Consider the following 144,179-nt stretch of genomic DNA (forward strand, 5'->3'; position numbering starts at 1 on the left):
GTAAACTGAGTCAGAGAGACTCATTTTTCTTGAAACTAAAAAAGCAAAATTTCTGGAAAGTTGAAGTTTAAGCCTAAACTGTGTGGCTTCCAAGCTCACTCCTTAGGGCTGGCTTTGTTAGCTAGAAGGCTCAACTTGCTGGTAGTTACCCAAGAGAATGTACATGGCTAATCAAAGGCAGAGTTGTTTTTAACTGTTCATTTTGTCTTTCTTTTACAGACCTTTTAGAACAATCAGAATGTATTGTATTTGTGTATTTGTCTTGAGAGCAGTTCTAAAATGGAATCAATTATAACACTTCACTTTTTATACATGCAAAACAACAAAGAATTGAGTATTTGCATAAAATCAGTTTTCTACTCCATAATAGGAAATCAAATTCTTTGATGCCATAGATCAGGTTTCAAATTTCAGGATTACACTGCCACCTAGTGCAGAGAGAACATCTTCCCACAAAGCAGGAAGCAGTGAATGGGCAGATGCCATGGGATGAAACCTAAGGAAATGTGTGTTTAAGCTTTCTCCTAAAAGAGAAAGAAATTTCAGGATCTTTCTATGTTTTATTAATGAATGTTAGCAAGTAATCCAGGAGCTCAATTTTTATTATTAATATTATTGAGTTAATGAATGATGATAGTGCAAAAGAGGAGACATAGGCGTCTATACTTATCCTGCCAGGCATATTTTAAAATAGACATCTAGTAAGAAATGTATTGCATGTGTTCTTTTCATGTGCTCTAGCGGTCTCATGAAGTCTTATGAGTTAAATGGATAATTATTCAAAATCTTATTCTGCAAATAATGATCCTACATTTACAGCCTACAAGTCAATACCTGTGACAGCAAGGGGGAGAGGCTTAAAGGAGTTGAAAACATGGCTTGAATAGGCAGTTCTCAGTGTAACACCATCACCACCACCACCATTACCACTACACCACTACACCACTGTCGTCGTCGTCACCATCATCATCATCATCACCATCACCATCATCACCATCATCATCACCACCACCATTATCACTACATCACTACCATCATCATCATCATCATCATCATCATCATCATCATCATCAGCAGCAGCAGCAGCAGCAGCAGCAGCAGCAGCATTTTGGGGCCTGTTAGAATGTAAATTCTTGGACCTGCCTTAACTCTTGTGAATCAGAAGCTCTGGGACTGGGGCTCAGTAATCTGCTTTAAGCACCCCAGTGGTTGGTTGATTCTAATGTAGCTTTTGGCTTCACTGTTAGAAAAGAAGGCTTTCCAGTACATAGAGAAACATGCTGATGAGCCAGCACGCATGATTTGGAGGAAGAAAACAAGGCTTAGGACACGAACCAGCTGCTGAAAACTTGGAGACCCACAGGCAGCAAATACAGCAACAGCTCCCTGAAGCACGTGTGCTATAGAGGTGGAAGGCTGGGGGATTGATTTTTCTCTTCTTTGGGGAATTGGAAATGATCATATTTTAAAGGAAGCAAAAGTAATACCCTGAAAAGCTCTGGGGTAGGAAAAGGTTAATGCTGCTGTTTTTTTTTTGTTTGTTTTTTTGTTTTTTGTTTTTTTTTGTATTATCATTCCACAGTGTGAGCACATTTATTTGTGAGTGATTGCACAGAGAAATGACTGTACCACGGGGCCCTGTTTGCTTGCTATGGGCCTCGATGATTAGGCTACAATTACAGGCATAGAAGCAAAATAAACAGATTTAAAATAGAGCTCTGATCATGGTGGAATTTCTTTTCAGTAAAACTGAACCCAGTGTAGGACAGTGGGAGTCTTAGTTTTAGCAACTCTCTGATTGTTAATCAGGCTCCCAGCCAGAGATTTCTATGATAAATTTCAGGCTCTAGCTGTGGGTAATTTGCAGCACCCTGACACAGGTGCCATGTGCTCCTGGGCACTGTGTATCCTTTACTCTTAAAACAAAGACAGATTAATAAAGCTTAAAACTAGATTCCATTAAGAAGCTAGTTAAAACACTCCTCTTCATTTGAACCTATAAAGTAATTAAATATGACAATCACAACATTTTTAATTATTGTCATCAGCTCATTATTACTTCATGCAAAACCACCTTTCAAAGAAAAATCAGATAATCATGTAGAAACCAAGGAATTTGCCCTACTAGTCTGTGAGTTTTGTGTGATGCCCCAAGTTCTGTATCAGGAAGTAAGGGGCATTTTCAGGGGCCACTGTGCTCCAATCCAGTGTAAACATGAGTTGCAACTCATTACTGGTTCTGAGATCAATAAATTGACTTGATCATCTTTGCTAAAAAAGGGGGGGGGGAGGTAGAAAATAAATCAGAAACTAGAGTATAGTATATTTACATACATAGGTGTCACTTTCTGAAACTTTAGTTTTGTGTATGAGTTGTGCAAATTGGTTTAAGCCATTCTTCAAGCAACATCAGAATCCCTTTCAAAGACACACCTAAAAGTCTCATTGGGTTCTCAAAGACTTATTGTAGTTTCCATAGCAACCAGAACAAAGTCTCAACCCTTCAATGCCATTCAAGATCCCCCACCCAGTTCCCCCTATTCATTATTTCACAAAATTTCCTGTCTATTTAGTCTTAAGCTCAAAACCAGAAATATAATTTTTATGTCCCTAATCCTTCCCTTTCCAGTCTGCTTCATGAATCTTATCTCTTCATCCTCATTCAGTCTTCCTTAATATTGATAACCCTAGAGCAGCCTTCCTTTGTAAACAGAGCCCTCTTGTTCATTTCCTGGCTGCCAGACCTGAATAATCACACAAAACTATATTAATTACAACACTGTTTGGTTTATTAGCTCAGGCTTCTTATTAAGTAACACTTACATATTAAATTAACCCATTTCCGTTAATCTGTGTATTGCCACAAGGCTGTGGCCTAGCGGTAAAGTTCTGGTGTGTCCTTCTCCTTTGGCAACTATATGACATCTTCTTGTCTCTGTCTACTTTCTATATCTCTGGATTTCCTGCCTGGCCTTACTCTGCTAAGGCATTGGCCAAAATAGCTTTATTCATCAACCAATAAAGCAACAAACATACAGAAGGACATTCCCACATCATTGCTGGCCCTTCCGTCTCTACTCCTCTCTCTAGCACACACTTTCCTCATAGTTTTCATTTAAATTCCAACTGAAATTGTTTTATAATGTCTCTCTCCCCAACCACATCTAAGCTGCATGGGACAGAGACCTGGTCATTGTATGCTAGAACTCTAGGGCTGAGTTCAAGGTATGATGGAGGAGGGGCATGGCTGACTAATTATGAAAATATCTCTGAGCTCAGCTTGTTATTCCCCCTGTGTTTCCTCCCTGCTTTTTTTCTATGATATTCTGTTTTTCTGCCTAAGATGTATTGATATTCCTTAGTCTCTTGGTAGGCTTCTCTTCATCCTTTCAGATTTCAGCTCCTGGATGAAAGATTTCCCCATGCCCTTGGACTGAGTTCATACTTGGCAGTCATTTTTATTGTCAGTAGTGCAGTCATTTTTCATTCCCTGCTATGTTGTGAGCTTCCTCGAGGCAAGCATGTGCTTATTCATGCATTTTCATCTCCTAAACTCCTAGTATGCTATGCATTGCAATACAGTTATTGAATAAATATTTATTGAATGGTTGAACAAACAAATGAAAGACAATAGATGATCAAGAAAGATGATTGCCCGTGACAGAGCCCCCTAATTTAAGTTATAAGTAATGAGTCATTTTGATTTATAGAAAAGGAAAGAGAGTGTGTAATATATACAGTATAGGATATTTGCATATAAGGTGGAAAGTTAAAGAAGGTACAAAATTATTTATTCTATATGAAACTGATTACTTAAAATGTCGTGTTTTCTTACTGAATTTACAATCTGTTGTAAATGACCAACTTTCCTTGCCATGTGACTTTTCAGGGAAGAATCTTTAGGTAGGGGGAACAGTGGTTAAAAACTGGGCCTGGAGAGATGGTTAAGAGTGTTTACCACTCTTGTAGAGGACCCGAGTTCAGTTCCTAACACCTGTGTTTGTTGGATCACAGCTGCCTGAAACGCCAGCTCCAGGGGATCCGATGCCTTCTTCTGGGCTCCACAGGCATCTTCAGTCATGTGCAAAATCCAACACAATACACATAATTTTAAAAAAGAAAAATATGGAAAAGCTTAAGGGTTTTCAACTTCAGGTTACAGTTTGATCCAGACCAGATAGTGGAATTCCATTCTGATTTCTGTGAGACCTTAATGCCACATTAGGAAATATAATTAATGACAGATAAGATGGATGGAAGAGACAAATGTATCTTTAAAAGTTGTGTGTAGCTTTTTCCCCCTCGGGTTTACTTTTTTTGCCTTAATAAAGCTGTTACCTTGTTCTTCACTACATTTAAAATAAACAGCCAGCCTGGAAAGAAGTCTTGTCACTCATGAGCAAGCTTAGTTCCCCTCGATTCTTTTATCTTTTATTTACAGGCCCATTCACCTGTTTTCTTATTTTAGTTGTAGAGATTCCTTCAAAGTGCTCTGGGGAGAGGCAAACACAAAGGTGAGTTCTCTAAAACCCTTTGAAGGATTTCTGAAACACTTACAGGGATAGGAAAATCTGTCCCCTCCCTCCCCACCTTTTTTCTTACAGATCACAAATACAGAGCTTGAATAGAAATTCCTTTTGGGAAATGCCTTTCTCTCTGCAGATCTAAGGGTGGCTTGTTTCCCATAATTTCAGACCATTAGGATGATCCCCAGAGGCACAATCCTCTTTTTACATAAACTTCAACTAGCTTAAAGAAATAAGCAGGGCTCAGGCCATTCATGGCTCTATTCTGAGCCAGGACAGGTGCCTTAGGGATTGGGGATTCGGATGGAGAGTAAGCCTGTGGATAGCAAGAAACAGATGTCCCTCTCTGGGAGAGAGAGGAACCCCTGATGAGTGGGCCAGAGAAGAACACTATAAAAAGAGAGTATTTGCTTAATCAAAGTCCAACCAGAGGCTCTCCAGTGAGCTGGGAGAGGCTGAAACAGAAGAGACCTTATTGAAACCAGAAACAAGTAAGGGCTGGGGAGATGGGTTGGTGGGTAATGGTCTGCGGGCAGAGGTTGGATCCTGGAACTCACGTAACAGGGAGGCAGATCTGGCAGTTACCTATAATTTCAGCCTTAGGGGAAGATCCCCCACCACAAGCTGGCTAGCTACATGAGCTGGAATTGGCGAGCTCCGGGTTCACTGAGAGACCATGTCTCCTTAAATGAAGTATGGAAGAAGACACTCACTGTCAATTTCCAGCCTCTGCAGGGTCACCGCGCGCGCGCGCACACACACACACACACACGCACACACACACACACACACACTAAAATAAAATAAAAACAGCAATACTACTCGTTCTATAACTAAATAAAAATTTAGCGAGGTAAAAACATTGTCCTCCAAGATGGAGCCGGAAGTAGGTCATCCTATGCTTGGGGGGACAGGCCACGGGACCTGCTGTTTCTCTCCAGAGGTGCTCAGGTTCACGAGGAGGCCTGTGCGGTTGTGACAGTGGTGTGCGTACACCATCTCTCTAGGTCTGTGATCCCAGTAATTCTCTTGCTTTGTTGTTCATCACAAATAATGTGTTGTGTGCCCCCGTGTATGTGTGTGTTCAGTTCGACACTATTAACGTCAGAGACTGAGAGCAAACAAGTGAAAGTCTTAAGGTTACTGCTTAGCAAAATGCCCAGCAGCAATGATGCTTGGGACAGGCACCCCGGTCTGTATCTTCGTTCTCTCATCTAGTGAATAATGTTGGGTTTAGTCTGTTGCAGACGGGAATCGAACTCGGGACCTCTGGTTAGTCTAACTTCGTGCATGGCTGTGAGAACTGTAGGCTGCTAGGCTGTAGGCACGGACAAGAGGAGGAAACAGACGAAGAAGTGTTACCAGGAGAATCAGGGTGCGGAGGAAGGAGTTTTGGGTCAGATCTGTTATCTTTGCCTGTCTCACCCGATTCCCCCAGTAAGGGAACTGTTTTCATCCTGTTTTATACATAAGGCAGTCAAACAAAGGGAGGCTAATTACCCTGCTCAAGTTCATACAACTGATAAGCCAGGAGAAGCGGGTCTAAATCCAGGTTGTCTAGGCAGCAAGGCTCCAGTGAGTTCTCGCATCTCTGCCTCCTGATAGGCAGCTCTTTGCTGGGCCCAGGGGCCACTAAAAGCCTCCTCTGTGCCCTGGTAACAGTTCTAAAAGCCTCTACTGTGCCCTATAGCTGCTCTAAAAGCTCCCACTGTATTCCTATAGCAGCGGGCTGCGTTTTTCTGGTGAAACTCCCCACATCCTGATTTTTTTTTTTCTTGCAGCAAGGCTTTCCCCCATTCAATCCCTCCTTCAGTGTAACCTTGTTAGCTTGTGAGGGCACACCCCTGGCTGGGCCCCGGCTTACAGGCTGCCTCTCCCCACCCCTTTCCTTTGCTTCAGTTTAAAGAGTTGTTAGACATTGTCCCTGACTCACTCCTTGCTTTTAGCCCTGCGAGGGGCAAGAAGGACCAAGATTGGGGCCCAAACTCAAGAGCCTTAGAAAGAAGGAGAAGGGGCCTTAGGGGGGTAGTGACTGCCCAGCAACCCCTTCTTCTTAGTGACTATTATAAACCAAAGAGAACCTATTGGAAAAATGAAGACCCGCTGGTAAGTCCAGGACTCTGGAGGGAGGTGGGTGAGGCTCTTTGCAGTAGTGATAACATGAGGGGAGGTGAGAGACAGCGAGAACCAAGGGGCCATCAGAGGTAAAGACGGATGAGAAAATATAGCAAGTGAGTAAGCATTTGAGATAGGAAAAGAGGAGGCAGCTATGGGAAGAGAGAGGCAGGAAGCAGAGATAAAAGAAAGCAGAGGCAACAGTAGAGTAGAAAGTGAGGTAGGGAGACATTGAGAATGTGTGACTGGGACGGCAGGAGTCAGAAATGTCTTTATCCGCACAATTTCTTAGTGAGATTTCAAAATGGAAATGAAGGCAGTGGTATTGGGATTTGGTTGCTGCCATCAGTCAGATTTTTGGGATTTGGTTACCACCATTAGTCAGGTTTTGCAAGTTTAAAACATGAAAATAGTTCCCACCGGAAGGAATTCCTGTTTGGGTCATTTCTTGTTTTCTCCTCTTCAGGAAGATTCCAGTTTTCTTCTTTGCATGCAGTTTTCTGGGACCCTGGGTATCTGCAACTCCTAAGCGTCGTCCAAGTAAGAGCCATGGTTTATGGAGTTTGAAGTAGCTCTTGCTACTGGAGGCAGGCAGGGCTGTGATGGCGCTGGGCTGTGGTTGGGTAAAGACTGGTTTTGCCTCCTGCAGTCCTTCACACCTTCCGTCCTTGTCCTGCACTGAGGAGTTGTCCTGTACAATATTGAGCCTGGAAAAGGAGTCCACACAGAGCTCAGTAGGCAGGAAGAACAGCTCTATGCCTTTTCTTGAGCCTAGCATGGTCCCTCTTCAGACAGTGAGTGGTACATGTTGAGTGAATGCTGGGGTGGATGGATGGGTAGGTGGATGGATTTCCTCAAAACACTGGGGTCAGGGGGGAGAAGAAAAAATATTTGATGTACTTTGCTGGGTAGGCCAAAGCTTAGGTTTGTATTGAAACATTTTGTTGCTTCTGCCTTTTTGGGGGGGTTGTTATTGTTGGTGGTGGTGGTAGGGTGTGTGTGTGTGTGTGTGTGTGTGTGTGTGTGTGTTTGTGTGTGTGTGAAGTCTAAGACATCTTTTACCAGATAAGTCTTATCAATGCAGAAGGGGGCACTGCAGTTATTAAAAACTCATCTTTGATGGTGATGATTCCCCAAGAACTTCACTTGTCTGGGAGTCCCGTTGAGGTGTCTCAAGGCTGACTCTGTCATGTCATTGTATATTTAGAATGGGTGGTATTTAAGGAATATTTTGAGGCTAAACCACCAGAAATTTTCCAGACAGGCTTCTGACCCATGCCATCCAGGGCACTGTGCAGCTCTGGTTCTACACAGAACAAATCCCCAAGTTTTCCAGGCAGGAACATTTTTCCATCATAAATTATTATCCCTTCAGGAGAAGCTGAAGATGAATGAATTCTAATCACTGAGTTCAAGCTAAATACATGGCTTATAAGCAAAGCTGTATAACATTGTATTTTAAGCAGTTGCTTGGTTTTAAGATTATTAAATATTAAATTAATTAATTAACATCTTGTAGTGGATGGATTTGATGACATGGCACTACTTTTGCAGGGTTTCCTGCCAGTCCCAATGGTGGAAGTGAACTGTGTCCCAAGATCAGGATTGGCCAAGATGACTTGCCAGGCAAGTAGCCCTGCTATCATACTGGAGATTCAAGCTTTCCAAATAAAGTTTATTTGTGGAGGGGACAGAACCAGTCTCATTTCCAACTTTTTTCCTTATCTCTTTCTGTAGGGTTTGACCTGATTTCTCAGTTCCAAGTCGAGAGAGCTGCATCCCGAAGAACGGTCCAGAGGGTGGTGGGGTCCACGGCACTACAAGTGGCTTACAAGTTTGGGAGTGATGTAGACTTCAGGATCCCAACAAGGTAACCCATCAGAAAGGATTCTAATGATCCTCCTTAAAGGCATTTGGAAATCTTTACAGCCATTCAATGTTAGAGGGTTGGAGTGTGGCTCAGTGGTAGAACACTTACCCAGCATTCATTAGCCAGTGGGTTAAATCACCAGAAACTTTCTACAAAAGAAAGAAAGCCAAAGGAATGTGTTCCCCTATCAATCATCAGCACCTGAATGCTGCTCTTCATGTTAGGTTTGTAATTTACTTTCCATTCCAGGAATGAAAACATCGCTGAGACCATTAGACATCAATTTGGGACATGTTCTTAGTATTTTGCTTTCTGTTTTTCTGTAATTTGTCTGGTTCTGACTGAAAGGACCCTCTGTGAAAAACACCAGAAGTGAGGCATAAATTTAACCAGGAGCCGCAGTGTGGTTTGAAGGCTCACAGTGGAGCTGTTCAAGAGTCCCAGTGCTGAAACAGAACCACACACACACACACACACACACACACACACACACACACACACACAGCCGTAGGTCCTAGATGACACAAAACAGAAACAAAAGGGAAATAATTATATCAGAAAAACTGATGGGGATATACATACAACTTTTATTTTACTGCTATCCTTTCTTGGAATTAATCTGTAAATTCTTTATTGCTGAGGTTCTTTGGTATATGTGAATTGAATGAGTTGTGTCATTGTAATGAATGCCCTACTCTGATCTATATTTTACACCATTAGCATATCTTATGATCAATAAGTTTACTATATGGTTTGGGAGTCATTATTATTTACATAATGGTGGTTAATGGTTTGACCACAAAACTTTCATACATGTGAATCGTGTACTCCGCTGGTGTCCCGCTCCCAGATCCCTCTCATTTCTCCTCCTGAAATAGTCTTCATATGCTTTCATAGTATAGATGTATATTTATTAGTATAGCATATAGTGTTTGAATGCATTGCAAAAATAGAACTAAGGTTCCTTTGGTAGATAAAAAATATTTTAATAGACACTAAGTTGTATAGGAAAATAGTAATTAACTACAATAATGAAAGGATATCCTAGAAAATTTTTGTATAAAGTTTAAATATTTTTCATGTTAGAAGAATCTGACGTAAGAGGAAAGAAGGTAGAAATTAACATTTTAAGTAATATGTGTAATACAAGAATGGTCCATGTATTTACTAATATTACTCTCAACTACTTTATGGCATTGTGGCAAAAGGACATTATCCCTGTTGTTTAATGTAGGAGGAAACTGAATCCTCAAAGTTTAGTTAAAATGAGTTAAAGGCTTGGTGCCGGCTGGGGGAGCTGAGATCCAGGCAGCATAGCTTCAGAGGCGGTCCTTCTAACGACTGCTTCATGCTGAGCCTGGGCATGCGTGAAGATTAAAGGTATCACTCTAGTTTTGTTTCTGTTGCTGCAATAAAGCACTATGATCAAAAGCAACTTATGGGAGGAAAGCATTTATTTGTAGCAGTCCATCATTGAGGAAAATTAGGACAGGAACTCAAGCAAGAACGCCAAGCAGAAACCATGGAGGAATGCTGCTTCCTGCCACATGGGCTCATGTGCAGTGTGCTTACATAGCTTAGGGCCACCTGCCCAAGGAATGGTGGCACCTGAGGTGGGCAGTCTCTCCCGCATCAGTCAACAAGATGATTCCCCACAGTCATTGCCCAGGGACTAATCTGAGCTGGGCAATCCCTCAGTTGAGACTCCCTTCTCAGGAGACTCTAAGCTTTATCAAGTTGGCACTTAAAGCTAACTAGAGAGTGGCAATTCTGGCTTTATTTATTTGTTTATTTATTTTATTGCCTAGATACTATTTTCACCTAATGAAATACTAGCTGGGTCCCAAAATAAACTTCAAAATCGTTGTTTCTCTTATAATAAAATAATGACATGACACAGAACCCTGATCTAATTTCCCCTTCCATGACTTGAAGCACAATCTGGGCTGCCATTAAGCTCACTTCAGATACTGGACTACTTGGGGTGACACAGTTCTCTTCATCCCGCTCATGTTTTTCTCTATTGTTTTTTTCTCTGAGCGCTGAGAGCCTTCAATAAGTAATGCACACAGGTGACGATCATGACTAAAGGCTCACAATCACTATACTTACTTAGAAATGATGAAAGAAAGAAAGAAAGAAAGGAAGGAAGAAAGGAAGGAAGGGAGAAGGAAGGAAGGAAGGAAGGAAGGAAGGAAGGAAGGAAGGAAAGAAAGAAAGAAAGAAAGAAAGAAAGAAAGAAAGAAAGAATCAGGAAGGATGACCTAAAAAGGGAGGTGAGTCAGAGAGCCAGGTTGCTGTGCAGTTCTAGGGGTATAATAAAGTTTGTTCTCTATTTTCTTGGAGGAAGATTTATTTCTATCTAGTAGCTCACATTTTATTATGAGATTCCATACATATTTTACACACTATTCCTAATTATTCCCCTCTTCCACTGCCATCCCATGCTTCTTGTCCCCAAGCCTAGTTGGTTTGGAGTAAACTAAGTCTCAGTTTTATCAGTTAAAAACTAGAGCTAGAGCCGGGCGGTGGTGGCGCACGCCTTTAATCCCAGCACTCGGGAGGCAGAGGCAGGCAGATCTCTGTGAGTTCGAGGCCAGCCTGGTCTACAAGAGCTAGTTCCAGGACAGGCTCTAAAAAAGCTGCAGAGAAACCCTGTCTCGAAAAACCAAAAAAAAAAAAAAAAAGGAAAAAAAAAACTAGAGCTAGAAGGGATGACTATGTCATAAGGTTACGATAGAAAGCAAATTTTAAATACTGTAGAGTGCTTGGACACTCTTACCAGAGAGCCGGAGAGGACCAGCAGAGAAATTGCATGCAGGGTAAACCTTCTTCTCAATGGATTTTTTTCCTTTTTACTCATTTTAAATTTTTTAGTTTTGAAGAGGACTTTATATGAATATTGAATTTATATCATTTTCCTCTTTTCCCACCCATTCATCCTGTATCTTCTCTGCCCCCGCTCAAATTTCTGACCTCTTATTCTTTGTTATGTACACACATACACACACACACACACACACACACACACACACACACACACACACATCCCCTAGATGTATAAATACACCCAGCTCAGCCCATTTAATGTTATTTGCATATATGTTTTCAAGGCTTGCCAATTGGTATTAGATAGTTAGAGGACTCACCCTTGGAGAAGATTGGTTCTCCACTCTCTTAGTCATTAACTGTCTGTAGCTCGTCATCCGTGCATGAGACCTAGTGAAATTTCCCCAATTTATGTTGTCATGTCAACTGGTGCTGTCACTATTCTGGTCTTGTTTAGGCAATTAGATGACAACTGGTTGTTCCCAAGATACGGTGTCACTATTGCGCTTTTGAAATTTTTTTTGCCATGCTGGTCACTGTTGTGGTCGGTAGGATTCACAGCTATGAGGGACTGCTGACTGCTTTTCTCCCTAGGCACCTTGCATAGGGCTTTTCCTCAGGGAGAAAGTTATCAGGTCAGACCCATTTCAAGTCCTCCAGGTTCTGTATCTAAAGTGTGTGGTATCTTCAGCAATAAAGTCTTGCCTTCAAATTCTTGGAAGAAACCAAGAGCAGTGGCAATAACTACATTGTTTGAAGAGTTTCTTGATTCCCTGGGTCAATGACTTAAAAGGAGGTTTCTCATGCCTAGTACTAGGCTTTTTGTTAAATAGTCTGTGATCAGTATCACCAACATGGCATAACTTTATTTAGACCCTTCTTTCTTCCTGCTGATATCTAAGGCTATATACATACATCTAGAGATTCAGAGCCAGGAATGGCAAATAAGAGAACATGAGGCACTAGATTTTCTGGGTCTGGGTCACCCCACTCATACATAATATTTTCTAGTTTCATAATTTACCTTAAAACTTCATTTTTTTCTCAAGCAATTGAAAACCGATCTATCACCTGACCCAGATGTACCACATCTCAGTGTCTTTCTTGGGGACAGGCACTTGCTCAGCTGTGCTCATTGCCACCCTATTCACAGTAGCCAGGAAATGGAAACTGCCATTGGTTTGGAAATGTCCTCCAACTGATGAATGGATAATGAAAACAGGGTCTATATCCATTATGGAATCTCATTCCTTCTTTTTAAATTACTCATGCAAAGCTAGATGACAGAAGGAGGAGATTGGAATCATTCTCAGGGAGCAGAGATGCTTTTTTTTTCTTTTCTAGAGAATATTCTGAGACAGTGAAAAAACATTCATAGGATGTTTCTTTTTCTTTTTCTTTTTTTTGGGTTTTTCGAGACAGGGTTTCTCTGCAGCTTTAGAGCCTGTCCTGGATCTAGCTCTTGTAGACCAGGCTGGTCTCGAACTCACAGAGATCCGACTGCCTCTGTCTCCCGAGTGCTGGGATTAAAGGCGTGTGCCACCACCGCCCGGCAGGATGTTTCTTCATGGGAGAGAAATATATTTTACTTATTTGTCTTTATAATTACTGAAGAATCAAGAGACATGATTCTGCTTCCTTTTATTCATTATTTTAGGCACAATAGCTTTCCATTCTTAACTGCTATTTACAACCTAGTGTGTTTTTTTTTTTTTTTGCAGCACAGACTTTAGCCATCTTCGTATTAAGGTCATAAACAAATATTTCAAGGTTCAAACACTTTTGAATCTTTTATTTGAACCCATATGGTTCTCCATTTAAGGAACTTCGTGAAGATTGGAATACAATAAATCATTTATAGATGTAACTTCTTTTAAATTATGTATGCTGTTGGGTTTACTTATTGATAGGCATAGCATATTTTCAAGAACAGAATCTCAGGTGTTTAAAAATACATTAGGCATCCTGTTCTTTATATTAGGTTTCAGAGACATTTAACAGTCTTTGGTACACACAAATATGTATATATGTATATTTTATTCATATGAATAAATGAGGCAAATTTTCCTTATTACTTCTTAACATACTAGTATATGCTAAAGGATTATTAACATGTTAGTCATAGTTACATTTGTGTACATAACCATTTGCTCTTCATATGTGTGGAGGGAGGTGACACACACATATGAACACACTTGGTATGCCTGTGCATCTAAGAATGAAGCATTCTGTGAGTGTTCCAAATGAGGATATCTATGAATGAAGAACTTTGGGGTTTTTCTTAGAGATTATTTTGGAATATGTATAGTTCCAAAAAATATGGAATCAAAGGAAGTGTGACAAACCAATTGAGAAAAATTATATTTGAAACAAGTATCTGACCTTGGCCATCCTGTTTGTAGTGGATTGGGGTGGGGTGGGGTGGGTGGAAGGTGGGGGGAGTGGGAGCGGGAACTGGCGTTGGTATGTAAAAGTAGAAAAGATTGTTTTAAAAATTAAAAAATTGAAAAAACCAAAACAAAAGGAAAAGAAGAAGAAAGTATTTGGAGTGATGTGGTAGTTATTCTATTCTGGAAAAACTAGGACTTTAGATAGTTCTTTTGTCTTTTTCATCTGTATTCTAAAGTGTTTTTTTAAGCACATGCTAAAACCTTATGTTTACTTTTACAAAAGTGTGCGTGTGCACATGTGTGCTCATGTGTGCTTGCATGTACACATGCACATGCACACACACACTATGCTTCAATTCAACAAATGTCATATACATGAAATCAATACCCGTTGTGATATTTCTTCTTGCCTTTCTTCCCTTGATTCTTTGTAAGAAGGAGTTAAGCACATAAGTTTGACCTTCAGGAAGGTTGTTTGGAACTCTCTGTCTTAGTGAGTAATTGTTTTCAATTTTCCTATTAGTAAACAAATTTCACATTTAGTTTTCTTAGTGTTTCTTTCTTGTTGAAGAATTTCTTATACAGAGAAGAAGATGCAATGAAATAACTTTGAAGACTGTGAAAGCTGACATTAGTATTTAAAACCCCGCAGAACTTGCTTCAACAGAAGATCTGTAGATAAGGGTAGATAGATAAGTGGCAGATAAGGATGGTCTTAGGGATGCTATTGGCTTTATCTTCCATTTAAAGCAGTGAGGAAAATAGCTGTGGTGTAACCTTAGTTGATTGACTGGGGAAGGATGGAGCTGGAGGGGAGGAGGAAGTGCCAGTCATCCATTGCCCATTACTCCTCCAGTCACCAACAACGAGCTACCACTTCACTACCATCCTTGAAATCCCTGGAAACGCCATCCTTAGGGTGAAGAAGTCTTTAAAGAGATGCTGGGTAGTTGGTTACTAATTCTCAAAATGTGGGTCTAGAAGGCAAATTTTGAGAATAGCCTGGCAATTATAAAGATACCAAATAATTTTAATGTGCGTAAAAAATTAAAACCAGTTGAATTAAATGGTTTTTATAAGCTGGTAGATTCAATGACTTTAAATGATCCCCTCCCTCACTTTTGAAGGAAATGTTGCCCCGAACATTGCAAAAAATGTGGTTTTGGGTGGGATGGCATTGCTAAATAGTGGCTCTTTGGGTAGAATAAAGAATAGTATCATTGAGAGCCTTTATTAGCTGTGAGGGAGGGAGTTTTTAAACCTGTGTATTTTAAGGTGGAGCACTGATGTGCATGGATAATTGAACTGTGAGGGTCTGTATAACATGATGTCATCAGAGAACAAAGGCTGCATAGTTTTCCACACTGTGACCCTACTGCAGAGCTAGAGTCTAAAATAACACAAACACCAGAAATGGTAAATATGTATAAGCACAGAAAACAAGGCTTATATTTATTATTTTCAAATTTTGCTCAGGCATTTGTATCCCAGTGGACTGCCTGAAGAATATTCCTTCTTAACCACTTTCCGGATGACTGGAAGCACACTTGAAAAGAACTGGAACATTTGGCAGATCCAGGACTCCTCAGGGAAGGAGCAAGTTGGCGTGAAGATAAACGGCCAAACAAAGTCTGTCTCGTTTTCCTATAAAGGACTGGATGGAAGTCTCCAGTCGGCAGACTTTTCACGTTTGCCGTCCTTGTTCGACTCCCAGTGGCATAAGATCATGATTGGCGTGGAGAGGACCAGTGCCACTCTTTTTCTTGACTGCGTCAGGATTGAGTCCTTACCTATAAAGCCAAGAGGCCAGATTGAGACGGATGGCTTCGCTGTGCTGGGGAAGCTTGCGGACAATCCTCGGGTTTCTGTTCCTGTGAGTATAAAATCACCAAGTTCCACCACTAATTCTAGCTGAAGACAAACCCAGGTGGTTAAGCTCAGCACCCAAACATCTTGGATCATTAGCTACAGGGCATACAGTGAACAGTTATTCACTTTGTAAGGTTTATTAAATATATCCCACCACTCATTCAGAAAGCAGTCACCGCCAGCTTTGAGTGCCATGTGGAGTACTGACTTTTAGTTAAGCAGATAATCTTCAAGGAGGTTAAGGTTTACTTGGAGTTAAGGTGTTAGACACTCACTTGGAGCATCCATAAGCTTTTGAGATCACTTACAAGGAGACCCACACTAGGGCAGAGCATACCATGTATGTATAATGAATTAGAATTTTTCACGTAAAATTAGAGATAAATCGTGAATTCAGTTAGTCAGGGAGTCCATTATTTTTGAAAGCAATAAATTTTGAAAGGGAAGGATTTGGATCGGCAAAAGAAGGGAAGATAGCATTAAAGACAACTGAGCAAAAATAATTCAAGAATAACTAGGATTCATTCAAAAGTCTACAGAGTAGTTGATTTGAGTAACACGTGTGTATGTGAAGGGAGTGTTTGGGACTAGTGAAGGCTAGTGAATGCGGATGGTAAGATGTAATGTAAAGAAGTCATACGGCATTTGATAAGCCATATTATATAGATGGCGTGAAATGTATTTACTTAGAACTAGGCTTTGTGTAATAGACATCGAGGGCACTGAATTCCCTGGTACTAGAGTTACAGACGTTGTGAATAACCAGCGTGGGTGCTGGGAGACGCATTCTGGTCCTTGGCAAAAGCAGTGCAGGTTTTTAACTATGGAACCATCGCTCTTCCCTGAAGTAGAGAATTTCAAACTCTGTTCATCTTGCTGTAGAAATCCATTGTGATGGAAGTAAGAAAGTGACATCACAATTGTATCAGCTAGTACCTTCTAGATCTATCATTTTGAACACCGAGTAGCAATTCTTTCATAGCATTTTGACAGTAATTTAAAAATACAATCTTAGAGGGCAAGGATTCTTTTGGGGAAACAGAAGAGGATAATATTCGATATAAATAAACTGTTGATGCTAAGACAGCTTTCCTACTGTATGGAGCTGTTATATTCTAGTCACAAAGTCTATGTCACAGAGAGAGCAAGGGTGACACAGTAGTTTTGAATTGTTTCTGCGCACTTCTCTGGGAAAAAGAGGCTTTGGGGGAATCTCAGTAATGGAATTGTTCAAATGACTTGTTTTTACAGGAAGAGCAGTGGTGAGTGTGAAGGCTGGTGTGAAATTTCTATATTCTGTGATAGACAGGGAGCAATTTGGAGCTGCCACATTGCTGCTCTGGCTGTAGACTCTTGAGGAAGTATTTCTTCATCTCATGAGTCATCACCCTACAAGCGGCTGGGTTCAAAAGATGATGCAGCCACTGTTGTGATATGCTCAAATTCTGTGTAGCAGGAACTCTGAAATGACCCTGGAGTGTTTTACAGACAACACAGCCTCTGCGATGTCAGTGCCATTTCTGGACCCGGGCTAGGGAGTGAAGGTCTAAACACCTTCTCAAGGCGCTGAGTATCAGTTGCTTAAAAAATGGATTTGTTGACCTTAAAAACACTCCAAGGCCGGGCGGTGGTGGCGCACGCCTTTAATCCCAGCACTCGGGAGGCAGAGGCAGGCGGATCTCTGAGTTCGAGGCCAGCCTGGTCTACAAGAGCTAGCTCCAGGACAGGCTCTAGAAACTACAGGGAAACCCTGTCTCGAAAAACAAAACAAAACAAAACAAAACAAAAAAAACAAACAAAAAAACCACTCCAAGATCTTATCATTCTGGATAGCACTGGATACTATTAAAGATGCCTTTCAAAATTCTTTTATTTCCAGTGTGGCAAAGTCTCAGTATTACTTTGCTATGCTATATATCCCCTAGCTAGTTGGAGATTTTTCTGAAAAACCTAGTCTCACACCACAATGAGTAGACGTTTATGTTGCCATCTTCCGTTTTCTTCCTCACATGTAGGAATGCAGCCAATACTATAGTATCTGAGTGTTATACGGTGCTTCTGGGATAGTAAGGAACTTTTCTAAGTCATCATGCTGACACATGTGTTAAAATTTTTTGGTATAGGCACATGCAGTCTTTCCTTTTCAGAATGAATTCTGGATCCTTGACCCCTTCCTGGAAACAAAAAAGATCTGAGCCCAAATCCCCACTTAAAGTTCAGTATTAAGTGGTGTGGTAGTATTGATAATTAGACAGAAACTATAGGCCAAGAAACAAACAAACACATTCTGCTTACATTAGAGACATCAACATGACATTATCAAACTCAAACTTTCCCCTAATGTAGCCTTCTGCTCTTTCCTCCAGCTCCTTATCTGCTTTCTTCTTACCTGACACTTCTTCCTCTTTTTTCTCCTCCTCCTCCTTCTTAGGAAAAAAGTATAAGAGAGAAGTCCATTTTCCTTGAAGAAATTATCTTAGTGTCTTGAATATAACAATTAGATGTTTTCAAAATTCTTTTATTCTAACTTTCTGATCTTTAGAATAATTTTATAAGATAACCCAAGGTCTCCTTATTAAAGGAGATGGTGTCCGAGAGAATCCTGGAGAGGAGAAAAACGGTATTTGACATGGATGGATTTTCACTTGGAAACTCATATATACCAATTCATTCCTCTTGAAACGTCTAAAGAGTTCTTATACTACCCCTCATGGTTTAGAACTAAAGCAGTTGAGCTTAAGTCTTCAAAATCCAAGTGCCCATGAGTTGGTCTAGACCCTGTTTTTACCTTATAGCCTGTCATCTTGGGCTTTTCATCAATTTGCCCAAAGGCTGAAGTCCTTGGGAATTATTGAAGACCACTGCCAACAAGCTACTTTCTTTAAGGTCTTAAAGGACGATGGTTGGTGATATGCATATATCTCGAGAAGCAGAAAACTCACATTAGTGGGGCACCTATCTCTCAGTTTGGGACAGCAAGTACTCAGTGTCACTTTCTAAGGATTTTTTTCAAGTTTAAAATAACAGGAAATAGCTTGAAACCAGAAAAACATCTACATTTTTTAGTATTTTCTGAATACAATTGGATTATTTCTAATCTTCAGCATGTTCTATTGGTTGAATATTTGTTTCAGTGCCAACCCTTGTTTTTCTTTTGTAAATAAACCAAAAGCAAGATATCCTCTCCACAGGCATTATCGGCTATCAAAGGTAGGTATAAGAACTGCATAATAAAAATGGAACCTAGACGTTTGATGGATCACTAATGCTGAAAGACTTGCTTATATTGTAGCTGTTTGTGACTTCCCCCATCCATCCTATCGTCTCTTTTTCTAAGTTGGAAAAGGAAAACAATTTCAAGAAGCTTTCATGAACATTCTTGTGGGCTACAACTCAAACACATTCTCATCATTTATAGTTATTTAGTGGGCTCAGAGAATTTTGATTTTTTTCCTTTGCATATCTGTAAGTTTGTTATTTTTTATTTTAAAGCAATAAATTCCTCATTTCCTATTCTCCTCTGTGCCTGTAGTTTAGGATGGTGCCATTTATCCCGCTGTAAAGCGTGGTTCCCTGGCAGATTACCATGAAAACATGTTACTTTATGACAGGTTCTTTATTGTTTGTTGTCAACATGATTGCCTGGGAGAGTTATTTGGTACAGGTCTATTAGAAAACAAAGTTAGCCTTTCTCCTTCTCCAGGGATACAATGCATTGGGAGTTTGGTCTTGTTTGAGGGAGGATAAAAGTTTATGTGGATTTCCCCATATATAATCAAATCATTCTTCTCTTTACCTGTGCATATTCCCAATAAATCACCATAGAACATGACGGATTTGATGCTATGTGAAGTGTATCTCTGAGGCCTTGCTATAATTTTTTTTTCCTTCAGATTTAGAGAAAAATGCCTGAGTGGGAGAAACCATGGCTAGAGGAGCTCTCTGTCTTCTTTACACTGTAGCACCGGGTCATTTTACACGCAAATGTGAAAACAGTGTGAGGTTCATGAACAATAACCTGGGAAAATGATATTTGATGTTGTAATCAGCATTTCTGGCATTTGAGAAATGTAGGAAGGTTTAAGGGATGTAAGCAATGTACAATCCTTGTGTTCTGTTATTAATATTCCTTTCTAAATTGTTTTTTCGAGACAAGATTTCTTTGTTGCTTTGGTGCCTGTCCTGGAACTTACTCTGAAGACCAGGCTGGCCTTGAGCTCACAGAGATCTGCCTATCTCTATCTCCCAAGTGCTGGGATTAAAGGTGTTTGCCACCCATGCCCGGCTGTTATTAATGTTAAACAACTATTTTTTTAAAAAAATATTTACTAAGTTACAGGTATACTTTAGGTGACTAAGAAATAAAAAAGTTAACACCTAAATGGAGGTTACATTCTGGGGAGAGGCACAAGGAGGAGCTGAATAGTTAGTAGTGTACCAGGAAATCATAAAATGTTATCAAGAAAAGCGAAATGGAATGAGCTGGTACTCATTCAGGGATAAACACTTTTGAGGCAGCTTTAAGGACCTGAGGTAATGGCCTGAGGATACCTTAGAGAGAAAGGTTGCAGGAAGAGAGAACATGAGTGACAAGGGACAAGGATGGGTGTTACCTGATATTTGAGTGCTGCTTGCAAAGCAGGGAGACTAGAAGAGGAAATGAGAAACAGCCAATGAGGTTGCAGAGTCATGTCATTAAGCTTCTGAGGGAAGACAGTGAGCAGGCTGTTAGCTGTGAGCTTTTGGCATTTATGAGCCAGGATCATATGGGAACTGAACCCTGGGAGCTGTGAAAATTTATGCAGTATGAAAACCATCAAGTCAAGCCATAAGTGTAGGACTGAAGACTGACTTCTGAGGTGTCCAGGATTATTGCCACAATAAGGAAGACTTAATAAAAAAAAGGGGGGGGGGCGCTGTAATAGCAAAGTGAAGTACATCTTTGTGTCCCGAAAGTTGAGGGGAAAGACTGATTCAAAGCGAATGACACAAGAACTGTTTCAAACGCTGGATACGTCACATAAGAGGATGACTGACAGTTGCCTGTTGGTTTTAGAGACCCATGAGAGTGGTTGGATCAAAGATCCGCTGGCCTAGTGGGAGTGGAAATCAAGTTGGAAAGGATTCAAGAGCAAACGAGAGGCGTGTGAGACCGAGTGTAGATTGTTTTGAGCTCTGTGCAGATAACTGAACAGGAGCCGGACAGGTTGTGGAATTAGGAGAGGGATTTATTTCCGCTTGGCAGATACCTTCAGACGCATTGTCAATAGCGCAGTATGTAGGACTTCTTGAAGCCTACTGTAATAGCTTCCTGCCTGAAGTATCAGACATGCATGATCAACGGACTCTTCATGAAACTCCCTTCAAATTCCACCCACTTGTTACCATATTTATCCACTGAAGAAAAATCTTTGATGCTCACACTCGAGTATTGAAATTCCTCAGCTTAGAATTCATAGTGTGGAAAGCCCTGATGCGTGCTCTGCCTCAGCTAATCCGGGTTCCCCTCTGCATAGTCTTTCCTACCCATGGGCTTTGTACTAGTCCCTCTCTCCAAAACCCTGGGTTTAGTCTTTCATCGCTGCTTGGGAAAATCTCACTTGCCATTTGGAACCATTCACATATTATATTATGTGTTACATGATGGCTTTAGCCAGGAAAACATTTTACCATCTCACGCGCTTTAGCAGTATTGCTAAAAATATTTTTTCAGTACATATACATCCTTAAGTAATATTTTGTGTCTTCCATGTTGTTTATATCCAAACAGACAATTTAGTAAGTGAATATATTCCCAATGTGCTAACTCCACGTAGGACATCTTCTCCTGTCACCATTCTGCCCATATTTAATTCTATTTCCAGCACTATGTTTGAACTGCATGACTCATTTTACACAGAGTTGGGGAGACTCTTGATTCTGAGGCAGTTCAGAACTTCCTGCTCTGTGCCTAGGAAGTGTCATCTGGAGACATTTCTTGATGATAGAAGAAGGCAACATCTCAGCAAAAGTGGTACATCAGGATAAGATCTGAACCCTCAGCATTGACCGGACAGCTTGATGAAGGTTTGATCTTGTCAGCAAAAAATAGCTTAGGTGCTTAGTACCAGCAAATTGTCAAAATAATTCTGTTAACAAAAGTCACAACTTGTACCGTTCTAAGTAAGCTGGAATTGAGTTCAAATGCTTAATCTTTCTCAACAGCCTAGCAAAATAAGTAGCCATGGTTGTTACACGATTAATAAAGACTAGAGGGTTGGCATCTGGGCCCCATTGCTAATGTCATTCCATTAGCTGAGCACTACCCTCGCTTCAGAAATGTAATTCTCTCAAGGGTTTTTAGAGATGAAACATTTGGATAAGGCCAAATCTTCACAGGTGTGAGGACTTTCCACTCACATCATCCTATTCTCCCTGAGAGAAGGAGAAGAATTTCCTGTTGCAAACAACGGCCTTTCCTGAGGTGCATTATGCTTGCCTTCATAATAGAATGTTCTAGTTCTCTATTCACATTTTCCTCATCTTATAGACTGGGAACTGTTTGTGCAGCGGGTGCTATCTGGCTTCCATACCCTGTCTCCTCAGTGCTTGCTTTATCCTGGGCTTTGAAATGTTGACTGAAAGCCTACGGTAAAATGTTTGTCACGTATGTTTTGTCGGGGAATATTCAAAGAGCACAAGGATCCCAGGTATGAAAATGAGAAATCAGCATTTTGGCTGCATAATGAAAGTGACTGTTACAAAAGCGCTCTGCCAATCTTCCTTCAAAATAATTAGCATGCAAATTGGAATTCATATTGCTCGCCAAAAAAATGGTTGTTGTATAGCTGATTATTAGTGCGTAGGAGGTGTTTATGTGGATACGCAGATGCGTTCGGAAACCCTTGATCACTTTGAACAGCCCAGCTTGTATTCACAGATGAAATACATTTCATTTCTCCATTTTTTGTGCCAATCGCATTTTCTGCATATTTAAACAGGTGCAGCAATTTATCCAGAGCGTTTTACAATTTTAGGATGACAGCTTAAAGAATAACTTCAGGTCTGGAAGAGGTAACTTTGAGGAACTATCTCAGCGAAGGATCTACATTCCCCGGATAGCCATCTGATCAATGTTCCTCAGGGTGATCACTTTTCAAAACTAGTATTTCATGGACCTGTAGTGCATACCGAGTTTGCATGACCAATCCACACAGGTCTTAGTGAATAAAATTGTGTGGTGTAGTCTTCTATTTTGAAGATTGGGGATGAGGGATATATGTTTTTGTATTCTGGTTAAACGTTTATGTAGTCCGTTGGAGAAAAAGAATGATAATTCTCTTTCCCATGTGCTATTTTGCCATGCATGTGAATACGCAGTTGCATATAGGCACAGCTGTTGATCCTCAGAGGCTGTTTCTGGCTGTGTTTCTATAACGAGCACACAAAATGGGGAAAGTTTTGACTCTTTGATGAAAGGTTCTTAGCTTAGCTCTGGTGGTTCTAGAAGATGATAGAATTGAACAGGTACAGTTTTAATGTTTAGTTCTTGCTTCTATCCCTCTTTAATATAGATGATCAGTTGACAAATATATTGGTTACTTATATCAAAAATAGGACACATTATGGAGATAGTGTGCATTATTCAGAAATATTGGGAGGCCGGGCGGTGGTGGTGCACGCCTTTAATCCCAGCACTCGGGAGGCAGAGGCAGGCGGATCTCTGTGAGTTCGAGACCAGCCTGGTCTACAAAAGCTAGCTCCAGGACAGGCTCTAAAGCTGCAGAGAAACCCTGTCTCAAAAAACCAAAAAAAAAAAAAAAAAAAAAAAAAAAAAAAGAAAGAAAGAAATATTGGGAGGTGTAGAAGAAAAACTATTAATTTACTATTTGGGAAATTTAGAAACCTTCTGCCCTTTCTCAGCTATATGAGCTGCTAGAAGTGAGTTGATTTCTTTTTCACACTTTGTCTGTGCCCAACCTTAAATGACATGCATTCCGCTGTCATTAAGTCAAAATTCATTTCAATTTTTCTTCTTACCTTCCTTTTAAAGCTTCTATTGCAACTGAAAGTAAAACTCAAATAATTTTTTTCCCAGTATACAAGACTAGTCTGATAAAGGTAGTGTTTGGCTGAAGTGGTTTCTTTAACTCTAAGAGGCTGTGTAGCTTGGTAAATTTTTTGAGGAATGTCTTCATTCTATTGGTAAGTCAGCACAGCACGGTGCTCATGCAACCTGTAGATAATGTTCCATTTTAACGTCTGTCCTGATGACTGCTCAGGGTTTTTATTTCATTTGACTCCTGTGTTTTTCACCTCCTTATAAGAGGGGAGCTTACCCTCAGCTTGTCTCTCCTTACATTTTTTGGAAGTGGGCTACTTCTCTTTGCTTTGTCTCAGGTTTCATTTTCCACCCATTGTCTACATCCAAATCTCAACTATGGATGTGTGCGCGTGCAGCAGTGGGGAAACGGGTATCTCATACCTTTCTAGAGCTGGGAGTTCTAGAATCCATTCGGCAGGTGGGAAAGAAAGGGAATCATGATAGGCTGAAAAGAAGGCCATGGTGTTTAGATCTGAGACCTGGCCACCTAACCAGCTGCCTAGGGTCAATAGAACTTACTGACCAAGAAAGAAGGAGCTGATTTCGATTGCACAGTGAGGAACCTGCTTCCCCAGAAGATGGGGCAGCACGTCTTTCGGCTTCTGGTGGGGTTTGCAGGTTTTCTTGTCTTTTCATTTAAGACTGTCTTCAGATTTAGACCTGGCAACCCTTGGCTTCCTTTGTTTCTTCCTTGTTTTAATCTTCTTCCCTTAACAGTCTACTGAGAGCATTAGAAGTCGTCAGGACTAGATTTCAAGTCTTTAAAAGTCTGTCTCTCTTCAAACATGAGTACTCATATACAGAATTGAAATAGTTTGAACTCTCCTCCACCACATATTTCTCCACTACTTTGTGGAGGATGTTTTCTTCAAGAATAAATTTTCTGGGCCGGGCGGTGGTGGCACACGCCTTTAATCCCAGCACTCGGGAGGCAGAGGCAGGTGGATCTCTGTGAGTTCGAGACCAGCCTGGTCTACAAGAGCTAACTCCAGGACAGGCTCTAAAAAAGCTGCAGAGAAACCCTGTCTCGAAAAAACCAAAAAAAAAAAAAAAAAAAAAGAATAAATTTTCTTTCTTCTATTTGTTCTCTTTGTAGTAACCTTTTGCTATCTCTGTCTTTAATCTCCCAGGTGAAGTTTTCGAGTGTGTTTCCTGTGGAGATGGCAATCCTGGTTTCCAGGGTTTGCTTTGGGCATCCCTGAACCATGTTTTAATAGCATTGACTTCTGGAGGGTGTGGTGAGGACAGAAATTGTTGATTGAGGTTTTCTGTCCTGCCCAGTTCTGCAGCCGTTAAGACTTAAAGAAACACACAGAGGTCTATATTAATTATAAAACTGATTGGCCCATTAGCTCAGGTTTCTTATTAACTATTATAACTTATATTAGCCCATTATTCTTATGTATGTTAGCTACGTGGCTCAGTACCTTATTCAGCGAGGCTGTCACATCTTGCTTACTCTGCATCTGGGTCACAACTCCAGACTGAGCTTTCCTTTCCCAGAATTCTCCTGTTCTCATCGCCCTGCCTCTATTTCCTGCCTGGTCGCCATGCCTATATTTCCTGGCGAATCAGCATTTTATCAAAAATAATACAAGTGACAGGATAAAAGACCATTGTCCCACAGCACTCAAGAATAATAGGCTAATATTAAGTTATGAGTTAATAAGAAGCCTGAGCTAATGGGCCAATCAGTTTTATAATTAATGTAGACCTCTGTGTGTTTCTTTGGGACTTAACGGCTGCAGGACCGGGTGGGACAGAAAACCTCAGTCAACAAGAAATGAGAAGCCAATGCCAATGGTCTGTTTCCAGGCTAGGGCTACACTGGAGCGAATCAAAGCTAAGGACATCTCCTGCCAATGAGCAGGGAATTTGGAAAGGCTTCCAGACATCTCCACTAGAAACTCTACTCAGGAAAAATCAAGAGCTGTGCTTGCTGTTCTGCTAAGGATTATAGACCATATTAAAAAAAACAACCACGAAAAACTCCTCTTTGACCTCATCTTTCCCATCTCTCGCCAGTTTGAACTCCAGTGGATGCTGATCCATTGCGACCCACTGAGACCCAGGAGAGAAACGTGTCATGAGCTGCCAGTCAGAAGCACGGTGAGTCCTTGAACCACCTGCAAAAGCCACTTCTTCCCACCTCACCTTCTCCTCAGCACCAATCTCTCTAGGTCTCTCCTCCCACTTTCTCTTTCCCTAGAGTCTGCCTTGCTATACTGACTAGTTTGGAATTAAAGAAACACAGGTCCTTCTTGCAACGCGGGGAGGGGGTGGGGGGTGAGAGAAGCGATCCCTGAACAGGTCAGTGACACACTCCGCAGCTCAGCATCTCCAGAAGTACTGGAGGTCCGCTCCTCTGTAAGGCACAGACCCTTGGCAGGCTCCTGGCACAGTTAGCAATCACACTTGAGGAGGGGTGTGCGTTCAGGTCTGGGTGCAGCTGCTAACCAGGAAACGGTTAAAGGGGACCGTTGTCATTCTATCCCTCCTCCCAGACCTGTTAGCTCTCCTCCAATCCCCAGGACCCTCTCCAGGCCATTCATAAACAGGAGGAACAGGGGCACCTTTGCAACCTCTACTCCGGGTGCATTTGAATGCCCAAGTGCCACTCAGCTGGGTCTAGGAGTCTTGGAAGGCATCAGGTTGCAGAGTCCCGCCAGAGGATTAGCAGAGAGCAACCAGGATGGCCTGGACTGCCTGGGGCCCTGGAGTACTTGGGTTGCCACTGCTGCTGTCGGGGCTCTGCTTCTGTGCTGCTCAAGTAAGTTGTGTGTGGGTTTGCCGGGTGCTTGCTCACTTTCTCTCCATCTTTTTGTCTACAGCCCAGCCAGACCACTGATGACGAGGTAAGCTGGGAACGGAAAAAAAAAAAAAAAAAAGAAAAATGCTGCATTTTCCAACTGTATGGTGAGAAGGTGCAGAGCACTCTTAGGGCTCTCTGGCCAGCTGCCCTGCAGCCTGGAGTCTCTCCAGCAAGTAGGGTCTGAGTTGGAATCTCCGGTGACCCACTAATGTGGGAAAGGGGGGCATTTCTCCCACTCGAACACTGGCACTAAAGGCACAGTACTGGAGGGCTTAAATCTGCCCGTTTGTTTGTTTGTTTGTTGTTACTGGTGCTTACTTATCCTTCCCCTCAACCCCGGTCCTATTCAAGGGCAGGTTGATGGGCAAGGCAGAAATTCGGGCAAGCTTTCTCCTGCCACAGTAGGGAAACCACTAAACCTCAAGATCTTGCTAGCAGTTCAGAAATGAAGCCTGGCAGTCCTGGATCCCATTAGAACTCTAGTAATGTCTCCCTAGTCTTTCCCCACCCCACCCCTGGCAAGGGAGAGTGCAGCAGCCAGGCAGGGAGGCCAGGGTAGGTATGAGGTTTCACTTACAGAGACCCCATTGTAACCTGTCTGGTTCAGGAAAACAAAGTCTTCCTTGATGAAAGCAGCCTTCTTGTTCTCTCTCTCTTTTCTCACCATTCCCTCTCCCCCTAGAAGCAGAGGGGGGAAAACATTCCCTAAAGCAACAAATTAATACCGTTTGAGGCGCCATTATTCCCTGCAGACCCTTTGAAACAGTAGCCTGCTTGTGACAAGGGACACACAGGGCTCGCAAAGCGAAGGGTCCTTCTGAAATTTGTGTAACTTTGGAAGCAAGGCGCAAACACCTATTGTCAGGGAGTGTCATGTGAAACGAAGTCAGGCTCCTGAATTCAGGGCTCTACCATGCCATACCTCCCAAACCTAAATCCCCCCCCCCCCCCCACTTTCCCACTCCCACGCATGCAGCGAGCTCCCAATCTACTGGACAAAGAAAGGCTTGCAGCTGTAAAGAAACTGTTTGTCCCGGGACTGCTCCAGTCTGACCTGCTCCATTCGAGACAAAACTGACCTGCAGTGATGCTATCAATGACCCGCATAGTCATTTCTTAGTTTCTGTTGGGGGATGGAGGATGCTAGATACCCGCTTCTTCGCAATTCCCGTCGTGCCGAAGCCTTCTGAGAAGGTGGGGCCAAGTGAACTTCTATTCGTAGGCATCAATTCTACTCCACTCTGGACAGTGCATCTCATAGGAGGTGGAAATACACTATATTTTGGTTAAAAAACTTATCCCATTAGAGAGGCAGTCTTGGCGGGGTGTGTGGGGGTGGAGGGCTGGGGAGGTCTTTCTCAGTTGCTCTCGATGGTGCCCATTGTTCTTCATTAATCCCTGTGCGTTGTTTTTGGCAGAGAGGTCCTCCTGGTGAGCAGGGGCCTCCAGGGCCTCCTGGACCTCCTGGAGTTCCGGGCATAGATGGCATTGATGTAAGTTTGTATCTCCTTTGTTCTACAAGACAGACCTTTTCCATACTTCTTTGGCTTTGAATGAATTTTTAGAAAGCACCTTGTGACCCCTTCCTGTCACTCCCAAGAAGAGACGCCAGTGAAAGTTCTGGGTTGGATACTGTAACCGGGGGTTGTTAGAGAGGAGACCTGGACCTGTTGCCCCATGGGGCATGAACTTCCATCTTTAGGCCCTCACCCTGGCTTCGGTCCATAATTTTGGGGTGTGCATGCCCAAGACTGTCCTGAGGGTCCCCAGCTACTTACTCTTGCTTACCTATTGCTTTTACCCTTTTCTCTGTCTCCAGGGTGACCGAGGTCCAAAGGGTCCCGTGGGCCCTCCGGTAAGTTGATTGGCGTCATGGCACCTCACTTCCTTCCTTAAGATATGTGTGTAGCTGTGTGTGTTTGAAGAATCTTACATTTGCTTTATTTTCTTTTCCTGCCTCCCCTTCTTAGGGTCCTCCTGGAGACCCGGGCAAGCCAGGAGCGCCAGGCAAGCCAGGCACACCAGGCGCTGATGTGAGTAGAGTGTCTGTGTGTGTGTGTGTGTGTGTGTAAGAGAGAGAGAGAGAGAGAGAGAGAGGAGGAGAGAGAGAGAGAGAGAGAGAGAGAGAGAGAGAGAGAGAGGGAGGGAGGGAGAGAGAGAGAAACATGCTGCTGTGGCACCCTGCAAAATGTCACGGGAGGGTTCCACAGCACAGAGCTTTGGCATCTCAGAAAAGTGGTGAGTTTATGGGTTCCCGTCTCTAACAGTCTCTCTCTATTCACCATACGAACGCGCACCTCCACTGCCTGCATAGGGAGGAAGGTGGCGGCGTGTAGGTGCTGGTGGTTGGAGGGCTAGGTCTCACAGTAGATGAGCTCTGCTTTCCTCTGACACTCCCTGGATTAATTAGAAAGATGGAGTTGGATGATGGCTCAGTGGTTAAGAGCGTCAGGGGTTCTAGTCCCAGCATCCACATGGCAACTCACAACTATCCCAAGGGTTCTCTTCTGGTCTCTGGGAACACAGCATGAATGTGGTACAGGGGTACATGCAGGCAAAACACACGGAATAATAAAACAAAAATTAGAAAAAAATCTGGCTGAAATCAAGGTGGAAGTAGGAAAGAACAGGAAGTATTTCAGTTCCCAGTAATATAAAAAAATGAAAATTTGTTCAGAGTGAGTGGAGGAGTGTGCACGGATATAGTAGGGGCAGGGAATGGTCAACACAGAGACCCAAAAACTTGAAAATCAGCTTGGGAAACAGGTAGCTAAGGATTGGTTTGAGAAGATGTTCAGATGCTCAGTTATATGGTAAATAATACCTCTCCATAGTGAAGCAGCTCCCAGTTCTCAGCATCCTCTCTCCATGCCCACTACTCATAGCTGATTTGGTCCTTTATCAGGACTTGACATTTGTCTGTCTCTGGGTTGCAAAGAGATGACATTTACTTTCTAGGATTCCTCAAGTCTCTCTCCAATCAACTATCCCTTACTTGTTTTTACAAAACCCAAAGGCTTTTCTGAAGAAAGTCAGCACCTCAAAACCTATACTTGTTATTTCCAAGAAGTTTTGCTAGTGCCGAACAAAGCTTCATTGTTCTGAGAGAAGCAACTGGCTGGCTGGATTTTAGTTGTTACTCAGACATGTGTATTTTGTTGTGATTAACTTGGTACAGATGTCTATTTGTGTATTATTTAGTGTGTCAGGAGACACCCTTTGTTTTACAGTTCAAAGCTGCTAGTCTGATTTTTCTTTTTCTTGTGTGCATTTCAAATATGGCAACACATGAGCTAGCTCCTGTGGATTAATGTATGGATAATATCAATTCATGTTCAGATACTACAAATGAGATTATCTAACTTGTTGGCTATCAAGATTTTTGAAATTGAATTACTTGAAATTGTCAGATCCTAGTAAGAATGTTTCTTAAATGCCAGGCCACTAGTTCAACTACTAGTATAGTATCAGTTGATTTCTTCTCTACAATTTTTTTTTACAATTTTTACAATTGATTTTTATTGACCTCTACATTTTTCTCTGCTCCCCTCCTTGCCTATCCCCTCCCCTTCAAACCTCCCCCAAAGTTCCCATGCTCCCAATTTACTCAGGAGATCCTGTCTACATTTTTTTTTTTTGAAATTTCAACCAGCCTTTCCTTTTGGAGGAAGAGAAAATTTCAGATTAAATTTTAAAAATTGTGCTAGAAACATAAACAGTTATCTAAAATCATGTCTTCCTGTTGAAGTTTAATTTAAATTCAGGCAGCATGCTGTAATTCAGTGTCCCTCAGTCTGTCTGTTTGTTTATGTGTCTAAGGTCTTACAGTGTAGCTCAGCCTGGCCTGGAATTCACAATACTTCCTCAAAGTGCTAGAATTACAGGTTTGCACCATGGTACCTATAATGAATGACCCAGGCAGTTCCTCATGTCAGTGGTGCTTTTGAAACTTGCTTAATAGTTTTTTTTATTTTATTTTTTTCTTAATCTCAAATTGTAAGTAATTATTTTTTTCTTTTTAAAAGTTATGCTTCCATTTGGACAAACAAACAAAAGTGTTCTGAATTTTGTAGTAGTAGACTAGGAAAACAGTTATAGGTTGGTTTGTTCTGTCTATATTTATAGACAAGAGTGTGGGAAAAACACCCAGGATGTGAAAAAGACACCATTTTTCAATACTGGAAGCTGTATGAGCTTGTTAGATGATTACTTCTGTTCCTAAAGATGTCCATAAGAAGAAACTCAGGACAGAAGAAGAAAGCAAAAGAGAAAAAAAGAGAGGCGGGAAAAGGGAGAAAATCCACACATGTGCCAGTGTTTTAGGCATCCTTATACATGAAAGAAATTAGCTGTGGCATTTTCATATACTTGGGTCATTTTTCTCAAGCTTTGTCACAAATATACTCCCTTCAGCTTTACTATAGCCTAGGAAAAAGGTTGTTCTAATGCTATTTTTCCAATAAAGAGGAAAATGAAAAAAATTATAGGGTTAAATAACTTCCTCAGAGACCCAGAGTTACATAGCTGCTAAGACAACAAAGACTTTTGTATTTATTGAATTCATTTAGACAACTCAGTTCTACCTCAAGCAAATGAGGTTCTTAATACATTGGCAGTCATACCACCCTGAATGTGCTGGATAGCATCTTCTTAATAGATGGGTGGATGGAAAGAATAGAGGAAAAGAGTAGCAGTGGAATTACCAGCTAAGAAGAATGATATGTAATATAGTAAGTGTTGAAAATTGTTGACGATTGGCACCCGGTGATTGCTCCTAAGTATTTTAATGTTTCATATTCTTCAGTCTTTGAATTAGAGTCATTCAGGACTTCTTTTTTTAAAATATTTATTGAGCTCTACATTTCTCTCTGCTCCACTCCCTGCCTCTCCCTTCTCCTCCAACCCTCTCCCAAGGTCCCCATGCTCCCAATTTACTCAGGAGATCTTGTCTTTTTCTACTTCCCATGTAGATTAGATCCATGTGTTTCTCTCTTTTTTCTTTTTCTTTTTTTGTTTATTTTTTTATATTTAAAAATTTCCATCTCCTCCCCTCTTCCTCCCCCTTCCCTCCCCTCCCCTCCACCCATACTCCCCCTCCCTCCCTCTTCAGGCCAAGGAGCCATTGGGGTTCCCTACTCTATGTTAAGACCAAGGTCCTCCCAACTCCCCCCAGGTCCAGGAAGGTGATCAACCAAGCTGAGAAGGCTCCCACAGAGCCTGTCCATGCAGAAGAGTCAAAGCTCAGCACCTTTGTCCTTGGCTTCTCAGTCAGCCTCCACCGTCGGCCACATTCAGAGAGTCTGGTTTGGTCTCATGTTCCATCAGTCCCAATCCAACTGGAGTTGGTGATCTCCCGTTAGTTCTGAGAGAGAACATGAGAAAGAAAGTCAGGACCGTGAGCGGTGCGTTCACCCATGGAGACAGTGGGACAGAACTAACAGGAGATGTGTTTCTCTCTTAAGGTCCTCTTCGTTGTCTAGGTTCTCTGGGATTGTGATTTGTAAGCTGGTTTTCTTTGCTTTATGTTTAAAAACCACTTATGAGTGATACAAATGATAATTGTCTTTCTGGGTCTGGGTTACCTCACTCAAAATGATATTTTCTAGTTCCATTCATTAGCCTGCAAAATTCAAGATGTCGTTATTTTTTTCTGCTGTGTAGTACTCCATTGTGTAAATGTACCACATTTTCCTTATCCATTCTTCAGTTGAGGGGCATTTAGGTTGTTTCCAAGTTCTGGCTATGACAAACAATGCTGCTATGAACATAATTGAGCACATGTCCTTGTGGCATGGTTGAGCATCCTTTGGATATATACCAAAAAGTGGTATTGCTGGAACTTGAGGAAGGTTGTTTCCTAATTTTCTGAGAAATCACCAAACTGATATCCAAAGGGACTGTACTGGCTTGTATTCTCACCAGCAATAGAGGAATGTTCCCTTTACTCCACACCCTCTCCAGCATAAGTTGTCATCAGTGTTTTGATCTTGGCTATTCTTACAGGTGTAAGATGAAATCTCAGTGTTGTTTAAATTTGCATTTCTCTGAAGATGTTGAGCATTTCCTTAAGTGTCTTTCAGCCATTTTAGATTCCTCTGTTGTGGGTTCTCTAAGTCTGTATTCCATTTTTTATTGGATTTTTTTTTGATGAGCAATTTCTTGAGTTCTTTGTACATTTTGGAGATCAGACCTCTGTCTGATATGGGGTTGGTGAAGATCTTTTCCCATTCTGCAGGCTGTTGTTTTGTCTTGTTGACTGTGTCCTTTGCTTTACAGAAAGCTTTCAGTTTCAGGAGGTCCCATTTATTAATTGTTTCTCTCACTGTCTGTGCTACTGGGGTTATATTTAGGAAGTGGTCTCCTGTGCCAAAACGTTCAAGTGTACTTCCCACTTCCTCTTCTATGAGATTCAGTGTGGCTGGCTTTATGTTGAGGTCTTTGATCCATTTGGACTTGAGTTTTATGCATGGTGATAGATATGGATTTATGTCCATTCTTCTACGTGATATCCAGTTATGCCAGCACCTTTTGTTAAATATGCTTTCTTTTTTCCATTTGATATTTTTTGCTTCTTTGTCAAAATTAGGTGGTCATAGGTGTGTGGATTAATATCTGGGTCTTTGATTCGGTTCCATTGGTCCTTTTGTCTGTTTTTATGCCAATACCAGGCTCTTTTGAGCACTGTAGCTCTATAGTAGAGTTTGAAGTCAGGGACTGTGATGCCTCCAGAAATTCTTTCATTGTACAGGATTGTTATGGCTATCCTGGATCTTTTGCTTTTCCATATGAAGTTGAGTACTGTTCTTTTGGTCACTCAGGACTAGGAAGTTTTCTTACTGCTCTCTCACTGAGTTGACATTAAAGCTTTTCACAGTCATTGAGGAAAGACATTTTTGAGAACAATGAGTAACAGGTCCCTCAGAGGGCACGGGCACCTCTGCCTAGCTTCTGGAGAATACACCTAGTAAGAAATCTTTGGACGAACTGTTTTGACAGTGATCTCGGGGATCTTGATGTCCAATCTATTTGTCTTCTACTCTTTATTTCATAGTGAAAGTTACACATATTTTTGGTGATGATTCCGAAATGATTATTGGATGATGTTTGTTCAAATCTGAGAAAGGGACTTCATTTCCCATGGGCAATGGATTTTGATAGGTTTGTCATTACAGCTGTGCTTTTAGTAGTACACTTTGTTGTCAGTAGCTGAGCTGCTGGCGCGCTGGAAGGATGCAAGAGGCAGGATGCTGGGGACAGGAATTCCCTGACTAATGGTGATGGGAAGGCTCAGAGCACAACTCCAATCTTGTTCTATATGGAGCTCGGTCTGCGTAAACACCCATATAAAGGCAGTTTGCTCTGCCATTGGAGAGATTTTTCTCTGTAATTTCTTTGAAATTAGATTTAGAGGGTTTTTTATTGCAAATTGGATTTTGAAAATTGTGCATGTTGTGTGTGTTCATGTATTCCCAGTCTCTCTCCCCACCTATTGAAGTTGGGTCTTCTTTTCTTTTGTGTTTATATAGAATAGAGATGCCAAAGCCTTACACCCAAAGGACAGCTGTGGTACTCTTATGGATAATACTCAGTAGAGAGGTTATGGCAAGTGCTGTTTGTTGCAGAGTGCTCAGAAATCTCTGTTAACTGTATTTAATTCTTACAGGAACCACACGAGACAGGTGTGCATAGTGATTGTGGTTCAGTTATGTGATACCAGACAGGCATGACATTAAATGCTTTCTTCCCTTTGAATGGGCATAGCCTACATCCCTGAGAGATGTGTCCCAGCAGGAGTAGTCGGTTAAGACATTATTCTGAAAGGTCAGTGTTCATTGAAGAAATCTGAAGGGGCAAAGAAGTGTCATGCTGTGGTTAATGCCCAGATGTTTGGTTGCTGGGACCTGTCTGAATGAGGAATAGCATTAGAGCACTGTATAGCTAAGCAACGTGCATAAACCTACAGCAGTAGGTAGGGTAGGGTCAGAGCTGGGCCAAATAATCAAAGAGGACATAAAAGGGACCCTTCTACCCAAAAGGTGAACCTAAATTTAACGTGTTCATTCATTATGCATTGACTGTGTTAGATGCCACAGGGCAATGTGCTAGGACTCTATTGAGTATGAGTCCTTTCCCCTCTTCTTCCTTTTGTCTCCTTTCCTCTCTTTTCTCTTTTCCTCTCTCTCTTTCCCCTTCCTGCTTCTCATCTTCTCTCCACTCTTTCCTTTTTTTGCTGAGACATGGTCTTGCTTTATAGCAGCCAAACAACTTGAATGTAGCCCAAACTGGCTTTGAACTAGTAGCTTTCTCTCCTCAGACTCCTGACTGCTGACATTACAGTCATGAACCAGCGCACTTGGCAGGCTCAGTCTTTTCTAGTTATTTCATAACAGACTTTACTGCAACACCCAACACCAAATCTGCTTTCAGCTTAGTTCAAAGAACTTTAGACATAATTGTGAAGATCCTATGGAAGGTATTATGAATATGAGTAACCTGGAACAGCCCTCAGGGTATCTAACACTCCCTTGATTATGTTTCAATATATTACATACATAGTAGTTCTGATCCTCTGCTGTTCCAATTATTCCAGTTACAAAATGAAGAAGTTGACTTTGTGTAGGAAAACTGACCAGGAGTTGTCTTTGAAGTTGATACAGGAAGTGGGACTTAGAGCATCCACTAAATATGCCCCAAGGTTTTTAAAATGTGTGTGCAAAATACACTGAGAGAGCCCCCCCTGGACGTGCGGTGCCTTTGCTAAGTCTGGGAAGGCAAACGTTTCATTCATTTTAGCGTTCAGCAATTAATGCTATCATAGCTCTTGCTCATACCTTATACATAGTCTTAGAATTTGGCTAGGGAAAATGAAAACAGACATCCTAAAAATTATATATGTTTAATAATTTTTGTTGTTAATAAATTTCCAGTAACTAACATTTTCTATTTTTTCCTCTCTAATTTCTTTGGTTCACTTTATGGAATTGCTAGAGGACTTGATAAGAAAAAAAAGTGTGAAAATGTTAGTAGATGGTAGACTCAGAAGCTAAAACTCCCTGATTCTGCAGAGGATCAGAGTTTGCTTCACAGGGTTTATTTTGGATAGCTCACAATCACTGGCCCCTCTCGCTCTGGAAAATCTGTTGTTCTCCTTTGGCTTCTTTGGGGACACATGCATTCATATATCAACACACAGACACACACATGCACATAATTAAAAATAAAAAATAAAAAGTACAGACCGCAAGCTTTTTATAAATTGCCTAAAAGCATTATTTGATATTTGACATGAATTTTGGCAATCCAGTATAGACAGGGTTTCTGTAGTTTTAGGAGACCTCAATGAATATTTTTCAAATATTGATGATATAGACTTTGTGAGATATTTATATGCATGTATACATAAATACACATACACATATATGCACACATATTTTTATCTCTGGGAACGTAGAATTTCATGATAACATTATAAAGACAGCATCTGAAAATGTCTGGATTAAACAGAAAAATAGTAAAAACTGAAATTTATCTGTCAAATGTGGAAAATGTGGACTGCATGCAGTATTACCATGGTTTTATCTCTACTTTTATATTGAATAAGATGGTTAAATAATTATTAATAGAAAATAATAGATAGAATATACATTTATTACATCTTAGAATGGAATATGATTGCTAGGCATATATACTAGGCTTAAGCTATACCTAGCAGATAACACACATTGTCATATGTTTTTACTAAGGAAAATGCATGCTTTCAAGTTTTTTTTAAATTAAAAGTTAATATTCTTCACTAAGTTGTTGCTAGAAGATGGCTGAAGGGTTTAAGGTGGCTCTAAGTGATAATAAAATTATTTGTATTTAATTTATATTAAGAAAACATTGCATTAGCTTTCAAAACATTATTGACCCACATCTAGGAAAACATACAATATTTTGTAGGTGAAGTAAAGTAGATACATAAACATAGCAAAGGGGCGGAGTCGAAGCCCATCAGACTCAACCGGAGAAAACTGAAAACATTGCATTTTCTCAAAGCAGAGATTTAAAAATTTCACTAAATTATTGAACTTGTGGGCACTGCAGTTACTAAATCATAAAATTTTCAAAAAATGAGAAGTCAAAAGAAGATCCCATGTTAAACATTTTAAATAAGGATATGTTAGAAAGTGTTACTTGATAAATACTTGTGTTATCCGTGTGCTAACCAACCTACAGTTAATTAGTAAAATATAAACTTTCTGCCCTGTGGTTTTTCTAGGGCTATTATGATAGTGCTGACATCATTTTCTTGCTTCATTAGGGATTAACAGGACCTGATGGATCCCCTGGCTCTGTTGGACCAAGGGGACAAAAAGTAAGTCAGCCTCTTGCTGTTAATTATGTAATGTCCTCAAATGCCAACGAAAACACCTCAAGAGAAAGTTTGCCAATCAACTGAAACGCTGAACATCTGGTAGACTGGATTAAAGATTTCGGCATCTATTCAGTTTTCTTATATTCATATTCATGCTTCAAAGAGAGAAGAACAGTGAAACTGTTTTTATTATTTTAGGGAGAACCTGGCGTGCCTGGATCTCGTGGTTTTCCGGTAAGTATTAGTAGCGATAAAACAACAGAACTGAAAACCTATGTTTAGGTAAAATTCCCCCGGTGTGAAGAAAGTTGTGATGCAGTTTCCTACATAATACACACGACAAAGGGCCTATGAGCCATCAGGTACAGTAAGTCCACGATTGTGGCCAAATACCGTCAAAGGTATGGGATAAAGTGACGTCCATATCAGGTGAGGTTTCTCAATGTGATTTTCTTTGGAGACAGAAGCGATGGAGGAGGGTCTTCTCAGACCCTCCTCCATCACAGAAGGAGTCTTACTCTGGAGCCCAGGCTGGAGCTTACATAGCCCAGGCTGGATTTAGTCTCACAGTGATCCTCCTGAGGTGTGAACCACAATGCCTAGCTGCATCTGGCGCTTCTGCCTCAGTGCTAGGAACCATTGAGCGAAGGTCCAAGTGTGGTCTGATTGAAGTCTCACGATGCGTCACGCCCCTCACAGCTGCATGTCTGATGAGCGCGCAGCAGATGAGCTGCTGCTCAACAGATGTGCTCTTCACCAGAGAAGCGCAGTGTTATCTTCGTGTGCAGCAGGATTCGGCTCTGTTTTCGGTTCTTGCTGTTCCCATCAGTCTGTGCCCTCTCCCCATTTGCTCTCCTTTCTTTGCTTCCTTTTTTTTTTTTTAATCAACCTTTCTCTTTTTATTGGTCGCCTTGGTCCCCTGTGACAGTTTTACTTTTGCATCATGTATACAAACATTATTCCATATAATTATTATAGAATCATATATTATTATATTATAAATTATTACAATATAAATATCATTTGTATAATTCTATATAGAAATCTAGAATACACAACTTTAAAAGAAAGTGATATTTGCTTTTCCGAGACTGATTTGGTTTGCTCTCCATGCCCACCTCCAGTAGCACCCATTTTCTGCCTTGCTGGAGTTTGTTGTATACCAGACTCTGCACTGGGAATTGCGAGGGGAGGATAAGTAAGATGTGGCTTCAGCCTGGAATAGTCTGGCGTGAGTAAAGGGATAGGAAAAATATAGGAAAGGGAGAGTCAAGTCATGATCTTTAAAACTAAATAGTATATTCCATAAAGATCCCATTATGAGGAGTGTAATCAATTTAATTTAAATATCTATTAAAGTTAGTGTGCAGAAATATAGTCATCCTTGTTAAAAGGGGGTACATCTGTTTTCAAAATATTTTTATTTGTGCATGAGTTTATGTGTACTCTGCTCATGCAAGTCTCTTCAAAGACAGAAGGCACTTGATTCCCTGGAGCTGGAATTGAAGGGGTGTGAGCTGCCTACTGTTGGGCAGGGTCAGGATGTCCATAAGATCAATAGCTCCCTTCCCCATAGAACCAGTCCACACTGCTGATAAAGTGCTACTCCTTTGCCTCTGTGCCGACAGCTTGTTTGTGGGAATGTGTAAATATCCCAACCTATAAAGCTGTGTTGTCTTTAATAGAGGTTTCTTATACAAATGAAGAAAATCTTTAGACTATCTGGTTGTGATGTGCCTCTCTGTGAGTGAGGGCGAGCATACATAGCTTCTTCTGTCAGTGAGGGCGAGCATAGATGGCTTCTTCTGTCAGTGAGGGCAAGCATACATAGCTTCTTCTGTCAGTGAGGGCAAGCATAGAAGGCTTCTTTTGTTAGTGAGGGCGAGCATAGAAGGCTTCTTCTGTCAGTGAGGGTGAGCATAGATGGCTTCTTCTGTCAGTGAGGGCAAGCATACATAGCTTCTTCTATGAGTGAGGGCAAGCATACATAACTTCTTCTGTGAGTGAGGGCAAGCATAGAAGTCTTCTTTATTGATTTTCTTTTAAAAATCCTTAGCAAAACAGTACTGGTAAGCATAGAATCAAAGCAAGGCTTCCGGGACAGAAACAAACTCCTGGCTTTGTCTGAGGTAGAGTGATATTGCTTCCGCCGTCCAGCGCTTTTCAGTGAGCACTGCTTGTCTGTTTACACAGTGTAAGAGTTTCAGCTTCTTGTGAACTGAGCCATGTCTATACCTATGTTTATACGATGTTCAAACCTCAAGCCATAAATATTTTTATTTTGATCTTTTAGGGCCGTGGCATTCCAGGACCCCCTGTACGTATCATTTCATTGTTTATAGTTTCACACATTCTAGAAAATACTCTATTTCTAAAAGCCTGACCTAACCCTATACCTACTACTCTAACCAGGGGGGTTTAAAGACTTTTCTCTATGGTGTTATATAGCTCCTATTGACAGCGTCACTATTTTGCCAAACAAAAACACCAATTAAAAAATGATCACTTTAGGAAATTTCTGTTTCCTGATAAATAATTAAAGTTTTGTTAAATGAATTATTGTCTCACTGCAAGCCAACATGAGAAAAGATAGGTGATTCTAAGTCGGTTCTTTATCAGTTTTCATAACATTTACGATAGACTGTAAACACTATTACAAATCAGATTGTCCCTTTGATTTGTTGACTTCAGGGTCCTCCTGGGACCACAGGACTTCCTGGAGAACTTGGCCGTGTAGGACCTAGTGTAAGTACCATGGTGCCTTTTGCTTAATCTTTGATCCCTTGAAAGATGGTGCTACTGTTGCAGGCAGTGGGGTCACTGTGCATCTCCCCCTGAAATTCCCAACACTGTAGGTGAATTTTATTCCAGTTAAGCATTTCTTCCTAACTTGCAGCAGATTGAGTTTCAAATTAAAGATATTATCCCATTATTACACTTTCATCTAGGATTGGGCTCCAGTGTCTTTTCTGTTAAATTATCTATATGAAATTAAACAATAGCACTCAGTTATCACCACAAATACCACACTAGAAGCATTAAATTATAGCCAGGATTTAATTCTAATTGAACAGAAAGAAACTGAAATTGACTGAGAAAATTGTTGATAAAAAGTGTTTCATGTGATATTCTATAAACACTTAAAAATGTTGAAGTATTGATATGAGAAGCGGAGAAATTATGACCTCATTGAGGGGAGGAGTCAAACGCGATGTATCTTTCTTGTTCTATACGTGTGTTTCCTGTATACAAAGTTACTTACATATATGTTACAAATGAATGAATAATAACAAATGATTGTGTATTTAAAATAATTATGTTGTTTCTAACTTTTTATGTAAAATATTAAGAAAGAAAATGTACCAATAGTAAAAGTAGGGCATTCAGAGTAATTTGAATCCACTTTCATCTGAATGGATTGTTTTAATTTAGCTACCTTTGGTTCAGTGTCCATTGCAAGAGTTCAGTGACAGCCCAGACCAGGGGACGGCAGAACTAAGACATGGCTTTGCAGACATGGGCCCTCCACTCTCAGTTTTGGGCTGGGTCCATGCTTTCTTTCCCTTTAATTATCTGAAAGACACTAGCAATACTGGCTACTCTGTTCTGTAAACCAACTGGATGAGTCCATGGGATTTCTGATTCGTGTTTAAAGTAGGTAGAGGGATCATCCTATAGATAGCTGCTTTGATATCTGCACCCCTTTTCTGTGTCTTCTTTGTTTTCTTTTCTACCTTGGTAAGACCAGAATTTCGTTTGCCTGGTGTTGGACAACTGATTGGGTTTTGGTGGTAGGTTCACGCCTGCCTGAGTTCTGCTTGACTTTTCTAGCAGTGCCTTTCTCTCATGGCTCTTTGGTTTTATGAACTGTATTCTGAATCTTGTGCAACTACTGTGTCTCTATTTTGAAATGACTTAGGGTGACCCTGGGAAAAGAGGACCACCAGGCCCCCCTGGCCCCCCAGGACCCAGTGTAAGTAATTTCCAGCTTAAATTTCTTTTGTATCTGAGCAGGAACTGAAGAAATCTTAGAAACAAATGTGGAAATATTTATTAAGTCATTGTTCTGCATTTCCCAAATGGCTACTGTTTTCATCTATTTTCTTTTTCTTTTTAATCTACTCAGTCTGGTTCATTTTACAGCCAGAAAAGTAGAGGAACCACAATAATCTAAACAATGCTTTCCCAGAGAGGTCTTATTTGTCTGCAGCCTTTGATAGTTGTGATTTCTTAAGAGCTTAAAACGTTGACACAAGAAGAAGCATTTCATGCGAATTAGTTCTTTCTAAGTTTTTTTTATAGTAGAAATAAAAGCAATAGTTTAAGTATGTGATACTCTATGTTTTCATTGATGTGCCAGAGTTCCCTACTTTCTATATTGTCAGTTATTTATTCTCCCCAAAGAGTTAACCAACTATAGTTTAGGGATCGCTGAAGGAATCTCCCATCAGTAAATCTTCAAATAGTAACATACATCCTTCTATTTTTATTTGCATTTTATAAAATCAATACTCTTATTATATTTTTGCACGCTTGTTATATATTACAAAATATATTTTGAAATTTCTATTATTCATGAATTAGAGTAAATCATCTAGTTTTATTCTCATTTTTTTGTATTTTACTTACTTTAGGGAACAATTGGATTTCATGATGGAGACCCATTGGTAAGATTTTTCCTCTGATTACAATATGGTTTGTAACTCTTTCTTATTAGTATCTATTAATATGAAACAATGAGTTTAATCGTGGTGTCTTATACATATGTACAACATAATAGTTTTAAAGACCATGCAGTCTTCAGATGAGCTGTCTTTAAAATGATCTGACTGGAATTTGCTTGGCCTCCATGTTCTCCTTTAACTTAGATGGCAGAGCTGTATAGACTGGCTGCTCATGTGTTCTCAGGCTATACAAGGGTTTTCACTGGAGAAGGGTCGCTGTTTTTGTTCAGGACTTCGGCTCTATGCTCGAGGTGTGATTTCCCATGGGAGTACTCCAGTTTTGGAAGATGCTTTATGTATAGATGAGTAGTCAACAATGGCAAACTGCACTGATGGGGTTTTGGTCTACGGTGAAAGGCTATGACCTCAGGATGGCGCTGTTTCAGAGGAGAAGGAAGAGGCCAGATTAGGTCCTGCTATAATCTACTGTCTAAAGAATTTCACTTCTTTTATTAGATCTGAAATAAATATGATGTAGCATGTGGAAGATGAGCACGTGGCAGCATGACTGTTGAATTCTTCATGCTTTTCTATATTTAAAAGAAAAACAGAGGAAGGGGATATTCAGAGTTGTTTAATGATTATGATTGCCTTGGGGGCTCTGTTGCTGGACTCCTTGGAAAAATATTTCTCATTTTCACAAAGTGAGTGCTCTAGTTAACCTCTCCCCTTCTCTTTGTCAGTGCCCCAATTCCTGCCCACCAGGTCGCTCTGGATACCCAGGCCTCCCAGGCATGCGGGTAAGAATAATTCCATTACTTTATCTTCAGTAGTGTGATACGTGGAGAAAGAGGGGCAACATTTAACCACTGGTCTCGGTTAGATTAGTAAAGTCTGCTGTTGCTCTTTCTGTCTGTGGCACAAATTCAGCCTGGAAAATCTAACTAGTGCCCCTACCGAGGTACATGTGTTCAGTTACAGAATGTCTGTAGTTAGGGAGGAAATGCTCCCAGCATGCACTGGGCCAGGAAACTTGAACATAAAATGCAAGACTGGATGTTTGTCTCCTATAGGGGAAGATGGAGGTAGGGATGTGGAGGGATGTAGAAGGAGCTGTGGGCCGCTTCCTGCTGCCAGGCTCCCGGCCGCCTGGCTAGCTTATGCCCTGAAATAACAACACACAAATTGCATTCTTTTAAATACTGCTTGGCCCGTTAACTCTAGCCTCTTACTGGCTAACTCTCACATCTTGATTAACCCATTTCTATTAATCTGTGAAGCACCACGAGGTGGTGGCTTACTGGGAAGATTCTAACTTGCTTCCATCTCGGAGAGAGAGAGAGCTATGGCGTCTGCCTCATTGCCTTCTTTCCAGCATTCTGTTCTGTCTACTCTGCCCACTTAATTTTCTGCCCTATTAAAAGGCCAAGATAGTCTCTTTATTAAGCAATGAAAGTAACACATAGATGACCCACCTACATCAGAGGGAGACTGTGTATATACACTGTGTAGATGAGAATTTGAGAATGTCATGGTAAAAAAAATAATTGGGGGAACCTGTGCAGAATAGATTTTCCTGAAGGTTCTCTCTCTTACTTTGCCATCATGATACTTAAAAATGTCTCTTTTGAAAGAAAAAACAATTGCTTTCCCCTCCATTCTCTGAATCTGAAGTGATTTTGAGAAATTCCAGACCCTTCCTGCTTGGAAGATGCTGGGCTGAGAGGCACAGGTTTCGAAAGCATTTTCTCTAATTGCAATTTGGCGAATTCTCTCAATTGCAATGCTGTGGAAGGGTTAGACTTATATGGGAGGTGACTTATTTTTCCAAAACACCTGAGAGAGGCTGCAGAATGAATTTTAATTGGTTTTAATAATAAAATCTCAAGAGTCAGATGTTAGGGGGTGAAAGCTGAGAGATCAGAGGAACAGAGCAGCCAGCCACTAGAGAGTTCTCACCTCTACCATTGCTCATACCTAAAGGGCAATCCTGTCCAATGACTGTCTCCTCAGACTGTCTAGACTGCACCTCTGACTGCAATGAGTTCCCGTCTCCTCCTGCCTTGTATTCCTCTCTCCACCCAGCCATATTACTCCTGTCTCCACCTCCCTAGTGCTGGGATTAAAAGCCTGTGATCCCAAGGGCTGAGATCACCTTTGCGTGAACTCTGTTTCTTTTAGACTGATTCAATCTCGTGTAGCCCAGGGTGGTCTTGAACTCACAAAGATTCGTCTGCTTCTGTCTCATGAGTCCTGGGAGTAAAGGTGTGTGCTACCACTCCCTGGCCTCTAGTGGCTTAGCTCTGCACTCTGATCTTCAGACAAGCTTGATTTGTAAAAACACAAACACAATATCACTACAAGAGGTGGAAGTTCCAGCAGAGCTAATCTGAGAACTCGTCTCACAGTTTGCTGGGTGTTACCGTTCCCAGCCCACATGAGATTGGCACAGCTGGGACCCCCACTCCCCTGCTGGGGTTCAGCGTTTGTTTTCACTCTTTGCCCCTTCTCTTTCACACTTCCCACCAAGGAAGGAAGCAACCCTGCCTCTGAGACACTTACTCTCACGCCAGCCCTTCCTCTACCTCACGGAAGGAGCTGGCCATAGAGCAGGCAAACGAGATTTCAACGTGGTTGTCAGGGAGCAAGGCTGGGCAGCTTCTGAAAGGGTTAAGTTTCTTGTGCTGGAGACTTTCTTTTTTTTTTTTTTTTTTTTTTTTTTTGGTTTTTCGAGACAGGGTTTCTCTGCAGCTTTTTTTTTTTTTTTTTTTTTTTTTTTTTTAGAGCCTGTCCTGGAACTAGCTCTTGTAGACCAGGCTGGTCTCGAACTCACAGAGATCCGCCTGCCTCTGCCTCCCGAGTGCTGGGATTAAAGGCGTGCGCCACCACCGCCCGGCTCTGCTGGAGACTTTCAAAGCTAAACTTGGTGGGGAAGGCAGGGAAACTGGAAGCCAAAATGGGTATCACCTTGCTGCTGAACTGAGTGGCAGAGCAGTTGTTAGTCTAGAGGAGTGTTATCCTCCTGATAAATGAATAAATAAAGCTGATACCTATTGTATACATGAGTCACATGATGTACATGGTGCTAGTAAAGCTTCCAAGGCAGTGTTGTGCTTTGTGATGTAATCTTTTTTCATAGTATTTTAACACAGATTTAGAGAGGCAGAACAATTTTAGGAGCCTTCTGGCCACTTTTGACATCAAACCCAATGCAGCTTCATTTACTTTTGTTTTTATTATTTTTTATTTTTTATATTTGTTAGGGTCATAAAGGGGCAAAAGGAGAAATTGGTGAACCGGGACGACAAGGACACAAGGTAAGGGAAATGAGCGTTTAGAGGGCCAATGTGATTAAGAGACAGTGTGACTGTCCACCACAAGGAATTCTAAGGAGTAGTAAAGTGTGATGTGTTATTTCTTTGGAAAGTAAATGCTTGTGTATTCTAAGTACAGTATTCTAAGCTGTTCAGTTATTGAAATGATAAAGAAAATGCCGTTTTTTTGCCTATTTGCCCCATATTGACTGCATTTTCTTTGTTTCAAATAGGCCATATTTGATTTTTTAATCAAAGCTGATGACAGCCAGACACTATGTCACTAGTTCTTTTACTTCCCCAGAGTTTATGATAGCTGTAAAGATGTACAAGTGTTTTGAAAGTCAGAAACGTGGGATTTAATAGATAATTGGCTTTGAAGTCCACTTCTCTAGACCTGAACTAATTTGTCTGTTTATTTCTCATCTCTTTTCACCATAGCTTTGACTTGAAGTAGCTGGAAGTTAGCAATATTATCCGGTTAGAAATGTGGAATCTAGGCTGGGCAGTGGTGGTGAATGCCTTTAATCCCAGCATTCGGATTAGGGGATGGTGCAGAGGCAGAGGTAGAGGCAGGCAGATCTCTGTGACTTGGAGGACAGCCTAGTCAACAAGAGCTAGTTCCAGGACAGGCTCCAAAGCTACAGAGAATCCTGGTTTCGAAAAACCAAAAGACAAACAAACAAAGAAATGTGGAATTTATATTGCACTGAGGTTGATATACCCTTCCAAAAAAAGTTGAAAAGTACTTGAAGCAAGGCAACTTGATTGCCATTTCTTCATCTTATAATTTTACTTCCTGCATAGTGTAGGTTCTTTCTCTTATTAAATTTTATAACATTTTACAAACCCATACCACTATTATTAGTGCAGGATTGCTAGACTTAGTTGATTGTGTCTGTCCATATAATTACTAGGTTATGGTAAAATATTCGCCTTTTTATTCAGTAGTAATGAGCAGGAGAGGCAATTTATTTTTTGAGTAAAATATCTTTGAGTATTAACATCCTTGAACTCTTCAGCCCAAATCAGTCTGTTAAATAACCTCACTTGTATAATCAGGATAAATAGGCCAATTTTCTGTGCCCTATTACAGTTTGCACATTATTTTCAGTCATTTATTATGAAGGCTGTAAATTGCTAAGGTATTTTTATTGATCTGGAATGAAACTGCTGGGTTTCCGGTATCAAACTTGAATAAAATAGAAAAGGTGAATGTCCTGTTTCTCTGCATGTCCATTCCTCCCCAGAATTTTAGATTTCCCCATTTTGAAAATTCAACCAATATTTATCAGCTACTTGCTATGTGCCATTGTTTGTTCAAAGTTCTGAGAGTTCAAGAGAACAAAAACAATACTCAGTTACAGGGGCTTGACTAAATTGAACATGGCATACTACTCCACGAGGACACTAGCTAGTCACTAAAACCGGCAAGCAAAAAATTAAATTACACCCAGGGCTTTTTTCTCTTCTTGTGAGGCGTGTGTAACGCAGACAGTAGGCTTCCGTTCATGCCAATGCTTTTATCCCCTTCTCCTGTGCTGTGGGCCCCTTTCCTTTGGAGAACCATCTCTCCCTTGTCCCACAGGATTTAGAACTGTTAATCAGGGCATTTCTCCCTAATGCCCATCAAAGTTCTATTTTTGGTGCCTACAAATCAGCTATACAGAAACTTTTTTTTTTGCATGTTAGGCAATTGGATAAACGTCCACTTTGATGTTGAAGATTCCTGTAGCTCCTTTGATATTTTTGTGCAAACCTAAACTTTAAGTAGTGACTTTCAAAACTGGCCTAGGAAGGTGGGGTGGCAATAGGCTATTGGTGACTGAGCCCTGGAAGAACTGAGCCTGAACTGAGCAGAGGGGCCTGGAGGTCTGCAGCTGGCACGCAGCTCCACAGTCTGTCTGTAAATGTATCCTGCACATTAACTAACGAAGATTAAACAGCTTTGTGAATACGAGTGAAGTCCTAATAATAAAACTGTGGTCCTGGAATCATCAATCTACACTTCAATCAGCATCCATTTTAAATTCCTCCAGTGACATGATAATAAATAAGGTCTCCTAAACTTGTCATTTAGAATTTGTGATTATTGATTGGGTGAGTACATTTTATCTGCAGGAGAAATGTTTAATTCAAACATATTACTTCAAGTTTTATTGGAAATCCATGAGGAATATGCCATATGCTGATAAGAAAACTTCCAGTGGACTATCAATCATTGCTGTTTGTACAGCGATGTAATCGCTCTGGAGGAAAAGCAAGTACCATTTAATTATATTCGGGAGGTGCTGGAGAGATGGCTCAGCAGTTAAGAACATTTGTTGCTCTTGCAGAGAGGACCCTGGTTCAGTTCCCAGCATCCACATGGCAGTTCAACCCAGTTCCTGGGGATTCCGGCCTCTGCAGGCACTGCCTTCACATATATACATACATCCAGGCAAAACACATACACATAAAGTAAAAATAAGTCCTTGATAGTACTCACATAAAGATTACCCACTCCGTGAACAAGCCAATTTCAGTAGCTTTTAACTTGGGACTGCCTCTTTCCACTGTCAATCGTAAGTTCTAGTAGAATACAATCTGAATTTATTTATGGTACTAAAGCAGTAAAAATTTCACAATTTACTTGGAAATTAAGTGCCAGGACTCGTGAGATGGCTCTTGTGAATGGGTAAATGGTCTTATCACCAAGCCTACCTTAGTTTGATTTCCAGAATCATGTGTTAGTAGGAGAGAACCAATCCCATAAGCTGTTTTCTGACCTCCATAGATGCATATGGTATATGCATGACCCCTCCAAATAAATAAATGCAAAAATTAAATGTAATTCATTGAAACATAAATAATCTAATTTTTTGCACTTGATGCCTACATGTTGTATATTAATACTCTGTTAAATTTTCTAGGTGTACTTGGTTATTAGTGTGTGTTAAATATAATGTATAACCTATGAAAATTGTAATATATTACAATTATATTATATTTATATAAATATTATCTATTAATCTATTATATATAAACATGATATAAAATTATAAGTAAGAGAATGAGTTAATAAAATATGTATATTAATGATTGAACGACAGAATTGATTTTAATATGTAATATAAATAAGAAATTTTCCTCATTAATAACACCACAATTAAAGATACATATTACCACTGAAATGTAAAATGTTATATTTAGTATTTTCTCAAGCCGTAGAGTTGCATATCTGTAAGAGACAGCCGTTAGACTTTTCTCTCTCTTTCTTCTATGATGCTGGAGATTTGAACTCAGGGCTGTGGCATGCCCAACCAGTGCTCTGTCATTGGGCTATATCCACAGCCAGGGTAGCAGACTTCTTTATAGAATATTCTAACATTTTAAAGTATGACAGAGTTTAAAAAATAACAAAATGTCCAAATAACAACTAGATAATATGAGAGACATTCCCAATGACAATAAAAACCCAAATGCAGATTGCTTTGAACAAACTACAGCAGTATTCAAGTCTAATATAAAGAAAACTTTCTTCATTAAATAAATTAAAGCAGAAAAAAGATTTTACTAAGTAGAGTAAAATACACTGACTTCAAGAATAAAGCAGAGTAGTATACTTTAATACCAAACAAACGGTGTTTTTATGAAGGTACCCCAGACAATTCTGTTTTTAAAATTCATGTGCATGTGTATGTCTGTGTGCATGATGTGTGCATGTGTGTGTGCACGCTCATGTGTATATGTGTATGCATGTGTGTTGTGTGCATGTGTGTGTGCACATATGCGTGTGGTGTGTGCATGTGTGTGTGCACGTGTATGTCACATGTGTGTGTTGTGTGCATGTGCATAGGCACGCACACCTGTGTAAACACATAGAGGTCCATCAAGCACACTGGTTGTTGTTTGATCAGTCTCCGCTTATTCCCTTAAGACAAGGTCTCTCAGTGAACCTGGAGCCAAGCTAGCAGCCATAAGCATCAAAGACCCTCCTGTCCCTGCCCTGCCCCCATAGCACTTGGGTTACAGGAACATGTGCAAGCCATAAGCAGCTTTTTCATGTGGGCTCTTTGGATGCACACTCAGGTTCTCATGACAGCACAGCAAGCAATCTTACCCGCAAAACCATCTGTCCCTTTCTGATTAGCGATTCAGGTTCATCTGGAAGAATAAACATTTAGGTAAATATGAAAAACGAAGAGTATCTATAAGTAAAACATAAGAGAAAACAAAAGAGAAATTCTTTCTTTCATAGATGAAAATGTATTAAAAATTCAGTAAGTAAAAAGGTTTTGGAAACAATGACATCACATAGCAGGTCAACAGTAAAATCAGAGCTCCCCAAATCACATTTCCACACTGTATAGAAAATATTGGTTAGTCAATGCATGATACTGAAACAAGTGTCTGATCACCTCAGTAAAGAAATATTTTAAACCAAAAATTAAATTATTACTAAATATTTTGCATAAATATTGAAGTATGGAATGAATGACTCAAAGGTAATATAAATGAATACTAATATTCTTATTGGTGAAAGTGGCCTTTCTGTTATTGATACCACAGGCATAATCTATGAAAGAAATGATTGGATGCACAACATTGTTCCTGGTATAAAATTTATGATAAGAAAAGCCAAAATGGACATTACAACAAAGTATCATACAGTAAAAGATTTCGTGATGTGTTTATATTTTTATTTTTTTTTCTTTTCTTTCTTCTTCTTAGTCTTTTTTTTTTTTTTTTTTTTTTTTTGATTTTCGAGACAGGGTTTCTCTGTAGTTTTTGGTGCCTGTCCTGGAACTAGCTCTTGTAGACCAGGCTGGCCTCGAACTCAGAGATCTGCCTGCCTCTGCTTACCAACTGCTGGAATTAAAGGCATGTGCCACAACAGCCTGACTGGTTATATTTTTCTAGTAACACTTGCAACCTAAGTACCCTCTCCTCTTTCTCACCTCCTTGTCTTCCTCCCTTTCTTTAGAAAACCTTGAAAGAACAGCTTCTAAGTGGTATCTCCCTGGTTGACTCTCTGTCTGCCTATCTGTATTGCCTGAATACCATGCAATTGACACAGACTACCTATATAATTTAACAAGACACAGTAGAACCATCCAGAGGATGTCAAACACACTTCACACCCTGAGAAAGATCTGGTGTATTCATTTTATAGTTAATATTTACTGTGATTTTTCTCTGCTGCTTTTTAGGGTGAAGAAGGTGACCAGGGAGAACTGGGAGAAGTTGGAGCTCAAGGACCCCCAGTAAAGTATTTTTTTAAAAATGTTTAACTAGGATAAGCAAATCTTTTTAATGGCTCGGTATTATCTTCTCTTTAACGTGCGGATTAATGGTTTACAGCATAGGAACTTGGTATTCTCTGTTGCCAGCACCAGGCAACCACTACTTTTTCACAATAAGAAAGAATCCACATTGCCTCTTCAAGAAATTTGTTAGAAGAAAAGTTCTATGTAAAATCACATGTAACCTCCAAGACTTCATAACCTGAAAGCAAATGTTGAGTCCAACAGGATGATCTATTTTAATTTCAGCAGTGCTCTGGGGTGACAGAAGTAACGTCTCGTATGCCTTGAACACGGAGTGGGTTAAGTCCCGTGGGATTACTGCAGTTCCTTCCAGAAAGTGATCACACATTAGAATGCTCTTAGTGGCTCATGACCGCGCCTCTTACTGCAGTCCCACACCTGCTGCGGTGTAAGATGGCTGGACATAAACGTACTTCAAATTTAAGATGCCTGCTGGATGGAATTCATGTTAATTTTGTACCATGTAGAAGCACAATTGTTGGTCTTTGTCCTAGTCTAAATTACAGAGATAACGAGTGTTGAGGATTCCTTGAACATTTGAAGCTTCCTGAAGTAAAGCCGATGTAAAAGGCTACCAGTAAAGAGTCGGAGAAGACAACTCGGGGTCCCTCTCCTGCACTGATCTTCTCCTCAGGACTACTCTTTTGTAAAAAAGATTTTACTTATTTATTTTATGTGTATGAGTGTTTTGCATGTATGTATTGCACCATGTGCATACAATGCCTGCAGATGCCAGTAGATGCCCTTGAACTCGAGTTATAGACAGCTGTGAGTTGCCATGTGTCAGAGCTGAGAACTGGACATAGAACCTCTGCAAAAGAAGGAGTGCTCTTAACTCCTGAACCGTTGTGAGAGCCCCCAGAACTAGTCTTTTAAAGGGGTGATAAAGGCTGTAAAGATCCATGCTTATTTAGAGTTTAAGGCTAAAGGAAATGGTGAGGAGCATCTAAGAAGTGATTTCTTCTTCTGGGCCACATGAGATCTTTAAGAGACGTTTGTAGGAGAGCGAATGTTTCTCCAGAAATTTGCTTTTTCGGAGCCTTTCCTAGGAAGCATTAAGGAGCTGAGCTTTTACTTCCTAGGAGATAGTGCCAGATAGTGTAGTTTGTTTGCGTTTGCCTTTTGGATCTAATGAAAGTTAGGTGTGGGTTTATATTTTTTCAAAAAAAATCCATTCTCAAAGATTATGGAGTTATGTTGTGTAGCTCAGCGGATCGACTGGGAATTACTATCATCATCTGCTGACCTCCTGGTGTTTGGGAGGAGGATGTTCAAATGTTTCTGGAGAATTCACAGATTTTTACCTCTTGATATAAAAGCACACTTATAAAGCAATACATATATTTATAAAAATTTCCATAGTATATTTGTATAAGGAATAGTCATTTTAAAAGCTTATTTATGTGATTCCTGTATCACATCTACTTATTAATTTTTTTATGTACAGGAATTACCCACAGAGTCAGTAAATAAGCCACATAAGTTAGAGCGCTTAATCTGATATGGCCACATTTCATTTGAAAACCTAAGGTGTCAGTCCAGCCTGGTTCATACTGTACTCGGAAATTTTGAACACTTTCTGATTGACAGGCTGAGAATTTGTGACTGAGCTATATAAATGAAGACTGGTTCTAGAATTGTCCATCTTTTCCGAGTGTGAAGATGAAGATGATAGCCACCTAAAGCACGTTTATCTGAGGCCAATGTGAGAAGTCGGCAGATGTCAAAGTATCTAACTTCCTTCCAATGGAGCATGCACTCACAGCTCCACCCCGGGGAGCACCCAGGCTCACCCTTGAGCAAGTGACACATGGTAGAAACTTTTCAGTCCTGAAAGAGTGCTCGAAAGCCACTCTGCTTCCTTGTGTTTAGGCTTATTCACCTCTGTGTCTGTGATTTCTTACTATGTCATGCTGGAGTTCAGAACACTCCTTATCATAGAAATAGCGTGATAAATACTGGTGACAGGTGGTTGTTGGACAGTCTAGCTCTATTTCTGATAATACACTGCCTTCCTTTGCCAGCATGGGTTTGTAGGTAGCTATTATTTTAAAAGTTAAAGTAGTGCTACCCCTAATGGACCTCGGAAGAGGTGGCAATGGGAGTGTGGGCTCTACCCATAGGTTAAAAGATGTCAAAACCACTGTCACAGTTGCTTGTATTTACTTTTCTTAAGCCGTCAATTATTGTGTTCACTCAATTTGTATAGAGTTATATAAGCCTTTAGAATTTTACCAAAGGGTTTTAAGCTTTAGAATTTTACTTGGACCTTTCTTTTTAAGTTGGAAGTGTTTGCCTGTGTATACTGTTGCCATCTCTTAATGTCTTCTTTCATTATGGTAACATGCTTTTTCTGGATCAGCATCTGCAAAATGTGTGTGCTTTGACAGAAATCATTTGCCACCCCCCTCTTGCTTTTCCAGGGACCTCAAGGTCTGAGAGGCATCACTGGAACAATTGGAGACAAAGGAGAAAAAGTGAGATATTTATAATAAAGACATAATTAATATAAGAGTGATTTTGCCTCCAGTGGCATCTCTTTTTAGTTTATCTTTTACGTGTTTATATGTTTTATAATACCTAATACAATGCATATTTTGTAAATATTTACAATGAGAAGAAAACCATGTGTAATTATTAAATATAGAGGCATTTTCCACTAAATATTTTTGGTGGGATTCATAGCACAGAACCCATGGTCATAAGGCAGTACTGTCTTGGGTAAAGTGGGGATGAATTATTCCAGATTTATCATTATTTGTAGCCAGTGCTCACAGTCCTGACACAATGCTGGGAATGACTCTGGTCCAGCATGGCTAAGACAAGGGAAGATAGAGAGATAGGCTTCTGAGACCATGTTAGCTGTTCTGCCTTAAACAGGGGGCATACATTTGTAGTCATAGATACCAGCCTGTCCTTTGCCAGTCTCAGAAGTCAGGTTTTTCTGACTCTTGCCGTGCAAGGCATCTGCAAGCTTCAAGGACAGTTTGAAGATCAGGCTTACCTTAAGTGCATTACTTCTTTGGAGAGGCAGAAAAATAGATAAGCAATTACGATACAATTAGGGAAGACACAAATCTGCAGGCAGGCAGTGCAAGGAACTTGCAGCAAAGGCGTGGCTTAATCTTGATATGACATCTGGGAGGGCGGGCCCATACAAAGCCGACCTCAGAAGGTGATAGGAGGATGAGGTGCAGGTGATGGTGAAGGATGAAGATGCAGGATGCCCGGTGGAGTGGCCCTGGCTTTGCTCTCTTCAGAGCCTTTTTCTTCTAATTTGTATCAGTTCCACAGATCATGGTGGTTTTTAGTTAAGATTTTATTGTTGATATACAATGTATCAAAAGAAACCCTTTTCTGAAGAGACACACACCCTGTGGCGTTCAGGCCTTCTCAATCTCTCTTCTCACACTTGATCTTTTCTAGATATTTCTCTTCTGTTTTCTCCTTTCCATCTCCTCTAAGGTATTTTTTTTTATAAACACACAACACTGATATCCCACTTATTTTTACATCCACGCTTCTTTAAGTAACATTTGATGTGCATCTCTTGGTTATTAAGCAATAAATTCCGTCTGTTTTGATGCAGCAAACACCCAGGCTATCATTTTCCCCCCATGGATTTAACTCACCCCATAAAATAGGCGACCTCTCCTTGAAGCCAATTACTGTTCTTGATATGCTCTTTATTGAGGTATTTCTCCATTTGAGATTTTTCAAAACTTTTCATTTCTCTTTACTTCTGTTAAATTGCTTCAAAAAGACAGCTCCCCTTGTGAACACAGATGTAGAAGGGTTACTTAGTAACAGCAATTTGGGCCTGAGCTCATGCTGAACTGCAACACGGCAGAGAGCGAGTGCATCAAAGCCATTTCCGTAATGCAAAGGCTGGGGTGTGCTCTCCTAATGCAAGGTGAATGATGAATTCAAGGTCTTTTTTGGATGTTCTTATTCCTTTCTTTTCTGGTGAATGGAGAAGGGCTCTGCTCTCTTCTAGTTTTTAGTGATCAAAGAATTTCAGGGCTCTGTGCTACCTCTGCTTCCACAGTGGTTTTTTTATTCCTTTGAGTCCATGTATGTCTGAACTTTCTATCAAATGTTTTCTAGTTTTTCATTCTTCCCCGGTCCACCTGGTTGTGCCAGCCTGACATCTATCCAGTGCTCTTTGACCGCTTTCTGCTTGTTTCTATCACGTCCTCCCTTCAGCTACTTCGTTAGGAGACCATCCGTCTGTCCACTTGAGTTATCTTAGTGTTGTCTCATTTGCTTCATCGATGAGTGGAATATCTCAAGATGGGGCATGCATTTTGTCAGGGAGAATATGTAGGGAGCACAAAACCCACTGTAGTTTTGTTTTCTAAAGAAAACCACCCTTTGGTTCTAATGAAGAAAATGAAGAGATGGTATCTGTACTGTAACCTGGTCAGGGACTGTTTCCAGAGGTCTAGACTTGGACAATTTAGACAGTTTCTACGCCATTACATTATAGGATGGATTACTATATAGAAAGTAATATTAATCCAGGAGTGGGTATGTCTAGATTCCTCTAGGTGTCTAACAGTTCTCTCTTCTGAATCACAGTCATGTGATTTACTTTTATTCTCAGGGATGGGGTAGTGGTTTCTAGAGCCATAGAAGTCCTTCTCACACCCGTGGCATCGCAGAGTCCACTGTAGCTACCCCTAAATTCACACTCACCTGGTGGCTCTAGGACCCCTAGCATTAGTGAATTCCCATAGATGTCCTGAGCCTTTTGAGGCTGCCTGCTGAATCCTGTTCAGTAGATCTGCTAAGTTCTGTGAATAAGGACCAGTTTTCTGTTCATGCCAGCAGTTGAGCCATTGTTAACCTAGAACATACAGAGTGGTATCCAAGATTGTCCCAAGTGTTCTTGGCATGACGAACAATACACACTAGTGGCTTCACGTCCTAAGCATCGAATGAATTACTTCTCATTGTCCATTCGCAAGTACAGTATGCGACAAGAATGTAAAGCTTCCTTTTGTTCTGGCTGGCGCGCTTCTTTATAAAGACGATGATGCCCTTTAACATGCATGACTGGTCTGAATTTTATTTCTTTCTTTGTCTCATTTTCAGGGTGCTCGGGGATTAGATGGAGAGCCCGGGCCGCAGGGGATTCCAGGTGCAGCTGTAAGTAGCGTTTCTTTCACAAACAATCAGTAACAGATTTTTAAAAGTTACTCTCCCTCCTCTTCCCCTCTCCTACCCTTCCCTTCTTTATCATCCCTGCCCTGTCCCTCTCCTTTATTCTGATATATCATCTTGCTATGTAGCCCTGTCTGGCCTTGGACTTGCAGTGATCCTCTTGTCTCAACCTACCAAATGCTGGGATTCAGATGAACACTATCGCATTCAACTCAAACACATGTTTTGAAGGTGTTACCCCAGTTTTCTTTTCTTTTTCCTTTTTTTTTTTTTGCTGTCTATAGGGATAAACACAAGTAACTTTTACGTGTAAATTATTGAAATGGAAAATAGAAGTCAGGTCTGGTAGGCCAGGCCTGTAATTGCAGCTACTCAAGAGGCAGAGGTAGCAAAACCCCAAATTCAAGGTGTGGTTGGACTACAGAGTGAAATTCAGTCTGTTTCACATGCACATCCAGAGTGCAGAACCATCATGCATCTAGAATGGAAACACATGACACACAACCTCGGTTAACCTATGGCAATACCAGTGATCAAGTTATTTACTTTTGCGGACAAAGAGCAACATTCCTCAATAGCAGCTGGAGAGATGGCTTAGTAGTTACAACACTGGTTCAACTCCCAGCACCCACGTGACAGCTCGAAATCCATCTACAACTCCGCTTCTAGAGGACCTAACACCAAGGCAAAACATTCATATACTTTAAAAACAGTTACTCAGTAGTCTTCAATGTGGATGATGTTTTCTAGCCTTTGAGCACCCCCAAGTAAGCAGCTTCTGTTCACACTAAGAACTTTTGTGTTTCTGCAGGGTGACCAAGGACAGCGGGGCCCTCCAGGAGAAGCAGGTCCCAAGGGAGACAGGGTGAGAACAGATGAGACCTCATCACGGCAAAGCAACCCGATTTTCTGAATTATCTGTCGATTTCACGTGTTTGCATGTCCTGTCCACTGTGCTCAGTGAAGATGCCTGGTTTCCTCTTTCTCTTCTGTCCTCCAGGGTGCTCAAGGTTCCCGAGGAATTCCTGGATCCCCTGGGCCGAAAGGAGACACGGTATGTCCTGAGCTGTAGGTGTCAGATACAGTTCCCAAGATGGCTGACTAGCAGTGGGACTTCAGGAAGTAACGAAGAGAAGAGGAATGTGACTGTTTGTAAGATACAGTGTGCTCTTTGTGTGTCCTTAGGGCTTGCCAGGTGTAGATGGTCGCGACGGAATACCTGGAATGCCGGGAACAAAGGTAGCTGTGTGGCTGAGTCCTGTGTGAGTGTGGAGATCTTTGCTCTGCACAGCTAAATTCAGCATTTCCATTGTATCATTGCCAGGAAGTTTTCTTAAACAGCACTGCCATTTTTCTCCCTCTTTTTCAATTTTGAAATTGCCAACTGCAAAATTCTTATTAAGATAGCACACTTACTTGCTTGCTTTAGGAACTCAGTAAAATAGACTCATTGAGGAAAATTGCCTGAAAGAAACTCTGTTTGAACATGTGCCCCGTGTCTTACCCACCACCTAACCCGAGCTAAGTAATTTCAAAGTACACCTAAGGTATCTGCTGGAAAAATATTTTCACCTAAAATGTCTGCACTCCTCTTTCTTAGAAGAACACATCCGTTCATAATGGCACAATTGTGTGACTAAGAACTTTGCTTTCAGGGTGAAGCGGGGAAGCCTGGACCTCCGGGTGATGTGGGCTTGCAGGGGTTGCCGGTATGTGCTCATCTTTGATTGCTTACCTGTTCATGTTTTATGTATGGGATAAAAAATATGAATTCGGAGGGATGACTATGTTATGAAATTTGTTAAGTTTTGATGGAAAAAATAATGCTCTATTTTTTTGTTTTCTTATTTTAATGTTTACATTTTTTGATGTTTTTTTACCCCTTGTGATTAGCTGGTCATTTGCCCAAGAAGCATAAAGAGAGTAGTAGTTCATCATGCGTACGCACCATTTAGCTTTATGGTTGGGGTCAGCCTTCTCTATTACCTTCCTTAGATAGTCCAGGGCAGGGGGCACTGTTCTGTCTCTTGTCCTGTTTTTAGCCGGTCTTGGAGTTCTTGGTAGCAGGGCTGAGACACGAGGAGATTATAAGAATTCTCAGGGACAGTCTGAGAAAAGTTACCAGTCTTGGGTTAGGTGATATTTTGAAACACTGCAATTGGTATTTCCCTTCATTAGTATGGCTGAAAATTCATATGAAACACATTGTTTGCGTTTTTTGAGTCTCCGAAGGCAAATCTTTTGAGTTAACAAAGGATATTTGGTAGTATCAAGAACTGGCTCCCAATCTGTTATGGCATCTGGCACTCTGTAAGCTGCCAGGGGATATGAGGACTCCCAATACTGAAATGAGGGTTTTATTATTCTGTACAAGAAGTAATGTCACGTCCCTGTAGCATCTGTCCTGCCGGGAAGGTTGTCTGTTGATGTGAGGACAGGGTTGAGTTCTAGCTTGAAAGGTCATTCTAAAAAATAGCTTTAGCTTGGAGATTTTCCTTACAGTTCAGCCTTTGCAAGCCGGGGACAGCAAAGCAGAGCGCTGCACACCATACGTAGGTCCGGCACTGACCGATTTGGGAGATGGCAGCCTCTCCCACACTGCTCTAGAGGTTGCCATGATCCCTTCCACCTCTTCTCAGATGGCTTTGGTGTTTGATGGATTGTCAGAAGAGATGATTAAACCAAGAATCTGTGCGTATTCTTTTAGGGTGTACCTGGGATTCCTGGGGTGAAAGGCGTGGCCGGTGAAAAGGTAAGCAAACAACAACAAAACAAAACCCCTATCAGTTAGCATTCGCTTTATCCCTTTAGGAGTTTATTTTGTTATGATTTTAATACATCCAGCCTGGATTTGGTTTTATACTTAACTCCAGGGAGAAGTCAGAAAGCAAAAAGCTTTAATGGGTCACGTGCTCGATCTCTTTCCCAGCTGCAGAAATCTGCTGACCAGACTTCACGAGAACGTCAGCCTTTCGCTAGTATAAAAGACAGAGGCAGCTTTGTGGTTTCTGAGGTTTTTAAAATAAGGACTATATTGTTAATCTATAGAACGAATGTCAGACTATATTCTACAGAGAATTAAAGAACAAGTTATTAAAAGCAATAGGAGAAAGAGAGAAAACAAAGTGATAACATAGTTTTTCTTACATTTTTTTTTAGAGTAAAGTAGGTGAAACCTGACCTGGTAGAACTTGAGGCTGGTGAGGGGGTGCAGTTTGTGAAGAGCTTGCCTGAGTTTGTTCCCCAGAGTCCCTGTAAACGACCAGGCATGTGTCCACAGTCCTGGAAGGACGCCTTCAGCTTGGTGAACAGCCAGCTTGGCCTACATGATGTGTTCCAGGCCAATGCAAGACTGTCTCCCTAAACACAGGTGGATCAATGACACACAAAGATGTATTCTGACCTTCACATATACACAGGAGCACGCCCATCCACAAACAGACAAACACACGTGCACACGTGTGAACATGCATCCATAGGTACATGCAAACACACACCTAAGAAAGAGATTATGTATCCTCCCAGAGTCCCCGTGTGAAACCAGGAGATCAGTGCTATTGAACGCATAGTGTGGGTAAGGCAGGTTGATGGCTGCACTCGCAGTCTGAATTACTCTAAATGCTGCATTTTTTGTCCTCAGGGTAACACAGGTGCTCCCGGAAAGCCTGGCCAGTTGGGAAGTTCAGGAAAACCAGTAAGACTATATGTCAGCTTTCAGCCAATTACAATCCATCGTGGCCAGGAGGTGTTCACTAACTGTTTCTCTACCTGCTTTGCACTTCACAGGGCCAGCAAGGGCCTCCAGGAGAGGTGGGACCTCGAGGACCCAGGGGTCTCCCTGTGAGTACTCCTCTCTACTCTTCCCTCTGACAATTTCGCTGTGTGTCCCTTACTTATGACTGTATGAGTATTTGAGCACAGGCATGTCTATCTGTCCAGACAGACGACAGCATGGGACTGCTAATCTATATATACAGTGTATCTTCTTTTCAGAAAATGGTACCAAATGGTGTTTAAAAGAAGCATAAAGGCTGCCCTCCGCCCCCACCCTCCGAGACAGTGTTTCTCTGGGTTACAGCTCTGGTTGTGCTAGAACTCACTTTCTAGATCAGGCTGGCCTGGAACTTAACAGAGATCAGCCTGCCTTTGCCACCTTAGTGCTGGGATTAAAGGCATAACCTACCCCTGGCTAGGGCTTTTTGTTTTCATCTCATGTTGGGAGTATTTTGGTGTGGTTCAAAACCTTTCTAAAGATGTAATTCACATGCTATATAAATTACCCAGTAAATATACAAGACACTTATTTTTAGTATAGTCACGAAATTATGTAGCCACCATCACGATCAATTTCAGAATATTTTCATCACCCTGTTCTCACTTTCAGGTACTCAGTTCCAATTCCTTCAGCTCTGTGCATCCATCCCAGCTCCTCTTCTGTCCCTATGGCACTGCTGATTCTGAAAGTTTGTAGGAAGGGAGCCATACAATATGTCTTCTTGTCCCTTGGTATAGTGGCTCAACATTCTTGTACTCTGTAGCTTGTTCCAGCATTTCTTTCCTATTTATTGCTACATAGCAGTTAATTGCATGGATTAATCACACAGATAGATCCCATCTCTTCTACCCATTCATCGGGAGTAGATATTTGGTCCTCTACTTTTGGCCGCTCTGGGCATATGTGTTCACACTTTTCTGTTGATGCCTTTAGGTTCTCTTGAGGATATACTTATGAGTGACTCTCCATTTAAACTTTGAGAAGCTTCCCTATTTCTTAAGTGCAAATATGTGAACTTGTGTATAAGGATGAACTTAACTACTTGTTTTATAGACAACACAACGATGTGTATTTTCCTACTAGACGATACATTTTAATCCGTAGAGAGAAAATGATCAAAATTTTCATGCTGGGGCCAAAGAGGTGGCTCTTCAGTTAAGAACACTGGTTGTTCCTCTAGAGGACCTGCGTTCTATTCCCAGCAGACAGGCAAAAGCTCACAACTGTCTATAACTTCTAGCCAACGGGATCTCTCACCCTCATAGGGTCTCCTCGGGTGTTGCATAATGTGGTAAAACAGCCACATCCATAAAATAAAATAATTTTAAAAATTCACATTATGTGCTTAACTCTGACTTCATAAAACTCTCTGGCCTTCATTTTCAGTTCTTAGTTGCAGTCTTCTGGGTAATAAAAACAAGGAAGCAAGCAAACACCCCAAGAGAGAAGATATAAACAGATCTGAACATCCTTCCCTTGAAGCCTTTCTTGAGTGTGTAGAGCGAAGGTTTCCATGCTTGAGAAAGTGTACATTGCTGGCTGTCACGAAGCAGGAGAGTGGTATTCTCTGCTTCTAACACGTGTCTATAACTGACCTGTATCAGGCGTTTCTCAGCAGCCAAAGAAACCAGCGCCTGTTTCTCGCCTTGCTCTTTGCTCACTCATTATTTTCTTCCCCTGGGTTTGAAGCCTGTGAATTTCTAACTAAAATGCTTGCCCTGGATGACTTTCCAGGCCCTGAAGCCAAAGCCAGACCACATTTCTCAGGCAGTGAAAATGCTGAGTGACTGACTCGGGGAGAAGCGGAAGAGTCCGAGAATTAGTATTTTTGAGATGGTTTCCTGTTAAATCAATTTATTTTTAGCAGAAAGCTGTGCATGGGTGTATTGAACGTTGATTGTGGGTCTATTGCGTACTAGGAAAATGCACTGAGCACACACACATGCACATGCATGCACATGCATGCACGCACACACACACACCACACAGGGAATGCTTGCTGTTACCAGGTAAGTGAAAGGAACACAAGCTAATATCTCTCCAGAGGCGGAACTTGAGAAGGACATAGGATCACTCCTTCCCTTAGGTGTGGCAAGCTGGTTTAGAGAAGGTTAGCAAGTGGAAACTTTGGGATTTGAACATCAGGTTTCGTTTTTCACATTTCTGTGGGTCTGTATTCTTCCTTTTGTTCCTGTCACGGAGGCTCAAAGCATAACCCTTCTGCTGTCCTGCTTCCTGTCTCTAGCATGGCACTTCGATCTGTCTTCTTCCAGCCCCCTGTTATTGACCTTTTCGGCTTCTGTTTCCTTCATCCTGGCTGACTCAGCACCCCCTTGCGATCCTGCAGTAACTCCTGATTTGCTTCATCAACTCTAGTCTGTAGACAACCTCCACCAGTTTGTCTCGACAGGACACCACTGATATCCAGTGCTTTCTAGTCCTCTTGCCTGTTGTGTGATGCGTCATAGCGGTGCCCGCCACCCTATGATACTGGGGGAGAATCCATAATCACTGGGATGAATGAAACTGTCAAACACAATCCCAAAGGCCCCAAGAAATGGTAGTACCTCCTGCCTGCACACTCCAGAGTATTGATCTTTTTAAAGTACAGTTTTCATATTATCTTTCCCTCCCTATTTAAAAATCTTTTATGGCCGAGCATGGTGGCTTTTAATCCCAGAACTCAGGAGTCAGAGTCAAGTGACTGACTCTCTGTGAGTTCAGCCCTGTCAGCTCTACACAGCAAGTTCCAGGCTACAGAGTGAGACCTTATCTCAAACAACAGCAAAAACAAATAAGAACAAAAAATTATGGATTTTCACTGAGAAGAGACAATCTAAACTCTGAAACTATTTGATAACTTCCTAGTTATACATCTCCTCTCTCTCTCTCTCTCTCTCTCTCTCTCTCTCTCTGTCCCTCTCTCTCTGTCTCTCTCTCTCTCTCTCTCTCTCTCTCTCTCTCTCTCTCTCTCTCTCTCTCTCTCTTCCTTTCTAAAATGTGCTTACGTGTTTGGTATGTGTGTATATATGGTGTTCCCATGTGTGTAGACACATGTGGCATGTGTGTGGAAACCCAAAGTAAGTGACAGAAATCCTTCCCAGCTTTGTTTCACCTTACGCCCAGAGTTGGAGTCCCAGTCCCTCTGTTCAATCCAGAGCTCACTGATGGGCTGGGCTGGTTAGCTGGCTTGTTCCAGGGATCCTCTGTGTTCATCTTTCTTGTGCTGGAATCACAGGCTGCCATTTATATGGGTTTGGAAGATCTGAGCAAACTCTTCACACCTGTGACAAGTCCTCTAGCCACTAAGCGATCAACCCAGTCCTTTACTTCCCACTTCTGCTGACATCCGCGCTGAGGTCACACTTACTTCTGTGAAGTTCATGGTTAACTGATATGATACTTCTTAGTGCACTGTTTCCCTGTGTCAGCTTTTGCATTTATCTAGTTGGAGCTCTTCTCCACATCCAAGAGTCATCATTCCCTGCTGAGTTGTTCTAAAGTTCATAACCCTTGACCCCTCTGTGTTCCTGCTGTGACTTTCAGGGAGGCTGGAGGGTATATTTGCTCTCCCATTTATATCATTTTGTAGACAGATTCACACATTTCTATTTATGGTTGATGAATTTGATCAGATTTTCCTGTAAATCTCAAATCAAAGTGAGTAGAAGGGCTTTGAACATATGTCTAATGTAACCCCCTAAGCAATTGATTTTTGTTGATTTGATTATAAGAAGATTAGTTTTTTTTTTAAAATTTTGACCTCAACTTTGTTAATTCTGTGACCCTTTAACCATACAATTATTTTCATTGTTACCTCATAAATATAATTTGCTATTGCTATGAACATGATGTAAGTATCTGTGTTTTCTGGTGGTCTTAGGTTACCCATGGGAAAGAGTCATTCAACCCCTGGAGGGGTTGTGACCCTCAAGTTGAGAACCACTGCTTCACTAATTTCATGGGAACCACTACCACACATAGTAGGCATTCTCTGTTAAACTTTCTCTGCTTGGTTTATAATTGGTGTGAGTGGCTCTTGATTCAGAGCAGGCAAACAGACTGGCTTCAGATGTGGCACTGCATTTTAGTGGATCCTAGCCACTTTGAAGAGGCCTCTTTGTACTTGCCAGGTTTTTGGATGAGTGGATTATGTTTGCTCTGCTCTCTTGGTTCTAGTGGGGACAGCAGTCTGTTGACTTACCTCCTTCTGAACATCCTATGTTCCTGTTGTACTTTTCCTGGAGACCCCCACCCCATCCTAACACAACAGTCTCAAGCAGAGAGGTCTCCATATGAGGACCAGATGGTGTGTTGTTGAACAGTCTAAGCTGCACCCCATTCTGCCCAACCCTCGTCATGGTGTGAGAAGCTGATATGTATGATGATAAACTTTCAGACAGATTTTTCTCTGCCTATGTATCAGCGAATATTTAAACCCATGCAAGATAAATACAACCGTATCATATCGTAAAATTGAATCCTTTAGAACATCCTTGCAACAAATGGAAAGTTATTCCCTGAGGTAGAGCTTATGTGATTTTCCAATTTAATAGGAAAGCGAATTGATAAAAAGAAACAGTCTAGAGAAATCAAGATTGATCTTTTGGGTTAAATCAGCATCTTCTCTTTTTGTTGTTGCCAGAGAGAGGCACTTAGTACACAGAGCAGACTGAATATAATGATGTATAATTTCTCACTTCTAAAATTTAGTCAGAATGCACCATGCTATTTATTCTTCAGCTAGTTAGCATTTGGGGTAATTTTGGAAACATGGGGAGTATGAGATTCATGACAAACTGAAGAGACAGAAGAGTCGATCCTTTTGGGAAACAATCCTGGTAACATACTTCACACTAAATTTTCAGATTTTTTGTGATTTTTTTTTATAAATGTCTAATAGTTCCTTTATAAGGGAGGGGACATCAAATTTAAGGATTTGGTGTCTATGTCTCTCTGTAGTTGCATGCTGTCACCACCAGTGCATGACTTTCAGCTGGTACTTGTTTGCCAAAATCTGCTGGTATAAGACATTTAGCCATTTTTAAATTTAAGATTTATGAGATATTTCAGTCTAAGCTTTTATTTGAAGTTTAAGCAGCAAAGTTGGTAAAGACAAATACACAAACTTGTACTGATTCCTGGATGTGTGTTACACCAGAGGCACAGAATTAGAATCAGAAGGGAAGAGGGATGAGTAAACATAGGGACAAACTCCTGTGCAGCCCAGATCTGAAGGGTATAGAGGAGCTGTTCATAGCCACAGCAGGGGCAGAGGCTCTGCGTCTTCTCTAAAGCCTTGGTTGGCTCTTAGGGATGCTTTGGGTGCACTGGCAGGTGGCGCTGAAGTTTTTGTGAGTGGAAACACAAGACCCCGAGAGAAACAAAGAGCCCTTTAGCACAATCTCACATATTAACTAGCAAAACCGTTACTGTCAGAATCAGCTGTCTTGATTACGATTCCTTCTGATTCTATTGTTATAAATGGAGACTGTTATTGTCATGGGGTGTGTAATTATCAGTCACTGGGAGGGGCCAGCCTCCACTGCCCACACCTGAGAGTGTGGTGAGCACACACTGTTGGATCATTGTAGTGTGGAGCTGTGGGCCGGCTTCCCGCCACCCTATGCCCCAAAATAATTACACACAAACTGTATTCTTTTAAATACTGCCTGGCCCATTATTTTCAGCCTCTTACTCACATCTTGACTAACCCATATCGAATAATCTGTGTAACACCACAAAGTGGTGTCTTACCGGGAAAGATCCAGCATGTTTGACCTGGTGGCTGGCTTCATCACATCTGGCATCTCTCTGAGGAGAGGCACGGCAGTCTGTCTAACTTAGGAGAGGCGTAGCATCTGAGTAAGCCATCTACCTCACTTGCTTCTTTCTGTTCTGTCTGTCTACTCCACCCACCTAAGGGCTGGCCAAGGCAGTTTCTTTATTAAAACAGAAGACCCTCCCACATCAGATCATAAGGCTCTATCATTTATGTGCCTTGCCTAGTTACAATTCTCCATTTCCAGAGTGGCTATTTATATATCGACTTGTAACATGAGGGGGCCAGGCCTGCTTGTTTGGGTTTCTGTCCTGCCTGGTACCCTACAACTGTTTAGCCCCAAAGAAAATCACACATAGGTCTCTAAAGTTATAAAGCTGATTGGCCCATTAGCTCTAGCCTCTCACTGGTTAACTCTCACATCTTGATTAACCCATTTTTTGATCTATTTTAGCCATGTGGCTCAGTACCTTTTTCAGTGAGGCAGATCACATCCTGCTGCTTTGGTGGTGTGGGCAGGAGTGGGAGGAATCAACTTCCTTTTTTCCCAGAATTCTCCTGTTCTCATTACATCATTTCTACTTCCTGTCTGGTTTTCCTGCCTATATTTTCTGCCTGGCCACTCAGCATTTATTTAAAACATGATTGACAGTTTACAGACAATTCTCCCCCACCATTGACTACTCATCTTTTTCTTCTCACATAAAAAATCCAGAGTTTACACAAGTATATGCAGTGTGTTTGTGTGTGTGTATGTACGCGCGTGCGTGCGCACACGTGGTGTACAGAAATCACAAAATGACTATCAGAGAACTTGTCCTTAACAGTTGATTATAAGTAACTGGATACTGTCATGAAAATGACCATTTCAGACTTTCCCAGTGAGGTGATGTCTGTAGAAATAGCTACATTTAGAATAGCCTGGAGTGTGTGACAGGGGAGCGAAGAAGAACAAAGAACCTACCTGTTTGTGCAGAAGCAGAAGCAGAGGAGCACACGTTCACATCACAGGTCTTTCTCCTGGCTCTTCATGTCCAGTGAGTTCTCGGGGGTCCATCCATTGGCATTGCAGGCTGTCGATAGTGGTGCTCTGAGTCATCCATGGGTCCTTACCACGGTGGGTGAGGAGGACTTAGGAAACAAACAGAAGTCATGAAAGATGGGGGAAAATTAGATTTCAGCAGAGAGAATCCTTGTTTTTGACTCATAAGATAGTTAATCGTCCCAAGAATAAACCAAAATAAAACAAAGACCTGATGCTCGGTCTTTGGAAAAGAACTCTGCTACTCATCCTTGATTTCAATGTAGCAGGATTGACTCTTTTACTTAGAAGTGAATTAGAACTGAATACTTGAGACTTTGTTGAAGACCAAACTTTCTGCTTTCTTTGGCTATCTGCTTTTCCTCACCAGTGATTGTGCATTTTTAAAATTAATGTCATGTTAGACCAATGACTTTGGGGATCTGTATCACAATGAGGCAGAGAACAGTTTGAAAATGCCAGTGGCATATCTATGCTGAAGAGAAGCCATCTTGAATTTGGAAGGTCTAGGTCAAATTAATTGGAGCAGAAGCCAATCTTCTCTTTTGTTGCAATTTTTAAAAATTAAGCTTGTTCTTTGGTAATGCTATACATGTATTTATTGTATTATGAACTCACATACCCTACACATCCTACCCTCCTCCTCACTCCTCATACAAGCCCCCCAGTTTTATTATCTTCTTGTTTTGTCTTTATTTAGTGATTTAATGAGTTTAGCAAGGGTATCTGTGTGAGCATATGTGTAATTCAGTCCCTGGAGCATGGGGGACTCACCAGAGCCTATATTACTGAAGACAATGACTCTCCTTCAATAGTTTCCTAAGGAAGGGTAGGTCCATGAGCCTTTCTTGTGGTAGGTGTCTGGAGGGAGGACAGAAGATAATCTTTTTTAAAAAATATTTATTTATTGAGTATACAATATATGCCTGCAGGCCAGAAGAGGGCACCAGACCTCATTACAGATGGTTGTGAGCCACCATGTGGTTGCCGGGAATTGAACTCAGGATCTTTGAAAGAGCAGGCAATGCTCTTAACCACTGAGCCATCTCTCCAGTCCCCAGAAGATAATCTTTAAAGATGGATAGAAAAAAATTGTTATAGTGGCCACTTTTCATCTAGATTTACATCCTTACAGCTGCTTTTATCCTCATGGCTCTGCCTCTGGTTTCCAAGATGCTCATGGGATTAAGGACCAATGTATTATTCCAAATATTTACACCTGACAGGTTAATATAAATTTTATTGAAAAGTACTTGAGAGCATTGAGTTTCAATCACTTACAAATCATCCGAAATGACTATAATGAAATTATATTCCACAGCCAGAGGCTGCTATAAGGTGTTTAACCTTTAGGGAAATCAAAAATTCAGGAGGTTTATGGATCTTGACACCTTGTTCAACCTAAAAGATGAATGAATAACATATAGGCCAGAATAAAATAACCTTACCAGGCGCATTTAGAAGTATCAATTATTAAATGAAGCTCTTATATTGTTTTAAGGAAAAACAAACTCAAATTATTTCTCCTAGTTCTATGACAGATCTCGAAGGGAATGTGGTTGATTGCCTACTAGTGTTCCACAGTGTTCCACTCAGCTGAACACAGCATGAGGTCTACAACAGGCTTTAGTCAGTTCTCATGAAATTGTGTTGAGTTCTTAAGAAGTAAAAGACACTCATCACCTTCTCTCAAAAGTTCCTTTTCTTTAAAGGTTAGGGTTTCAAGTAGAATAGAAATTTGAAGGCTTAAATTTCAAATTAAAAAAAAAAAACTTGAAATTGGCCCAAAAAATAAAATTGGCATTGCCGTTAGCAAATCTTCATAGTGAGTCACTTTTCAAAGTCTGTAATCCTTGAAGACATATTTAGATCTAGAATGAGGGAAACAAGACATTTTATCTCAGAAAGTTTATAAATGTCTTCCATCTGTGCCTTCTTGAGGTGCAGTGATGATTCACAGACAAGCATCTCTGTCTCGTGTTTTCCTTTTCATGCCTTTCTTGAGGTAAGCAATCACTCCCAGCTGCTCCTTTCAGGTATCCGTAGACACAAGAGCTTGCTCTGTATCACAGACATGGCACCATGCCGAGTGAATAGGTATGGAATACCCCAAGAACATGTCGAAGTGCAGGCATAAAATATATATATATATATATATATATATACACATATATATATATATGAATATCCATAACGTAAAATAGAATGCGACTTACATGCTGAACCTTGCTAATTGTCATTGTACGTACATGTTGTGGATATTTCCAATGTCCTGCATCCTTGGAAGAACATGAGCAGGTTCCATGAACAGCGTGCACAGAGGATAATTAGATCTTGATAGAATGGCTTGCACCTTCAACTGCAGTAAAGGGGAAGGATTCTGGCAACTCCTATATTTTTTAACAAAAACCTATATGGAATGTTATTTCTTTTTCATATAACAATTAAGTATTTGACTCTGGCCTAAACATACAGCTGATGACAACATGTATGTTTTTGCAGGGAAGTAGAGGGGAAGTAGGACCAGAAGGGTCCCCAGGCATAACAGGCAAACTGGTAAGTGATGCTTCCAGTCTCTACATGTTTGCATTCTACAAAGCAGATATGGTTTTTGAAACAGAAAAGGGGAGAAAAAACCAATTTACAACAGGTTGTCTGATCAACTATACTTTTTTTTTGTATATGAAATGTGAAACTGGAAATATGGAATTTCAAATCATATCTATGATATCCTCCACGAGTATTTATTTTAATCAGTGTGGTTAGAATGCATTTGAAACTCTAGAGAGGCTTGGAGTGCTGCATTTGGCATCTGCCTCTTCTCGGAATGGAAGAGAACTGTGGATGAATGCTGGCTTTTGCTTCTTGTGTAGCTCCTGTTTACATAGTAGAGGCGACAGCGTCCCACGGGACCTTGACTGAAAGAGTCCACTGTTGCTGAGCTGTGCAGTGGGAACTCAGAGGTGGGGTGGAAGGTGGGAGGCTGCTGGCCCCTTTACTGGCTTACAAGAGGGAGCCAAACTGAAGGGGCAGCTCTAAACCAACCATGCATTAAATTTAGACATGTGTTGATACCCCAGCGCCCTGTCTGGCTTGTCAACATTGAGTATTGTGGGCACTGCGACGTTGGAGATTTCTCTGTTTGTTTTCCAGGGACCTCGTGGGAGCCCTGGCCTTCCTGGCTTGCCTGGGCCGCCTGGACTTCCTGGAATGAAAGGCGACAGGGTAAGAGAGCCAGTATTCTACACGCCTTTTCATCTGGAATGATGAATCCTTCTTTGTTAAGAAATCAAGCTTGCTTTGCCCAGTGATGACTGTCTCTAATGATTATCACAAAGAAACACGGGAAAGGGGAAGGAAGTTACTGAGAGATGACATTGAAAAGAAAGAATAAAACAGCAACTTCCTGGAAGAGAAATAAAGGCTGAAGTATCGGTTGTAGTTACAGTTTTTATTTAGTTCTAAGTTTATATTCCTATCAGTGAATGTTCATTAACAGGGATATAGTCAAAGACTGTTCCCCCGTTGCCAGCGATTTTAAGAACAATTATCAACAAGCACAGGTCTCGTCTGGTCCTCAATAAGCAGTGAGAAATGGGGAGCTCTCAGTCAACACACCATCCACCAACCATTTCATTCGGGGATGTTGACTCATCTGAAATTGCACACACGACTCAGAATACTGAATAAGTGTTAAATCTTATTCGTTTCAGGGTGTATTTGGCGAACCAGGTCCCAAGGGTGAGCAGGTAAGCTGTGTGTGGTGGTTGGTGGTATTGGATATATGCCGTTTCTCAAGGGCACGGCCGGCTGGTTTGCGGGCGTGGTGAATGATGGCGACTCAGAGCTTTTCTCGATGTACTGTAGAGCGAGTGAACACTATAATGTGGTTTGCTGTGCAGCCAGGCTGTGTTCATATGCTGGAGCTAGCGGCTGTACTGTGCTCTTCCTTTGAAGAGTGTGGCCCTGACTCTCTGGCTTGCAGGGTTTTATTCAGATGACACAGACTTTCAAAGCCACAAAACAGCATTTTAAGTATTGTGTGGTTAAGACCTCAGCAAATTAAATGTGTAAATAGAGTCAGCCCTGTGTCTGGATTCCTATTGCTACTGTAGGGTGCCACTTTCAAGGGTTATTAAACTTTATAGTTGCTGGAAACCATTGTTAGCTTAATGAAATAAATTAAACTCAGTCAGGAGCTGATACCAGGTCTCACCTCTGTCCTCTCTCTGTCCTGTCTCCCTGTTTTTTTGCGTTAGGGTTGTCCTGCTGGTATGGAATCGAGAGCTCCTATGTGATCCGTGGGGGCATTTGGGCACTTAGAAATGTTTATCAGTGTTGATTGGTTAATGCTGACTCATGATGAGAGGATTGAAAAACATGTGACATTTTATCTTATTTTTTTAGGGTGCCTCTGGTGAAGAAGGTGAAGCTGGAGAAAGGGGTGATCTTGTAAGATTTTTTTTTAATTGGGGATATAAGACTTCGAAAATTTTGAAAAAATATGATTTCTCTTTCTGACACTTCTCATTTTCTCAAAGGCTACGTGGGTTTTTCCTCTACCTTGATTGATGATTCCCAATCCTGAAGGAAGGAAAAGTTGTTAGTAGATGTAGTTTTAAACCTCTGCAGAATTCCTATAGAGACGGCAAACTCTTCCATGGTCTCACACAGAGACATTCAAATTGCTCATATAGTACTACAGAATGTAGTCTAGCAGAAAAACCGTGTCTCTTTATGGTCAGGGAACTGTGGCCTGCAAATATGACTGAGAGCATCCTATCTCCCCTGAGAAGCTCTGGAGGAATGACACCCATCTCCAGAGGGTGAGACCGCCGGGTCTCCAGGACAAGGTCAGGGCGCACTGTCTGTGTGCAGAGCTTCAGGCTTGCTGCCTCATTATCATGATGGTTTGGGCAGGAATGATCAGACCCCATGTGGAAATGTGTGCCTGAGTCCTTCTGCGGTCAGCAAGGTCTTTCCTGTGAAGTCACCTATAGCTCTTCAAGAGCAGAGAAACCGTCTGCTAATATTTAGTTGGACATACAGGGTCTGGAAGAAATAGAAATGAAATGTCTGAACTGGGCCAAATTTCCGGAATTTCGTTGAAAGGAAATTTCTGAGATTACTGCATTTTAGCTTCTGTAATGGCTGTTCATTTTATGTGCCTAGGGAATGTTTTTAAAATTTAAATCATTCCATCTTGTAGTGGAGATATGCTAACTCTTGAACCGAAACTCATCCAAAATTAATGATGGGAAGATCGCCTAGGTGGTTTTTTCTTAAAGCCTGAAAGCATGTATATTTTGTTTGATAGATTTGGGGGAATGAGTTAGAAAACATAGAAGTATAAAAATAAAGTGTCAGTGTATAATTTTAAATGTTCGCCGTACTTGGTAAGAAAAGCTATTTTATTTTATTGCATATAGATTTTCATTTTTGGTGCTGAGTGTGTATATCTGGGTGGACCTCCCAGAGCTCTGGTTGCAGCCTGTTAGTCAACAGCTCAATTGGCCAAGGGCTGGGAGGTTGCCTTGCTCACAGAAAAGCACAGAGTTGGGTAGCCGAGCTGGAATGGCAGCCCACATTTTGTGTGAACTGTTTTCTACAATTCTGGGCTCCATCTGCATATGGTTTTCTATATGGTAGCAGTTCAATAGCATTGGAAAAAATGGTTTAGGAAACTGTAAAGTGAATGAATTGTACTAATCTAATTTTGTTTTACTGATTTAGGGAGATATGGGATCACCTGGCCCAAAAGGATCTGTAAGTATGATGAAATTAAATGGTGCAAAATTAAAAACATAAATAAAGCTGTAGAAAATGTAATATTCCACTTCATGAAATGGTGGTATAAAATTAAATTCCACGAAGGACTAGGAGGAAATAAGTCTCTAAATTTGCTCTGTAAATAATGGATTGGACCAGTAGGAAAAAATTCTCAATTGTGTAAATGGATCTAGCTTCTGAACCAACCACTCTAAAGAAGGGCTTTGTTTTGATATTCTAAACGGCTCAGTGGATGTTACATTACAAAACTCTGACACCCTCCCCAAATGGGCCATTTCTAAAAGATGGCAGGCGCTCTGCAGTGAGGAGAAGGGCTAAATCTCAGCTGCAGTCATGCTTCTACGGAATATTTCTGTAACTGTCTTAATCTCCCACATGTTCTAGTTGAGGGAACTGAGAAAGAAGCCAAACACATAACAGAATATAACAGAATCATCAGAACCACAAAATGATCAGCTTCTTCTATTTTGCTATTTTATAGGAACTAAGCTCATGTCCTTGGAGTAGATGAATTCAAAGTTGTCAATCTAATTCATAGGAAACCTGAGGCATCTTGCTAATGTGCATATCAGCACTATCTGAAACAGAATTTAGAGAGAAAAGGGAAGCTCCGATGGTAATCTTGAAGGCCACTACTACTAGCTTCCAATGGATTCTTACATTCTCTCTGTTTCTGGAATATTCCCTATTTCTTGTCTTTATCTGACCAAATTATCTTCTCAGCAGCTCATTAAACCCTACTAAAAAAAAAGAACCCACTTCTATATCGCTCTTTCCCTCTGAATCCTAAAGAAGAACTTCAAAAGATAGCCATTGTAGAATAAAATCAGGCTCCCAGCAGTGTAGACCAGACCTGTCTGGAAGTATTCATGTTTTACCCATTTTGTCTCTTGGAGATCTAGAACTTTGTCTGTTTTCTGTGCTTTTATATACTGTGTCATATAACACTTCTTAGTGTGAACAGACTTTCTCCTTCATAAGAATTATTGCCTCCTACTTACGCATGCTGATCCCTCCTCTATTTATCTGCTCTAGGGGCGCCCACCCTAACTTGGTTTCAGGGGCTCAGATGCAGGCTTGTTTGTAGGCTGCATGCACACTAGTGTGTGGATGCAATCGTATTGGATGGACATCCCTGCCTTTAAACATCAAATTTCAAGAATGTTTGTGCTTAAGAATACTTGACCAGGTGGTAGCAGCCCGCCTTTAGTCCCATCACTCGAGAGGCAGAGGCAGGTGGATCTCTGTGAGTTTGAGGCCAGCCTGGTCTCCAGACGAGTTCTAGAACAGACATAGCTATTACACAGGGAAACTCTGTCTTGAAAAACAACAACTAAAGAATACTTGAAAGGAATGGTTTAAAATTGCACCAACTATAAAGAGTAAACCCTGATGTGTTTGGTGAGAGAAATCTTATGTCATTGTCTAAAATAATTCGGTGATGTTCAAGGGAACAGACTCAAACTATAAAAGAAAAATTGATCATAATGTAGTGATCAACACTTACTGCACTCTAATTTGGATGTATTAGGAATTAGCTCTTAATTCATCCTTTCTTTTCTACCCACTTTGTATATGACACTGCCCAAGCAATGCTGAAGAAATTGAACTGTCCCGCTCCAGAGTCAGGAAATTGATTTCTTAACATAGGAGCTTTTATCATGCACTCAAATGTGAGCTCAGATGAAAACCCAAGGTCTGCTCAGTGCACAGAGTTGAAGAACTCTTTCTGGGAGATCCAGGATCCTTACCGCATCCTGATCTTTGCATCCACGAGTTCCTGTGCTTTGTTCAGTAGTAGTCATCCATCGCCACCAAGAGAGTGTAAAGATGTGGCCGGTGCTTGAGTGCATTTTTAAAATTCATTTTGGCATCTCTTTGTTTGTTTTAAAGCTGCTGGAGTTTTTCACCTGGGGTACCTGACAGTTTTGCAGCCTTTTGCAGTTTTAGGCTCTCTTTGTTGGTGTTGCTTTCCAGCAAGTCTTTCAAGTTCTAATTCTCTTAGAGAAGGCAATCTTGTCAAGTTGACTTCGATGAATATATCTTCTTTACATCATAAGCGAAGATCGAGAAAGCTTGTGGGACCTTGGTCTGGGTGCATGTGGTGAAATCGTAGCTTTACTTCTTCCCTATGCTGCACACATTGGAATATTTGAAACAGCTCTTCACAGATAGATACTTGCACAGGAAAATGAGGCAGAGTGAAGTCACTCTATAACATCCCCAACCTGCAAGATTAGCATTCCCCCGACTTCCTCTTGTCCTGACACCCTCCACTTCCTCTTGTTCTGTAAATTTTTCATCTTTACTCAGAACAACAGTATGTTGTACTGCTTGGCTTACAAATTGCAACAAATTTTAGTCTCACAAAAGAGTGAATTAGTAAACTCTCCTTTTAAAAGTCAGTTATTATACATGAAGATTAAAAAATGATTTTTAGTGTGCTTTCAGGAAAAAAACATTGCAATTTGTGTTGTATGTATGCCTCCATGCTGAGGAGGAGAGTGGCTTGTTGGTTAGCTTCTTTAATATTTAGGCTTAATTCCCTTATTACTGAAACTGTGAAGTCACCCCCCCCCCCTTAAATGTGTCACTTTCAAGGGTATTCTGAGTGCACTGGCTTAGTTAATGTTAGCATTTTCTGATTCCTGTTATTACTAGTGTCTTCAAGTCATCAAAAACATCTTCTAAAGTTAATACCATAGATTCTGGATTGTTACATTTTTATACCTAAATAACACATATTGGAGAAAACCTTTGACTTGGAAGGAAGGTTGTCTTTTTTTTTTTTTTTTTTTTTTTTTTTTTTTTTTTTTTTTGCCAGAAAATGTACCATCGTTACTTAAAAACTAATGACAGGTTGGGGAGACGCTGGGTGGGGTAAAAGGACCTTGCCATACAACTTTTATGATCTCAGTTCAGATCCTCCAAAAGTTATTTTAAAGCTGGTGATGGTGGCGTGATTCTCTGTAACCCCAGCCATACGGGAGATGGGAGGCAAAGACTGGGGACTTCCAGAAGAAACTACAGGCCAGAAAACTTGGTTTATGACAGCAGAAAGATCCTGTCTCGAACAAGGTGAAAATGTGAGGACTAACTCTTAAAGGTTGTCCTTTGACCTCGTGCCTCCCCCCCCCCCCCACCACCACCACACTCACAACAAACAAACACTTGCTTGGACTGGGCTGTGTCTTGATGGTAGGGCATGTGTAAGAACCTGGATTCAAACCAGGAGGAAGCCTAAAACCACTGACTTGTTCTTAGGAAGCGCTTTAAGGGATGGCAAATGAAGTCCTGAATTGATCTAATCTCAGTGGAGATTTTGAAATAATAATAAAATAATTATAATTTATTTAAATTCTAAGTGGCTGTGAGTGTCTATAGTTGAGGTAACTTCTAGACAGACACCACTGAGGAACCTAATGATGAAAACCTAAAATTCAACCTAAATTTTGTATTAATTCTAAGCAGAACATTGCTTATGTCTAGCCCCAGTTTCATAGTGCAACTGTTTGTTCTAGTGGTAACCCCTGGGGAACCTGGCCTGAGGGCCCCGAAGGAGTCCAGAGGGCTTCCTGGAATGGAAGGACCAAGAGGACCACCTGGACCCCGGGGCGTGCAGGGAGAGCAAGGTGCCACTGGGCTGCCTGGTATCCAGGGCCCTCCGGTGGAGTGGTGGACACATCTCATACTTTTCCACAGGTATAGTTTCCTTTAATCTCAACCAAGTTCTTCGGCAGTAGCCCTCTCATCGATTCCGGCACCTGGTTCCTTGTGATGTCTGTCCTGACAGCTTCACAGTCTTCTCTTTACGATTGCAAAGACAACCTGTGCTTTCTTTCTCATCCAGGGCAGAGCAACAACAGATCAGCACATCAAACAGGTCTGCATGAGAGTTATTCAAGGTAAATCAATGGCAGGGGTTGAAACATCTCCACTGCCTGCTCTTGCTTCTTTAGCTTTTATTTCTGTAGGGCGTGCAAGGCTAGGTAACCAGCTTTTAAGGAGGGAGATGTTGATACCAGTTCTGTTTTTACCTAAGAGGTGAAGCTTACCACCTTAATATAAAATATTACCTTCTGTCTTAGTCTCCTCTCCCATCCAGGCTCCATCGTCTATGGGTCTCACCCCCCCCCCGCCCCTTTCCAGAAGAGAGGGTAACAGACAAATGCATACACAGGTGTCATGTTTCCCCCTCGTTTGCAACACAGATTCCTAGGCATCCCCTCTCCTGAAGATGCTACCCTTTAGTGTCTATCTGGTATGGTCTTAGGCTCTCACAGCCCAATGCCCGGAGCAGCATAAGGACACTTTGATACCCATGTCCTATAAACTATGTTTAAAAGTTACAAGTAACAGTTTTCCAAAAATGATTTGGAAAAAAAGTATTCTTGCATTCGTTAATTTTGATCTAAATTTTCTAAGGCTATGGAAAATCATTATTCATTTTAGAGTTTGCCTACTCATAAAACCACAGAGAAGAACATGATATATGTACCAAAATACCACCCCAAAATAACTGAGGAGACACCATAATTTTGGGGCACTTTCTGAAGAAAAACCCCTCTTATTATGGTAGAATTGTTGTCTCAAGGAATGCTTGCCTTTCATGTGCTAGTAGACAAATCCCACTCGGTCTAGTAGACTTGTAGAATTTCTAGAACCAAATGAGAATGGAAACGAATATTTCTGTATTCGTAAGCCACATAAGGTCTCGTCACTGCACGCCACTTTATTTTGGCTACCATTTGAGCTTTATAGCAATTACTAACATAACCCCTCTGGAAAATTATAATTTTATGTTTATAAATTAAGAAATTCAAAATAGTCTACTTAAGTAATTTTTAAATTGTTGGATGGAATGTGCTTTTAGTCCTGTTTTTTTTTTTTTTTTTTTTTTTTTTTTTTTTTTTCCCTAAAGCTTTAAAAACACTATTGCACTAGAATTCTTGCCTCAGCATTTAATGGGGTGGATTTTTTTGCCTTCCACAGTTTTAGCAGCTGATTCTGAATGTCTGTAAGAAGACCACAGAGTTATTTAATTTTTAAAACCAACTGTGACCATTTCAAGGAAGGTTATTTTTAATGATTGTTACCTACTCCAAACATGAAAACAAACTGGAGGAGAATTACTAGAAGCCATGATATTCTCATGATATTTAAGTTTATGAATTGCTTTGAACCAAAAAAGCTTTTAGTTCGATGATCGATCTCAAAGAATGTCTGAACCTTAATTTTGAGCGATGTTTCGGTTTTTTTAAAAAAAGCTCGAGAAACATTTCCACCCACGCATGTTTAAGAACCTCAATTTCTTCGCATCCTGGGGTTTCACCAAGTACAGATAGGCGATCGGAGTGGGACAATCTCAGGTTCTGGATCCACCACTCTCTCAAACCACCCCCCTCACCCCGAGTTACGTTGTCTTAATAAAACAGCTGTACCAGATAGATCCAGGGCAAGCTCAGGAAAGGTCACTGGGGATGTCGTCCTCTTCTTCCTGAGCCAACCGTTTGTGTTTGTGACCTGCTGTCTTGTTTTTATTGTCGTTCATGGACATTTTGCTGCAAATGGCTGCTAGTCCTCAAGAGACCAGATGCAGGAGCCCTCAGGCCTTTCCTGGGAGCCCTGGGTCCTCCACTGGACCTCCAGGCCCCCCCCTGGAGAGAATGGTTTCCTCCCTGGTCAGATGGGAATTGCCGTGGTCTCCCTGGCCATTAAGGGTCCCCCTGGCGCTCGTGGCTTAAAGAGGACCTAAAGGTAAAGTTTATCTTATTTTCATTAAGTGTAGTTGTCTGAATATGGGGGTTCCCATGGAGACCAGAGAGTGCATCAGATGCCCTGGAGCTGGGGTTGTAGGGATGTTTGTGAGGTGCCCAGTGAGGGTGATGGGAACTAAACTTACATTCTTTCCCAAGAGCAGTGTATTCTTTCTAACGGGGAACCCTGTCTGCAGCCCCCAAGGTAAGCTATTCTGCCCCAGGTGCAAGGTACCTTGCTGCTTATTTTCTTTAGATGTTTGATCTGCACCCCAAACTCACAGACTCAGGAAATTCTTGACTCTAAAGTCGTTGTAGGGATTTCTTATACGGCATCTAGTCTAAGGAAGTTGGGGTGTCCTGTTAACCTAACAAAGGGCAGGATATGAGACTGCTCATGGTGTTGCGGATTAGCGCTGTTCCCCTCCTCTTTGAAGAGTTAGTCTGGTACCTTCACTCTTGATGGGCTTTTATTTTCAGCCCCAGGGCGCAATCTAACTTACTTCTTTCCTTAATCTAAAAGCAAGCCAAGTGCTTGTAGGCAGGAAATGTTGCAAAAACAAAACACAGTTTTGTGAGCAGGTAAGACATTCGCAGAGCTTTCAGAAAGACAGGGCTCCTCAGACAGCCTTTGCTAGTGGAGGTAAGGGAGCCGAGGTGTTTATGGATAATTTATGGAGAATTAAGTAAAGCGAGGAATTTCTGTGTTGTGACCAGTTACTGACAGCTCTCCAGGGAACTTCAAAAGGATGTGACATAAAAAAACAAGAGTCCCCCCCCATTATTTTTAACATTGTGGTGTTCCAATTAGGGACAAATATTACGGTGTGAAAGGTCAGAGGGCAAGTCAGCTGCCTCTTCGGATCTATAAATGAGTTGCTGATGTGGTTGACTAACTACAGCCCCAGTTGGAACAATTCGTTTAATTACTTTTTCGGCATGTGCAGAGCTGTGTGTTAAAAATGGACTCTAATTGGGACTCTTGTAAGTCTGGAGAGATGAGGGAAAACACAGAGCACTCTGTTCTTCTCAGAAAGTGTCCAGTGCTTGTGCATCTTTGTCCTTTTTAGCACTAGCTCAGGACTCTGTGCCAGATGAATCTTGTGGGCAGTACCATCCACCCTGAAGATCATGGCTTGGGTGGGCAATTGAGTTGGTTGGACTGGTTGGACCACAGGCATCAATTGCAGTCTTTCCCCAACTTCCCATGAAGTCAAAGAACAGCGATGTGAAAGGCTCCTGAGACCTTATGAAGGTCTCCAGTTCTCTGCCCATCCAGACACACTGAATCAGAAACTCAGGGTGGAGCCTAGTACTTGACTCAAGAGATTCTCAGCAGATGTAGATGCGGTCAAACATCGGTGTGTGCCGTTCAAGTTCCTTAGAGGGTCTAGGGAAATTAATCACAGAAACACAAAACTCACATCCCTGTTCTCTTTAGCAAATCAGTGATTGGTTCAGATCTTGACTCTGCTCTTACCAAACTCTCCTCCAGGTGGCTTGCGGGGGCCCACCTCCCCCAGTCTTGGCTGCATGAGGAACTCCCTGGGAATTTACGAGCAGGGCAGCAGCAATTCCCCCTTCCAGACTCTCAGGCTCAGGTCTGGGCTTTGGGGGTTTATGATGCCCCTGCGGTGGTCTTAACTGTAGCCAGCATTTTTGAAGTGCTTTCTGGAGGAGTTTTTGGCTGCATGGGACAGCGGCTGTGTAGAGCAGGTTTGGCTCTAGCAGGAGAACCTCATCTGAAAGGAAGAAAAGCATATTTCCGAATTTGGACCCCAAGAGAGGGCCTCAAGCATCCCTGCTGGATGGCAGGGTTTCTTCTTCTTCCAGTGGCCACAACACTGGTCTACCATCCATCCAGCCTTCCACCCCTTTCTCATTCGATTCCTTTAAATTAGCATTTTCTAAGGTTTACTTCTGAAATCTGGGGTGGAGGCAGGCAGGGTAGGTGGATTTCATTACCAGCACTACAACTAATTAAGAAATACACAATTCCAGGTAACTGCCCTTAGCTTTACTCCACCACGTATTGGACAGTAATATTTAATGAAAAAAAATATTTTATGCTACTAGTCAGAAGTTTACAGCTTAAAATTTCCCCCAAGGAAATACATCCTACTATGTTGAAATTTGAGTTTTGAGGCATTGAAGATGCTCTTCAGTCTGGCTGTCCCCTTCCCCCACTCTCATCTAAGAAAAGGAGATAACGTGAGGCTCACTCTATCAGAGTCACTTTGCATCTTTTCTCAGAGAAATAAGAAAAGTAGAAGAGCTACACTTATTCTTAAGGCTTTTGATAGTCCAGGCTATGTGTTAGTCATTGTTTTCCTCTTGACGGTGGAACATTTGGGTAAGAGCTTGTCACCTTCCCCGAGTGTCCCTTCCCCACCAATGTAGATTGATATCTCAGTCCACAGGGGTAGTTCTCCCGGACACCATAATATGTGTAACTGCACACATGCAGGACCAGTGTCCATGTGGCACGCACCCCTGTATGCATGGCGGGGTCCAAGAGTGACAGCAGAGTGGCCTTCTGTTCAGTTTGCTTAGCGTTTTATTCGTCTTTCTGCCCATAAATCTCATTTTTAAATGTTCACGGTTAGGATTAATTTTTAAGCTCCTTTGAATAAAGGCTGTGCATTTTTAGACATTTCAGTGTGAGCCAAGCAGATGTGACAGCACGGAAGGGAAGGTGTGAGAAAATACATGTTAGAACGGTGACTCACACGTTTTCTCTATTAATCCGCTCTTTGGGGGCGGGCGGGCAGAACATCAGTTAGAGCTTGTGAGTAATGAAGGTGAAGTAAACAGCACCCGGAAAGCCCAGCATCCTGCTCTTCCTCTCAGCCTGGCTCTCACTTCATACCCCACCTAAGGCTTTCTCATGTGTATATATATTTAGCTATCTTATCTACATGTGAGAACATTTTGCAGCCTTGTTTTGCAGTTGCTGAGGCCCCAGGTTCGACTGTCTCATAAATGCCTTGTGCACATTTGGTTGCCACCCGCAGAATATTCCCAATCAACTCCAAGTTAGAAGTGAGAGACACTTGTGACAGCACACTTTAGTTTTTAAATTAAGTTTGCTTTTGATAATGTTACATTTACACCGCTCAAAAAGTTAAAAGCGAGAAAGGAGTTTAGTAAAGAATTTCTCCCCCAAGCTTCCTATCTGCTTAGTTTCCTTTGAGGGCTCCTTCTTACGATAAAGAAATCCACTGGCTTTCTGTAGAGCCCTACAAGCGATACTGTAGAAATCTGGGGATAGAGCTTTCTCTGCCCCCTTATGAACAGAGCCACATTGTCCTTCAGCAAGCAATCCAGACTTCATTTTTTTTCATTTAACAATATGTCCAGGAGACCATGCCAAAGAGCTTCCTGTGATTTCCCCAGCTGCGCAGCTGTCTCTTCTGTGGCAGTAACTCAGTGTTTACCTTTAATGATCCTTTTGACAGTTTCTAGTCTGCCGTTGCTGTAGCAAGGTGGAGCGCACAGCAGTGTACATATCTCATCTTGGTACAAAATATTAACACAGACTTCTTTCCTGCTTCTAATTCCAGCTCCATTCCAAAGCATTTTGCTGTTCTGAGCGTAAAGTTCTGGAAGTAGAATTCCTAGGCAGCAGGGAGCTCCACTTTTAATGTGATTGTTATTGTCATATCAATGAACTCATGCCAACTTGTACTTTTCTACGCAATATACAGTTCTTTGTTTCTCTATAACCTCAATATGTTTACATAACCCTGGAACTTTTGCTAATTTTATAGGATAAACATCTCTGTTCCTTTTTAATTTGTGTTTATCTGAAAGCAAACCCAGGAGCACTCTCATTATGCGACAGCCATTTCTGTTTTCTTTTCATGGCTGCCTAATCATGCAGTTCGCTCATCCTTTTAAAATTAATTTTCACTGCTTGTGTATACATGCATGCCTGTATATGTGCGTATGTGCACCATGTATGTGCAGGTGTTTGTGGGGACTACAGGGGGTGCTCGATCTCCTGGAAATGGAGGTACAGTGAGGCACCTGATGTGGTTCTAGGAACCGAGCCTGAGTCCTCTGTAAGAACACAAAGTGTTCTTAACCACTGAGCCATGTTCCCAGCCCCGTGTTTTCCCATGGTTCCTAGACATTTGATCAATTTGTGATTTAGCCTATCGTTTGATAGATGTTTAGCCATAACTTCTTTTCCTCGTGGACTACTCACTTTTTCTAAGCATTTGATAACTCGCTGATGTTTTCCACTTGAGATGCCACCTTTGTGGCTGGAGAGGTGGCTCAGAAGGTGGGAGCACTTGCTGTTCTTGCAGAGGACCCCAAACCCACGACTGTTCTAAGCACCCACATCAGAGCACTAGCACGAATCTTTATACCCAGTTTGAGGGGACTCTATGCCTTTTTCTGGTGTTTGCAAGCAACTCACACACGTGCACATGCACACACACACAAACAGACAGAAAGCACAATAAAAGGAATTTTAAAATAAAAGAGGCCATCTTTGTTATAAACCAAATTTCTCATACATACTTGTATCTATTAGGACCTCGTGCCTCATGGATGAATACTGCACCATTTAATAGGTTTAATAACTGGTAGGATTAAGTCCTTCATACTACTTTCCTTGGGTGAACTTCATGCCTATTCCAGCTTATGTGATTTTTAAAATATAAGACAGAATTATCTTCTCTGGTTTAGTGTACTTTAAAAAATGGGGCTGTAATCAGTATTCCACTTAGGGAGAAGAATGACGCTTTATTGGGCTGTCAGTCCACTCCAGGATGAGTTTCAAGCCTTTTCACATGCATTAGAAATGCTCAGTTTCTTTCACGTGTTACTTGAACATTTCCATTAAGCCCATGTCTAGTTGTTGAGTATTTAATTGCTGCTATAAATAGTCTTCTGCCATTTCTCATAACCGATGGCTCTTTGTATATGTGAAACGATTGATTTTGGGGTATTAATTTTGTATCCTGCTAGATTACTGAATTCACTTATTGTTTGCAATGGTTTTTGAGCCGATTCTCATCTTTAAAATATATGTTCCCATTATTTAAAAATAGAAATGGTTTTAATTCTTTAAGCCAAATGATGTCCAATAGCAGAGAGAGAATATTCTTGCTCTTCCTGGGCAAGGACCACTGTCAAGGGTTATGTTTACAGATTGAGACAGATTTGATCATATCAAGGAAGAATCCATTGACTCTTGCCTCATCATGTGTTTTACTGAAAATGCACATCCAGTTTTGTTGAATTGTCACTTCAGGGACTACAGATCAATCCTTTGTTTGTTTATTTGTTTTCTTCTTTGGTCTGTTGATATGTTTTTTGTCCTTGTCTCATGAGTTTGTGTTTCTTTTCAAAGTTTTAAAATACAGAAATTTATTGATATATTGAAGCATAACATTTCTTTAATGAAATGCAGGTGACTTGGGAGAGAAAGGAGAACGTGGCCCTCCAGGAAGAGGTCCGAAGGGTTTGCCTGGAGCTATAGGTCTCCCAGGTAAGTGAGTTCTGCTGTAGAAGGAGAGGAGGAAGTGGTGTAGGTGTGTATAGAACAAGAGCTGAGGAACATTTTAAGGAAGCGCTTGCTCAGTCACTAAAGCTTATCAAGTACCATGATGGTGGGCACCGAGTTTTCACCACTGGCTCTAATGAAGAATTAAGTGATTTGTAAATCAAGTCTGCATTTCTTGCCAGCAGATAGATATCAAGGCTTGAACTATTAATTTCTTAAAGGAAACTATTATTTCCTTTAAAGGAAAATAGTATCAAGGTCCATTCTTACTCCATTTGTTAAAAAATTTGCAATGAATGCAATTGTATCCATGTCTAGCTCAGGTGACCATTTCATGCTATTTTATTATAATTATTAACCATTGTTACTAGTTGGTGGTTATGGGAATCAAGCCCAGGGCCTGGCCAACACTAGGCAGGCTGTTTCTACCTTCACGCTATAACACTAACCCTGACATTTTACGAAATCCAGAAGCAGTCGTTAAGGAATCCACGTTCTCAGTTACTCATGTGGTACACAGAGTAACTGAAATGTCATTTTAAACGCTTTCCTTTCAGGTACCCAGACCCTCCACAAACCCACTCTGCCCCAAACAAACATTGAGGGAATTGCTCTCATAGCTCCACACAGGAGCAGGTCAGAGCTGTGTGGGCCAAAGTGACAGAGCAGCTTCTGTGAGGGGCAGAATCCTCTCCCTGGGCGCTCTGTGCTCTCTTTCCACACGTGGTGCTGGGGTCTGGCCTGAAATGGACTCATCTACTGGGGAGGTGCCTTGTAAACCCAACCACTGAAGGATCACTGTGGACCTGAGGCCTGGGCTCAGCTCAGCAGTGGGTAGGATGTGCAAGCTGCCCCCTCCTGACAGCTAAGGCATGGCTGGGGGAGGTTCAGAATCTAGTTGATTCTTACAGGGGGCAATTAGGGACAGAGAGGTGGGAGGAAGGAAAAAAAAGTAAGGTGTGGCTTGTTTTCAATCACGGATTGGAAAACTTGGTTTAGAGAAATTTAGGAGAAGAAATTACCATTTTATAATTCTGCCAGAGGTTACATATTTAATCATGGCTATAATTATATAATTATGACAAAAAATTAAAATAAATCCTTGCTTTCCAATTATCTATTTCATTGCTCTCGGGAATTGCTTTCTTATTAAAATTTTGGAGGGGGACTGCATTTGGACAGAGCTCAAACGCTGCCAATCTAAAACCGTGATTTATGAGCCTGTCCAGATATTTTCATAAATTAATATTTTTTTATGGTTCGGTAAAAGGAAAATCTAGCTGGACTTGGAATGATCAAGAAGCAAACTTTAGCACACACTAAAATGTGGGCTTGTTGATGGCTGAGACAGAGAGAGGAAAACAGTTCTCACTATGAGTATCCCCCTTTGACACTGGGCATCATATGGGGCTTTAAGCGATCTACTCCTTTCTTTTTTTTTTCTTCTACATGGGTCATCTCTCCCTTCCTTCCATCTTCTTCACACTGATTCTCTCCTTTCTCCATCTCCTGCATCCTCCATCTCCTTTCTCCTTATCCTCCAGGCCTACCTTCATCTCAGTTTTCTTTGGGGGGAAGGCTTTGTTACTTTGATGAGACAATGACATCATTTGGTGAATTTTGAGCTTCAGATGGATTTTCCAAAATATAGGCTAAACTTCCAAATCATGGTCACTGGAGAAGGATGTTCTGCTGCTGGTTGCTTCTCTATGGGTATCAGTAGACAGGGTCAGTATTTACCACTCCCCAGGGTGCCTGTTCAGGCCTGTGTTTTTCAGACAGGTTCACATTCTCTTCTTTGCACTGTGAATATATTTGCCTAATTGGGTCAGTCATGTCCCTGACAAGGGATTTCCTGCCTGAAAGCGTAGGCCCTACCATCCAGAAAACCCGGGTTCAAATCAGGCCACGGTCCTTTCTTCACCTTATGGCCTTGGGCCAATTAGTTTCTCTCTGTGCCTCAGCTTACTTATTTACAAAATTCCAGGGAAGTCATTCTGAGCGTGTAATCTTGAGAATTACGAACAAGCAGTCACCTAAAGTGTTTAGGACAGTTTCTGACATGACAATTGCCACGGAATGTGGCCTATTAGTTCAGTTTTGCTTTTGACATTGACGAGGGGAGCTATGGGCAAAGCTGAAACTTAATGGAGCCCTTACAGTCCAGCGTTTACCCCTGCTGCCCTTAATCAGCAGCAACAGGGAAGTTTGCTCTCCATTGGCCCTCCTCCCGAGGCGCCGGCCTTCCTTCACGACAGGGCTTCGACTCTGTGCCATGACTGTGGAGACCTGGTAGCTATGGTTGTTCCACTGGTTAATTGTCCAACAAGTGGATGAAATTTTAAAAACAAATTTCCTAATAGAACTTAGAATGTGGTTTTGTGGCACTTTCCAAATATAATGCTAGTAATAATATTCTGCGCAGGAACCTGTTGGCAATCTTCCATGTAAATACACATTTTACCTGAAAGTAATATTGCCCTCACCCTTTTAAAGTGTTACCTTTTAAAAATTTGAACACATTTTAATTAAAATCTACTTAATATCACTTTCTTAAGCTCTAATTTTTAAATTTCATTTTTAAAATATGTTTTTAATTGAATTAGAATTACCTCGTTTTCCCCCTTCCTTTTCTCCCTCCAACTTCCCCAAGTGCTCTCTGTCTAATCCCTGCATGTCCACCTTGACTACCATTGATAGCCTTTTTTCTTTATGATTGTTATACACACTCACCTATACATGTATACATATGTACATGTTAATAAATCTGCCAAGTCTGTTGGTGTTAGTATATATATTCATATATATATATATATATATATATATATATATATATATATATGTGGTTTAAGGGCTAACTAGTTTGCATTGGACAACCCATAAGGTGCTTATCAGAAGGAGAAGTTAATCCCCTCATTTGTTAATTGCCTATAGTTTTTTTTTTAATCTAGGGGTGTGAACCTGAACAATTCCCTCCTTCCACATTAATATTCCATTGACATTGCCATGGCTCCAGTCTTGTTTATGTAGCCATCTCCAGGAGACAGTTTCCCAGAAGACTTCCTGGTGCTTTGGCTCTTATGGTCTTTCCACACTTTCTTCCTCCGTGTTCCCTGAGCCGTAGATCAGGAGCTGTAATGTAGATGTGTCCCTCGGGGCTGGGATTCCCATGATCAGTTCTCTGTGCCTTGTGTCCAGTTGTGGTTTTCTGGGATGGTCTCTGGGGAAGAACCCTTCTTGGTTGTCTCTATTATTGAGTTTGGTATTTAAATCCAATGGAGTGGGAAAAGATCATTTCATCATTCTTTGTGCAAACATACCTAGCATTTAAACACTGTAATAAGTACCTTCAATAGCTATCGGTTGTTAGAATCCCTGTCTTCTTTCTGTGATGTTTCCCTCCCCAGCAGCATCTTTCTGTTCAGTGGTAAGCATTACATGTTCTGGGATTTTTGGTCTATAATAATTGCTTATTATAGACCAGATGTCATAATTGTAATGTTGATTATCATTTTGGCTATTGTACCTTGTACCTTGTTATTTAAAAACAGACATGTGCTGTATAGTTTGTTAGTTGAACTAGAAGGGACAAATATTTAAGGACTATGGTGCCAGGTGCAGGCTCCTAGGATTTGTGGACCCTTCTCTTCCTTATGTCCAGTGACCACTGCTCTCAGTTCTTTCTTATGGAGCAAGATTCAGAACCACACCCCCTATGGGTGCATCTAGGAGAATATATGCACATGCGGATACATGTGAAGCCCAAAGAGTAGGTCCTTGCTAATCCCCATGCTGAGAATTAACTGGAGTTAATCCTCTCTTTATTTTGGCCATATACAGACTGGCCCAGGTGTCACACACCCTGACAACGGTGTCTGTGGTTGTAAGTGGTAGAGGGAAATATTTGTGTTTCCTGAGTCTAGGTTCATATAAAGGACAGAAAGACAGGTTTCCCAATGCGATTAGTTTGTCTTTGTCACCATAGTTACCCGATGCAGGCATATCCCCAACCTCTTATTTTTCTGCCTCTCTCCGAGAGCTGTGCAGATCTCATAAACAACCTCGGGGTTTTTAATCCCCCCTCTTCTTCGTTCTCTCACCAGAGCTAGCTGGAGCTGTTGCTGAGTTAGGTCATCTCATTAAGGGACATCCCCGCATGCCTGCTGCCACTGAAGTGCTCATGTGTGACCAGTAACTCAGCACTCAGAGCATTCCAAGGAAAAATATTTAATAATAAATCCCGACTTCTCTGTGCATTCAAATTCACCGGGGAAAGGAATAAATTAAGTAAAGAACCTTGTGAAGTAGCACAGAAGTAAGCTCCACGTAGAAAAAAAAAATGTAACTTTGAGGCAAATCCCCAAAGATTAAGTAGCTGCTCCATTCATCATCAGATCGCCTACTTAACGCTGACAATTGTCTGCACGTCTTTTTCCTTCATTTGTGAGTATACCTTATTTCATTTTGTAAGGCATTGGGGGAAAAGGCTTGCCTCCATCAGTGTAACACGCCTGCCCTCTAGTGTCAGGAAAACTTTTGGCAGTGTGACTGTTGGTGCTTCAGAAAGCCGTGTAGCCATTAGGTAGTTGGTGTAGTTAACAGGCCCACAGGCTGGACAAGGCATTTGGGAGGGGGTGCTCTCCAGACCCTGGTCTTCTCAGCACACAGAGAGCTTCAGATGGACACTCTAATGTAGCCGCTCAAGCTAGCATTTGTGCTGCTTTATGAACAGGGGCAGTGAGTGAATCCTCTCCAACTGGAATCCAATGTCACCTCAATATGAGGCTCCCTATCCACTAGTCTAGAGCATCCTGGAGAGCAAGCTGTAGCTCTCAAGAAATTGATAAGCTGTTATGGTCAGGCCATTACCTGACCTACGGCATGAACACAGGACAAAACCTACTAAAGTAAGTTAGTTTCTTACAACAGAGACCTAAAAGACAAAACTCACTCTTAAATTTTTGTAATTGTGGCTGTTTATTTTATTTCTTAGTCAAGTTAGACTCAACAAATTCACCACCAACATCACCACCACCACACATATAATCTCAGGAGAGTTGGTCAATCATTATTTATGGAAGGTTAGTTCAGTTAGAGTAGGGTGAAGGGCCCTTATCGCTAACTATAATGTTTTCTAGATCAGCAACTTGGAGACTAGCCTTCTTAACTCTGTTTCCATATGAGGGAGATGAGGTCAGCCATGAGCACAGCATATGGTATGTGAGAGAAGGGCACTCTATGGTGATGCTGGCGATGCTGGTGGTGATGACATCATCTGTAGCTACCAGGGTGTGCATTGCTGGTGCCCTTGCTGAAGGCTGACAAGGGCTAACTGTGACTCTTCTAAGATGGACCTAGGATAGAAAGGACAGTGTCGCTGACTCTTTGTCAAACGTCAAGATGAAATTTGAATAAACTCAGCAAGTTAAAACAAAACAAAATAAAATGCCCATGTCCCTTAAAGTGTGTTGGGTCTGAGCCAGGAATGGTAGTTCCTGCCTATAATTCTAGCACTTGGGAGGCAGAGGCGGGAATTGAAGGCCAGCCTGGGCTACGCAGTGAATGATGTCAGCCTAATCTACAGAGAAAGATCCTCACACTGCTCGCAGAGTGAAACTTGTAAGAATCTTTCTGTTTTTGCTGTTGTTTTTTTGTTTGAGCAGAATCAGACTATATATTACTGATTAGCCTTGAGATCTGTATGTTGAGAATGCTGGCCTCAAACTCATAGATATCCACCTGCCTCTGCCTCTCATGTGCTTGGATTAAAGGTGTGGGCCACCACATCTGGCTGAACAAATTCCCTTTAAGTTGTGCACCACCACATCTGGATGAACAAATTCCCTTTAACTTTAGGTTTCAGGGAGGGTACTAGTTTACTCGCATAAAATAAAAGTTTGAACCAGTTGTTCCCACCAAAAATGGGAAGGTCTGATTAGAATCATGGATGTTGTTTCCCTGTGGTAGCAGCTAGCAGGAGCAGCCCTGGGGCATCCATCCTCCAGCTCCCACCCACTTAGTGCCCTCTTGTGTTTCTCCAAACGGGCACAGAACACAAGTGGTCCTTTCCATTATTATCCCATTATTTGTTTTCTTTTAGTAAAGACAGTGGGACATTTCCTAATCCAGGCCTGTTGGTGGATGACATTTGTTGCCAAGGATCCTTCTCTCTACAGGCTTATAGTTCTTGGCTTTGAGTGTGGGGGTCCTCTGTGACAATCATTCAGCCATGGCTTTGCCTTCCCAAAACAGCTACAGATAGTATGTAAACAAATGAGCATTGCTATTTCAAATACAGCCATTTTTACAAAGAAGATTTGGAATGTGAATTGAGGTAGCCTAATCTACACTGCCTGCCTAGAGATTAGCCTAATCTGTGCTGCCTGCCTAGCTTCCATAGTCTTTGGACTTGAATTCTTCTTGTGAGCATGGTCATTTTCTCCTGGTCTTGATCTGATTTCAAGATGAATTTGACATATTTCAGTGGGACATTCCTATTGCTAAAGTACATGAAAATCACCTTTTATATGTAGTTAGATGTGCCCTATTTTTTTTTAAGTTAAAAAAAAGTCAACCTGACCTTTAGTTGTCTCTAATGTCAGGGGATGGAGAGGTCTGTGCTGCAGGAGCTGTTGTGACAGTCTTTTCTATAGAGGCTGTGGATGAGGAAAAACCTTTCTCCCATTAGAGAAAATGCATAATCACCTGCTTCATCTCAATTTAGAGTTGGATAAAAGCCTACGAGATAATTTTTTGGAAATAACACATTTCTGCTTAACTGCAGCCTTAAGATGCATAATTCAAAGATAATTATTCTCCCTTAAATATTGCTAATGGTTTGCCCTCTAACACTGCTTCGTGCCGGGCTTGATGTAAAACACACAGAAGAATGAGATGTGTATAAAATAGGGTCTCCCACCCACCTTTACTTCAAAATATATGAGATCTGCAATAATAATAATACCATTTTTATGACCAGGTCATTATAGGAGGATGTATGTAATTAGACCACTAAAATAGAAAAAAAGACCAAAGACCCTGGAAAAGCAGGAGCGTACCTTTACCTACAAAAAATGTGCAATTGGACGTGAAGATTTGGCTTTCAACTTCTCCAGAGAATGCCTACGATAAAAAACTGAGACAGAATAAAAATCCCTGCAGCAAGATTGCCATAGCTAATGCAGTTGCTCTACGCTGCTTTCTTAGAATCACTTTGGGAATAATACAATGAAAGCACTGTTGCTGCAAAGAGGGACACGTTTAATAGAAAGTCCTCTTTCTTACGGGGTACTCTGTCTCGGGAGCTGCCAAAATAGAAACGGCTGCAAGAAACTCACTGTGGCGAAACTTGTGTCCGGGTAAAATTCGGGAATTTTGTAGGCAGCATGGTGTGATCTTCTAAAAGACATTAGTAAATAATATTTAATAATTGAGACAGTTCCCCAATTTAACTGATGCTGTCAATCACAGAATTTAATAACAAACACATCATCCCATTTTGCAGATGATGAAAGTTAGAGATTTTTTTTCTTTTACTGATTCTAGTTGTTCATAGAGTTACAACTTAAAGCCATTTGTCCGGAAAGTCTATGCTTATCTTTGTCTGGATATGGATCCCTATTAGAAATTAGGGAAGCTGCTACTGCTCATGAGAAAGACAGCATGAACTATAAATCAGCCCAGCACATGTGATTCTGAGTCTTCCGGTAGCCAAGATGCAAAGTCAGGTGAAACCAACTTTAATAGTGCAGCTAGTCACTGACTTAAGGTTGTTAGTCAGATTTTTCAGTGTTGTGAGGATATGAAGCGAGACAAATTTAGTAGAAACATCACTTAAAAATTCTGAATTTTGATGTTTTTTTTGTGGAGTCAGTGATATATATTATGATAGTCTCTCCTGATGCCAGACAAAGTTGGCTATGCACTCACTAATGAAAAGACCTGTACCTTGCGGTTTCTAGTCAGGATGCTTGAGAGGTTGGGTGCATTATTTACTTAGCTATGTTTTTAACATAGCCACAGTATATACAGAGGGATGCCTGTGCCATTTACTTAACCCACTCGCTTCAAAATATTATTGTGTCAGGTAATAAGTCTAAAATTTGCTATAAAATATTTTACACTTTTTCATGTTAAGCCTTCACATGTCAGCTTTATTTTATACTTACAGTTCACCTCCGTCTGCGCCAACCACATTTCAGTAATCAGTAGCCATATATGGTCATATATGGCTGCCATGGTGGAAATGTGAGAGACATACACTGAAATCATTTTCTTTTTTCTTTTCTTTTCTTTCTTTCTTTTTTTTAAACAAGATTTTCCTTTTATGTGGAATTTGTACAAGTTGCACTCACAGAAAAAGACTAGGAGGTTTTGAGGTCACGAAGTAAGAAAAAAAAGAAACTGAAATCACTTTCTGTCTTCGTTTTCCATGAAATCCACATCCACCAATGGGGTTCCCCATTTCATCCTTGTGCGTGTTCTCCAAAGGCACTGGCTCGGCATCTTGTTGCACACTGCTGGGCTGTACGGTCTAGCGTCTTCTGCTAATCAATAGTTTGTTTACACGTGTTGATTTGTGTCTGTTTCAGGTGATCCTGGCCCTGCCAGTTATGGAAAAAATGGCCGAGATGGAGAACAAGGTCCGCCAGGAGTGGCAGGAATTCCTGGTGTGCCTGGACCCCCAGGTCCCCCAGGCCCTCCTGGTTTCTGTGAGCCAGCCTCTTGCACCCTGCAGTCTGGTCAACGTGCCTTTAGCAAAGGGCCTGACAAGTGAAAGCCTTAGCGTTAGGGGTCCTCTCCACAAACCATGCCTGGGAGAGGAGCAGGGGGGAGAAAAAAACACCCAAAGCTGGGGCAATGACTAAAAGCTTCATCGTCAGCATGATTACACAAGTCCTACCTGACAATCAGATTTAGAAAAACGGTGCTATTCAGTAAGTCTTGTTCCTTGTCCATGGAAGGAAGACTGGTGCGACATCAGACAAAAATCAAAATCAAATTTCCTTTAGCCAAGTTTATAATCTTCTTCCAAGGATCTTGAACTTTAGTATGTTATGAATAAATATGTGATTTATTGTGGGCCACTGTGCCAATGAACAAAAACAACTGTCCAGTTTACCTCAGTTGCTATAGTTATCTTCATTTCAATTCAGATGCTGTGCTCAGATAATTAATTCAGTTATATTACTTCAGGTATTGCTAGGATAGTAAGGAAGAAACCCCACTACATTCAATAAAATTGGTGCTTAAATCTTTATGTGAGCTGTGTCATGGAGGTGATCTATTTACATCCTACAGTGGTTTCCATCTTTATTCTGAATTTGTGATTTGTCTGTTCTGTACCCCAAACCCATTCACATCTCCCACGTGAAAGCAAAGAAGTAATTTTAATACCCTGACATGCATACGTTTTAGTGTTGACATTATTTATTTTAAAAGTTTGAGGTAACATCTCTGGTTGTACCAAAGAACAAATAAACATGGTTTCATAATCTTTTGTATGTTTCTAAATAGTTGCGTTAAAGGCAGTTAAAGGTTAATTGAATTTGTTTATATACATTAAAATTTTTGACTTATTGCTACTTCTAAAAATGTGTTTGTTTTACTGGTTTATTCCATCAAAAGAAATCTGAAAAGTTCCTACAAGTCCATAGGGTTACCCTGTGACAGATATTGTGTGTGTGTGTGTGAATGTGTGTGTGTGTGTGTGTGTGTGTATGTGTGTGTGTGTGTGTGTGGTGTGTGCTGAGAGACTTAATAGATTTATTTGAAATTCTAATGAAAACTATGAACTCATTTCTCCTAGAAGAATGCACAGGTACATACACATGTGCGCTTTGTGTAGTATTTCAGAGAGTTCATGGAGTCCTATAAATCTAGACTTGCTTGGTCTCTGGGTTAGTACCATACCTTCATTTCAGACGTTATTAGCTCCTTTTGGAAACCTCATTGATGCAAAAATGACTTACCTTCCACCACTTTTTTTATAAGCTTTACAAAGCAACTTATCCAAAGCACCACATGTAAAAAAAATTAGATAGTTTAGGGTTACATTATGGCAATTAAATACATGTGTACAATGTATCGTAATTAAACCAGGGCAATACTCCTTTATAATTATTATTCTTCAATTATTATTTTATGTATTGGGAATTGTGTGTTTTAGTCATTTGGAAGTTCATCATAAATGATTTCAGCCCGTAGTTATGCTGAGATGTTAAAGATGAACTACAAGTATTCCTCCGGTCTGGGTTTTGGTGCCCTGTCCTAAACATCTTCCTCTTCTGTCTCTTGTGCCCCACCCCAATCTCCAGGGACCACAATTCCATTCTAGTTTCCACAGAACAGCAAGAATGTGTAGCATCTGTGTTCCCAAGCCACATGACGATCTCTACTTCCATCCATATTTCTGTCAATAAGACACCATTGTTTTCATGGCAGAACATACAAAGATACATTTCTTTGTTAATTCATCCACTGAAAAGCACATTGGTTCCATGGTTTGGTTATTGCATAGTGCTGCAACAGACAGAGTGTTTGTTACTAGTAGACAGGAGTTTGTTGTTAAAATGATTTAATCTTCTTTGAACATATACACAGACATACAGTGGTTGAATTTCATGTTATTTGTACTTATAGGTTTATATGTATTTTTGATTCCCCATACTATTTTTCATAATGACTTTATTATAATCCCACTACTAGTCTGTAGGGATTCTTTTTTCTTTACGTACTTGCTAGCATTTGTTAGTGTTGTTTTTTTTATTATTGCCATCTAAGTAAAGTTGGATTGTGGCCTGTTTCACATTCTCTAGTGATCACTGAGATCTTGTTTTATGCACTCATTGGTTATTTAAATGTCTTGAAATTTTGAGAAATATCTGTATTTTTTGGTCATTGTACAATTGTATATTTTTCTTCTTCAGTTGAGTTTACTACATATTCTGGATCTCACTCATTTACTGGAGAAACAGTTTGCTCATACAAATAGAAAAGGAAGAAATGAAATTGTTCCTATTTGCAGGCATTATAATTCTATCTGTAATAAACTCAAGAGAGTCCACCAGGAAACTTTTAGAATGAATGAACCTTTAGCAAGGCAGCAGGATACAAAGTAAGTGGCTTTCTAACCTACTGATAATGAACACATGGAGAAAACTGTCATGAAAACAGTCTTTCATTATAGTGTCAAAAATATAAAATACCCCGGAATAATCTTAACTGAGGATGTGAAAGTCCTCTACACTAAAAATAACAAGACACTAGAGAAAGAATGAAAAAACCTTCCATGTTTACAGCTGGTAAAAATGATAGAGTGAAAATGGTTGTATTACCAAAAGTGAGTTATAGATGCAGTGTGATCCTGTCGATAGAGGCTTCTTATTTGTTCCTGGTCGTCCAGACCCAAAATAACCACACAGAAACTGTACAAATTGCATTACTACTTGGCCAATGGTTCTTGCACATTTTTAGCTACCTCTTACATATTAAATTAACCCATCTCTATTAATGTGCACATCATCACGAGGTCGTGGCCTACTGGCAAGGTTCCTTCCAGCATCTGTCTTTTGCAGCAGCTACATGGTGTCTCCCTGACTCCACCTACTTTCTCCACTATCTTTGCTTGGAATTCCTGCCTTACTCTATTCTGTCCTGCTATAGGACCAAAGCAGCTTTATTCATTAACAAAACGAATTCACAGCATGCAGAGAGGAATCCCACATCACCTCTCCTTTTTTTGTCTAAATAAAAAGGAAGGTTTTAACTTTAACATAGTAAAATTACATATAATAAAACAGGTATCAAGCAAGAATTACAGTTATAATATTTATATTTCTTTTATCTTTTATCATTACTAAGGAAAACTATAATTATAACTATCTATTCTTCAACTCCATCAAAGACACCAGAAGGATATAGTATTAACTAAGTTAACAGGAAGTGCACTGTAAGCAACTTCTAAAACTCTAAAATTGACAGAGACATCTTGCTGCCTGGACTGTCACCCACAGTTCTTCTCTATCATTGGATTCCTGGGTGATCTTGGGGAAAAAGAAGAAATCACGCTGCAGGTCTAGGGACTGGGTTTTAAATACCCTGTAGGTGTGGTCTTGAGCTTTGTGGGAGGAGTTGCTGCTTAGTGGACTTTCTAAGGGATGGAGTTTGGAATGGGGAAAAGTGAGGCTGGAGCAGAGCTTCTAACTTGAACATCCCAACCTTTTTGGATATATAGGCACTGGTTCAAGACTATCTACTTCCTGTGGCATGGGACAACATGAAAGGGAAATTTAAGAGTCAGTGGGCTCATGTTTAGTGAGCCAGACACAAAAATGAGCCAGACACAAGAGCAGATACGCTGCTCACTGGGACATTTTGAAAAACCAGAGAGCTGAGGATTCTAATTGTTGGACAGACCATTCGTCCTGGATAGGTGCCCACTTAAGCCAGGAGAGGTTGTACCAACACTGATGTCCCAGGAGTTTGGGGTAACGGCACACTAAATCGGGAAATGATATATTCCAGGAGTAACTGAGCCATCACATCTGCTGTTTCCCTGGAGGTGAAGAATACCTCTACTCATCCTGTAAAGTTGTCAGTATGAGTTAAGAGATAACGGAGCTTTTTTTGAGTGAGCATGTGGATGAAGTCAACCTGCCAGGCCTCACCAGGGTGATGTCTTTGGTTGGTGTCCCTGGTACTGATGCAGGGGTTGGTGTATCAGAAGTCCCCCTGCGGGTTGGCCTTGGCACATGTCTGGCAGGAGGAGTGAACCTGTAAAATGCAGGTTCGCAGGTGGATGGGATCAAATAGGGGCTCTGGAGACTAAGGTTAGTTTCTACCAGGCCAGATTTCTTGATACAGTAGCAGAATCCTTTCCCCAAGAACACACAGGTGTCTGTAAGACAGCTGGAATAGATTTACATCTGGATGTCAAAGAAAAAGGCTATGACTTTGGGTTAAAAAGTCATGAACAGGGCTGGAGAGATGGCTCAGCCGTTAAAGGCTAGGCTCACAGCCAAAAAGTCATGAACATTTTTCCTAGAGCCTGGCTTTATCCCAATAAAACTTGCCTTTAGGTCTACACTTACAGAACAACCAGAGGAAATATACTCTATGAAAGAGGTTGAACGAGTGAAGGAGGAGGAGGTAAGGAGGGAAGGAGGCTGGGGAGCAGGGAGGAGGAGCAGAGTTGAACACACCTGCAGGCTTCCATGGCCTCTTTAAGGCTAACCTGTTTCAGAGGGGGAGGAGTGGGCATTTTAGCAGTGTTTTGCTATATGTGGCTGCAGACAGTACAGTAACGCTGAGAAGCCTCCATGCACTCCTAAGAGCTGGGACCAGTAAAATCTACAGAAATTGAAGGACTCCTGAATGCTGTCTATCAAAACTGCATTTATCAATGCTAAAACTCTGAGCCTCCAAAGAAAGTTACGTCTGAAACCTGTTTATCCTGTACTATGAAGCCAGTGAATGAGGCAAACCTGTCTATAGTTTCAACAGGAAACTTAACTTATGAACTAAGGAGCAATTGAGGTGGTTGTGGCTTTGGGGGTTGGCGGGGGGGGGGGGACTGTTAAACTGGTAAGTCTGTCGGTACCCTAGTCATCAAACGCCATCAGCTCTGAGAAGGATAAATTTCACCTGACTCATTTTCTCAAGGATCATGGGATCATGGGATCATTATCTGTTAGGTATATCTAAACTAGACAAATATTGTTTAGGCTCAACTTTGATATATATGTATCATTCATATATATATATATATATATATATGAATGATAATATCTGAACATATCAAAGAAGTTGATCCTTTATGAAGTAATTTGTGTGTCTAAGTACACCATTACAGAACATAACAGTTTTCTTTATGACTTTGTTTACCAAATTAACTACAGCTTACCAATGTTAGTAAAAACAAGAAGGTGAGATATATGCTTTGAAACTGTTTTTTGTCAGCCTGAATAGACCTTAGATAAGGAGAGACCCTTTGTCAGACAGTTTAGGTCACCACCTTGCTGCATCATAAAGCAGGAATACCTCAGTCTCTGGTGTTCAGCTGTGGTCCTAAGACATAGAACATAGTCATAAACTGTGGAAGGCAAAACCAAGTTTTAGCACTGTAAACAATCTAGTCAAGAGGACTATTCTTACGTTGCGGAATCTGGCTGCCAGCGAGATACATCCCTGTACCTGAATGCTTGGAGGTGCAGCTTTAACACCTCAGTAACCAGCATTGTTTTAAGTCCCATCTTTCATAAACCTTGTTTTTAAGGACAGGAATTGTCATACAGAAATCTATACTAATCTAAAAATATATTGGAGACCTAATGTCTCTTTGGTGGGGCCATCTCTATGTGGTCATTTTTATTTAAGATGGTCATATGTCTCAGAATGGCGTATTTAATTAAAGTGGTGGCAGACCATGTGGTGTTTTCCAGAACAGTTTCAATCTCGAGTTACCTGTTTTACATATTTTAAACCATATCCAATTTCTTAGTTGTTTTTGTTTAATAGGGTAGAACAGCATAAAATAAATTTGACTGTCATTATATCAGATTCAGGGATAGAAAAGCCCAGAGGCAAATTCTGATCCAAGGCAGTTAGCTGCAATAGTAACAGCTGACACATGGAACACACACAGTCAGGCATCCGAGACCAGTCAGAAACAAGCATGCAGTGGCCTCGCGTTTACACATCCAACTGAATCTGATCCTTACACACAGACTAGACCCGATGTTTTAACAAAAAGACAGATGAGACTTTCCTCAGGAAAAACTATGCCAGATGATCAACTTACAAATCCTGAAATAAGGGTTTACAGTATATAGCAGCACATAAGAAACCTTAGGAATAAAAGACACTTCCTGTCCCTGGTGGTAGAGGCAGTGGCATCCACCATAGCTCCTATAGTGCCAGCCCACCACCAGCAGCCAGGTCCTGCCACTCATGGTGCCCTCTTGTGGGCAACAGGGTCCAAATTGGGCAGGGAGCTGCAGGCTTGCAAACCTCAGGGTAGTGTCCCATGCACTTGAGCCTGAAGAAGGCGCTGCGGAGGAATCTGCAAAACAGAGCAGCAGCACAGCGGAAAGCTGGCAGAAGCATAGAGTGGAAGAGTTGGAAAAAGAGATGTTTAGGAGAGAGGAAGTAGAGCCCTAGAGATCCTGGAATGTGGCTCTGCAGGCTCAAAGAGCCAGAGCCATCTGTAGAAGCCGCGCCGAAGCCCAAGCTGAGCGTATCCCAGGCTGTTGGGGAAGCGGAGCAAACAGCCACGTGCTGGGCATGAAGCAGCCGCTTCTCCAGCTTTCCCTTCAGGCTGTAACAAACAAAAGGACGAGACATTTACACAGTTTAGTGTGGAAGAGCAGGCAGGAACAGAGTGTGGGGAAGGGGTAGAGATGGAGAGAACAGAACAGGACAGGAGACAGGAGACAAGAGTTCAAAGCTCCCTAACATCTGGTGTGAGATAGTCCCAGTTTGAATAAATTTTGTTGGAGACACCCCAGGGGTGTCTGGGGATCGAACTTGAACCCGCAAGTACCCATTCACAAGCCTTTTGCCTGGGACCAGAGTGTACAGAAATGCATCATGGAATTTCTTTACTTTTTTTTTTTTTTTTTGACTTTTCGAGACAGGGTTTCTCTGTAGCTTTGGAGCCTATCCTGGAGCTAGATCTTGTAGACCAGGCTGGTCTCGAACTCACAGAGATACGCCTGCCTCTACCTCCCATAGTTCAGTGCTTTTATCTTGAATTGTTCTAAAGAGAAAGGTTCCAGCTTGGCTACATGTCAGCACCATTTATCTAGACTGTCCTCTCCCTGTTTGGAAGACAGCGTCGAGAATGGGGGCATCTGTGACAGTTCTCTATGACATATTATATAAAAATGGTATATGTTTTCTATGACACAAAATAAAACATGCAAAGAAACAATTTTTCATCAAAGTGCTTTTATCTTTAATTAGAGTGACAATAACCAAATACAGGGAAAGAAAAATTAAGTAATTAAACATGTTCCTCAGTCCTATAACATCGTATTCATAAGAAATAAAAAAATAAAATTTCAAATATCAGTTCACCCAACTGTTACACAAACTTGATGCATATTGAGGCAGGACAACAAGACCCACAGATACAGTATTGTTGGGGACAGCCACTTACAGACAGCTTATGCAAAACTAGCACATCCCCAATGGCAGGAACAACCAACTCACTGTAAATTTCAGTTAAATGAAACAGTTGATGGGAAGCACTAATATTTGATGAAAAACTTGAAAAAAATGTGCGTAGTGAATGCTCTCCATGAAAGACGGCTGCTAAACCCAGGCAGGCCTACTATGCATCCCTAGCAAAATAGAGATCTCCAGATCTTCCTTGATGTGCTTTAGAGATTGGGTAGTGTCGATCAGAGAACCTGTCAAGAGGGGAATGTGTAGGCAGCTGAAGTTGCTGAGAAACTGGCATATTAGTCAAGAGCAAATGATTTCTGGTTTCCTTTTACTCATGCTTCCAAGGTGGGATGAGTTGATGCATAATCCTAATAGCCAACAGGCTGGTTAATAAGTATGAAAATAATTTTCTAGTCTGAGCACATTTTTGTATTTGTTGATGATTTTGGATAATTGTCTTCTGTTTGCCAGAAGAGTATGAATGAGTAGTCATACAGTTTGATGACCGATGTGGAATATTTTATAATTCAAGCTGATTAAACCAATATTGCTACCCTTAAACATTATCAGATCCGATCCCAAATGTGCTTAATTTAAATCCCTGCTTCAAAGATCACTTACAATTCAATTATTTAATTTTGGAGCTATATTGTTTCTGAGGTATAAAATCTCCAGGTTTGAAGTTAATCAATATTGCTTGAAAATCTCCCATAACACAAATAATCCCAAATAGCAAGAGAATTACCTTTAAGCATGCTGGTAACCCTAGGGAAGGGAGTATAAAAATGGCACTAAAAATGAGATGTTAGTGAGCTATCTCTTTTGTTACAAATGGAAAATGGCCATAAATAGTCTAAAACTCTAAGACAATATTCGTGCTTAGGCCTTATAGGTTATGATTTTGTGCAGTAAAATACTGTCCAGTTGTGTACTTAAGTTGTTTTTATGAACTTCTGATGTTGAACATTAAGTATCAATGGCTCAGTAAATATTAAATACAAGTTGACCATTTATAATATTGTATATGCAATACATGCGCTCAAATGGCATTGAGAAGGTTATCCAAAGACCTGTAGCATGCTTGATAGATCTGGTTATTGGCAAGAGGGTGCTGTTTTGTGTCTTAAAAACTGTCAATTTACACTAACTTTCTGTTTCCCATGCTTTTGTGTGCTGCCGTTCATTCTACATTTGTAACTGAAGAGAAAAAAATGGAGGAAACTGACCCCAAGAAATGTCTTGGGATTTGTGTCTTCTTTTTCAAGTTTATTTTGATGTGTTTTTATTTGGTCTCCAAGTTCACAGTTGCATGTGAGAAGACAACAATACTTTTTAGAGAGCACCCACTTAATTTATTGTAAGGGAATATGAAGGCAAGGATAGTTAAGAATTGTTTAAGTCATTAGCTAGTCCGTATAGACATATAAAGCCACTGGCCTATTTTGATTTAATTAATTTCTGTTAGAAAACATTCTATATATTTAAATATGTATTGCCATGCTAAGAAACTTATCATAGGAGGAAAGTTAATCACGACTCTTCTTAGCTTTCTAAGAGTTCTCTCTAGCAAGGAGTCTAACTTGATTTTGACTTCTGTTAGAAGAGAGCATCATTTTGGACTCACTTCCGTTTCTGTTTATAATTCTCATCTGAAATCAATATACTCGGCTTTGCATAGTCTGCCAGAAAGGAACACAAGTTCAAACTGTGAGGCCAGTGTGGTAGACACTGAGCCTCCAGTAGAGCGGTCCGGGGCTCCGGGGATTCTGTGGGGCTGCTCTTGGCGCGAGGGTGACTGTGAAGCCTCAGTGTGGCTAAGAACTAACAGAACAGAACTGCGGTGGAGCTTCAGCCATGGAGAAGGACTGAAGTGTAGACACAGTGGTAAGAATTGCACCTCAGAGGTCCCTGATTTAGAGTTTATTGCTGAGAGAGGCAAGGCGTTCCTGACGCATTAATAAAGCAAGAGGAACCAAGGCCTACTAGCGTATATTCACTGGGATTTATCAGAAAGTGAGGAGCATTCCACTTGAAGTGAGTGTAATAAAACTCAACCTTAAATAGCTGATGAGGTAAGATAGCGCACAAACAAAATGGAAAAAAAATACATCCCAAATGTTATTTAAAAAATAGTTATAAAATAGTCAACAACACAATCTGTATTCAAATTCACTACAAGTATTTATCTTCTAAATACACCATAAGAACCAAAGCAAAATAAAAAGTTATAAAATTGAATGTTGACGCCTATCAGCTTTTTATGGTCAAGCAACACCCAGACTCATGTTATACATTGAGCAGTTAGTCCGAAGTTTAGTAATGCTCTTATTACCAGCGTTCACTTTGGGCAAGTCCGTGAAGCAACCAGCTGACATCTTGAGTCAAACCATACATCACTACTGAAATCAAACTTGAAATTTTTTTCTGTGTAGCTGTTTCTTGCTAGACTAAGTTTCCTCTTGTCTTTTGAATAATTATTTTCTTGTTGGTTTGCTTGCCTGAGTCGGTGTTCTCTGGGTCTGCTTGGAGCTGCATTCAGTCAAACCAAACTGATGAAGAAAGTCATGACTTGGTTAAGTGACAAGTTACTGTGGTAGCTCCAGCTACACTAGCAAATCAAAACAGAAATAATCTCTTTTTCTGTGTCCTGGAACTCCCACTCATTGAATATATTTAATTCAAGAAACACCACTTTACACACTGATGATGAAGAAATACAAGTCAATGGGCTACAACACCACTCTGATGCATACGACTTAAAGGGTGATAATTAAACTCTCCTGGGATTCTCCTCATAGGGGCTCTTTAATCTCTGAGACGAAAGGAATACAAAGGGAGAGTATGTCCCACTCTGAAGCCAGGAGAGAAAACACCGTGTGTCTTTGCATGGTAGATACGTCTAGACAAGCGTAGAAAGTAAGTTAAGGACAAGGGCAAATGTCAAATCTGTTCAGCTTTTCCCTGGGTCATTCAAATCACCTCAACATCACTGTACCCAATTCTCAGTCTTGGGCTAGTGTTACCAACACTAGAAAAAGGATGGGATTTAAAATCAAAAGGAGGGCATTTTGAAAAGCAGTTTTCTTACTTATTTTTGTAAAGGGTGACATATTTCTAGAAAAATAGACATTGTACAAATTTAATTGCAAAATTTATCTTGAGCAATAAGGAGTTTAGACATTGTGTAATGTGTAAACAGCTCCTTCTGCTAAGCTAAATGTGTTTCATTTGTTAGGGGGACACCTGCCCTGTCTGTAAGGAAGGATGAATACTTAGTGTGTGCACATTAGTCATGAAAATGCGAAAGTGGCATAAGACAGGCTTATAGCAAATTCGCAGGTCACATATAGGTATACACATAATAAATAAATACAAATGAGACAACCAACAAACCGAAAGCTATTGTGCCTGACTCACAAAGCTACTGAAAATTCTGAAAAATGCAAATTAATCAAATGAATAACAAAGAATATTTACAAAACAAAAGTGCAAAGGCCAATGTCTGACTTAGTTGTTCACCAGACTTTTCTAGGGTTTAGACTTCTGGGAGTCTGTTCAGTTCTGAACAAACTGCCACCAACCCCATCTTGTGGACAAAGGAGGTATGTAATAAGTTTCTCAGATGCAGGAGAGCTGAACCATGTCTAGGACATAGCCATAGAAATTGCTTATAAACTCAGAATCAAATGGTAATTTGTATAGGCAGTATATTGTGGAATAATTCCTAAAACTTTGTAGTAGGCAAAATTTCAATCTTCAACTATATCGTGAAATACAGAAAAAAAGCACAAGAGGTCAAAGTCTTTATATAGCTCTGATCAAGGTAAGATGTTGAAAATCTCAAGACTGACTGCTTCTGTTGTGGTTGGAAGTCATGGTCAATGCTTTCATTTGGAAAGGTCATTCTTCTCTCTTTTCTTTTGACTCTAAAAGCCAGCAAAATGAACTGGGAATAGATCTTCTCTACATAGGAAGATCTCTAGCTAAAATTGCTACCTAAACTGGCATAAAATTTAAACAGAGTCCTAAAATCCTTGTTTATGGGAAAAAACAGTTGTAATATTGTCATCATGGCCTGTAATTATTTTGTATTTAAACATATATGTAGTACGAATGGGAGAAAACTAATAATTCTTCCTCTTGCTAAAGACAACACCTGAAGTAAACATTTTTTAAATTATTTTTTAATGAAACAAATGGTTATTTAGAGGGACATTTCCTATTCTACTTGGGGGACCTAATTATCCTGTTTATTTTTTGGAAGGGTTGAGCACCTGCCAATCTCTTTGTTCTGTTAGTTAGACTAAGTGTTCCCTGTAGCCCTTTGTTAGGAATAGAGCTGAGGCAGAAAAAGAGAAACAACTGTTCAAGATGAGTGAGGCTTTGTGCTGTGTAATCTCAGGCCCCTCTCTCTAGTTGTATCAGACTTAGTCACATGCCCCAATTTTAAAAATGAGCTTGAATCACGGTGACAGGTCACTCTCAATGTGTATCATGTACCATTTTATCCCCTCCTCAAGTCACATGAATAAATCTAAATCCTTGAAACAGAAATAAGCCAGTCACACAGTCACAGAAATTATAAAAAGGAAGAACAATAACTATACCACTTATAAGAAAGGTTTCTGGGGAGTTGGGAGGACCTTGGACTTAACATAGAGTAGGGAACCCTGATGGCACCTTGGCCTGGAGAGGGAGGGAGTGGGGGTATGGGTGGAGGGGAGGGGAGGGAATAGGAAGGAGGAGGGAAGGAGATGGAAATTTTTAATAAAAAAAATAAACTATGGGAAAAAAGGTTTCTGTTCTGTGGAACTGAAGTGAATGCAATTGAATATAATTTACAAAACAAGAGATCTTTTTCTACATATGAACTGATCAATAAAAAAAAACAAATGCATTGATCACCAGTCAAATGTTCATGAAAATATTGAAATTATGAAATAAATATTTTTGAATAAACCAAAAGGAAAAAGGATAAATAACCTGTTAATTAATATGAAAAAATAATCTTTGAAAACATATAAAAGTCTTAGCTTTACAGCAAATTCAAGTAAATTAATATGTGCCAGGTATTTTGTAAGTTTTCAGAAAATTTAACAAATTGAAAGCTCAAAATATACACATAGCACCATCTTTTCACCTTATGTACATGGGGGGTTAGACTGTCATTTGATTGTGAAGATACATATACAAATGTCTGCATCTTCCAATTGCATGAGTTTAAAACACAGCACCATTGCAGGTATTGCATAAGAAAGAAAATAAAGAATAAGCAACAAAATGTTTAAAACATTGGAAATAAATAAAGTAGACTTGGAAAATAAATAAACTTGGATGTAAATACACAGTGAAAACTCAATATTAAATACCTAAAAAGCTATATTTATGCACAATTATGTTGACAGTACCCAGCCAGCAGCTCATCTATTTGTAAGGAAAGCCAGTTCAAATCATGGGTGGGTTTGAACAAACTCTGCCTTATGTCAGGCATGCTTCCTGGAAAAACCCTTCACAGCTTTCCTCACTCCTAGGGGGTTTGCTTTCCTAAATTCATTGCCGGCTTTAATTAGTAGGTAGAAAACACTGTTCTATCCTGTGGAATATGTTCTGCTCCTTGAGGTGTGAATTAGTCTCTGTGACCGGAGGGCTCTGGTGGTGTGCGCTCAGCTTCCGGGGAAATCCAATGAATTAGATCCCAGCAACATCCATCCTTGTGCTAAATATTCCAGAAAAGCAACAAAAAGTTGCTCCAAACAATGAATGGGTAGGGAGTATAAAATAACGTTTGATAATTCAACTAACCCCACTGGAGTTTTGCTTCCTTTTAGAGTATATGTTTGTTTATTTATTTTCTCCCCCAGAGCTGAGGATGGAACCCAAGGCCTTGAGCTTACCAGGAAAGTGCTCTACAACTGAACTAAATCTCCAAACCCAGAGCACTGTAGGCATGGAGCGCCTTTCATGTAGAATCTCCATCTTTTCTTCGCAGAACTGGACTCTTTCTAAAAAAACAGCCATGATTCTCCTTAGGACGGCATGTGCTCCACCTATTCATTGGCTGGCGCTTCACCCTCACTTTGCAAGGTGAGGACTCTTCTGTTTCTGTCACTACAAGTCCCGTGCTTTGCCCTGATGGTGGGTCTGGGGATCACAAAGTCAGAAGAATAACACATGAAAGAGCACAGAAGTCTTGCCAGGCTACTAAAGTTTGTCAAAATCCAAAGACTTGGTACTTGGTACTTTGACTTCACCACACCAAACACCTCTTAGGGAAAAACCACTTTCTCCATCACTGGAGACTCACTGAAGTGAGCATAGGGTTAGTTTGGTTCCTTCTTTCTCTTGTAGCATATGTTCAATGTCATGAGGAGTACTTCAAATTGAGCTCACAGCAAGGAAGATGCAAAGTCATTGTGATGGTTGGCTATGCTGAGTTTGGGGGCTCCCTGATAAAGAGTCTCCCATAGTTTGTCCTTTGAAAAATAACTTAAAAGTGGATCTCTTATTGCCTATTTTTCTGTATAAATAGAATGAATGTAGGATGGTATAAGACTTCTCGTAAAAAATCAGTCATAGAACAATCAACAGCAGTCATATGCTGCCTCAGTCTCAAAAGAGCAGAAAGATGACTTTCAAGCAACAATAGTGAATTTAAATATGAAGAAAATATCAATATAAATTTCAAAAATTCAGGTTCAGAAATCAAAGTCTAACCATGTTGATGAGTTCACAAACTGTATGCTGTCCGTGGCCCATATCATCTCATGGGATTTCTTCTGAAGAACCCGTGACAGGCTCGCTTGCATTTTCATATGAAACTGAGTAGAACTCATGGCCACGGTAAAGCAAAACACACACAACGAAGTTGGGAAACATCTGAAAATACTCATTTCCAATTACTGTCAGGATAGGATTCAGATGGTGGCTTCAGATGTTTGGGCCACATCAGAGGAAAAAAAAAAAGCAAAGAAAAACGGTCCAGAAATCATACGCCTTGAGAGCCCGTGGCTGTAAAGCACGGATCAACAGCTCTAATGGCATGGAGATCTCACCAGGAACGACGTCTTCCTCTGTAGTGTTCATTTTCCACCTGCCTTCGGCTGGGCAGAAGCCATAGGATAGAGGCAGTCTTCTGGATTACATCTTCCACTGGGGCCTGGGGGGCCTTGTGGCCCTGGGGCCCCTGGTGAACCTGGCAAACCTGCTGCTGATGAAATAAAATACACTGTGAGAATGCAGGTTACATGCAATCCTGCCTGTCTCCCTCTCTCCCGCTGCCATGAGCCATTCAGCTGAACAGGTAAGGCCCACAGGGGGGAAGAGGCTCATCTTTTAGAGGCCTGCATGCATAAAGATAATAGGTCTATCACCTGAAGATCCAGGAAGACCCGGACTCCCTGGCAGCCCAATTCCAGGTTCTCCTCTTTCCCCCTTCTGTCCTCGGTAGCCTGCACGAGAGATAAATACGGGGAGAGAGATGAAAACATGAGTATCCAACACTGGCATGCTCATGGAAGTACTGTACTCTGAGGCATGTTGTTTCTTCACTCATTTTGCATTAATATTCATTTCACATTATCATACATGAGACACGAATGAGTACAGTAAAGCACTATGCAGCTGATATGTAAAGTTAAACCAAGCTTTTGATAGTGAGGTTTACTTTTAAAAGTAATAAAAATAGGCCCTGCAGTGGTAGGGCACGCCTTTAATTGCAGCACTTGGGAGGCAGAGGCAGGTGAATCTCTGTGAGTTCAAGGCCAGCCTAATCTTCAAAGCTAATTCCAGGACAGTCAGGGCTATTGCACAGAGAAACTCTGTCTCAAAAAACAAAAGCAAAAAACCCAAAACAAAATAATAATAATAATAATAATAATAATAATAAATCTTTAAAATGCACTGTAAGTACTTTGGGGACTTCTCAATCTTTCACATTGTGGCAGATAAAATTTATGGTCCTTTTCATTCATGAACTGTTACAGTAAAGCATTTTTGTGTTGTTATCTTAACTGATTTGACTCAAATTTCTATTTTGCCAATCTTGAAATTGTGAGTTGTTTGTTCCTTTTATTTAATTAATTGATTATTTCATTTCATAAAGTCTATATTCTTATGCTGTCTTGTTCTCATATGAAATAGAATTTATTTCTGTATATTTCTTTCCTGTTTCCTGTATGTAGACTCCATCATAATTTCTGTTGAAGAGAGCTCACACACCTATCATAAACATATAAGAGGAGATATGAACAATATATTTAAGGATTATCTATAGTGCCAAAATTTTTATTATTAAAAGCTTGGTTTGTTGGTACTTTATATATTATCTGTGTATCTATGAGACCCTCCATGTTTCATTGAACCCAACTTGGTATTTATGTTTACTATATGATAAATGTGAAATGGAAGATTAATATATGATGAGAGAAGCAGCAGTACACACAGCGTGAGCTCAGAAAATAGCATAGCTTCTGAGGGTGTTGCATTCATATGGACACACACACACACACACACACACACACACAGTGCTCAGCTTCCCTGGTTCTGGTTCACTAACCGACTGCTGAGCCCTTCAGCCATTTTGACAGTCTTGTCCTCTTGTTTCCAAAGGACAGCGTTGCTAATCATTTTGTTCAGTCAGAACTATCCTAGAAATGTCAACCATTCTATGGGCCACTGCATTAAAAGCAAGGGTTTTCCTTGACTTAGAAGTTGATGTTACCTAAACTTTAAAAGTTCAAAAAGAAGAGCAATGACAGCCAGTATTGTCCTCTTAAAATTGATGGCAGTGGATAGGTAGACTAGATCCTTGGCCTCTTCCTCTCGGGTCTTCCTCCTTGTTATCTTCTGCTAACTTTACATGCAAAGTTCTTTTAAAAGAACACCAAATCAACCCCCCCCCCTGAAAACTTTATTTTTCTGCTGTATTTCTGGCAAATTTAACATTATAAAGAGTTGAAGTGTCAATAAACAGCGATATTCACTGTCAGAAGCCCCACGGGGGAAACAAGCTGAGGCAACAACTTCTAACTGTGTTTGTTGTCGGAAACTCTGGTGGGACAGAAGTTGTGTCCATTTTAGTAGATCTTGCCTTAAAGAAAACTGGAAATCATGTGGGGAATTCCTTCAAACTCAAGAATCGTACTCAAATCTCTGTTAGAAGTCGTAGTCTGTGATGTGCACACAGCCACAGCTAAAGCCACAAAAATCTCTTGCAAAAGGGTGGCTCCTCTTCTTTTGATCAGTTGGCTGTGTAGCGAATATGAGTGTTGTTTTCACCCCCCCCCCCGACATTTTTGACATAGAGTGGCCTGTGACAGAACCTTCCAGATCACCTGGGAAGGTGCCTGGAACCATGAGCATCTGTGGGAAAGGTAACTCCAGTCGGAACTCTGTTTACCAGCTCCCTCTATTTTCCATCTTGTGTATTCTCTTGGACTAGAAAGATTTGAAGGATTCATCTGAAATTTTCTACTGGTATTAACCTGACTTCTTCGTCATGTGGTTTGAGTAGCACATGTTCAGATGGCCTTTAGAGGTCTTTCCAGTTCTCACTCATTCTGACTTCAGAAGAGAATCAATGAATGAAAGATAATAACCACCCTATAGAAGTGTAAATGGGGAGGGATTTGGTTCTGCCTCAACTTGACATGCCAGGCTTTGTTGAGTCCCCATGAGAGGCCTTAGCCTCTTTGAGGAGTGGATGGGGGTAGGGGGTTGGGGGAGATGGGAGGAGGAGAGGGAGGGCGAAGTGTGGTTGGTATGTAAAATGAGTTAACAAAAAGAAAAAAATAAAATAAAATATTAAAAAATAAGTGTATACACACAGAAGACTACCTATGAGTCGACACACTTCCCTTTTCTTCAACTCTGAGTCAAACCTCCTGACCTAAGAGAAATGGAAGGTGGATATTTGTTGAGTCAAAATTATCGCAAGGCCTGTACCTCGAGGCCTGTAGGACAGAGAAAAGCCTGGCTTGAGTTTGAGGGGTAGTATCAAAGCTACTGAGGATGAGACAGCAATATCTAGGTAGATGTCCCTCCAGCCAGGAGGAGGGCTTGGCTATCTCTGATTGGCTGGAGGTACCCCCACATCTCATGGGTCACTTAACCTATATAAGCTGACACTCACAGTAATAAACTGAAATCCTGCTTTGACTTGACTCCATATCACTTCTGATTGTCCTGTATCGTGGGGCTGCGGATCTGATTGTCCTGTGCCATGGGGCTGCAGAATGGGGAGATGCACATTCACCTACCTTTCCCTGGGGAAAGGAGGCCTGACAGATATTTAAGGAAAGAACAGTGGTTTTGAAAATGAGCATAGAGGCCAACTCTTTTTCTGACTTCCCATTTAACTTGATGTGACTCATGTCTTTTGCAGTTATCAGGTGCAGTAGATTTTCTTTTGCTGTGAGTTTGGAGTTTGGCAAGAGGGCTTTGTGGTAGCTACTTCCTCCTGGCTGTCCATTGTGGAATGGGAACTGAGCCTGGGCAGACTCATGGGTGACAAGAACAATCAGGAAATAATGATCTCTGCAGAAGATTGAAGCATCTGTAGTCCAGAGGCTAGGACTGGATATTCAACCCCCTGACCACAAGTCTGCACCTGTACAAAAGTTCCGATCAGTCTTCTATCCATGTAAGCATCCTACAGTCAGCCTCCTGACAGCATGGCCCAAATGGTTCTCATCTTCTGACTGGTTTGATGTAGGTGGATCTTCTGTCTATGTGTTACTTTCATTGGTTAAATAAAGAAACTGCCTTGGCTTTTTGATAGGGCAGGATTTAGATAGGTGGAGTAGACTGAACGGAATGCTGGGAGAAAGAAGCAGAGTCAGGCAGATGCCATGATTCCCCTTCCTGACACTGACGCTGGCTAGACTCATGCCGGTAAGCCACGACCTCATGGTGACATACAGATTATTAGAAATGGGTTGAGTCAAGATGTGAGAGTTAGCCAATAAGAGGCTAGAACTAATGGTTCAGGCAGTGTTTAAATGAATACAGTTTCCGTGTAATTATTTTGGGTAAAGCTAGCTGGGTGGCCAGGCAGGACAAAAGGCAGCCCACTCTCCTATTACAACACCGTTAGCTCATCATTCCAGGTCTTTCTCTGCTGCCCTGCCTTTAGACTAACTGGCTTTTCTTTTGGGGCTCCAACCATGGCTGGCTCACCACTCACACTAGCAACATCCTTCCTTGCTATGCCTTCAGTAGCTGACAGTGCCTCTTGTTTCTACTGCTCCCCCATCTCCACATTGACTGCCTTCAAATGCCCAGAGACAACTGCCTCTAGCAAGCTGAAGAACCCAAGCTGAAGTATCTATGGGTAAGTTACAAAGGCCTCCCATTTCCTCCACAGGCTAGCAGAGAATTGTGGCTGAGTGGGATCCATTCTAAGGTTCAGCCAGAATCTGAAAACCAGGGGTCAATCTTCTTCCTGAAGTGGGGCCCTGTGGCTAATTTTGAGAATGATTTTACTAGTGTCTGCTGTTCTGTCCCTGTTGTGTACAGAATTTGGAAAGGTGGGTAATTAAAATGGATTCCAGAGCAGAATTTATTCAACTCCAGCAAGGTAAACTTCCAAGTATGCTTAGGAATAACTTTGGTGGTAGCAGAGGTGCCTAGGGCTACAATTTCTCTAATCTTGTTTATCATGGTCCAGACATACTAAATTAGGCATTTCTCTGTCAGAATTCATGAATCGTCTGAATGCAGACCTATCTAGTCAGTTTGCAGATTGCTAACCACATTTTTACACAATAGCTGTGTCAGAATAACTGAATCAAGCAAAATTTGAGAGCATTTGTCTTTTCAAGTTGTCATCAGTGGGACACTTCCTTTTTTGCCAACTTAAGTTTGTCTTTAGAGACTTTAGAAGTCATACAAAGTATCTTTTAAGGTAGAGGATTTCAATAAACCTTTGTTGGGCGCCAGATGTAGACAATTTCAATAAAGTAGTCCCACACTAGCTCACAATGGAGTATAATAAAGGTTTTTTTTTTTTTTAATTTGGGTAGACAATCCTCTGCACGAATGGGGAACAGGAACCTAATCCAGCAGTTGAGAGAGTACACACGTTTTTACATTTGTTTTTATAGTACCCAAGACCACACCCAAAGTGGTCCAGCATCTCAAAGGTCATTGGCTGAAGGGTTCTCACAGCACTTTAAAGTTCATAAGTTATCATTTCCTGCCCAAGACATACCCAAGATTAAGCTATCTAAAAGTTCTGACATAGATGGAGTAGATGACCCCCAGGCCCTGCCTTTTACTAGGGAACTATTGACAGTGAATGGGGAAGGGGGACTTATTCTTTTTTGTTTGTTTGTTTTGTTTTGTTTTGTTTCTTGAGACAGGCTTTCTCTGTGTAGCTTTGGAACCTGTCCCAGAACTTGCTCTGTAGACCAGGCTGGCCTTAAACTCACAGAGATTTGCCTGTCTCTGCCTCCCAAGTGCTGAGAGGACTCATCCTTAATGGATGGTGTGACCACTGGTAGGTCTCCCATGTCCTAGGAGATGGCTCTACACCTGTGCACAATGGGGAGCCCTAACTGGACTTAGTGAGTCATTAAAAGACAGACAGGAACTTGGGGAGGGCTTATTGAGGGGGCATGGAAAATTTGGATGTGGATGGAGAATTTTAATCATTATATTTCCCTGAATACATTTATGAATTTCTCAGAAATGAATATAAGTTAAAAGATTATGTCTATACTTTAAAAGTTACCATCTACAAAACTCTACTACGCAATCACTCTAAATGCCCCCCCCCCATTAGGTGTTAGCCCCAAATGACTATTGAAGCAGAATCTCCTGACTCTTTCTTCAGTTTCTTTAAGACTCTCTGAAGAGAAGCCTTGCCTGGCAGTGAGACGGAGGCAGAAACAACTCTAGGATCCTATAGAACAATAGAGCAGCAGAGAGCATTGCTGTTATTGTTACACTGGATCTCGTGAAGGTGAACTTAGAGTAGCAGGCATATCAGTTTTAAATTTGCAGTAGTAACACTATTTATCACTAGAAAATAAAACATCACCAAAATAGTTCGCAACAAGTCATTACACACAAATCACGCATATGTTTTAATTGCAATTAGTATGTTTTAAGTATTGAGGATTAAAAACCTGGCAAATACAATATTATACTTGCACCTTACCTTGGGGTCCAGGGTCTCCTGGGGGTCCAGGTAACCCATCCTTCCCCGGTGGGCCAGGCCTCCCATGAGCTTGAGCGGACAGCATTGCTGCTGGCAGCTTAAGTTGGGACAGAAACACAGCCATCCTCTCTGCATTTGTGAAAGAAAAAGATACATCACAAAATGGAAGTGTTTTTATGTCAAATGATTTCCAAATACTTTTATAAGAAGTTGAAAAAAATTCAGTTACTGATTTAAGTATGTATTATATACCAATGGTCTGATGGCTGTGTTTTTATAAAACAAAGAATCAATTGCATGAAGTTGTCTTTGTTAGGCACTGAGGGATACATCTTTATGAATTAAGTCCTTCCTAACACAAGATGCTTTCCCAAAGGGCACATCAAAGGCATTGCCACTTATTCATTTAACAGACTGCCTGGAACACAACACCATGTGTACATATCCTGGAGAAAGTGTCCAGTGATGACAGAGAACATTAACCGAACACACCCTCTCAGGAACTCACCATCAGCTCACCATAGCACCTTTTAGTAGGTGCAGTGGGGTGTGACTGCTAAGTCTTAGACAGTTCTTAATGTCATGGGACTTTGAGATGAAAGTGAGTATACAAAACTGAACGTTAGCATGTTGGATGGGGTTAGGGGGATGACTTGGTGGGTAACAGTGATTGCCGCACAAGCGTGTGGACTCCAGTTTAGATCCTCGGCCCTCCTGTAAAAGCTGTGAAGGCTTGTGTGCATCTGTCACCTGAGTGCTCAGAGGTCGGAGGCAGGAGATCACCTGGATTTCTAGCAATCTGCCTAGCAGAGAAAGCATAGCCTAGATTCAGTGAAAGACCAGTTCCCCTGTGCGCAGGCACTTGGTCACATAGGACACATCCCAGTCAATCGGTTCTTGCCCTGCACACAGACATATGATACCCCCCCTTACAAGAAGAACCAAGAATACTGGTGTGCTAATGAAACTTGAAAGAACCATAAAAAAGAAGTTCAAAGACTATAAGTATGAAAATATGAATAAGAATTTTCCATTTAAAATCAGCTTCTGAACAAGGTATATTATTAACTAAGTTAATTAAGCATTCTTTATTTTATTTTTTAAAAGATTTATTTATTTATTTATTTATGTATTTATTTATTTATTATGGTCACAGTGTTCTGCCTGCATGACAGAAGAGGGCACCAGATCTCATTATAGACGGTTGTGAGCCACTATGTAGTTGCTGGGAATTGAAATCAGGACCTCTGGAAAATCAGTCAGTGCTCTTAACCTCTGAGCCATCTCTCTGGTCCCCTCTTCATTTTATTTTTTAAGTAAAAACATATATGATTAAGGGTCTCATGCAGTCCAGGATACCCTTGAACTCCTGGGGTTCCAGCTGCTACTCCAACACACCTGGCTCAACATTCTCTATAGCAGAGTTTTTCATTAGGGATTGTGGACTTTGTTCTGGAATTACGGAATTTACTCATTTAAGCAAGAACTATTACCATGTCTTTATGAAGCTCATATATTATAAAGGACATTTCTAATCTGGTGTCTCAAACTTTCCAAAACAGCTGAGCATCTTCAGCTCAGTCTGAGACAGAGGACTAGTAATCTGTCAGCTCATGCAAGACATTTCTTGTCACTATTGAATTGTTTGTTATTAATTTCAGACAAAGTGTTGCCAGTTAAATTTTATCTCAAGAGCATACTCAGTATTTTAGTCTGGAATTCATTTTGGGAAAATCATGATTTCACTTGTCTATCAAGGCTGCCATGGGGCTCCTTAAACTTGCTTTGCTTATATTTTATATATTTCCATTGGAAAACTCTAATATATGGGTGATTAATTTTTAAAATACAAAACTAGAAGAGGGTACAGTCTTGCCATAATAGGAAGAAGAAACTGGGTGGTTAATGTTTCTCCTCACCACACAATTTCTTCAAAACAAAAACAAAAAAACAAACTGTCTTAGTAATTCAAATGATTTCATTGGTAAAATTAGGTTGCAGCTGAAATAGCTCAGCTGGTAAAGATGTTTGGCACTAACCCTGATGACCTGAGCCCAATCCCTGGGATCTGGGAGGAGGAGAGCACAGACTCCTACAACTTTTCCTCTGGCCTCCACACATGTACACACGCTGTGGCACATGTACCAACACACATAGGTGTGCATGTGAACACACACACACACACCAATAAACAAATGTTATGAAACTTGTTTAGTACCTTTAATGCCTAAACAGTGATTTGCCACCCTAATTTTCTTCTCTTTAACCTAAGAGGTAAATTTATAAGTACTTTGTTTTGGGAGGATTTTTAATAACTTTAGCAAAACTCAATTATTTTAAACAACTACTTCTAGCTGTAAATGAACTGGCTTTAAGCTACACTAAGAAACAGTCATTTGGCATAAGCTAATTAGCTCTTCTGAACCCTACCCTAATGCTCTATAATTGAAACTAATAGTTTCTTAGCATCTAAATGAATTGCGGAGGCCTGTATTCTTAATTGCCTTCCCTCTGTTTTCAGGGCTCCTTAGTCATTTAAACTGTTTTTTTGATTCTGCTTTCTAATGAGGCAGAAAATTAAAGACTTTGGAAGAGGTGTATATAAACCATTCATATTCCACATGCCTGGGCAAAACAAGAGTGAGCAGTCACAAGAGAAACAGATTGAGAGGTGAGGCTGAGCGCTTGGCTTCCTTGGAGAATGAAGTTCCAGGGACAAGGCAGACATTAGCATGGATCGAAGAAGTAAGAGACACTCAGGTGTCACCCAGTCCTCATCTGCCTCTTGTTTCACAAGTAGAAATTGTAACTTATTTTATCAAAAAAAAAAAAAACAAGTGAATCTTTTCTCCTAACACTCATTCACATGTTGAATTGCCCACATTTTTAGTATAACCTCATCTTATTTTCTTTTGATGCTCCATTATGGAAGCATTAGTTACATGATAGGTCAAGGGAAGTCCTCATCACTTGATAATATTGTTATCTTTTAGCCTTAAGGATAAAGAATTGTGATTCACAGGATTACTAAATTGTTCTAGAAATCACTTTTGGGGGCATTTTCCATGGCTTTCCCTCATGTCTTATAATTTTGGAAAATAAAATTACATGTAGTTTTCAGCTATGGGGGCAATATAACAATAATTTCTTGTGATATCTAAATTATTTCCCAGTTTCATTTTAATTGCTATTGTATATTTTGGACTCATTTATTTTATAGTTCACAATGCTGTATTTGTTCAGTCTTTATAAAGTATGTTGCTTTGAAACGTTGTCATGGGTAAATATAGTGAGTTGAACACTCGTATCTGATTTAAATCTCCTGGGGATGTTTGAAAAACAACGAAGACACTTTTAAAATCATGAAGCTCAAGAATGAGGAGACTCTAAAAGTAAAAAGTAGCAACACGGTTTTGGAAGCTGAGGGTCAGATTGCCGAGGGATATTTGTCTTGGTATAAAGCAAGAAAACTGAGACTTTACACTGAGAACAGAAGCCAAATTTAAAATGCAAATTCTAGAGACTCAGAATGGGAGATATAAGTTATCTCTGGAAGTAGGAAGCAAAGGAAAGGAGTTGAAATAAAGTAAATAGATCAAAAGCTTAAGTATAAAGTGGTAGAAATGTTTCTCTAAGAATCTAAACATTCTACCCTAGCCCTAGCAACTAAAGGGTCCCTTTCTAAAAAGGGGACGGTCTAGCGGAGGAGAAGGATGGAGAAAGTGAGGTAACTGTATTTTCATTAAAATGTAAAATGAATAAATAAAGGGAGTTAGACTGTCTCTGTATTGACAGCTCCAGACTTCAGCAATACTCTGGCTTTAATACTGAAAAAAATGAATAAATGAACCCTTAAAATACTGCTGAGCTGGCAGTCAAGGTAGAAAACCACAATGCATTCATGGAGAGACTTAAAGACACTGAAATCGAAAGACTTCATTTAGAAAGCCCAGCTAGCTACCCTATGTGAAAACCATGGTGGGCAAGTTCTACATTCGCTCACAACCATCAATTATGTATTTCAGAACCCGTTTTTCTGTGTGAACAGACAACCACATCTCATTGGAGACAGAGGGAATCCTGTAAGCCGCATGACTGATTCTGGTTGAGTCCCTGGTAAACAGAAGTTGTAAATGGAATTAACAGAATATGTTGTGGAAAATACTTACTGTATCTCCCATGATGTGTATCGATTGGATGATGTGTATATTCACACACACACACACACACACACAAAACACATAACTATCCTACTTATAGATGTGTATCTATTGGATGCTGTGTCTATGCATAAATATATACACACTAAATATCTTAGTTATAGAGAGGAAAGAAATGTTACCTTGAAAAAGTAGAATGGGGTGATATGTTATACTCATTCAAATACACATGTGTGAAATATGTGTGAAAATGGAGAAAACATGGGTTTTCTGAACACTGAAAAGCAAATGCAGAGATAAATCTAACCTTCCTGTTCTTCCTCAGTTGTAGGTCGGACTTTGGGGGTTTAAAGAGTGGAAAGAGTCTGTTAGTTTGTATACATTATTTCATAATTTTCCATATAGAGGCAAATGCTCAATTATTATAGGGTAGGTCATAGCGAAATCTATGCTTCTCTGATATGTCAAGCCTCTGAGGATTTATGTAGATAGCATCGCTGGAAGCTGCTAAGTCCTCCTAAGGACAAAAGATGCAAAGCTGAATCACGTGGATGACATCTGTCTCTGCCTTGTGTGATCTGATCACCCTACCTGCAGAAATGCTTTGACCTATTGGCCAATCAAAGTGGGAATTTAGTTTAACTTTAGAATGAATGCATGCTTGTGTATTACTATCCAGCTGGAACCCAGGTTTGAGATCATGGAGAACCACCTCTCTCCATTTCTAGGGGTTGGGAATGAGCATTTAGCATGCTGAAGGAAAGGATAGTGGCCTGTAGGACAGCCCAAGGTGAGAAGCCTGTGAGGGTCACCTATGAAGTTCAAAGGAGATGATTGATAAATCCCTGGAGGAAAGCTCGAAACTTGGGTCCTGGTGTAGGGTTTTACACGAGGAGCCACCTGCACAGCAGGACAGTGAATAAAGCATACAGCAGGACCTCCCGAGGACCACCTTGGACTCCTGCTGGAGACGGGGAACCCTTCCTGAGGCTATGGTCAGGCAGGGGTGTGGAAAGACTGCAGGAGCTCCCACTGACATCTCCTCTAGTGAAAATGTTAAGAAAACAGTCTGCAGATGAGCGTGGCTGAACCCTAGCACTTACTGTACGGCGCTAGTTCACTGAAACTGTTTTAAACTGTGACAATTAATCTCTGCCTTTAGAGAAGGCTTTGTGGAAAGAGAAACTGACCTTACAGTGCTTTGATTTGTGAAAATGGAGTTTTACCTTTTTTTTTTTCTTGGAAAATGGTGTTCAGAAGCCATGGAAGAGGTGGCTTCTGAATGGAAAAAAAATCATATGGACGAATGGAAATGGTTTGAGGGCAAATGAACTTAAGTGTTAAATAACCACACTGTAGGTTCAGATGCACTTTGTGTGGGAGAAGATAGATTTGCCAGGCTGCTGTCTGGGGAGTGAGCAGGAGAGGGGATAGCACACATGGAGCTGGAGGCTAGAGATTCCAAGCAAAAAACTTCCTTTGGCTCTTTTTAATAAACCATCTTGAGGAAAAGGTTATCTGTGGCTTTGGCGGTAAACAAGCTCTCTCAAGGTTAGAGTGTCCTGCCATTCATCGGGACCCTAAGTGAAAGGCGTTGGGAGAGATGGGGGCGAAGCTAGGAGACACACGGGTGAGAGTTCTAGAGCAGATTTTAGAAAATATATAGAGTCAGACTTCAATAAACAATAGATTAATAGATAACTTATAGGTGTGCAGAAGGAATCCGATGATATTTGGATTCAACTTCAAATTTTAAACATTCACATTTTATTACTACTATGACTACTCATTTATTATTTATTGTTATTGTTATAGTGTGTGTATATGCATGGCAGGTATGCCAAGGTGTGTGCAAAGAAGTCAGAGGACAACTTGCAGGAGCCATTTCTCTCCTCCCACCATGTGGGTCCCAGAGATGGAACTCAGGTTGTCAGTCTTGCAGCAAGCACCCTTACCCACTGAGCCATCCTGTCAGCCCAGCTCTTGACTTTTCAATTCAACATTTTCATCCACAGTTAGAATGATAACACGGTTATACCTTTAGAGATGACCCAAAGCTCTGTCAAACACCTTACCTTCTACGAATATGCTAAACCACATTTTCAGGTTGGACCAATGTCAGAACATAAATCACTTGAATTTTATTTGATTTTGTTTTGTTTATTTAATTTTACTTTTTTGGTGTTGTAAGTCAAACCCAGGGCCTTAGATATGTCGAGCAAGTGTTCTGCGACTAAAGCCATTTGACATTTAATAATATCAAACATAACTTCACCTGTTTAAGGTCTTTAAAATAATACACAATTAAAAACTCTTTTAAAACATTCTCAAAAGGAAGAACCATGCTGTTAACTAATGACTCAAAATGAATGACCAGCAAGCCTTAACTGTTAGAGAAAGCATTGATGGGCTGGGAGGTGGCTCGGCTGGTAAGTGTCCCCTAGAGTACATGAAACCCTAGGTTTAAGCGCAAGAAAAGCATTAATAACCCTGGTAGGGTGGTCAAGTGCTATAATCTCAGCACTTGTAAGGTGGAGCAGGAGTATCAGGAGTTCTAGGCCATCCTCAGGCTACATAGAGAATTCAAGGCCAGCGTGGGGGTATGTGAGACACTGCTTTGTTTTGTTTTATAAACAATGCCATCTTGGGATTAAATATTTAGAGCTGGGGCAGGCAAACTTACTCTGAAAGAGCCAGAAAGTGAATATGTAATTTTTTGCTAGCTACATGAAATCCGTCACGTCTATTCAACTATTCACCTGTAGTTTGAAAACACTGGAGAAATACGAAAAGAAGTGACTGTACCCCAAACCACTTTATTAGAAGCCATATCTGAATTTAGGTCATTTTAAATGTGTCATTTTGATCTTTTTTAAAAATGATGATGGGAAATCCTGTAACAAATATATAGAACTGTTCTCAGCTGGTGGGCCATATAAAAGTACATCTGTAGCAGAAGGAAGTGGCGTGGAGTCTTTAGCTTGCTGACCATGGTATAGATCAAAGGACATTGTAACCCATCCTGGTTAAAACCTTCATAGGTAAATTAGACACCTCCCCAGGGTGGCAGGGATCGGGGAGCTGGATGTACTCCATAGAGGAGGAAAATCAAGATGGAGTGGGATGGGTGTTGAGATATTTGAAAGAGAGTTAAACCAATAGCACCAATAGAAGGTCCTTCACCCATGTGGTTTATAGACAAGTGGCAAGGAAAGGAAGCTTAAAGAGAACATTTGACAGCATAAGGCAGACATTTCTGTCCGAAGGAGCTGCCTCTCTATGAAATGGATCTGCTAAGGTTGCTGTCACGAAGACATCTTTCAGGAATGTCACTAAAGGGATTCCCCAAGAGGGAATGCGAAGTGGAGACTCATGAAACATTCGGAACTATTACAAAGCGAATCTAACCTTCAAAAATCCTTAGGACCTCTTGATTAATGTACTTTTTGATTTCTTCAAACGAAACAGCATCAGCCTAAAGGAGGAAAAAGAACGACTATTAAAAGAGAGCAGAACACAAGTGGGTAAGAAATGGAAATGTTGGGCTTGGCAGACTTTTGTCGATAAACATCCGCCTGGCAAAATCCTTCAGGCAGTGCGCTATTTTGGGCAATAAACACTGTTTGGTCAAATGCTGGGATAAACTGAAGTTCATAGTTGCTTTACAAGTAACTGGGATTATAATCAGTGACGCTAATATTTCACCTAAGAATGGAGAAATGTGCCTAGGGACAATTAGAACGTACAGTTTCTGTTGCTTCATTTCATAATCTTAAAAGGTTCAAACAATGCATGTTGTTCATAACCAATCACAATGGAATACATACCCCACTCCTGGATACTGGAAAAATCTATAACAATCACTGGCATCGTGTTGTTGCAGGATTATCCTATAAAATGTTTTTCTCATATCTTGCCTGTCTCATGCTACTATAACTTACATATTAACATAAATATATTTGCTAAATTGTAACTTTTGGTCATGAACCTAGCCTTTAATGACTGAGTCATCTCTCCTGCCCATAAGAAAATTTTAAATAGAAAATTCCTGAGATACCTAGTAGGTATCTACCAAGTAGGTGAGTGTTGTCAATGATTGCTTAGTCCTTTGACAAAAAAACCACATTTATAATAGCCATGTTTTATTGACGTACTTTGATAGTTTCAGAAGGGATCTATCACTTTGCAAGACTGCCAGTGATGTCTGAAGGTATCTCAGTGCTATTCTTTGCATGCACAGTTATTTTCTGAGGCTCCATGTATGCCAATGAAGACAACGTTGCACATGTGAGAAGCTATGATGCAGGGACTCCTTCCCATTGCCAATTACACACTTTGAGGAATGCATGACAAAGCCGAGTGGGCTGTGACCAGATGAGAGACATGAAAGATCTGTGGTGATTTTCAGACACGGCCCCGCTTATTCCCACTAATTAGGCAGCTGTCCTTAATCTGTCAAAGTTCCTGTCTTGGCGAGTTCTCCATCATTCTCCCCTGATTCCTTCACTATGTGTGCATATCGAGCCTGTATATATGATGATAAGGCTGTGAGCTTGTCTGTGTACAAAAGACAATGTGATGTCCCCATAAGGTGCTGATTTCTATTGCTCAGAACTGCTACCTTGTCTTCAATGTGCATGGGAAAATGAACTTGAATGAAAGTACTGAGAAGACAAGGTGGACACAGGTCCCACCCCTAACCAAGACGCCATCTATAGCTAGTACCTGCTGGCAAAGAGAAATATCAGCTTTCTCCAATGGAGTGTCACCGGGCAACTACACTCCAGGGTAGGTCGCATGTCCTGTTGTCCAATGCGAAACAAACTCAAAGGCATTTGTGTGGATTTCTTATTTTGTTTTGCTTTGATTGGACATTTTTTGTCTTACTGGGTTTTTGCCTATTTGTCTTGATTTTTTTTTGTGGGATTTTTTGTTTCTTGATTTTTTTTTTTTGGCTTTTGTTTCTTATTCATCTTGAGAAAGAGAGATAAGTTGGATGGGTTGGGTGGGTAGGAAGGTGGGCAGGATTAGGGAAGGGGCAAACAAGATAATATACATTGTATAAAATAGGATCAGCACATAACTTTAAATAATGGTGCAGATCAGCTTATTTCATATGTTTACAGAGGATTGGCATTTCTTTCATTATAGAAAGTCACATGGTCAACACGAGTCAGGAGCTCCACTTACCGGCATGCCGGGGATGCCTGGAGAGCCTGGAGGGCCCTGGTGGCCAGGTGATCCTATTGAGCCCTTGCTTCCTGGGGGCCCCACGGGACCTATAGCCCCTTTCATGCCCATAAGACCTGGTTTGCCACGTTCACCTTGTGGACCTCTGTCTCCTGGAATTCCCTGGTCACCCTGTTTGGGGAGAAAATAAGGGTTAACCTTTCTAGTAATGTTGTGACTAATAGCAAAGTCAAGGGAAGTGCACAAGGGAAGTGTGAGCCCACAGCAAGTGCTTCAGTTCCACGCCTTCAGTTCATGTGCACGACTCTGGGAAGTGAGTGTGAGCTGAGTGTGGCAGACAGGTGCTAGAGGCCGCCCCACACTTCCCACACTATTCCTGGGTCTGTAATGCTCTGAAAAGACTCACCTGTATTTCTCTTGATTTAAAAAAATTCATGAAAATATGTGAACAATCACAGGTGTTAATGTGATCATAAGGTACTAAAGGAGATACAGAAGCCATGTAGAAAGAAAACACATGCCTGTAATATCAATTGCATTGTCTTATAAAATGTATCAATATGTAGGCTTCTCAGCTCATGTCTGCAGAAACTTCCAAGATTAAAAAATATTAACATACTTGGATCTATGATCTATATTTTATGATCATGTGAACCTTTAATTTTTTTTCAAGACAGAATTTCTTTGTATAACAGTCCTAGCTGTCCTGGAACTAGCTCTACAGGCCAGACTGGCCTCAAACTCACAGAGATCATCCTGCCTCTGCTTTCCAAGTGCTGAGATTAAAGGTGTGCATTACCAACGCCTTGCAGAACACTTAAATTTTTATGTATGGGACCTGGTGAGATAACTGAGTTGGCACCTGTCACCCATTGTCATTTCCGGCCTCAAAAGGGCACATGGCATCCATCGCTAGACTTGATGTGTGGGTTTAATCCACATGCGCAGGCCACAGGGTGGAGGCACAGAACTCCTCTATACTTACATAATTCTTTTTATCAAATATTTTTTCTTAAAAAAGATGTTTGTAGTGTTAAATATTAAGAAAACTGGAGAGAAAATAGTTGCTTGGAAAAAGAGGACTAAGGAAGCTGTAAATTGTCATTGTGTATTGCCAGTTGAATAAATGTTTATAAAACACTCAATCTGATTTCAAAAGAAATATATACTTTATATTGATTATATGTGTACATTATACATAAGAGTGAAAAATTAAAATACATTGAAAATATCGAATGTTTATCCCTGTGTAAGGATGCCTGGAAGACTTTTTCTTCTTAAATTTATGTTATCTTGTTTTTCATGTTTCCTTCCATCATCATGAATTACTTGTGTAACATTTTAAAAAATACCAATAAATTAGACACTAGTACACAAACACATACATGGTCACAAACATAGGAGCAGCCCTAAAAAGGACTCTGCGAAGTAACAAGGCTTGTGTAACTTATACAAGTCCTACTAGGAGATTATGATACAGTACAGAAAATGCTGGTAAGTTCCAGTAACAGCACCGGCAGCCCCCAGAGTTCTAACAAAAGTACACCCCACACCTGCGTGTGGAACTTCACATTCCGTTCCCTTCCTACTCCTCTCTAGCCTCAGTTTCCCTACTCCTCTTAGCGTTCCCGTGGACCCGTGTTTCTCAGCCTGGGCGGTCTTGCTCCCTGGAAGGCATTTAGTGTTGCCTGGGGAGTGACAGCGGAGGCATGATGGTGCTGCTGCATCAGGACAGGGCCAGCAATGCCAGCAGTGTTCTGCAATATGCTAGGCGGCCAAACACCACCAAAACTTACCTGCCTCCATGTGTCAATACCACTGTGGGTGAGAAATCCCTCAACTGGCCAAAAGAATTTGGGTGGTGGTTGTAGTTGGCCTATGTGGTCTCAGACAGGAGGGTGGTAAAACCCTTTCAAACTGGAGTAGAAAGGCAGACTCGTGTGCACAAAGACCAGCTAGCAGGCACACTCTCCACATGACTTGCTTAAGTGTGGCATCCTATTCCTAGTGGATACACTGTTTCGTGTACATCCTAATCATTTCATCTCGGGAGAACCAAAGCTGTCTACAGGCTTCATTGTGTGGCTAAAGAGATGGAAGAGTTGTATCAGACAGGCGGGAGCATCAACCACAGTAGTGATATACATACGCGTTCTCCTTTGGGGCCTCTGTCTCCAGGTTTACCCATGATGCCCTGGAAAACAGATGTCAACACTAAAAATCATTGCTTACCAAGATTTTCCATCAGTCTAACTGACCCAAATGGTTCTGAGATACATACACTTAAAAAGTAGAAATTTTAAGAATTCATACCATTTTTTTCCCATACCTGAGCACCTGGTAATCCATCTTTTCCATTGATGCCCTAAAAAGATAAAAAAAAAATTGTCTATCTCATGTCTATGTACAGCCATAGTTAAACACACAAAAATATGTTACATATTACTTCATATCTTGGTGAGTCTGAATGGCAAAATTGAAAAGAGAATCAGTACAGCCTTGTGGCCCCAAGTTCAAATTCTGATTGCCATTTATTGGCTCCATTGACCAGGCTTGGGAATTTAGTCCATCTGATTAACACCAGCATCTTTACGTACACAGTGAAGAACGTAAGAATGAGTTTACAACCAAGAAGGAAGCACAGCAACATGGAATTGTGGCGTCACCCAAAATGACTTCCTCCACCTCCTATGTAGAGTGATGGGACCTCAAAGCATTGAATGGATGAACTGTGGAGATATTTTATATCTCTGTTGTGCAAGAGTTTTCTCTGGGATAAACCTTCCATCTTGGAGGGAAGACTCAGGATAGTTTAAAAGAAAATGAAACACTCCATCCTTCAGGGAAGCTACTTAAAATTCAGGATAAACAACCTGAAAGCTTTAGGAAGTTCCTGAAACTGACCATATTCCCTATGCTCGTCCTTTCCAAGGTTAGATGAGCAGTAAGGACTTCTGAGAGACGTCCTTAGATCCTCTGAACTGCCCAGAAACAGTGGAAGAATTTGGAGAACGCATTCTCCATCCTGGTGAGCTGCCTGTAGGTTGTGCACTGAGCGCCAGGGCTCCAGCTTTTGTGAGCATTACCCACGGTGATGCAGCTTTCTGAGCATCATTTGTGTGCCTGCCAGGATCTCCTCACCTACACTCCTGTAAGTCATGCCATTTAAACTCACAAGTTCACAGATGTCTTTTCTTCAGTCTGCTGTTGATTCCCTATCTGTCTGAGGAGACACTCACTGACGTCTTCCTGGGATTCGCATCTCCACCACAACCTTCTAGCAGTTTTAATCCCAGGTTCCCTCTCAGCAAACATTGTCACTTGGTTCTGAGGGAATTTCATAACATGGCCAGAATGTGTTCCTACTATAAAATAAACCATCAACTGGAGAAAAATGATTAATTTTCGGTTTGAAAGAATAGTAAATGAGAGCTGGGAATCCGTAATCATAGTTTTTGAGACTATTAGGCAGCGACATTTTTTTTTAATTAGAAAATGAGAACTTCTCAGACCTCTAAAAGGTATTCTGGAAGAGGTCATAAAGCCAGCCCTGAGTGGAGATTTGTAAAACTGACAGAATTGCCTGTCAGATACAGAGGGAGGAAAAGGGCTTGGGGTCAAATCAAATACCCAGAGCCTGACTGCAGGTGCGGCTTTGAGATGTGATTTGAAGAGAGAGAGAGGAAGGTGAGGGAGCGGCATTTCCTAGCTAGTGGGCATGGCATAGACACACCCTGGGAAAGCCTGAGAGACTTTGATTCACGGGCACAGACTCCCCAAGGACATAGCTGCAGACAGCCACCTGTTTCAGGGCTGCAAACCACGCTGGCATCTGTTGCGGTTGGTAACCCAACCATAGGCTCAGTACTTCTCTGAAGTGCCCTGGGAATTCGGAGAGCACTTTAACTAAGACTATGTTACCTGAAGTGTATAGTTCAAAGACTTTATTACCCGCCAGAGCACTAGCAACACAGGTAAAGCTGATTAAAGAGAGAATGAGAAACAGCTGCGATGCCTGAATAAAAGATAAATCAAACCGGAACTCATGCTTTGAACCTTTAAAATGTACGTAAGTTTCTCTTTTTAAAAACATTCATACACATATACAAAGAGACATGATCACATCTATCCCCCATTTTCCCACCAACTCTCCATGAGTCCCTCTCAATATGACCCCTCCCCCATATCGTCTCTTCTTTTGATAACAGACTAAATCCAAGTGGTACCACGGCTATACTCCTAGGCGTAGGGTGGCAGTACCCCGGTGGGAGCTCCCTCAGGCAGGAATGAGTGCCTCCTGCAGCGGTTTTCAGCACCAACCATTGCTAGAATAAAAAGTTGCTCAAAAATGTTCGTTCAATGAAAAACAATTGCCAATTGTATTATATATGGGGAACTCAATTGAAAGCCTTTTATGGGCTGGCTCTCAAGGGTTAGGGAGGAAAATTTGTTAAGGGGAGGTGACAGGAAGCTCAGAACATTATAGTGTTCACTGGTACTTCCTATAGCCAGCACTGCAGGTCTCTTCACACTGCATGCCACCTGATTGATTCATGGAACACGCTGGGTTATTGATCAAGCCCAGAATGCCTGACTCTGAACAGCATATGCCTTTTGTTTCCTGCATTGCCACCTCTGAGGAGAGGAAGGCCAGAGAATTCATCAACTCTGAATGTCAGAGAAATAGCAAACAAAGTTCCTAAGACTCATGGTACTGATTTTCAGTACTTCCCTTCCATACATGACAGAGCAAATGACCAAGACCTTCTGTAAAGAAACTTTGATAGGCTGGATAGATGACTCGGAGGTTAAGAGCACTTGTTGCTCTCCCAAAGGACTGGGTTTGGTTCTTAGCACCCCTCTGGTGGCTCACAATCCTCTCTAACTACAGTTCCAGGGGATCTGATGCCCTCTTCTAGCTTCCACATGCACCAGGTACCCACATGTACACATATGGTACACATATATACATGTGGTCACACATATACATAAAATAAAATACATATTAAAAGATGAAAAAAATCTTTAAAACAAAACCCAGAGCTTCACATGTCTCTCTCCAGCCTCAGGACACTCTCAGCTCGCAGTAGGGGTTAGATGTATAACCACAGCGTGGGCATGACTGTCACAATGTCATATCAATACACAAGCTTTTTTTTAGGGCACTGGGCATGACACACCTGCAGTAATGGTTATTAATGACACTGTCAGGACAAGGCCATTCGTAGGTTTTCTTCCTTAGTATATCACACAGGCGCTATGTTGGCTTCTTCCTATTTTAGAATGTGACAGGGCATTTAATTTGAACTCTACTGAAGTTACCAGATATAAGAAACCATGCGTCCACTTTAGTGGCACTTACAAAAAAATCTCACCTTTCCCCACCATTGTTTAAATGATAAAGATACCACATAGAGATCTAGGAAACTCCTGGAGGAATTCCCTGCCAGTACCCCAAGTTCAATATTTAAAACCCGTCTGCATTTCATTCTGAAGCTGCTTGCTGAGATCTCCGGTTTCTGAGGCGGAAAATGAAGAGACAATGCATAGAACATCTCTTAGAATGGCAGTGCCTGTGTCGTGAGTACTCACTGGCCTCCCCGAGGGTCCCTCTGGTCCAGGAAAACCTGTATCTCCTACAGGCCCTCTCTCACCCTAGAAGTGTGTGCCAAGAAAAAAGTTCATTGGTAAAAATTCCTTTAAAACAGCACCTAGATACTACAGCACCGAATCTGCTGCTAAATTGGTAGTAGCTCACCGGCTCCCCTGGGAATCCTGGAGGGCCTGGGGCACCGGGCTTCCCCTGTAAGAAAACCAAATAAAAATGTTAGGAGCCACGTTACTGATGGCCATGCATTTCTGCCTCCACAAGAGTTTAGGTTACTGTCTATTTGGACTAGTACATGTTCCAGGGCACAGTAGACCCCAGAGGCTGTAAGGCATACACTACAGAGTCCTGAGCAGGAGAGGGAGGATATTATTGACCATGTACCCTCGTTACTGGATTTCCTTAGGTCTTTTTTTTCCTGGCAATTCTTTCTTACTCAAGGCCAGTGGTTCTCAACATTCCTAATGCTACGCCCTTTAATACAGTTCCTCATGTAGTGGTGACCCCCAGGCACATTAATTTTTTTGCTACTTCATAACTGTAATTTTGTTACTGTTATGAATTGTAATGTAAAGATCTGATATGGAGGATGTATTTTCATTGTTACAAATTGAACTAAGGGGGTCACGACCCATAGATTGAGAACGGCTGCTTTATGGTAGGGGTTGGAGGTGGGAGTTTGGGGAGGGTGTGCTGGTTGGTTTTTGTTGCTGCTGTTTGTCAAGTTGATGCAAACTTGAGTCATTTAGGAAGAGGAAACCTTAATAGAGAAATTCCCCCATCAGACTGACCTGTGGACAAGTCTGTGGGACATTTTCTTTTCTTGATTAATGATTGATGTGGAAGGGCCAGCTCACTGTGGGCAGTGCTACAACTGGGCTGGTTGTCCAGGGTTGTACAAGAAAGCAGGTTGAGCAAGCCATAAAGTGCAAGCCAGTAAGTAGTAGCCTTACGTGGTCTCTGTTTTAGTTCCTCCCTCCAGGTTCCTGTTCCTGTTCTGGTTTCCCTGAGGGATGGGCTGTGTTCAGGACACATTAGCCAAATAAATTTCCTAAGTTGCTTTTGGTCATTTTAAAAATATCACACTGATAGAAAGCAAAGTAAGATAAAAGGCAGAGGTGAGAGGAATTTATGTCAGGTTCTGAGTTTCACAAGGGAGCTTCTATGTTGGTAGTAAAATAATATGAAAAAATTTTATTTGAAAAGCTGTATTTGGGTGAAAGGTTGAGAAAAATATTTTCCCCCTTCAATGTGCTATGGCCCAAAGAACAAGAAGCAGGAAACCATGGAGCAGACAGACCACAGGAAGAGGTAGGGACATGATGCCTCCACAGTTTGAATGTGAAATGTGCCCTACAGGCTCATGTATGTGAACACGAGGTCCTCAGCTGCTGAGGTTTGGGGAAGTTATAAACCTTTAGGACTGTGGTTTTACTAGAAGAAGTAATCTGGTTGCTCAGAGGCAGGGCTTGAGGCTCATATCCACTTCTGGTTCCTGCTGGAGCTCTCTACTATTTGGTTTACTGACACGTATAAAAAACATTTCAATTTCTTTCTGCATCTGCCCAGCCTACCCCAGCAGCCATGCCTTCCCTGCCTTGACGGGCTTTGTCTATGGACTTTGAGCCTTAAGTTGCTCCATCAAGTATTTAGTGACGGGGATGGAGAATGTTACTAACATAGGGGTCTAGCCAAGACAGGAAGTGAAGCTCAAAGCATTAAACTGGGTTTACCATGCTGCCCCTGGAAGAGGACCTCCTGCTCTCTGGGCCTATGGTTGGGAAAGATGTTGTGGGAATAGAGGGGAGCAGCTGAGACTTTAAAAGGGAAGGGTCTCATTTTCAACCTGCTTAAAATTTTGGGAGGTGAATCCCTTCAGAGAAGGGAGAAAGACAGACATTCTAGAGAAAGCCCTGGGTTACCCTGGAAACAGAGGAAAAAAGACAGACTACTGTCTTCTAGAAAGGGCAGGATTGGGTCCGGTGGGCCTCCATTGAATAGTCATGGCAGGCCCAAATGGCCTTAGCTTTGCTTCAACTGCAAGAATCACCTCAAGAATTTTAGACAGTGTGGAATACATCTCCGTCTCTGTCATCTGTTACAAAATTTGACATGTACTCACTTGAAAGTGTATGGCACAGTGGCATTGAGTGCATTTATAATGTCTTGTAGCCATTACCACTTCTTGTACACCCTCCTAACTGTTCTGTTTTCCAAGGACCAGTTAAAAAAATACTTATTTTGAATCCCACAATTGCACATGTGTAGTCATGACAATTTTTACCCTTCCCTAATTTGGAAGTTGCCAAGTGCTTCTAAGTGTTGTGAATGTTGCTTTTAAAGCAAATTTATCAGCTGTGAGGTATCCAAATATATGTCTGATATTTCAATCAAACTACAGCCTTCAAAAATATTTCTGGAATTTCTCACTTAAGCTATCTTTTGAAACTAATACACATACTTTAATTACTTTGCTGGTATCTGATATGGGAAGTCCTTTTGTATATGTGTTGCTTTTATTGGTTAATAAATAAAGAAGCTTGTTTGTCCTGTGATAGGGCAGAATAGAACTAGGTGGGAAAACTAAATTGAATGCTGGAAGAAAGAAGGCAGAGTCAGTGATATGCCGCAGGAGACAGACACACTCGAAACTTGCCAGTAAACCATGAGCCTCATGGTAAAATATAAAATAATAGAAATAGGTTAATTTAAAATTTAAGAGCTAGATAGAAATATGCTTAAGCTATTGGCCAAACAGTATTGCAATTAATATAGTTTCTGTGTGTTTATTCTGAGTCTGGGCTGCTCTTTCAGGAGGTCCAACTAAGGAGCACTTGAATGGTGTTTGTGGGCCTGGGTGCTTGTATGGCCACTCGGAGATTAGGAGGAAGGTGGTAGAGACCATGCCCATGGCTCAACACAACCCACACCGCTGCCTGGGCAGGCAGTGGGATTGGGTCTGTTATGTGTAATTTTACTATGTTAAAGTTAAAACCTTCTTTTTATTTAGAGAGAAAAGGGGAGATGATGTGGGAAGCCCTTCTTGATATGTGTTGCCTTTTTTGGTTAATGAATAAAGAAACTGCTTTGGCTTGAAATAGGGCAGAGTAAAGCTGGGCAGCAAAACCAAATTGAATGCTGGGAGAAAGAAGGCAGAGTCAGTTAGATGCCATGTAGCCACCACAGGGGACAGACATGCTGGAACCTTGCTGGTAAACCACAAGCCTCATTGTAAATATAAAATAATATAAATGGGTTAATTTAAGAAGTAAGAGCTAGCCAGAAGTATGCTTAAGCTATTGGCTAAACAGTATGGCAATTAATATAGTTTAGGTGGTCCCCCCCTCAGGTCTGGAATGCTGGGAATGGCCTCTGGCAACAGGTATCTAGGAATATTTCTTTGAACACAGACATTTATGGTAATAGTACAAAGTATTTTGAAGTCACATGTAGATAAATGTAATGGGAAAATGAGTTTCTTTGTGAATACGAGAACGTGAGTGTAAGGGAACACATTGAGATAGCATTCTGAGTATGGTTCCAGAAAGAGAGCCCCCAACGCCAACGAGGAGGGGAGTCAGATGTGTTTGGAGGGTGTAAGATTAAGTGTGAAGTCCGCTTTCATAAACAATCATTTTATATAAATTCTAGAGAAAGTATTTTTCATTTTTTGCCTTGACAATTGTATACATTTTTAGTCTTAGTATGGACAAATCTAATAAAGAATGTTGTTCTCTGTAAGGCATCTTACATGATGTGTAACATTTTGTTATTTATTTGAGCTAGTTAAATGTAATAATGAGAGGTCCATGGACCGCTTTAGGATGGCGGTAGATGGCAATGTATGGTGGTTGGGGGGGTCTTAGGTTGTATACAGTGATGCTAAGGAGTATTAGTGAAGCAGTTGTGGGGTGGGGCTGACAGTCGGGCCCCTTCTTGTCTTCACGGTGCTCCTACTAACCAAGCACATGGGTTCCATGGACTTTCTTGTAATATGATACTGGACTTCCTCTGCAGGGTCACCTGCCAAGAGGATAAATGGCCTCTTACTCATAAACCGTGACCACAAAATTTTAATGAGGGCATCACGAATGAAGATCAGAATTGTCCCAAGGGCTCGTTGAAATGATTTCAACCTTTCTGGGAGCACTTCCTATTCATTTGCAAAGACCTTGATGAGATTAAAGCATTTGACACCAGAGAGCAACAAAAAATGACTGAAAGGATTGAAGCCTGGTTTACGAGAAAACATTAGCAGCAATAAAGCTCTGCTAATAACCCTGGGTGAAGTGAGCACCCAGGCAGACTACCGTTTAATGTGGGAGCCCGAGGCACATGTCCCAAGATGAGAGCATCGCCTCAGGGAGACAGAAAACTGCTGAAATATGACAGGGACAGAGGTATAAAAAGTGAGTTTTCAAAGCTGTGCACACACACTAATGCACAGCCATGTGTAAAATGATTTCCTCTCTTTCCATGAAAGAGACTTGGGAAGGAACAAAAGGCAAAAAGGAGGGGAACGGTCAAAATGAAGAACAGACATGCTAGAATCGAGAGCGGGACAGGCTCTGGACATCAGCCACCATATACTCAAAACCCCTTGATCACCAGCTATGGACTGAGATAGAAATGCATACCTGAAAAGCTAACATGACATAACATAACATAACATAACATAACATAACATAACATAACATAACATGAGCCAAACTCACCGACATGCCAGCTATTCCTGGAGGACCTGCTGGGCCTCGATCTCCCTGTTGAGGTTAAAATAGAAATGGCTACTTATAATGATAGCTATGTACTCTTGACTTTTATAATCATTGCTCAAATAGTAATTTGACATGCTATTGGGGATGGAGAAAATCTCACAAGGTGCTACCCCTAGATGAAAAGTGCAGAGGGAAGGAGGGAGGGAGTGGGAGAGAGAGATATTTTCAGTCTTCTCCAAGGATGAACCTCCTGATAGATTATCCAACTACAAGTGGGCAGCCCTAAACACACACACACACACACACACACACACACACACACACACAAAATACAAAATGGCCTCAACAGGCTACATTTATAACAAATTGTTTATATATGTGAGTAATAATGAAGAGGAGGCCATGAATCTGGGGGGACAAAGGAGTTGGAGGTAGAGAGGAAGGGGTAGAAATGTTGTAAATACAATACTTATGTATATAATTAAAAGAAATTGAATTTGTAAAGCCTTTGTTGAATATAATAAGTACTATTGTTATTAACTTGTATGAAGAAAACTAGAAAAGCAGAAAAAATGTATACACAATTCAACCTATTATACTTTCTTCCTTTAAAGAACAAAGTAATTCATAGTTCTAGTGAAAACCATTATTCATGATATTACTTTGGCTTATTTCAAAAGGAAGCCATGCATTCTAACAGCTAAAGTTAGTCAATATTTAAAATTCTACACATAATAAAAATTACTACTATGACCTGAAATATTAATTACACTAAATATCTCCTGAGAATCTCTTCTTCACCTACTCCTGTTGGATGCAGGGTTAGAATAAGAAAGACTGAGAACTCAAGATCTGTAGTTTTCTCCAATGACCAGTCAGAAGATCCATGTAATTGCTCTGAAAACCAGAACGATTCAGCGGCCTTCAAGAGGCAGTGTGTTTCAGATGTAGTTGGCACTGCTGTCCGTGCTGGGCATGACATGTGGGAGAGTAAAATAGCAATTTTATTGAGCAGAACCCATAGTTTAAAAAAAAAAGCCTCACAATTTTGCTTAGGGCTGTAAAAGAAGACTTGATGAAATAAAGAGATAGGGAGCGTAAAACAATGCCATAATTTATAAACCTAAGGAGACTAAACGGGAATAATACACCTTGTAAGTTAATGGGAGACCCAAACAGGAAAGCTATACCTGTAGGTGAAGAGTTCTGTTTGCAGTTTTCCTCTTTGTCCTTGTAATTAAAAAGTCTCTGTCCTGTACAGGTTAAGGTTTTTGTTTGTAGTTCAAGAATAAACTCCTGTTTGTCGTGTATTAAGTTCTTGCAAGTTAAGGCTTTTATTTGTAATTAGGAACAAGTTCCTGTTTCTTAGATCTGATTTAAACTGCTTGCAACTCCACTTACATGATGTCCATCCTTATCGTTGATCCTTCCTTATCATTGTATTCTTTTAACAATGTATAACAGCCAGCTCTCTCACTTCTGGGAACACCTTATCTCTCCTATAAAAGGGACTTCAAGAGGTTAGCGGGGGCTGCTCTCTCAAATCCTGACTTAGGGGAGACAGCTGACTTGGTCAGTCCCCAAAATACAGCTTGCTTTAATTGGACACTTGTGGATTTGGTCTTTTCTCCTCTAGATCCTCAGGCCTAACAATTCCTCCATCATTTCTTCAATTCTGCCTCTAGGTTCCTGCTCGAGTTCCTGCCCTGACCACTTGATGATGGAGTGTGATGTGGAAGTGTAGCCAAGTAAACCCTTTCATTCCTCCAAGCTGCATTTGCTGAGAATATTTTATCACAGCAACAGAAAGCGAACTAGAATATTAGATAATGCCGGAGCTTACCTCTGTCTCTTCCATCCTATGTAGCATCGTTCCTCCAGTGGCCACAATGAGCAGCACTGTTTGATATTCTGGGGTCACCTTTCTACCCTACCCCCACTTCTCAGACCTCATATCTAAGACTTCTGCGTTCACGCATTGACCTTCTCATTATTGCTGGAGCTGGTGGCTTGTCTTGGGGTCCTTACATCTGTGGTTTCTGCTTCATGAATTGTTCTTTCTTCGGATTTATAAGGACATGGCTAACTCACCTTCCTTAAGTCACTGCTCAGCTCTTGCTTTCTGGGATATCATATGATTGATGTTGGAGGACCCTCCACCCCCACCAAGCACATGTGATATTCTTTAACCTTTTCTACTTTCAATTTCTTTCTGTAGTATTTTCTGATAACTTTGTTTTTATCGTGCATTCCCTGTTACTTTCTCTATCTCTTCCTGGAAAACAAGCCCCGTAAGTATAAAAGCTTCACTTGTTTCGTTCCCCTATCCTTAATAAATATAAAGCAGTTACTGGCATAATAGCCAGGTGAACATACATTTTTTTAAATATTGAACCAACACTGCCTCTGTGCTTACCTTTATACCAGGGAACCCTTCGAGTCCTGGCAAGCCCATCGCACCAGGTTCTCCCTGTAAATGGGAAAACAAAACACGCAGAAGCAATGACCAAAGGTTTATAAGCAATAATTTAAAGTCAAGGTCTTTTTATTGCTCACATCCATCAGCACTGATTGCCAACCTGGCTAGCGAATGGCCTCTCTATTTTCAGGCATTAGGTATATGAACATAGCTCGGGAATTACAGCTATTCTCCAGGCATGAGTCTGTTTTCTGATTCATTATTTTTATTCTGATTAAGAATCTAATCAGGATAAATCCCCGTAGTATATTAATAACTCCAATTTCAGTAAGGATTAGAATGAGAAGCAGATTTTAATAAAGTTTGCCAATTTGTGAGACACCTGGGGCTGCTAGCTTACGATCTCATAAGATTGGACTCTTTAAGAGTGAGTGGAGCTGGAGCTCTCCAAGCAGACGTAGCATCCTTAGCACAGATTGTAAATGCTTAGGAAGATAACCCCAGGAGTGGCACCGTCAATAATTTAAGTCAGTGCTCAAGCTGACAGGTACTGAAAAGGGGATAGACCAGCACTTTATATATTCTATTGCATGGTCCTAGTCTGTCAGTCTTTAAGTAGCATTTGGAAAAAATCTGTTGAAAAACGCTGATGATTTGAACAAAAAACCATTTTGACCAAGAATGATGTAGAGTGGGTCCAGAGTGAGGCTCAACAGTGGGCTGCTTTTGCGGAACATGGGGGTTCTGTTCCCAGCATCCACAAGGTGGCTCACAACCACCTGTAACTCCAGTTCCGGGGGATATGATGCCCTCTTCTGGCCTCTTGTGGGTACAGCATGCATGTGATGCATGTACGTATCAGGCAAACCAAGCACAGAAATATAAACAAGTCTCTAGAAACATAGAGAAATAAGTAAAATGGAGTTATTTGGTAATGTCTTGTGAATTCATTACTTTTAGCTAAAAATATTTTCTTAGGACAACTCTAGCTGGTGTGGTGGTGCATGCTTTTAATCCAAGAACCTGGGAGGCAGAGCTTGCATCACTGTGAGTTCCAGCCTAGCCTGGTCTACAAGTGAGACCTTGTCTCCAAACAAACAAACAAACAAACAAACAAACTAGAAAAGTGAACTTCAAACTGTACTCTCTGTAGATGCATTTTTTGCATAAAAATACAGTTCTGCTAGAAAATATTTCTAAAGCTGTAACAACCATTATTGTTTATCCCCGTATTATATATCCTAATAAATGTGTATACAACTTGGTATGTTTTATGTTTCAAAACAATTTTTTTTTAGTGCTCACTAATAAATAACCTGTCAGTCATAAGAATAAAAAATAAAAAGGTGTTCAGACTCTAATCTGTGGAAGTCTGTGTGAGGAGGCCCTGAGTTATTGATGTGTGGAATATATCCTGGTATCATGCCATCTCTTTGTTTATACTTCTGGCAGTCTTTCCTTACAACAGAAGAAGTAATCAATTAATTAATCAGCATTTGTTTGGGAGCAGATAATAGTTAAATATTTAATTGAAATCACTTTGATATTGAAGAACTAAAAAAGAAGTGTTCTGCATCAAGAAACCATTCACTTATTAGTATATCCAACTGAAGGTAATTTTTTTTCTCTACAGAGGTTTATTCAGAAGACTATTACTGCCATGTGTTACATCTTGAATCTTAACTATTTTCCCAAAGTGCACGAGTTTAAGGGCTGATCTGCATGTCCTTCCATACAGACACAGGGCTCATGGGGACTCTGTCCTCATCAATTAACCCATTAGAGATTTATAGTTTAACAGGCTTTAGGGATGGAGCATGGTTGTAAATGAAAGCTGTGTTTCGTTTCCTGCCACCACGAGGCTAGCAGCTTAGCCCCACTAAGTGTTCCCTGGTCCTCTGACTCCCCACAGGCCCAACAGAGCAGCTGACAACGGACTGAAACCTTTGACACCGTCCATCAAAACTAGTATTTCCTCCTTCTAAGTTATTTATCTCCAGTATTTTGTCAGAGTGACACACAGCTGACTGAGCATGTCATGGAACGTGAAGGATACTCAGAGAGTGCATTTCCTCCGCCTACCCATGCTGGCGTTTCAGACGTGCGCTCTGGAAGGTACAGTCCTTCCACCCCTGGTTTATTCCAGTACTGTGGGGTGCTGTTTCTCTATACCTACACAGTGGGTGGGAGATGATAGTAATAGCAAGAAGGTGTGTTCATGTAGGGCCCAAAAGAGTATGAATGTTCACACAATGTTTAATTTCATGACTCCATATTTCCAGTTCATATTCACATAAACACATATTCATAAACACAGAGACTAACCTTCCATTAGTTTTTATTCTTTGCCCTGATGAAGCTAAGAAACACGGGGCCTAATTTCTTTAAATTTTACTCAAAGGGTCTTAGTTTTTGACCGGCTCCTTTCCAGCGCTAATAAATTGTAATTTATTCTCCAGTATAATAGGCATTAAAAATGTTCTCACCTTAACCTGCAATTATTAACGTGAGAACGTGAAAGAATGTTCCAGAAATGTCAGTGAGAAGTCTGAATTTATCTGTATAACTCAGAGGGGTGCTGTTCTACAAGACTGTAAGAAAGTAAGACTAGGGGAATTTTTATCAATATGATGAAAAAATAGAAACAAAATTGAACACTATGTTTCTGGATGAACACATAGAATAGTATTTTCAAAGATACAAACAAAGAAAGAGTAACCAATCACGAAAAAAAGTCTACATAACATATTTGGGATTCAGAATATAGCACTTAGGACTTGAAATAATTATTTTAGGGTAAATCAAATAGACTAATAATAATAATATTCAGTAACAAAGATAACTTCTTTGGTAAATCTCTTTGAAAATATATTATATATTTATATTATATATTAAAAGCTATTTTCTATGGTTTACCTCTTTTCTGGTTTAATATTTATTCAGACAGTTTCACCAACTTCTATTATAATTTAAAAAAAGATTTTTTTTTTTCAGAGCAATAGAAAGTGGTTTGAAAGCCTATTTCAGTGTTAGGTACATTTAAGTTTCAATTCTCTCCTCAAAGGCTAAAAGGCTATACAAATGGAACATGAAGGGTGGAATATTTGCTTGAAAAGGACATGGCAGGGAAAAAAAATGCCAAAGGTTAAAGGGAATCTAATTGAATTTGGCAGAACTTTTGTCGCGAGGCTCCACGGCTGAGAGAGATGCTGAGAACAATTATCACCCTTTGGGCAGCTTGAGGACACGATCTCCTTCTTGGCTGAGTGTTAACCTCCGGATATATTCCACTCAATAAGCAGGTTTATGACAGTCTACACTCCCTGCAGAATAATTGCCCGAGACACGCAAAGTAAATAAACAGTCCTTTCCCCTTTCCTTGCTGGCGAGATGTCAGACATATTAAGGAATTTCTCTCCCCTAAGTATTTCTCTTCCACGAGCTACTTAAAACTGAATCAATCATCAAAAGAAGGCCATTAGAGGGAAGCGTCCCATTTGTCAAGAGCCTTATATGTGCCTTCCTACATCAGAGGATGATTTTTAAAACCTGCTGATGGAAAGAGTTGCACCTCAAGGGCAGGGACAGCATCCGCACTAATGCATCCTGAAAACAAAGGACGTGTTAGCTGGCATATCTCCGCCTGCTTGCTTGTGTCTGACACCTTAACTGAGACACAGCTAAGGAGGCAGGCTGCCTTTGCTTGGTACCCTTTGCAGTGTTAACCAAGACTACCGCACAGAGGTAAGAGCATACATACCACTGGACCGGGATCACCTTTTGGGCCCTAGAAGAAAAGCATACAAAGATGTTTTAATTGTTATGAAAACATAGTTATAGAATCTGAGCCTTTTTTTTTCTTCAAATGCCCATTAACAAATGTAAGGATGGTACATATTTTGCTGAAGTTTGGATTTGAAGAATAAAATTAAGAAATGTGACTTGGGATCTAGAGGAATTGCGGCTCAGTTGTTAAGAGTGCATCATTCTCTTCCAGAGTACCAAAGTTCAGGGCTCAGCACCCATGATGGGTGGCTCCAGCTCCAGGAAATCTAGCATCCTCTTCTGGCTTCTATAGGCATTGCGTGTATATCCCATGCATATACTTACATACACACCATTCACAATAAAAAAAACTCTAAAGAAGCAATATGTTGCTACTTCTATGAGCATGATTAGACGTTGATTAGAATTGAGCTTGGCAATGAAAAAGTGGCACTATGCTAAATATTTTCCATTAGAAAGGTTTCATGAAAATTTTCTTTTATTCAAATTGGTTTCACTTATTATTTACTCTCTCTGTAAAATTTGCTTACATTTCTGACATTCAGTTTTCTGTGAGCTTGAAAGATCCTCCCCCACCAATCATTACTGTGGTCTAGCTAAAACAACTTCAAGATATCCATCTGTACTTACAGGGGGTCCCGGGGGTCCTGGGTAACTGGGAACATTCATTCCTCCCTTCAAAGGAAGAGAAAACAGATGAGAAGAAAATACAGAACCCGACATGGGAAAAATGATCGCAGGTAACTAGACATGGAGATACCTGAATTTTGTACAAACTGCTCATGCCGTTTCCTTCATTGAGCGGGACACCCTTAGGAAAGAAAGAAGATGCAGAAGTGAGCGTTTGAACCTCAGTCATTTTACCAAATGGCATTCTTCTGATATTAATTTTTACTTAAGCTTTTCTATTCTATACTGAAAGTGGGTTTAATATAATAAACAAGCTATCATTGTGTCTCAATGTCTCAAAACGGGAAAGCGGGGAAAAGGGGCCTTGCTATGCCTGGAGCATCTGAATGTTTCCGGTTGGGGTTTGAGTAGTGTTCAAGTCTGCAGACGAGGCACTAATGTATCCAGAGGGAAAATATTATTTGCTCATTAAAATTCAGTTTCTGAGTTGCCAATTTGCCGTGTTTACAGCCTGATGTCCTGCAGGCAGCCGTGTAGTAAGACTGATGAAGATGTGAACAGGGAACAATTTGGTACTGCAAAGTGAGGCTTTCCTACAGTATCTTCAAACCAAATGGAGAACTGAGGTGAACTGGAGGACAGCTTCACTCACAATCCCACGTGGGCACGTCTACAAACACATCCCTAATACCTGGGAAATGAACGCTTGCTCCTTCCCCGCAAAAAACCTGTACGTGAATATGGAGGAAGAAAAGAGAACCCATAGTGCAGTATGAAAATTTCCATCCACGTTAGCATGGGGAAAATGCACATGAAACATTCAGTTTGGAAGCACCTAGAAAGGACACCAGAGTCTTAGATTAAATATCCAAGTGTGTGTTTTCATTTTTTGCTATTTTTTTAATATCTCAGAAGCAAAAATGAAGAAGCCATCATTTCATTGCCTCTTGGGGATAATGGTGGTGTGCCTAGCGAGCATCTGCAAAACAGCAGGTAGGGAAGAAAAAGCTCTGCCTGTTTCTTCTTTTGCTCTCGTTCATTGGGGAATAACTGAGCAGGGGCTATATTTTAGTATGCTATGCCCGGAGGAGACATAAGAGACTTAGGACACTTCTAAGAAAGTTTCCCAGAGAAGATGTACAATCTGTCTCAGAAATGAATTATTTTTGAAGAATCCAGAAACAAGAGGAAGATTTATTAAGCCTGATACAAAAACACAGGTCTCTTGATATAATTTTCTTTTTCTTTTTCCATTGAGAAGAGGAGCGTATTTTAGAATAGAACACCAGGAATTTTCTGTCTTGCTCCTTTGTGAAGAAAGAATCAGATGAAGAACATGTTCAAGAAAAGAGAGTCGAGCAGCTAGCTTGTATGCAAGCGTGCAACTGTACACAGGCTCCTAACATCTGCTTTAGGTTTCAGAAGGCTGCCGCGAGACACTACCTCTCTCTCCTAAATTTGCAATGCGGGGAAATAATGGCTGTGGACCTCTCAGGCTTGCTGCAATTCGACCAAGGCCCCACACGAGGGCAGACTTGCTACAGAGTGGCCTCTCTCCTCACCACAGCTTCTCTGGAAGAATGCAAGTCTGTGGAGACCATGGGAGCAAACATCCAGGGCTCTCGTGCATTTTTCTCACTGCATGCCGTAGAAGGAGAATTTCCTCACGTCTCAGACATCACTCACCGGTGAACACACACAGCATCTTTGAAAGTCCGAATAGCATGGTAAAGAAAGGACGTCCTTTTAAAGGCCTTTTATTTTCTGAGATGGTATAGGGTAGTCAAATGATTCTCCGTCCTTTGTAGGAATTCTAGAGGCAGGCCAGTGTACAGCCATGCATGCTGACTCCACACACACACCACGTATGCACACACACACACACACACACACACACACACACACACGGAAAACTCAGAAGACATAGCTTTTCAAGCATCTAAGCAATCTGCCTTATGAGTCTTAAGTGCACAGAATTCAGAATTAGAGTGTAAATCTTAAACAACTCACAGGGGGTCCAGGTGGTCCAGGTTTCCCAGGGGGGCCCTCATTGCCCTGCAGGAGATACACAGGACCAAATGAATGGCTTAGACATTTCCACTCGAGATTTGTGATCCAGGTTGTTTGAAGAGCTGTCTTCTAAAATCACCATGGCCTCTGCCTTGCAGTCTTATTCTGCTTACCTTGCTCCTTGGCCCAGTAAAATACATTTCCCCACTCCAGGAACGTAAATGCCTGTCTCCAAGCTGTGTGAACTCTAGGGAAGGACCCTTTGCTTCACTGGAGGTAGACAACCTAGGTGACCTGCTCTGGACTTTGAGTACAGTGGGGGATTCTCTCCTCCTATGTATACATGGGGAAGAAGGGGAGAGTTCATACACAGACTGCAGGCTCTGAGACTATGCCTTACTAGCCTTCACTCTTGGCTTCACCTCCAGCAACTTCAGCTTTGTGGAGCCAGAGAGAGCATGCTAGCAAATTTAGCCAAAGTATCAAGTCACAACCTGTGCCATACCTGTTGGCTAATATCAAACTCTACAACCAGGTGAGTCATGTCTTACCGAGTAGAAGTGACTTCGGTATGGCACCACTTAAGAGAAATAGCCTGTTAATTTTATTTGTTGATACAATTTAAATAGCCTTAGGTTTCTGCTTATAGGAAACACAAATTGAAAACGAAGGAACACTGCAATAATCGCTTACTATAAAACAATAACTAGTCTGTGATTTGAACTGAGACTTGGAAAACGACTTTTACAAAGCACAGACTTCTTACCAGCTCATAGCCAGCAACTGTTGCAGCCCCTTGGGCTTTTTGCCCGTTGTTCCTATAACTGTGCATTGTTTGTAGAATGGTACCTTTATAAACTGTTCTATGTTGTGGTTACCAAGGACAGAGATAGCACATGGCTAATTGACAGAGTATCCAGAGGGACTAACACACAATGTCCAGGAAATTTGAGGGATGCTAGTCCTCTTTCAGAATTTGGCAGACGATTTTATTTCAACACTCATCTTTCTCTTACAACAAAGGAAAACATCACAAACCATATATTCATCAATTTAAATAAGCTGTGAAGTTTCTCACGCAATGCACCGCCTGAGAATGTATGCACGGAGTAAGCACACTGTATCGTCCCCAAACTGCTTCGATGGTCACTGTCTCCCTAAGACATCCTCCGTCCTGCTGACTGCCGGCAATGTCCTTTAGAGCATGACGTCATAGTGTTCATGAGTCAACAGCGTGTGCCTATTGAGAATACTTCTTTTCTTTCTTCCTGGCACAATTAGAAGTCAGATTCTCATTTGTGCCCTCAAGCTCACTTCAGTGTGGAATTCCCATTAACTTCAAAGGCCAATCTAGGACAGAATAATTCTCATAGAAAATAGAGGGGGAAAAAAGGCTAGTGGAGCAGAGAAAGATTCCTGAGATATTAGCGGGATAAAAATGTGCTGAGGCGCTTCAGAACAAGTAGGCTTGTTTCATTTAAGTGTCATGGGGGATATTGTGCTCCTCGACACCACCATGCTCCATTTTGCTCAGGGAGCTGGCATCCTGGCAAGCGTGCAGGAGACATTCAGCTAGCTTATGTGGCCCCTTGGCACTTAGTTCCTTAACCTGAATAATTTCAGCTATTTCACCATTTGTGAGTCTATGCCTTGTCTGTCACTGTAATGCCACCTTCGATCCTACACCCGGACAGCCTGGTGCTCTTGCGCTGTTGGTCTTCCCTCCCTAACACAGCACGCACGGCCAGCCGTGAGCTGTGGTGGTTCATCTTCACTGCCCAGCTGATGAGATTTAGAATCACCATGGAAACGCACCTTTGGGTGTGTCCGTGAAGACATTTCCAGAAATGTCTAGCAGAGCAGGGGAAGACCCGCACTGGATGTGGACACCGTTATCACACGGACCGGAGTCCCAATCGAACAAGAGAACGGCATCAGCATTCACCTTTCTCTACTTCTGCCTGCAGATGCAGGGTGACCCCGGGATCTCCTCCTATCATGACCTCGCTGCCATGATGAATGCTATGAACTATAAACCCTTCCTGCTTTTGACGTTGTCTCAGATATTTTGAAACAGCAGCTAGAAGTAACCAATACATTCTTTTCCCCCAAGGAGCACGTTTTCAGTGACTTCCCACTGTCGCCTTCTAGGGACAGCATTTCCAGATTGTATCACAAGACCTTTGGTTACTGATCGTTGTCTTTATAGCCTGTACGGCATCTGGAGCCAGAGAGCTTGTTCAGAATGTTTGGGCACTCCTCCCCGAAAACTTGAAAGCATGAATCCAATCCACAGTGTGATGAATTAGATGGACCCTTTGGGAGACAGTTAGGTCACGGGGTGGAACTTTCATGAATGGGATCAGTGCCCTTATAAAGAAGCCCAAGAGAACTGGGTTACAGTTGAACTACACAAGGACTCATTTAGAACATGCCCTCTGTGAACAAGAAAATGGGCCCCAGCGGCTGCCAAAGCTACCAGTGCTTTGACTGGGGACTTTCCAGCTTCTGAGGCTGCGAGAGGCACTGTTTAGAAACAATTTATAATATTTTGTTATAAAAGCTCAAGAGATTAAGACTCAGGCACAGCCCGAACTCTCTGATATGCTATAATCAATCCAGCTCACCTATATCTCTTTAGGAGACTTGGACCAGTCACTCTTCCACACAGACTCATGGCCCTAGTCTCAGACTCCAGTTTCTGGATTTTCTTTTTTTTGTTGTTGTTGATATTTATTGAGCTCTACATTTTTCTCTGCTCCCCTCTCTGCCTCTCCCCTTAAACCCTCCCACAAAGTCTCCATGCTCCCAATTTACTTTGGATTTTCTAAATCCCACCCCAGTGTTCTCTCTCATCTTACTTTCCTCTGGGAACACACCTGTGCTCACACCCACTTTTAGACCAGCATCTTTGCAAGCACACTTCACGAGTAGCCACTTCCTGACACCATTTGCTCTTGTAGGCTGTTCTTGATTGCATTACTTGATCTCTCAGTAAATGGTTCCACCTTACCCATAACCCAAGCCCCATTTTCCTCCATACCTTGTCACCTTTGGCTCCAGTGGGACCGGGGTGTCCAGTTCTTCCTGTTAAGCCCTGTGAAATGGACAGCTGAGTTTGTCATAGAGCCAACAAGTCAATGATCAAAAGACGTTGGAAGTTGGTTGCTAAAACTTACCCATGTTGAAGGTCATTTAATCTTAATTAAATCAGTTATACAAGTTTATATTTCTTCAAGCTGATACAGCACCTGTATTCTCCTGATAACTCTTTGGAAGGGTAAAATTTCTATCTGTGGGTGTTTTTCACCTTGGCCAAACACATTTAATGACCTTAACTGGAACCTTTTGATACACTTAAGAATTTA

The 144,179-nt window shown here is 41.0% G+C and overlaps 2 protein-coding genes across 2 annotated transcripts in view; one reads left to right on the plus strand and one right to left on the minus strand.

Moving 5' to 3' along the window:
• The first annotated feature begins 6,585 nt into the window (after positions 1–6,585).
• Positions 6,586–91,743, plus strand: Col9a1 (collagen type IX alpha 1 chain). Its single transcript, XM_042055761.1, is given in 40 exon segments — positions 6,586–6,632; positions 7,108–7,181; positions 8,196–8,267; positions 8,379–8,511; positions 15,207–15,603; positions 25,708–25,791; positions 26,514–26,537; positions 27,913–27,987; positions 28,314–28,349; positions 28,465–28,527; positions 36,798–36,851; positions 37,050–37,085; positions 39,145–39,168; positions 39,543–39,596; positions 40,771–40,824; positions 41,486–41,518; positions 42,259–42,315; positions 44,779–44,832; positions 50,022–50,075; positions 52,562–52,615; positions 55,236–55,289; positions 56,116–56,169; positions 56,305–56,358; positions 56,490–56,543; positions 56,960–57,013; positions 58,012–58,056; positions 58,945–58,998; positions 59,091–59,144; positions 68,406–68,459; positions 69,057–69,128; positions 69,617–69,652; positions 70,311–70,355; positions 71,637–71,673; positions 75,215–75,360; positions 75,544–75,737; positions 77,272–77,344; positions 77,347–77,436; positions 77,438–77,450; positions 82,875–82,952; positions 91,559–91,743. Coding segments are annotated over 40 exon segments (2,892 nt in total). The 5' UTR covers positions 6,586–6,618.
• Positions 91,744–106,213: 14,470 nt separating this feature from the next.
• Col19a1 (collagen type XIX alpha 1 chain) overlaps positions 106,214–144,179 on the minus strand; it is a 302,587-nt gene continuing 264,621 nt past the window's right edge. The window contains exons 38-53 of the mRNA XM_042055762.1: positions 143,855–143,908; positions 140,812–140,856; positions 138,932–138,982; positions 138,802–138,846; positions 138,146–138,172; positions 134,383–134,436; positions 131,967–132,011; positions 127,402–127,446; positions 127,236–127,298; positions 123,973–124,008; positions 123,793–123,837; positions 121,644–121,814; positions 119,862–119,928; positions 112,294–112,422; positions 106,505–106,582; positions 106,214–106,341 (exon numbers count right to left, since the gene is read on the minus strand). Coding sequence (XP_041911696.1) covers positions 106,214–106,341; positions 106,505–106,582; positions 112,294–112,422; positions 119,862–119,928; positions 121,644–121,814; positions 123,793–123,837; positions 123,973–124,008; positions 127,236–127,298; positions 127,402–127,446; positions 131,967–132,011; positions 134,383–134,436; positions 138,146–138,172; positions 138,802–138,846; positions 138,932–138,982; positions 140,812–140,856; positions 143,855–143,908 — 1,083 coding nt within the window. The remainder of the gene's footprint in view (positions 106,342–106,504; positions 106,583–112,293; positions 112,423–119,861; positions 119,929–121,643; positions 121,815–123,792; positions 123,838–123,972; positions 124,009–127,235; positions 127,299–127,401; positions 127,447–131,966; positions 132,012–134,382; positions 134,437–138,145; positions 138,173–138,801; positions 138,847–138,931; positions 138,983–140,811; positions 140,857–143,854; positions 143,909–144,179) is intronic.

The sequence above is a fragment of the Arvicola amphibius genome, chromosome 9 (assembly GCF_903992535.2).
Source record: "Arvicola amphibius chromosome 9, mArvAmp1.2, whole genome shotgun sequence".
Classification (NCBI taxonomy): Eukaryota; Metazoa; Chordata; class Mammalia; order Rodentia; family Cricetidae; genus Arvicola; species Arvicola amphibius.